This window comes from Eutrigla gurnardus, assembly GCF_963514095.1.
Source record: "Eutrigla gurnardus genome assembly, chromosome: 16".
Lineage (NCBI taxonomy): Eukaryota > Metazoa > Chordata > Actinopteri > Perciformes > Triglidae > Eutrigla > Eutrigla gurnardus.
In genome coordinates, this window is record NC_139927.1 from 3,201,447 (window position 1) to 3,330,590 (window position 129,144).

At 45.1% G+C, this 129,144-nt stretch overlaps 11 protein-coding genes across 15 annotated transcripts in view; 5 read left to right on the forward strand and 6 right to left on the reverse strand.

Annotated features, from left to right (window-relative positions):
• The window catches only part of LOC311027058 (gamma-aminobutyric acid receptor subunit rho-2-like), a 17,087-nt gene extending 17,077 nt beyond the window's left edge, over positions 1–10 (reverse strand). The window contains exon 1 of the mRNA XM_084030838.1: positions 1–10. This exon is cut by the window's left edge and continues 164 nt beyond it. The gene's annotated coding sequence lies outside the window, so the exon portion shown is untranslated.
• A 3,191-nt stretch (positions 11–3,201) lies between these two features.
• Positions 3,202–26,075, reverse strand: ube2j1 (ubiquitin-conjugating enzyme E2, J1). Its single transcript, XM_084030050.1, has 8 exons — positions 25,733–26,075; positions 14,686–14,759; positions 13,712–13,843; positions 13,150–13,234; positions 10,922–11,027; positions 7,365–7,494; positions 6,546–6,677; positions 3,202–5,048 (listed from the first exon to the last, which is right to left on the reverse strand). The coding sequence occupies exons 1-8, from the start codon at positions 25,761–25,763 to the stop codon at positions 4,758–4,760; spliced, it is 981 nt and encodes a 326-aa protein (XP_083886176.1). The 5' UTR covers positions 25,764–26,075; the 3' UTR covers positions 3,202–4,757.
• Positions 26,076–33,849: 7,774 nt separating this feature from the next.
• On the forward strand, positions 33,850–46,326 carry LOC311026461 (gamma-aminobutyric acid receptor subunit rho-1-like). 2 transcript variants are annotated; one of them, XM_084030033.1, is made up of 10 exons: positions 33,850–34,040; positions 37,666–37,716; positions 38,688–38,794; positions 40,485–40,552; positions 40,639–40,862; positions 43,768–43,850; positions 44,021–44,161; positions 44,239–44,391; positions 45,099–45,295; positions 45,935–46,326. In XM_084030033.1, exons 1-10 carry the CDS (start codon positions 33,937–33,939, stop codon positions 46,220–46,222), a joined length of 1,416 nt encoding a protein of 471 aa, XP_083886159.1. In that variant the 5' UTR covers positions 33,850–33,936; the 3' UTR covers positions 46,223–46,326. The 2 variants fall into 2 exon arrangements, with proteins under 2 accessions (XP_083886159.1, XP_083886160.1); XM_084030034.1 differs by lacking the exons at positions 33,850–34,040; positions 37,666–37,716 and having other exon boundaries at positions 38,298–38,794; positions 45,099–45,302.
• A 540-nt stretch (positions 46,327–46,866) lies between these two features.
• cfap206 (cilia and flagella associated protein 206) lies at positions 46,867–52,156 on the reverse strand. The gene is made up of 12 exons (XM_084030032.1): positions 51,835–52,156; positions 51,383–51,466; positions 50,909–50,999; positions 50,554–50,763; positions 49,930–50,097; positions 49,465–49,670; positions 49,219–49,338; positions 48,934–49,126; positions 48,710–48,850; positions 48,139–48,332; positions 47,317–47,460; positions 46,867–47,231 (listed from the first exon to the last, which is right to left on the reverse strand). Exons 1-12 carry the CDS (start codon positions 51,940–51,942, stop codon positions 47,010–47,012), a joined length of 1,881 nt encoding a protein of 626 aa, XP_083886158.1. The 5' UTR covers positions 51,943–52,156; the 3' UTR covers positions 46,867–47,009.
• A 278-nt stretch (positions 52,157–52,434) lies between these two features.
• LOC311027027 (uncharacterized protein) lies at positions 52,435–67,663 on the reverse strand. 2 transcript variants are annotated; one of them, XM_084030779.1, is made up of 23 exons: positions 67,423–67,663; positions 67,076–67,159; positions 66,494–66,617; positions 66,305–66,407; positions 64,437–64,550; positions 64,232–64,348; positions 62,978–63,138; positions 62,447–62,593; positions 62,222–62,324; positions 61,852–61,980; positions 61,578–61,760; positions 61,201–61,454; positions 59,748–60,611; positions 59,570–59,666; positions 59,383–59,487; positions 57,609–58,880; positions 57,123–57,245; positions 56,913–57,041; positions 56,615–56,807; positions 55,935–56,059; positions 55,067–55,257; positions 54,299–54,432; positions 52,435–54,209 (listed from the first exon to the last, which is right to left on the reverse strand). In XM_084030779.1, the coding sequence occupies exons 1-23, from the start codon at positions 67,439–67,441 to the stop codon at positions 53,974–53,976; spliced, it is 5,007 nt and encodes a 1,668-aa protein (XP_083886905.1). In that variant the 5' UTR covers positions 67,442–67,663; the 3' UTR covers positions 52,435–53,973. The 2 variants fall into 2 exon arrangements, with proteins under 2 accessions (XP_083886905.1, XP_083886904.1); XM_084030778.1 differs by having other exon boundaries at positions 61,201–61,446; positions 61,570–61,760.
• Positions 67,664–69,421: 1,758 nt separating this feature from the next.
• rmdn3 (regulator of microtubule dynamics 3) lies at positions 69,422–75,139 on the forward strand. The gene is made up of 12 exons (XM_084030866.1): positions 69,422–70,046; positions 70,380–70,569; positions 70,670–70,813; positions 71,431–71,776; positions 71,976–72,078; positions 72,189–72,249; positions 72,363–72,438; positions 72,531–72,608; positions 72,752–72,850; positions 73,236–73,289; positions 73,565–73,645; positions 73,756–75,139. The coding sequence occupies exons 1-12, from the start codon at positions 69,845–69,847 to the stop codon at positions 73,810–73,812; spliced, it is 1,491 nt and encodes a 496-aa protein (XP_083886992.1). The 5' UTR covers positions 69,422–69,844; the 3' UTR covers positions 73,813–75,139.
• Positions 75,140–75,215: 76 nt separating this feature from the next.
• On the reverse strand, positions 75,216–79,871 carry rad51 (RAD51 recombinase). 2 transcript variants are annotated; one of them, XM_084030626.1, is made up of 10 exons: positions 79,832–79,871; positions 78,604–78,698; positions 78,367–78,504; positions 77,924–78,041; positions 77,752–77,843; positions 77,516–77,610; positions 77,126–77,239; positions 76,844–76,973; positions 76,617–76,738; positions 75,216–76,300 (listed from the first exon to the last, which is right to left on the reverse strand). In XM_084030626.1, exons 2-10 carry the CDS (start codon positions 78,685–78,687, stop codon positions 76,177–76,179), a joined length of 1,017 nt encoding a protein of 338 aa, XP_083886752.1. In that variant the 5' UTR covers positions 78,688–78,698; positions 79,832–79,871; the 3' UTR covers positions 75,216–76,176. The 2 variants fall into 2 exon arrangements, with proteins under 2 accessions (XP_083886752.1, XP_083886751.1); XM_084030625.1 differs by lacking the exon at positions 79,832–79,871 and having other exon boundaries at positions 78,604–78,763.
• A 397-nt stretch (positions 79,872–80,268) lies between these two features.
• Positions 80,269–81,417, forward strand: smim8 (small integral membrane protein 8). The gene is made up of 2 exons (XM_084030425.1): positions 80,269–80,506; positions 81,091–81,417. The coding sequence occupies exons 1-2, from the start codon at positions 80,378–80,380 to the stop codon at positions 81,247–81,249; spliced, it is 288 nt and encodes a 95-aa protein (XP_083886551.1). The 5' UTR covers positions 80,269–80,377; the 3' UTR covers positions 81,250–81,417.
• A 71-nt stretch (positions 81,418–81,488) lies between these two features.
• ddx51 (DEAD (Asp-Glu-Ala-Asp) box polypeptide 51) lies at positions 81,489–88,287 on the reverse strand. Its single transcript, XM_084030424.1, has 16 exons — positions 88,095–88,287; positions 87,106–87,437; positions 86,107–86,291; positions 85,875–86,025; positions 85,584–85,729; positions 85,438–85,509; positions 85,256–85,362; positions 84,765–84,873; positions 84,540–84,685; positions 83,794–83,989; positions 83,014–83,129; positions 82,814–82,930; positions 82,189–82,290; positions 82,037–82,100; positions 81,815–81,949; positions 81,489–81,654 (listed from the first exon to the last, which is right to left on the reverse strand). Exons 1-16 carry the CDS (start codon positions 88,115–88,117, stop codon positions 81,637–81,639), a joined length of 2,019 nt encoding a protein of 672 aa, XP_083886550.1. The 5' UTR covers positions 88,118–88,287; the 3' UTR covers positions 81,489–81,636.
• A 343-nt stretch (positions 88,288–88,630) lies between these two features.
• LOC311027030 (uncharacterized protein) lies at positions 88,631–116,094 on the forward strand. 2 transcript variants are annotated; one of them, XM_084030782.1, is made up of 53 exons: positions 88,631–88,800; positions 89,668–89,780; positions 89,878–89,967; positions 90,094–90,212; positions 90,300–90,419; positions 91,017–91,098; positions 91,186–91,253; positions 91,327–91,401; positions 91,489–91,540; positions 91,656–91,743; positions 91,973–92,102; positions 92,252–92,371; positions 92,455–92,607; positions 92,696–92,846; positions 92,930–93,029; positions 93,430–94,075; positions 94,231–94,287; positions 94,503–94,670; positions 94,768–94,842; positions 95,113–95,181; positions 95,310–95,441; positions 95,970–96,147; positions 96,231–96,385; positions 96,678–96,836; positions 97,124–97,240; positions 97,330–97,497; positions 97,614–97,742; positions 97,911–98,072; positions 98,223–98,444; positions 98,849–98,935; positions 101,539–101,622; positions 101,854–102,015; positions 102,166–102,399; positions 102,704–102,787; positions 102,975–103,091; positions 103,183–103,416; positions 103,721–103,804; positions 103,994–104,110; positions 104,202–104,423; positions 104,501–104,596; positions 105,065–105,145; positions 105,416–105,532; positions 105,617–105,802; positions 105,884–106,093; positions 106,391–106,603; positions 107,183–107,386; positions 107,826–108,044; positions 108,165–108,265; positions 108,368–108,465; positions 108,863–108,998; positions 109,083–109,332; positions 115,235–115,352; positions 115,889–116,094. In XM_084030782.1, the coding sequence occupies exons 1-53, from the start codon at positions 88,745–88,747 to the stop codon at positions 115,972–115,974; spliced, it is 7,494 nt and encodes a 2,497-aa protein (XP_083886908.1). In that variant the 5' UTR covers positions 88,631–88,744; the 3' UTR covers positions 115,975–116,094. The 2 variants fall into 2 exon arrangements, with proteins under 2 accessions (XP_083886908.1, XP_083886909.1); XM_084030783.1 differs by lacking the exons at positions 115,235–115,352; positions 115,889–116,094 and adding an exon at positions 109,982–110,126 and having other exon boundaries at positions 109,083–109,447.
• A 7,567-nt stretch (positions 116,095–123,661) lies between these two features.
• On the forward strand, positions 123,662–124,909 carry LOC311026763 (uncharacterized protein; the record flags this gene model as incomplete). Its single annotated transcript, XM_084030461.1, has 3 exons — positions 123,662–123,798; positions 123,880–124,226; positions 124,763–124,909. 3 exons carry the CDS (start codon positions 123,662–123,664, stop codon positions 124,846–124,848), a joined length of 570 nt encoding a protein of 189 aa, XP_083886587.1. The 3' UTR covers positions 124,849–124,909.
• Between the last annotated feature and the right edge of the window lie 4,235 nt (positions 124,910–129,144).

Below are 129,144 nucleotides of genomic sequence, written 5' to 3' on the forward strand. Positions count from 1 at the left end.
AAGTTCCGCAGCGGATCGCTGAGTGACGCCTCGGCTTCGCCTGCAGGACGCTCAGTGCGCGGTGGCATCTTCCAGCAGCAGGAGGAGGAGGAGGAGGAGGAGGAGGAGGGGGAGGAGGAGGAGCGGGACCGCGGCGAACAAGCGAGGGAGAGAGGGGGGGGGGGGGGGGGGGGCTAGAGAGAGATGACGTCTGATAAGCGCTCTGATTGGTCTTCAGCATCCAGAGGAGTTTTTTCTGCGCGCAGCATCAGTACCACATGCAGCCAACCCCCCCTTAAAACACGTCGTTTAGAAGCTGCTGAGATGAGCTCCGTTTTATTGAGAGCAAAACAGGAAAAGCATTAGATTATTTGTTTTAGATTTTCACATAAAATCCAGATGAAATTGAGGAGAAGGTTCTTCTTCTCTCTGTCCGCCTGATTCCATCTCTGACATCCCAATAATGCTCACTTTCATCACACTTTTATAATAATAATAATAATAATAATAATAATAATAATAATAATAAAATGGGATTTAGATGGTGAAGTCATACACACATCCAGACAGTCATACACACAAAGAACACAAAAAACAATAAATCAAGGAGCCAAAGGCCTTGAACGGAAACGTTATTTCCTGAGAAATCCGACTTTTCTGTTTGTTTTTTTAAAAAACACTTTTATGGAAATGTTCGTCCTTGTAGCCGAGGCTTCAGCGTTGGAGGCACTTTTCTTTTTTGTTTCCCCTTTAATTAAGCCCTCAATTGTTATTTATTTATGCGCATCTTAATTACAAATACAATAGTCGGGAAGCAGAGGTGGTAGAGGTTGTTAAACGGCAAACATCAGAACTGAATACAAAATAACAACAAAAAGAGACCGTAATGCTTTGTAAAAAAATGAAAATAATTCTTAAAAATGTTTTAAATATTGTAGTAATTAGAGTCCGGCGTTTATACAACTGTAGAATTGAAGAAACAACAGATATCAGTTATTTTGAGTGAACGTAGAACGAATCCCAGATTAGAAAACACTTATCTGATGGATTTAAAGAAGAAATGTCTTTTAGTGAATCGTGATTTGACCTTTGACCTCCGTCACAGTCCAGTCTTACTCGGCTCCGTCTCCTTACGTAAACTCTCTCCACTTCAGTGGACGCCGAGGAACATCCCGCCCTCACTCAAAGTTGTTTTTTATCTCAAGAGATTAAAAGTATTTATCGGGTCGGGACGTCTGTGTGAGCCGGGCGAGAGAGAGGGAGAGAGAGAGAGAGAGAGGGAGAGAGAGAGAGAGAGAGAGAGAGAGAGAGAGAGAGAGAGAGAGAGAGAGAGAGAGAGAGAGAGAGAGAGAGAGGATTCTGGTAACACTTTTTATAATGCATCATATTTAGAAACACATTATAATGTATTTATAAGGCTTTATAAAAGTAGTTATAAATGTTAATAGTCATAACACCTATATAACAATGTTTATTATAAGTGGTGGAAAGAAAGAAAGTGTTACGGTGATGTCGTCTTTAAAAAAGGAGGGAACATGTAGATTTGGGATGTTTTGTTGGGGGGTGGCTAACCACAGATGCATGGTACCCAGAAGATGTATCCTAAACCCTAAACTTCTCCTCTGATGTCACATTTGTGGAGGGAGGAGAAGAGGAGAGGAGAGGAAGAGAGGGGAGGAGAGGAAGAGGGAGGAGAGGAGAAAGGAGGAGAGGAAGAGGGAGGAGAGGAGAGGAAGAGGGGGGAGAGGAGAAAGGAGGAGAGGTAGAGGGAGGAGAGGGAGAGGAGAGGAAGAGGGAGGAGAGGGAGAGGAGAGGAAGGAGAGGGAGAGGAGAGGAGAAAGGAGGAGAGGAAGAGGGAGGAGAAGGAGAGGAGAGGAGAGGAAGAGGGAGGAGAGGGGAAGAGGGAGGAGAGGAGAAAGGAGGAGAGGTAGAGGGAGGAGAGGAGAGGAAGAGGGAGGAGAGGGAGAGGAGAGGAAGAGGAGAGGAAGAGGGAGGAGAGGGAGAGGAGAGGAGAGGAGAGGAGAAAGGAGAGGAAGAGGGAGGAGAAGGAGAGGAGAGGAAGAGGGAGGAGAGGGAGAGGAGAGGAAGAGGGAGGAGAGGAGAAAGGAGGAGAGGAAGAGGGAGGAGAGGGAGAGGAGAGGAGAGGAGAAAGGAGGAGAGGAAGAGGGAGGAGAAGGAGAGGAGAGGAAGAGGGAGGAGAGGGAGAGGAGAGGAAGAGGGAGGAGAGGAGAAAGGAGGAGAGGAAGAGGGAGGAGAGGGAGAGGAGAGGAAGAGGGAGGAGAGGGAGAGGAGAGGAGAGGAGAGGAGAAAGGAGGAGAGGAAGAGGGAGGAGAAGGAGAGGAGAGGAGAGGAAGAGGGAGGAGAGGGAGAGGAGAGGAAGAGGAAGAGGGAGGAGAGGAGAAAGGAGGAGAGGAAGAGGGAGAAAAGGAGCCATTAGAGTCCTAAAGTTCTCTGATGTCACATTTGTGCTTTTGGATTAAAATCTCAACAACTTTAGCGGAAACAGAAACAGGAGACAGAAGGTTCTCCGAGCCGATCAAGCCGTCAGCTACGAGGTGCACAAACTTGATTGAACCTCTCCCCGGGTCGATCAGAGCGCTCCCGCCCCCCGACTCCAAGTGTATAAAGAGTACACGTTAGATGGAGTTTGGGTGTATTTATACAAGCGGGAGGGGAAATAAGATGAGTGTTTGCATTCAGCTTCAGATACAAAGCAAACGAGAGATTAGTGCTCGGGGAATGTGTGTGAGGCGGACAGAAAAATGAATCACGGTGATGAAAACGACTCAAATCAGAGAGAACCTGCTGCGTTCAGAGGAAGCAGACCGTTTCCTGGAGATCCGAATCCAGAAAAAACAAGAAAACAAATTGTGCAACACGATGCAATTCTTCACGTTTCAACTAAACACATCCACTTCATTTAGCTTTTAAAGTGAACGTTGTTTGCAGCGTCTCCGGTAAACACCGTCTAGACTCACAGGGATGAGTCCAAAACGATGAGTCAGCACTTTCTGCCGGTTCCCTCGTCTCAACATAGCTGGGGTTTAAAGTGTTTTCATTGGATGCCTGACATAAGATCTGTGGTTATTAACGCACGCTTGAGAGACAGCTTCACATTTTCTTATACAATATGAAATAAAAATGTGCACATTTTTAGACACACACACACACACAGACACACTTCTTTCCTACATTACGTAGATTCTTACGCACCAGTTTCTGTTGGAAATGTTTTTATTTATGCGAAAAGGGGAAAAAAATCACAAATTTCCGACGCCAGGTGACGATTAATAATCTATAAAAATATACCGGCTCCAGAGTGGCGCTCCTCCTCCTCCAGAGCGGCGGGCTCCTCCTCTGCGCTGTCATGGAGGAATGAAGTCGTCGGTTCATGCAGTGAGAGACCGATTATAACCGGCTTGTGCAAAATAATGTTTTACTAGACATGTGAGGATTTCTCTTTTCTTTTCTTGGTCCTTTTATGGCCTTTCCCGTACCGTAACATCGTGAATAGACGAGCATCAAAAAGCAGAGCGGCAGGGATTTAGCAGAAATGTCAGCTTTTGGCCGGTCACTGTCACTGTTAAAGGAGTTTGTGGGTCAGTGAGAGCAACGAGTTACACTTTAGCTTTGACTTTTATGAACTCCGCTCAATCGGATGCTAGGCAACTAACGCTACAAGCAACAAGCTACAAGTAAACGTACAAGTCACGTAGCTTAGAAAGTGAGACATCTACGGCTGCGTATTAGGAACACTGTAAGGAAAAAAACTCAAAAAAGTGATAAATGTGCGAGTTTATTCACTTGTTGTCATAACATCCAGTGTTAGCGGAACCAAGCAACTTGGTCGGCTATGACAGCAAGTGAAAGCTACTGCTAGCATGTTAGCCCAACCACCCCTGATCAAAATTATATAATAAAACCAACAATAAGCCTCAACATCATCACCCTAAGAACCTTAACGAGGCGTGATGATTCACTAGAAACATTAACGTACATTCATGGGAAGTTAGCTAGCATAGATGCTGGTTGTTAGCATCGTAAATAAACTCGCAGATTTGCCGCAATTGTGAGTGTATATATTTTCCTTGCCTACAGAGGCCCAGATACGCCGTCGTAGAGGATGTGTGGACAAAACTAATAGATAAAACAATGTGTATAGTCGCAGGTAAAAATGTACTTGGGGGGGGGGGCAGGGAGGATTTTTTACCTTAAAAAAACAAAAACGTGGAGATACGGGAGAATTGATAATTCCATACCAACCATAGGAACCAACAACACAGCAGCATTAAAACATCACCCTGCCCGAACATGAAAAAAACAAATCATTCTAACATACACTCTGTGCAGATGATTAAGTCATTCATTTCAATCCCCATAATGTTGTTGACATATTATATTACAGTTTTAATTAAATAACGGGGCCGAGCAGCAGCCCCCAGCGCAGGACAATTATATGGAAGGGTACATGGTGTGTGTGTGTGTGTGTGTGTGTGTGTGTGTGTGTGTGTGTGTGTGTGTGTGTGTGTGTGTGTGTGTGTGTGTGTGTTTAAATGCACGACGCTCTGCAGAATAAAATCCACATTGATTAAAAGACACCCTGCAGGTGTTGTGGTGAGCGGAGGAATGAACGTCTCCCCTCGGCGACGACACTGAATCCTCCGCCGCCGAGCAGCGAGGGCAGAAAGTCAGACTCAGCCGGTCATCGTTCTGTTGGGGGGGGTAGGGAGGAGGGGGCGTGGCTTGAGGGTGAGAGAGGGGGCGGGCCAAGTGTGAGGTCACAGCTCGTAGTCGAACTTGTACTCTTGAGCCAAGTAGATCCTGCGGAAGATGAGCGCGGCCAGCGCCAGCGTGAGCACCACGATGAGGACCACGGAGCCCGCGTGGCTGTCGTCCCGGGGTTGGCGAGGGGGCGGGGCATAGAGCGGCCTGCTGGCCGGCTCCCGCCCCTCTCTCTGCCGGCTGTGCTGCTGGGCGCGGCGCTGCCGGGGGCTGAGAGGGCGGCCGGTGTCGGGGGCGGCGGGCGGCCGGGGGGGGTCCTCCAGTCCCTCGCCCGGAGACGCCTCCGCCTGTTGGAGGACGGCGTCGAGACAAAAGTAAAACATTTAGAGGTGAAATCTCCGTCGTCCCTTTGATTGTTTAACAGGAATTTAAAAATGAGAATGATTAAATGGTATTAAAACGCAGCGGGGATGCTTTCCTTTTATGCAGCTTCTTTGAAATAATAATCTACGAGCTTTTCCCCAGATCAACACATTAAAAACCTGCTCTCATTTTCCGCGTGAGATTTAATTAAAGATAATGTTGTGATGCTCCCGTTCGTTTAAAGTGACCGGTGCTGACGGGAGGAGGGAGGGTCTCTGGAGGAACTAAAAAGCAGCAGAGAAAACATACATTTCACCCACTTAGACCGGCAGAGGAGCTCCACAGTTCATCTGGACTCCTGGGGGGCGGCGTGGGATAACACGGGCCGGACCGGGCTTTAACCCCTGAACCTCCGACTTCGCCGGCAGATGGCGAGCCTATTTCTGTCTCCTCAAACTCAGAAAACACTAATCTAAGTCCTCGCTGTGCCTTCAGACTGGTTCTGTGGGGCAGCAGCTGGCGCCAAAAAACCAATCCTCTTAGGCAACAAAGCTCGTCCACATCATCTGAACTGGTGGAACGAACCCACGGGCTTCCAGCTCCCACATCCACTACAACAGAGAACACGGCGATAGAGAGCTGCTTGATTTCACACCGCCCTGGTAACTGCAGTGCAACCCAAATCCCCCCTTTCCCCTCCGATATGTATTTAAAAGGATTTTGCGTGAAGCGTGCCACCAATTAAAATGAACAATGTGGAATGTGTGTAACTGGCTGCAGCAGCAGCGTTTAATCCCTTTGATTGTTCGACACCCACCGCTTGGTCCAACAGTTTGGAGCTCGGATGGAAAACAAACGGCAGAGAGCTGACGACAGGTCAGGTTTTATTAAGACATGATAAATCGGGAGGAAGCCTTAAGAATCCATACTATCGACTTCCACATTTAGAGTTATATTTAAATGCAAGACGAGTTGGATTTCCAACACTCTCTTTAATTCCGGGTTTCCCAAACATCAAAAGTGACTCCACTCACAGTGAGCCTCATCAACAGACCTCAACAGTCAGTAAAACATTTACAATAAAAATATAAAAAAGAAGGCCGATATGATGGCGTATATATACACACTAACTCTTCAGGGCTGTAGCCTTCAATATCATATTATTATGATCTCTGTATTTAATCCATTTATTCCACCACTGCAGATATTCTTGTGCTTTGGTTTCTGATGCTAAATGTAATATAATTCACATTAAACTTCCAGGGGTTAAAGGTCACATTCTGGAACTATACGTGGATAGGAGCGAAGCGATGACGTGAACGGGAGCAGCAGCAACATAGAAGAACGGCGAGTAAACGTCTCGTCTTTAGTTGGCTGTAGTAGACATGAACGGAGGCCGATGGCCGGGTGGAGGCCAGTAAAGCCTCCTAATACCAGTATGCGGTGTGACGTGGGTGCTGGGGGTCGGGGGTCACACCTACCTGCTCGGCCCGGGGCTCCTCTGCATCCTCCTGGGCCGCCGACGTCGTGGACGAGTCTCCCTCGGTGATCGATGAAGGCTCGCTCTCTGCTCCGCCGCTCTCGCTCTCCTGTCGGGTGGAGCTGGACTCCGCCTGCGTGAACACGTATGTCACCATAAACAGTAATAATAATCAGAAATGCATGATGTTTGGAAACCAGTGAAACCTTCTGGACTGTTGGCTGATTGACTGGTTAGCTATCATTATTATTACGGCTCAAACCGAAGCAGTGATAATCGCCAACATCTCATAATAGCATGAACAATCAGAACATCTGGGCTGTTCATTAAAGGTGGTTTTAAAACGTTGATGAGGGGGAACTGTTGTAATGTAAACACATGTAATAGTTAAATTAATTCAGTGTTTCAGCATTAATTCCATCACACTTCTCACTCTGCTTCTCAGACTTTCTATTTTATTTATCTTCATTTATTGTTGTTTTTTTATGAAATCAAAGTTAAGCTGCCAATAATTCCTGCATACGTTTCCAATCAAAAGAGCAACAGGAACTTCATGGATAATGCTACTCGACTTTCCAGAAAACTGAATTTGCACATCGAATAGGTGATTTTACTGCTGATTTTTGTAAACCTTTACACTGTAAATAACAGTTATCAACCAATCACAGAGGTTCTGTGGTCTGAAACAAGACGTCAGACTTCAGGAACATCATGAAACAGGAAATGAATGAATAAATCAGACACTATTTAGACATCCTACTGAAAATAGAGCTACGAGGAGGATTTGAATGTGAAGGAGACGTGAAGCCGGTGTTGGTACCTTGAAGTTGATCTGCTGGGCCAGCTCTTTGGCCTGGTGGTCCTCGGCGCTGGGGTTGCTGTTGGGGGTCAGGGCCAGGAGGGCGGAGTGCATGGAGCAGCCGCACGCATCACAGCCGAAGTCCTGGGACCTGCCGGGGAGAGGGCACATGGTGGTCTAGTATCAGGTCTAGTATGTTCCATGACCCATCACGTCTGTAGTCCCGGTGGTCTGCTGAGCTCACGCCTCCGCGGCTGATTTATGCCTACTTTTTTTGGCATTTTCACCTTTATTGGATAGTTGAAGAGGCAGACTGGAAACCGGGGGAAGAGAGATTTACAACCTGCAACACGAGGGTCTCGGCTGGAATCAAAGCGGGGATGTGAGATTAGATCATCCGTTATTAGTCCCACGGCGGAGACATTTACAGCATCACAGCGGCGGAGAGGACGAGGCAACGCCAAAGAAGAGGCAAAATAGAACAAATATAAATAATTAAGTTACGGTGGAGATAAAAATGAGTCAAGTCAGGAAAAAAACCCTAAATGTGCAGACTGAGAGGAGGAGTTCAACCTCACAGTTTTTGCTTGTGAGGTTGTTTACACCGGGGGCTCTCAAACTTTTTCAGGGTCGGGGCGAAGTGATGTGTCACGATCATATCGGAGTTTCTATTGGTCCAAAGTTAACGTGGGCGGGAGTAACGGACACACTGCGCTTGTTTTAGTGGTGCAAATGATCCCCATCTTTAGATATGCATTATTTAATGATTTAGAATTTAAATCTAATTAGTTCGGAGCCCACTTTGAGCACCTCTGGTTTACACAAACAACTTCTGAGTCCAACTGATTGTAAACGCAGAAATGAGTTCCTGCTTTTCGGGTTGATTCCTGCAGCTCCACAAACAGTGAGTCAGATACCGGGGTCAGAGTTCAGTTCAGACATCCTTTCAAAGTGCGTTTCACAAAGTTTGCAGCCTGTGCGGCGGCTGGCACGTTGCTCTTCCTGCCAAAGACGGCGGCATCATCACGGTGGTCCTGGAGGAAATTTGGCTTTGTGACTGTGAAGATTAGATTGAGCTGCTTCTCTGGGTTTGAATCCTTTCAACAAAACTGGCAGGAAACCTGCGTGTGATGTTGTCTCGTTGTTGGCAGCGTCTCCTCAGATGACAGGTTGTTTTTTACCTTCGCCACCTGCAGCACGTTGACATCCCCGCTTCCTGCGAAGGTTTCAGACCATCGAGTGCACCTTTATGACCCTTGCGTCAGTCGTGACAGCGGGGGGGAAGAGGGGGGGGTCAGTGCATCATTTCACTCAACAAAGCCGCTTAGGGATGTGGTGAAAAAAACACATCAAGATGCAACACATTAAAGATGGTTTCCCTTTGGATTTGTCTCAGGGAAACGCTAATCGCCCCCCCCCCCCCTTCATCAGCTAATGGGCTGATGTTCCAGCTGTGAGGAGGAGGCGTGAATCATGCTCCGAAGGAGCGCCACGTCATCACCGCGCTCCTCGGGGGCTAAAAGGTGGCAACGGATAGATTTGGATACGTTATGGTATTAAATGATCCAAATCAGTGGAATTGGATTCTATTCAAGTCGAGTTGGGCTGCAGCTGGAGAAGACGGCGGGCTTATGAGGCGAGGCGTCGTGTCACTGGACGATGGCGGCTTAAGGCGGTTTCCAAACACGGACGCCACGCAGCCCGGCTCCACGGTTGGCTGATGGGTTTGCTACCGTTAATGATCTGAACCCTTTTTACGCAGAAGGTCTGATCATCAAAAAGACATCTGAGCTTCAGGACAAAAAAAATTATGAAAAACCTGGAGCTTTGGTTTGTAAGAACGTTCTGAGCGACTCCAACCGTGGACCAAAAACGCCACGGATGACATCACCAGGGACACACAGCTGACTGCTCACTTGATTTTCTATTTGTGTTTTATTGGAAGGTAAAAGTTTTTATGTGGATATTGAACAGATTCAGACCAAAACAAAAGGGCCGTGAGATAATTACGCCCCCTTCTTTCAATATAATAGAAGTCATATTTATTTTACTATATTAATGCTCCTTATTCAAAAGTAAAAACAACTGAATCAGCTGTGGTTTTTGTTTCCGTTTGTTGCCCCGAAGGAACTTATAGGTTACTTTGAACAACTCCCAATATATGCAACGCCAGCATGTGTCCTCTGTATGAAATGTGCACTCAGGTGTCAGAGATGACTGACATTTGTCCCAGAAACCCCCCCCCCCAACATCTCTGACAGTTTACAAGTCAGCCACAAACATCTCAGGTTTTCCATCAGGGAGATAAGCAGCACCATGTATTTATAGTAGAGTGTGTCTTCCTGTGTTTCTCATCTCCGTGTGCTAATGAAACACCAGGCTGATGGAGACCACTAATAGAGCAGCATCTTAGCAGGCTTGGTGGCGTTGCCTCCGAGGGGCAATGCGGTGTGAAATGGAGAGCGACGTGCCCACTCCTGCTGCCTCCAGAGACGGGATGCTGTGGCGGATAATCATTCTGTCATCCTGCCATACGAGGGGCTGGCGTCCCCGTCTGTAACCGTCTGTACCCGTCTGTAACCACCTGTACCCGCCTTTACCCGTCTGTAACTGCCTGTAACCGCCTGTAACCATCTGTAACCGTCTGTAACCACCTGTACCCGCCTTTACCCGTCTGTAACTGCCTGTAACCGCCTGTAACCGCCTGTAACCATCTGTAACCGTCTGTAACCCTCTGTACCCGTCTGTAACCACCTGTAACCGTCTGTAACCCTCTGTACCCGTTTGTACCCGTCTGTACCCGTCTGTAACAGTCTGTTACCGCCTATAACTGCCTGTAACCGCCTGTAACCATCTGTAACCGTCTGTAACCCTCTGTACCCGTCTGTAACCGCCTGTAACCGCCTGTAACCATCTGTAACCGCCTGTAACCACCTATAACTGCCTGTAACCGTCTGTAACCGTCTGTAATGGCCTGTTACCGCCTGTAACCACCTATACGGCCTGTAACCGCCTGTAACCACCTATACGGCCTGTAATAGTCTGTAACCGCCTGTTAAATGGTAAATAAATGGTAAATGGCCTCATTTATATAGAGCTTTTCTCCAAAGCGCTTTACATTAATGACTGACATTCACCCATTCACTCACACATTCACACACCGACCGTGGAGTCAACCACGCAGGGCGACAGCCAGCTCGTCAGGAGCAATAAGGGTGAGGTGTCTTGCTCAGGGACACCAGGCACTCAGCTAGGAGGAGCCGGGGATCGAACCGGCAATCTTGTGGTTAGCAGCCATCTGTAACCGCCTGTAACCGTCTGTGACCGGGGAGCATCAGAAGGGACGCGTGTGGACCGACGCTCAGGTGTACGACTACATTACACGCTCGGGTTTATCACGCAAGTAAAACCAGGATCGAACACCCACCTCACACACACCACACACACACACACACACACACACACACACACACACACACACACACACATACCTCAATAGCATTAGCAACACACACCACAGACCTCAAACAAACAATATTACTCTCTATCCAGAGACACACAGAGAGAGAGAGTCTTACTTTTTGGCGAGGGCCCTCCTCTCCTCTGGAGTGTAATCTAGAGATCCGATCGCTCCCTCTCCTTTGGTGGGCATGAATCCGATTATGGCTATCAGGGCGGTTCGGACTGGAAGACAGAGAGGAGGAGATGAGAACTGTTAAAGGAGGTTCAGCATCCCTGGGTAAAACACAGGAAGGTTAAATCACACAGCAGGCACATGTGGTGATGTTCGGTTCCCCCGGGTTACATAAGTGTGGAACGATGCTTTTGTTCGCGTAAGCCGGGATTTACCCCGAGCCCACACAAGGACGCTCGCCTGCCGCCGCCGCCGCCTGCTGTCACGCGTTCTCCAGCCGGCTCAGGACGCCGCGTGGCGACGCGGTCGGGGTCGAGAGTTTGTCTGCGCTACGACCGGATGTAGTTTGGTCTGGGATACGCCGAGAGAAGCATCTGGAAGCCCATTAAACCCGTCTGTCTTCTTCAAGATAAGCCTACTTTAAAGGTAATACCCCACATCGGGTTGTATTCACACACCTCCCCTTATTGCCATATTTAGATGCCCAGAACAACATTATAGATATACTTCTAAGCAATTAGATATCTTTGTTTTCTCTGAAATTAGAGAAGATGAAATATTCTCTGAGAGGTGATTTAGTCCTATTTTAAATCTTTGATATTATAATATTAATATAAAAAAACGATTGTGTTTAATACTTCTCTTTATCTGTGGTTGTCACTGCTGTACTGAAATGTATTTTCCATTGTGGCAAATTTTTTAATAGAAATAACTATGAAATAAATAATAAAAGATGAATCCCAGTGTCCTGGTGCGCTTTGATCCTCATCAGCGTAGATAAACGCGTCAAAACTGGAATAAAATGTCTCTTTAAGAACGTTTGGTGAATGAAGCCTTTGAGTCGTTTCATCTCATTATTCCTCCACGACGACGGGAGTTAATAGCCGACATTTCCTCTTTTCAAACGGAGCTGACGGACGCTCCGACACGCCTCGTCAAAGTCACGCGGTCGGAGATGAAACGCCGTCACATAAATTAAGATTTCACTCAACGACAAAAGAATATGAAGAGAGAAAAAATAGAGAACATAATAAAAGCAGAAAGTTAGTCGCTGTCACCGCTGAAGTGTGTACTTTGACAACAGCAGTGAGACTTTTTCACTTTTTGGATTCTGCAAAAAGAAGTATTTGACATTAGAACATGACAGCTCTTACAATTATAGAATTAAATTATATATTAAAAGCAAACAGACCAAGAAAACAGCTTGAGAAAATGTTTTCCATATTCATAAAGAGAGTGCTGCAAGGACGTCGTGTGTTCGTAGGTTAGGATAGCATCACGCTAGTTCCCTCCACAAAAAGGCCAATGGGATTTTGGATTATTGCAGTAAATAAGCTCTGTGACATCACAGTCACATGACCTCGAAGCTACACGAAGACTAGATGACATGATGACGTTTTGCAGTTTGGCATTTATAACAGTAAAGCCTCTTAAGCTTGTGTTAACCACCGACCTTGTTCTCTATCTAAGAGGAAATTCAAAATAAATCCATCGACTGTGAGAAGAAGGAACCGGAAGTGTGTTTATTTTTCTTTTAGATTCATTTTTGATCTTTTTTTTTTATATTGGCTGGAGCCGCTGAAGCTAGACAGGAAGGAGGGAGAGAGAATGCATTAAAGGACCAGCGAGGACTGTGTGGGAAGAGGCTTGCTTATGATCTTGGATGCCTTGTGAACAATCCGTTGCCAGGGGCAACGAGGTAAGCTCACCTGGTGGAGCGGATCCCAACTCTCCTCTCCTCACATACCACTGAGACGCATCATCATGTTGTCTATGAGTGTCTTTGTGCTGCAGAGAGCAGCGTATTCTACCGAAAACTAATCAACAATCTGATCCATCATCAGTGTAACCAAGCACTTCCTGCACAGGTGTTTCAAAATAAAACCCCTGCACCTGAATGGGCTTGCACGTTCCTTTAAATTAAAAAAAGTGAAAAATGTGGTCGGATTTATAATTATTCTTTGAGGTTTCATAAGAGAATCAAGGTAATGTGGTTTCTAATGGACTGAAAAGGTAAAAATCACTACTATTTCTATATTTCTGCTATACATTTCAGCAACCGATATTTTGTTCCAGCTTTCACAAATAACACTCTTAATACTTTCTCCTCCAGACTGAAACAGTGTCTTGGAGCCAAGAGCACTGCAGGTGGAGAACTTTGAGGAAACTTACTGCTCCAGGAGGGCTGCCAGGTCTCTGGATGGTGTCCAGAGATGCTCAGACAAATCTTCTTCCCGACTTCGAATCTTCCGTTGGGCTGCAGCAGGGAAGGCGGATGAAAAAGGAGGTGGAGGTGAGCATGTGGTTGGAGATAAATGAATAAAAGAATAGTATTATGGGGAAGAGTCTGCAAGGAGAAAATGCAGTCGGCTATTCTGCAAAAAAAAAAAAGTGAAAGCTTTCAAACAAATGAAAAAGAAATATTATAAATACAAGAGCAAAAGTAGCTGGACTGTCAAAACAAGTCAGTGCTTGTTTATCAGCCTGTCATTAGTGCAGGTGTCAGCTGTCTGAATATAATAGGCCGGTTTCGTATGCGCTCTCCCACAGTGTGTTGACAGCCGCGGCTTTAATCTGACAACCGTCGCTACGTGTGCTGCAACCAGGCTGAGGGGTTAAATGACTCGTGTCCACTTTCTGACCTTTCAATCCGATTTGACGTCTTCCTGTTCGGCACAAGCCGGGAGAATAACATCGATCGAGGGGGGGGGGGGGGCCTTCGTCGGCTTCTTACCGTGAGGAGGATGATGCTGGGCGGCTTCATGGGGTACTCCGGGGGAAGCACGATCCTGCCGTGGTAGACCCCGCCGTCGAAGTCAGAGTCTGGGGGTCCGCGTACGGAGAAGTGCCACTCAAAGAGGTTATCCTGCCAAAAAAAGAGAGACGTGTCACATGCAACTGCCGTGTGCATCAACCTGTGATTCTTTATGTCTGTCCGAAGAGACGTCCAACTCATACAGAAGGTAAAAGTATGAGAAAACTTCCCTTTATGTCTTAAATCATGAATCATGACTCCCTCGTTTTCTCTTCCTTTCTCTCGTTCACAGGTTTCTGAGGTATATCATATATTGTTATTTATTGTTATCAGGATAAGGTTTGAGTTAAAAAACTAAATGCAAGTTGTAGGTAAAAAGAAAAAACTTTAATTTATAAATATCCTTTGGGCGTTTCGCAGGCGCCCCACCTCACCAACATCCTGATGCTCAGTAGAAACGGTGGTGTTCTGGGGTAGTTTTAAGTCAAATTGGGGCTTGTGACAAGGTCACGTGTCTTCTCCTCAGTTCTTCTACAGTCAGTGATCAGCTCCTTTGGGTTTCTGCCGACGTTGAGCAGCAGGTTGCTCACTCAGGGAGACTGTCTGCTGCCTTTACTCTGCAGGCGATCAAACGGGACTCACGGCGAACTCTCGCATGCCACCGACGGTCGTTCTCACGCGATTCACTTCGAGCAAACGAGACGCCGCACTTCGGCTTTTTGACAAGACGACATCGCAATGCAAGGAAACACTGAGTTAATGCGCGGAGGTGTAAAGTTAAAAGAGGATACAGCGGTGGAGGACATTTTGGACAAAACTACAGTATAAAAAATGATCAATCAACTTTTGTGAAGCCTGAATTCCCCAAAACTTCAACTTCAACTAATTAAAGTATACTTTAAATATCCACCAAAAGATGCTCTGCTAGAAGATTGATTCTGTGGTGGACTTACTTCCAGGGGCTGGGCGTGGTAGTGCTCGGTGGGATCCCTCAGTTCAGCAGCCTCTTTCATCAGCCGCTTCACCGCTGGTTATTCAACGGAAACACAGACACAAGAGAACGGAGGTTAGATGTCAGTAAAACAGGGGTCTCTCTGTTTTCTGTCTCCTGCATGTTTTAGAGGCCATCGTTGCCGGTCTTCCAGATGCAGAGGTCTGCAGTATCTCCTGAGAACCAGGACGTAAACACAGATGGACGGATGCAGAGGGACAGGGCAAAAAACAACAACATCACATGAACATCACATTGCATGTTATGCTCATTCAGACAGCTGGAGTAGAAAAGGCTCCGTCAGAATGTGCAATCCAAAAATGGCAGGTTAAAACCGCCGTTGGCACTTCTGTTTCTGCACAATCATTCCACGAGACACAGTCAACCACAGATTTTGCTTTGACTGATTTATTTATCATTGAGCAACTTCTTTTTTTTTAAATGACAGAAAAAAATATATACTTTGTTTCTCTTTTTTTCATTAAAAAAATAATTTATCATTTTTTATTAAATTTTTTTAAGAAAAATGATGTATATTTCAATAAAAATGTGATTGAAAAAATGACAGAAAAATCAGTTAAAAGACAGAACGACTAACTATAGCGACATGTCGGTATTAAAGAGTTTCATAACCAGTTTAAAAGTTCCTCTTCCATTTTCAACAAGTTCCAAATCACTGCATTCAGCATCTCAAATGTGAATATTTTCCAGTTCTCTCAGACCTTTATGAATTCATGGATTTATCGAGACATAATGTTTCATCAATAATGAAAATAATCATCGGTTTCTGTCCGACAAACATAAGTCTTCCCTCCCAGAGTGAACATAATCCGTAGATGGTGTAAGTACATTTTGTGAACTTGTAACTCAAGGCAAAAAAAAGCGAGTAAACAAGTTTTTTTTTTTTGCAAAGTTGTGTTGGAGAGGTCAATCTCTACCCGTAGCGGCGTTTTGTGAGGAACATACTCTGGAAAATGAGGCGGCGGAGAAACATCTGCTGGCATTAACCCTCGTGTCATGACCCGACACACTCAGGCCTGCTGTGATAATCTGAATACAAACAACCTCATCACTCCAGGAAGGATGGTTACACAAGTCCAGCTGATGATGCTGGTAATGATGATTATAGGTGAGGAGGAGGGAGGTGGGGGGTTTAATCACTGCCCTGGCACTAAAGGACACAGAGAGGCTCCTTGATGCAACGCTACAGGCTGCAGCTACAGGAGTCCTCACAAGGGGGGGGTCACATCACAGCCCATCTAAGGGCCACGCCTTGGGTTCAATATCCCATCATGCTTGTGACACGAGGTCAAACAGGACTGATGTCACGGTGTCGGCCTCGTGCTCACCGCAAGTTCAAAGGAGACGTCGAGCTACCGGAGAGTAAGCTCCTGCTCTCTTATTGGCTGATAGAAGAGCTAGCAAGAGGAACCAAGATGGGGGGGTGGAAATGTCATTTGTGAAAGAAAGAAAAAAAGGAAAGCAGAACTAAGAGGTATTCATGGAGGCAAAATGGGGATGGAATCCAATCGAGTGCCGGAGTGTTGAGCTGGAAATACAGACTGTGAAATGAGCGTGGGGAGAAGAAGATGAAGGGCAGCTTTGGGGATGGGCGGGAGGGCAAATAACAGGGAGGGAGGGCGAAGGCGAAGAGCTTCAGAGGGATGTTTCAGGGCTGCAGGGGCGAGCGAAGCAGTGGAGCGGAGAGAGATGGCCCGACACCACGCTGCGTTCAGGGGCACGTGTTCCCTCCGATTGTGCCCGAGGACGCGGACACTCTTCAGTGAAGATGTGAATCAGTGATCTCACATCGGACGCACAAGGAGAAGAGTGTATGTGTGTGTCTGTGTGTGTCTGTGTGTGTGTGTGTGTGTGTGTGTGTGTGTGTGTGTGTGTGTGTGTGTGTGTGTGTGGGTGTGTGTGTGTGTGTGTTTACAAGGCACCCTCCTCCTCCTGTTTACATGAGGGTGCAGGGTCATGCAGTGACGCAGTTTCACTCAAGCTTGAAACTAGTAAAATGAGGGCCATGAGAAACCGATCCTGTGCAAGAGGACAAATCCGTCCTTCCTGCAGACGCCTGCGAGAGCATCCGAGCCCAAACCTGATCAGAATACACCTCCTGTTTTCATCGCTTTTGCATTGCAAAATGGTAAAAAACCTTTCAGACAACTGTGATGAAACTGAGAGAAATGTTTTCAGAGTTTAATCATGGGGAAAGGAGCCTGGGTTTCTCTTCTATCTCGCGGTCTTGAATGCAAAACCCGAGTGATGAAATAACCTGCTTGATCATGATGACATGTGACTAAAATGTGGTGGAAAATAACTAGTACATTTACTCAAGTGCTGTCCAACTTTGAGGTAAATGTATTTTCATTTTCTGCCAATTTACATCCACTGTGAGAATATTGTACATTTTACTCCCCTATATTTTTTTATTTAACTTTATTTTTGTTAGATGGATGGATGGATGTCATGATATTATTGGTTGAAATTAGTACGTAATACTAAGCTGATGTAAGCATGCATCATATTTTCTTTTCAAGGAAGGAACAACATATTGGATTTTGATATTAAAATACAAAGAAATTGATTTTGTTTGTATTTATGTCAGCATATATTGTTGAATAGGGTTAAAAAGGGCATCTTTAATGTCATAACACGACTGATTCTGCGGCTGTACCGGGTCTGCTGTGTTATATGTTATTAATACCTTATGTCTGTGAAACTCACATCATGCACTAAAAGAACGATGGGCGAGCCGAACTATGTAAACAAAGCACAGAGGAGCTCAGATTTCAACGGATATTAATATTATTATTAATGCTCTGAACGCCATAGAGAGAAGCGTTAGATACATTTTGTTGACTGCAGAACGTTTCCTCTGCTCTCCCTGCACGCAAACATAATTCCACCTTCATCAATGACAATCTGTTTCTGAAAACGTTAAGCTTCCGACAGAAACCCAAAATACAACAAAGCCGTGTGCCCGATGCGGCCCCCACCACACTTAAAAGCCAACAAATTAAATAACAGACAGGAAGCTTAGCTGCGCGGCGATCTGTGAACAGCTGAGTGCGAGGCTTCACAGCGGGAGCTCCATCCATCACCGGGGGCAGCGTCACATTTCACATGCACAAACGCTGAGCCAGCGGTCGCCGGGCGGAGCCTTATTCAATATTTTTTTGGAAAAGCCTAACCAGATGGTCCATAACTTTCCAAGTGTGATCTCTGTTCGTGTGATAAGTCTGCATCCATCTGCTGTACAAAACCTGTCTCTACCAGAGGGGGGGGGGGGGGGGGGGGTATGGATGGATGATACTCTATTGATCCAGAGGGACCCCAGCTGTCATTGGGCGAAGGCAGGGTTCACCTGGGTTCACATGTAGAGGCAGACAGGTAACCAGTCTATCATGTAGAGACAGACAGGTAACCAGTCTATCACAGGGAGACATGTAGAGACAGACAGGTAACCAGTCTATCACAGGGCTGACATGTAGAGACAGACAGGTAACCAGTCTATCACAGGGAGACATGTAGAGACAGACAGGTAACCAGTCTATCACAGGGAGACATGTAGAGACAGACAGGTAACCAGTCTATCACAGGGCTGACATGTAGAGACAGACAGGTAACCAGTCTATCACAGGGAGACATGTAGAGACAGACAGGTAACCAGTCTATCACAGGGAGACATGTAGAGACAGACAGGTAACCAGTCTATCACAGGGAGACATGTAGAGACAGACAGGTAACCAGTCTATCACAGGGCTGACATGTAGAGACAGACAGGTAACCAGTCTATCACAGGGAGACATGTAGAGACAGACAGGTAACCAGTCTATCACAGGGAGACATGTAGAGACAGACAGGTAACCAGTCTATCACAGGGCTGACATGTAGAGACAGACAGGTAACCAGTCTATCACAGGGCTGACATGTAGAGACAGACAGGTAACCAGTCTATCACAGGGAGACATGTAGAGACAGACAGGTAACCAGTCTATCACAGGGAGACATGTAGAGACAGACAGGTAACCAGTCTATCACAGGGAGACATGTAGAGACAGACAGGTAACCAGTCTATCACAGGGCTGACATGTAGAGACAGACAGGTAACCAGTCTATCACAGGGAGACATGTAGAGACAGACAGGTAACCAGTCTATCACAGGGAGACATGTAGAGACAGACAGGTAACCAGTGTATCACAGGGAGACATGTAGAGACAGACAGGTAACCAGTCTATCACAGGGCTGACATGTAGAGACAGACAGGTAACCAGTCTATCACAGGGAGACATGTAGAGACAGACAGGTAACCAGTCTATCACAGGGAGACATGTAGAGACAGACAGGTAACCAGTCTATCACAGGGCTGACATGTAGAGACAGACGGGTAACCAGTCTATCACAGGGCTGACATGTAGAGACAGACAGGTAACCAGTCTATCACAGGGAGACATGTAGAGACAGACAGGTAACCAGTCTATCACAGGGAGACATGTAGAGACAGACAGGTAACCAGTCTATCATGTAGAGACAGACAGGTAACCAGTCTATCACAGGGAGACATGTAGAGACAGACAGGTAACCAGTCTATCACAGGGAGACATGTAGAGACAGACAGGTAACCAGTCTATCACAGGGAGACATGTAGAGACAGACAGGTAACCAGTCTATCATGTAGAGACAGACAGGTAACCAGTCTATCACAGGGAGACATGTAGAGACAGACAGGTAACCAGTCTATCACAGGGAGACATGTAGAGACAGACAGGTAACCAGTCTATCACAGGGAGACATGTAGAGACAGACAGGTAACCAGTCTATCACAGGGAGACATGTAGAGACAGACAGGTAACCAGTCTATCACAGGGCTGACATGTAGAGACAGACAGGTAACCAGTCTATCACAGGGCTGACATGTAGAGACAGACAGGTAACCAGTCTATCACAGGGCTGACATGTAGAGACAGACAGGTAACCAGTCTATCACAGGGAGACATGTAGAGACAGACAGGTAACCAGTCTATCACAGGGAGACATGTAGAGACAGACAGGTAACCAGTCTATCACAGGGAGACATGTAGAGACAGACAGGTAACCAGTCTATCACAGGGAGACATGTAGAGACAGACAGGTAACCAGTCTACCACAGGGCTGACATGTAGAGACAGACAGGTAACCAGTCTATCACAGGGCTGACATGTAGAGACAGACAGGTAACCAGTCTATCACAGGGAGACATGTAGAGACAGACAGGTAACCAGTCTATCACAGGGAGACATGTAGAGACAGACAGGTAACCAGTCTATCAACTATTTTTAAAAACCTGGTTTTAATGAAATCACAATAAAAGCAGAAACTAAATAAAGTTTCGTAGGTGATTATCTTGCTCACGCTCTATGTGAAGTCGTTTCTGTGAAGTTCTCTGAAGCCAGGAGACGGGCACCTTTAATGTTGGGCACAAACACACCAGAACCATCCTTTTAAAGTTCCAAACACCTAGAAAAGTACAAGGAGCTGGCGTTCCAGGAGAACGTGGAGCAGAACAAAGAGAAACCACGGCGTTGTTACGCAAGAGGGAAGAAGAGAGCGGTCCTCGGGAAGGAAACCGAGGAAGAGGGAAGGAACGGAGAGACCGCAATTCCAATGAGAGGAGGAGAAAATCGTCTGGGAGGAGGTGACGTGAGGCGTCTCCTGATATTTTTGACTGAGGAAAGAAGCTGCAGAGCCGTTGTGGTTGGTGTGGAAACGGATGTAATTGATATGCTGGTGTGATGTCGGCTGTTGTGTCGGAGGTTTAATCCCCGTCTGTTAGGTGTATTTACTTCACTCTTGGGTTCCTACATGTTTCCTAATTCCACCGTTTATTTTCCTTAAATCCTTGCCTGCATTAAAAGATTTGGCTGAACTTAATGTTTTATGCTGATGGAAGTGAAGGTGGTATTACGGTTGCTAACTAGGCCAGATCAGTCCACGGAGGTATTCCTTCAGGACAACACATTTAGTGAAGGGTTTTTTTTTATCTGTAATTATGGGCTTGCTGGGATTCTGGGATAAATCAGCAGCATTCTAACATTTTTTTTTCTTTTTGTAAGACTTTTGCAAAGACACGGGGAACTTTTAAAACTTGGCAAATTAACTGAACGATCTGAGAAAAGATATTTTGTAAAAAAAATCAAATTTTTTATTATTATTTTTCTCATTTTTAGTCACTGTTTTTTCCTGGAGGTCAGCGTGGATAAAAAATTCTTTACAATGAGAGTGCCGACTGAATGCTGCACGTTATCAGCTCTTGAACCTAAAGATTGTACAAAATCTCACTTTTTTTTTAACATAGCAAACAGATGCAGAACCAAACTTCTCAGCTGGAAAAAGACCCCGCTGCGCCGGTGACAAATGTGATAATGTACGACTTTCAAATGTTGTAACAGATTAATTGTCGAGACTAACGGAGGTCTAATGGTCGGGACTCCTGGGTGCCCTCAGCGATCAGCCCTAATTAAACTGTATCTCTGCATGCGCTTTGAAATGATGATCCCGATATAAATATGGGAACCATTAAGCCACATCATTGCATTTCTATTATTCCCATGCCTGTGTAGGAGGTCTGCAGCATACAGCAGCCTGGTGAACGGCTCAGAGTTACTGTGTGCATGTCTGGTAAGTTGGACTTCCAGCGTACGGTATATGCCTGCTGCCCGAGGCGACAATAAGCCTGATGTGTGGTCTAACTTGTCCTGACAGCACAGTGGTGATCTCTTCAACAACTACCCAGCAGGTCTTGGCCTTATTCCCACAGCAGCAGCACATTATAGCTGTGTGGAGGAGTGACTGACTGTGCAGAAAAATAACTGACTTTTAACTTTGTGAGCAGTAAAAAAACGACTTGTACCATCCTCCGTCCCCCAGTTATGTATATAACTACTGCATGCACGTATGCTGTCTGAATACTGTACTTTTTCCTTACTTTCTAAAAACAAAAGCGACAATATATGTTCTTTGTTTGAGAAAGTTTTGCTAATCCCAACAACACCGTTGGTGTTGGTCAGAAACTGAAGACCCTTTGAGGGGGAGGTTTTGGCCAAGCTGAGAGAGCTGTAGCTGAAAGCCATTTAGGTTAAAAGATTCTCTCTCTCTACCTTCCAGGCCACCAGCTAGCGGTGATTTTCCACGCGGAGAATCCATCAGTGGCCTGCAGAGGTGTGATAGGCTATCAGGGCCGGACAGGCACTCCAGAATGAAAGATGAGCCACTTTGAAAGAGTCTGCTCGGCGCCTCATCCAACAGTATCTTGTGGGACGGCGACGGGCAGCTCCCAGCTTTGATGGCAGGGGCGAGTGGCAGCTCACACTCAGCCCGGGTATCTTCAGGTCACGGGCGGATAGCTATCCTGGTGTCAAAACCAAATCTCTCATTATCTGATCTACCTGGCCATTCGTCGTCAGAACTTCTATTTGTTGCCCTAAAAGGGCAATTACAGTGAAAGTACAATTTTCTTGTAGTTTTAGGCAAATCGCAAATGTAGAGCAGCTCCGAATATGGATGTTTAAGTCATTCATATTGGTATCTGTGAATTTTAATCAAATATTTTTGAAGATAAGCATAGCACAAACTAGAACCATTATCTACTACGAGCAACACAGAATTCAAGGTTGGGTATGTACCTCGTTTTTTGGGTCTCGGTTAGTTTTTAAGCTTGTATTTTTATTTAGTTAATAAATAGCTCATATATTGTTGTTGTTTTCCCCAACCCTACGACATTGGTACAGGACGGAGAACATTTTGTCCAGAATGGACGTACAGTAATTCAGAGGGATGCTGCGCTGGAGGAGAAGAGGGTCCAGGTCTCAGCACAGCATCCCAACCCTCAGCACCACCGGCCCTGCCATGCCAGAGCCTGGATGCTCCCTGACAGGAGCTCCACTGCTCCAGATCCCATGCCCATTTTTGGCTCTTCCTTCCGGTAACAGTAAGCAGAGATGACAAGGAAAAGCCCTTTCCCCCCCCACACAAGTGCCTCTGGCCTCTGTTGGGTTGGCGGAGGTCCGGTCACTGGCCCAAGGCGAGAGGGAGATAATCCTCGTCAAATCATCTTACGTAACGTATAGTTTGGAGTGTTTGGGAAATGATTCATAGTTGGCCCAGAGGGGGGAGAGAGGAAGACACTATTGCGTAATAAAATAAAAGCCAACCCTAAAGATGTGAAAAGGCACAGAGCACTTCCTTCCGAAGTCTGAGCACGTTTTTATTGCTCTTCTGGTAAAAGGTAAAGTGCAGATAGTTAATCCCACTCGTTCCGTCAGTGCCAGAATTTAGAGGAAACGGTTGGGTATGATAACGTTCAGTGGGGGGGGGGGGATATAGTACATTTTGTACACCAGACAGCACACAACAAAAATAAGATTCCCAGCCACGTGGATAATAAATGTGGAAGACTTAAAATGGAAACAGCTGGAAAACTCAGGGTTTTTCTGTCAGAAAAGACGGAGTTGGAATACATGTTCATTATTGCTAAATTGACCTCATTAGGTGCTAATGATTTCGAGCTACTTCAGGTTTAATTAGGGTTAAGAAAGTCAACAAGGGGTTTCCCAGCAGACTAACTGAAGGTATCGGTGCAGGTGAGGTCAGTGAACAAAACCAGCACCGAAATATGCAAAGCATGCACCATAAGACTACATACTACACCGCAACGGCAGGCTTCTATCTCTAGCACACACGTGTTGAGCTGAAATGACAGTTCCTTCCATACGGTGACGAATTTTCCGAGTGAAACAGGATGTGCAGGCGCGACGTTGTAAGACGTCGGGAGGAAAAGATTTGCTTGCTACCTTCTCTGTGCCTTTAAAAGATGCAGATTTCAGCTCAACTTTAAGCCCTTTGTGTCTGATTGGCTATCCAGGCTCTCAGCATACACACATAACTTATTTTTTTAACTTACATTTACTAAGTTGACGCCCTAGAGCACTCTTAAGTGTAATTCTTCAGCAGTTTGATAAATACAGGCCCAGGTCCGCCCCACCTTGTCCTTTCTCTTACCGATTTGAAGATTTTTTACGAAATGTTTTTAGCTTATCTCAAACGGTATGAAATGATAAATACATGACAGATTTCCCCAACAACTCAGGTTGAACACCTCACTTAGAAACTTGAAATGTAACTCTGGATGGATTATAGAGATAATATGCTGTTACCTGTAGGAGAATATGATCCTTGATACTGGACAATCGGCTAAATAGTTGATCAGAATATCATCGACCACAGAACAGGACCTACTTAGTGTACTTACTACCTGCTGAGCAGATCGAATGATGCACATCTGTCTTCATTATCGCCGATAAAGCAGATCATTTACCACAAAAACACAGAAAATACATTTTGACATCAACCTGATATCCTTGGGTTTTAGTTTGTTTTGAATGATCTTATTTGAAAATGTCACCTTGGGTTTCTGGTTTATTGTGATGGCCATCATCATTTTATGAAGCAAATTAATATCAATTAGTCAGGAGAATAATGGGCATATTAGCTGCAGCCCTATATTTTATTATAAATGTAATAATAATATTTGCTTTGTTTTTACAATCAGTGAGGAATCGGTTCAAGTTGACTCAACACGTGCATTACACAGAAACACCAGCCGTTCTGAAACCCTGAATATGGAACTGGAAACCGAAGACTCGACACCAGTTCCAACCCAGTGGCTCTAAACCAAACCATGCGTGAGTATTGAACACCTGCGTGTTTGCGTCCGTCCTTGGAGCGAGTTGTCCACCCGTAGAGCAAACATCAAGCTCAAGCTACATAACGTACTAGCGAGTGCTTGTGAAACGTGGCATGGACTCAATGCTTTCACTACGTTTAGTGGATGTACAGCATATTAAACATCAAATTGTCTAGAGGATGAGTTTAAATAAAGTTGTAACAGTGAAAGTTAAACAGAATCTGTGTACAAAAAATAAAAGGTCTGTATGCATTTTTTTAAATGAGTAATGTGACATGGTCTAAAATCATGCCATATGTTGCAAAAATAAAATCCTGGTCCACATCTGAGCTGAAGCATAGAGGCAATGTTAAATGATTGCTGTGGGATATTTGGGTGACTCAAAATCACAAATGTATAGCAGATGTGCATTAACAATTAAGCTCAATGGTGTTATTGCCACGTAGTATTCATTCAGAGAGACTAAATACTCCTAAAAACACTCCTAATATACTCCATATACTTCGAAAATACTCCTCCTTGCACTGCACAACAGTCATGTTTTCTTGCAGAGTTGCCTTTAAGTCACTCAGGTACAACAAAAACGAGTAAAAAACAAAAAAGAAGAAGTCAAAAAGGTTAAACTAGATAAAAACCTATAGAGCATTTCCCCAAGTGCATTGCCTAGGAAAGGTGATTTTGCATATTGGCAACAAATGTGAACGTAATAATAAATATATGTTTTTACCCCCTAATCCCATGCACAAAGTAAGGATTTATTGTACTGTAGTATCTTATCTTAGAAGTCTTTGTCAAAGTAATCATGTTGCTGTGAAACGTGGAGTTTTGGTGCTTCACTTGTTGCTAGGGGGAAATAATCCATCTATATAGGGCCAGCTAACGTTAGGTCAGCCTCTCTGTGCAAAACCATCACTTCTGCTTTTTTTATGTATTTCTTAATAACCGAAACGTAAATAAAACACCGTTCATAAATGACTGGCTGCAACATAAAGCAAGCAACGTTGCACAACTGAGCACCACGTCGACTTCCAGCCCAGCAGGAAGAAGAGCAACGACAACGATACAGAACTAAAACTAAAACAAGGTATCGTCACGTTTAGTTCACAGTTGATAAAGAAACAGTGAACATAAATGAACATATTAAATATCGGCTCATATCGGCGGTAGTTTTGTAACCTGATGCTAATGGAGAGGTGTCAACAACAGTGAGCCCGGTGGGTTTCACCTGCGAACCCCGACAGCTACTACACAGAAACATGTCAAATAAAAAAAACAGCTCACCCGGACTCTTGAGGTTATATTTATTCTCCATCCTCCCGTTTAAAGACGAATACGTGCTGCTGAGTTTCTGTCGCTAAGTCGCTAGCTCGCTCCTAGCGTACCGGGACGTTAGCTTCACTTTAGCTAGCCCGGCTAGCTTTCCTTCCTCGTCCTCCTCAAAAACGAGCCGGACAGCTGGAACCGTCGGTCGTCCGCTCCTCCTCCCGCCCCGCCTCGGTGTCCCGGTCCTCGGCGAAGATAGACGATGTTATCGTCCGGCCGTCGCGCGAACACCGAAGGGTTGTTTCTCGAGTTATTTCGATTCTCTCCCCAAACTGTTTGTAAGACGTTATCCTGGTGACGTCACTGGTGGAAACGTAAACAGGAAGTGGGCTGACTTCTTCTTTGGATTTTAAATGGCGGTTGGCAAACTAGCCTGTGGGTGCATTACCGCCACCTACTGGATTGAAGTGTGGCGCAGTAGAATGATAGGAAAATTAATTAATTAATACAATTAAATAAATAAATAACAAATAAACACATGAAAGCTCTAATAATAATAATAAAAATTGCCATTTTGATTACTATTAATAATAATAATAATAATAATAATAATAATTCAAACTAAATAATATTAACAGTAATATTAAACTGAACTAAATGTCCATATTTGTACTGTGGACTTAAGTAAGTAAGTAACATATATTTATATTGCACTTTTGACAGATACAATCACAAAGTGCTTGAAGTAAAGGTAGAACCAAGAGCAGCATCAATGTCATCACAAGTATACAACTATACACACAAAACATGACATTAAAACAGAGATAGAGACAGAGGTCTACCCAAAAGTTTGAATAGGTCTGCCCTTTAAAGACTTCCACAGTATCAGCAAACCTAATCAGCATGGGTAGATAAGCAGCGCAGCTTGCGGGCAGCAGCTGTGAAAGCTAAATCCCCACTTATGGTCTATTTGACCCTAAATGGACCATCATTTAGTAAACGAATATCATGCTGTATTGAAGAAAACTTGCAACTAGCGATCAAGATCACAAGGAGAAGCAGTGTCATTTCCTAATCGACTTCCATGCAATCAGAACCAGAGGCGTTGCCCCCTAATGGCCAGCAGAGAGAAGGCGAGTTTAAGGAACTTCAGCTTTGGCTTGCCTTTTCAGCCGCCCGCCTCCCTCTTAAGTGATGATTCATCCATAGATCCCTATATGGTAACTTCTGTCATACCTGAAAGTGTCATCATAGATTCTGTTTATTATTATACCGGTCACAGCAACGGATCAAAAGAAGCTGAAATGACAGAAATAGTCTGTACACATTTCCTCTTGCACACAATATTTTTGTCCATTAAAACTTCCTGCTGAGCGCTGAGGGGAAGCCGGTGCATAACCGAGTGCTCTCAGGTGAAGAGGGGAACAATATGATATTCCATGTCCCATCTTTTGTTTCATGTTATTTTTTGCTGAGTCAACGCGTTGACAGTCAAAGTCGCTCCGCTTCAAGTGACTCTGGCAGAGACTTGACATCTCCCAGGTTGTTTTTCCAACCGCTCCACCGCTGACACCTATCTGCACATATTATTCCTCTCTACTGATCCATCTCCACGCTTTGACCTAACTGCCACCATCCCGTCTTCCTCTCCTGCCTCCAAATGTTCCAAAGACTTGAATACCGCAAAAAGAAATAACAATCTGTCCATTTCTCTCTCTTTTGCTCCCTTAACATTAATGCAAAAAGTTACTCAAAGGCTTAAATGTCAAGCAAATGTCAGTTTCAGGCTTGAAGCAACACAGAAATCCAAGACTCAGAGCAGCTTGTTTTATGGAGATTTCACAGAGATTTTTTTACTTTGCTTTGAAAGCTTTGTTCATGGAGGTTTATCTTGAGCCAGATCTTTGTCCTTGAAAAGTATTTATGAAGTTTGAACCAGTTTATTAAAATCCAAACAGTCAGCTAATTCTTCATAATTCCACCCGACAGGATCAAATACACAGATATGCATCCATCCATCCATCCATCCATCCATCCATCCATCATCCATCCATCCATCCATCCATCCCCCATTTATCCATCCATCCATCCATCCATCCATCCATCCATCCATCCATCCACCCATCCATCCATCCATCCATCCCCCATTTATCCATCCATCCATCCATCCATCCATCCATCCATCCATCCATCCACCCATCCATCCATCCATCCATCCCCCATTTATCCATCCATCCATCCATCCATCATCCATCCATACATCATCCATCCATCCATCCATCCATCCACCCATCCATCCATCCATCCATCCCCCATCCATCCATCCATCCATCCATCCATCCATCCATCCACCCATCCATCCATCCATCCATCCCCCATCCATCCATCCATCCATCCACCCATCCATCCATCCATCCATCCATCCATCCATCCATCCACCCATCCATCCATCCATCCATCCCCCATTTATCCATCCATCCATCCATCCATCATCCATCCATACATCATCCATCCATCCATCCATCCATCCACCCATCCATCCATCCATCCATCCCCATCCATCCATCCATCCATCATCCATCCATCCATCCATCCATCCATCATCCATCCATCCATCCATCCATCCATCCATCCCCCATTTATCCATCCATCCATCCATCCATCATCCATCCATCCATCCATCCATCCCCCATTTATCCATCCATCCATCCATCCATCATCCATCCATCCATCCATCCATCATCCATCCATCCATCATCCATCCATCCATCCATCCATCATCCATCCCCCATCCATCCATCATCCATCCATCCATCCATCCATCCCCCATCCATCCATCCATCCATCCATCCATCATCCATCCATCCATCCATCCATCCCCCATTTATCCATCCATCCATCCATCCATTTATCCATCATCCATCCATCCATCCATCCATCCATCCATCCATCCCCCATCCATCCATCCATCATCCATCATCCATCCATCCATCCCAAATCCATCCATCCATCCATCCATCCATCCATCCATCCCCCATCCATCAATCCATCCATCCATCCATCCATCCATCATCCATCCATCCCTCCATCCATCATCCATCCATCCATCCATCCATCCATCCATCCATCCATCCATCCTCTTCATCGAAGCTGTGTGGCAAACAAACATAAATGATACGTACGTTTTGCTCTGCAAGATAATCTCTTAAGTGAAACAACAAGGGCGTAAAGGGCTAATAACCGACATGTAGACCTCTGAAGCTGTGATGTGCAGCAATAAAACAGGGAAATTATAGCGAGTCCTTGACCGCAAACCACTTGACATCATCCTTTCCAACCAACTGCCTTGCAAAATGAACGCTCGGATCTCAAGATCACATTGCAGAGCAACAAAGGGACGCTTGACCGCTGACTCATGTCACACCATATCAAGAGCAGTCCAGTTCCTCTGCATGTGTGCCCACGCACCGCTAACCCCTTCCAGTCAATCGCTCCGTCGTGTACAGACTCCCAGGGCGTTAAAAACACACTCCTGCAAAAGTCAAAACCCACAGGAGCTCGTGAACATGTCATGTAGACCGTGACCTTTGCCCTCCGTCGCCAGGCCTGCGGAGCTCCATGTGCCAGTTATAATTCATTCCTACGTTATAAAGCAGGTGCAATGCAATTCAAGTGATTTTATTCGTTTTCTTACATTACTCAAGTAGGTTTTAATTGTTCAACACTAAAATAAAATAACAAACAAGCAATTTTATTCTGTATTCTCTGTGATTCATGATAGAAAAACTGAGATTTCAAGAAATAAGTCACAATTATGATAAGCTGAGAGTAATGCAATGATGAGAAGTCACTATAATACCAGAAAAAGTGTAAATAAATGTGTAAATATGGTAAAACACCAGCCATCAGCTGCTTTTGGGATCTTTACCTTTGCAGTTCCTTTTTTAACGTGTGAAGTGAGCAGACAGGCGTGTTTCCACATGCACTTCCCCAAAGACTTCACACATCAGTTTGTGACCACAATGATGGAACGCTGGAGCTCAGGGAAGAAGGGGGAATTGATCTGAAATGATTTGGCTTGGAGGGGAATTATTCAACAGTTTAGCAGCCTGTTTAAGCTCCAGAAATATCGGAGAGAGAGGAAGCACACGCAGCGAGCTGCAAACGAGTGACAGATAATTAAAAATTGGATGTTTACTGTGTGTGAAAGGCAGCGATGGAGGCGATGCCAGTGTTCATGGCAGCCAAGTTTCCTCACAGTTGGTTGTGTGAGGTTTAAGAAGCATTAAGGTAAAACATTATATGCATTATATTTACATCGAATTACCTGAAATACAATTATAATCATTTCTATCCATGTTTGTTTGTATTTTCAGGAGCTAGAAGATGCAATTTCTTTCTGTGATTAAATGGGGATTATTATTATTATTATTATTATTATTATTATTATTATTATTATTATTATTATTATTATTATTATCATTATTATTATTATTATTATTATTATTATTATTATTATTATTATTATCATTTTATAAGCACACCCAGAAGACACCAAACAACATTTTAATTCATTTGGAGTTGCAGTTAATGGAAGTCCAATATTCATCAAACCAGAGCATCTGCCCCCCCCCCCCCCCCCCCCCTGTTTCCCCCATTTCCAGTAGAAAGTGCAAGTGGCCCCTCTGCTGCCCCGATGGTAAATACATCATGATGAAGTGCCTCCAGGGGGAACTTCCAGTGGAGAGAACATGATAAAGTGCCCTCGGGGGAGAGTCCTTCCCAAAGCTGGGTCACAGGAGGGTTGTTAGGGTCGCCGATTAGAGGTGCAGGAACACTTCATATGTGCACTTCCCCTTTGAGCCACACGGGGGAGCCTGAAGGTTTCATGGTGTTCTGATAATTGTAGTCTACTTATATGAGCGCCGCCGGGGAAGTGATGGCGTTGGAATCTCTGATGCGTCTGGGCGCCATACGGTCATCCAACAGTTGGTGTGTGTGTGTGTGTGTGTGTGTGTGTGTGTGTGTGTGTGTGTGTGTGTGTGTGTGTGTGTGTGTGTAGATGAACCTCTAATGAAGATGGGGGGGGGGGGGCTTTATGTAATGTCATGAGGTTGGCTCACCATCAAGTGCTGCAATCTTCCACCCACCAAATCCAGATTAATTCTGCTCGTGTGTGTGTGTGTGTGTGTGTGTGTGTGTGTGTGTGTGTGTGTGTGTGTGTGTGTGTGTGTGTGTGTGTGTGTGTGTGTGTGAATGTGTGTGTGTGTGTGTGTGTGTGTGTGTGTGTGTGTGTGTGTGTGTGTGTGTGTGTGTGTGACGGAAGTAAATTTGTCAGTTGCAGAGAAACTGGCACAAAGATTATGATAATTATTAGTGCTTTGTGATTTACAGCACTGAGGTCTTGACCTGAAGCTGACAAACAGCACATTTTTTACTTTTAAGAATATTTGTTGGACGTTATGAGCGTATAAACAGCGAATGTGGAGTAAGGAGGTTGGGGGGGGATGATGATGCAGGAGCGGTGCAGCCATGTTGGGGGAATCGAACCTGTGAAATTCACTGCTCAGGGCATTTTGTATGAACCCACTCGTATGTATTGATTGCATTACAAATTCTATGTTTAGCTCAGATTTGCTAATTTAAAATATTTAAATTGTTTGCTTGTTATTTTTTCACGACTGTCAAACCAAACTCCAAACTGTGCCTAACATGTTTTGGTGTCGTCATGGTAACGTGATACGCCACCTTGAAGTGCTCATGCATGTATACTAGTTCCAGGCGTTGGACCCATGACACCATCAGTGTTCAGGGTTGAGTATCTGCTGCCCTCTAGTGGTTAAATAGATAAACTGCAAACAAGACAGACTTTTAGACATAGATAGATAGATAGATAGATAGATAGATAGATAGATAGATAGATAGATAGATAGATAGATAGATAGATAGATAGATAGATAGATAGATAGATAGATAGATAGATAGATAGATAGACTATTTTGTCTATTTACGTCTGTAGATTTCTTCAAAATTCACCAAAGGTAACCAATAGATGATGTCTCATTTGCACATTTTGGAAAACTCTGGTTTTATCACACAATAAGTACATATCTGATAAGATGTTGCATCATAAACATGACTTTTCCTAAAACGTTTAACACAAAAAATGTTTTTGCCCTATTCACCTGCAGTGATTAGATACTCAGAATGTCAGCACCATCTACTGACGAAGACCACGCATTACATCTGAAAATGAAACATTTCATCTATAATATGAGTGTGTAATCTTCTTTTAATGAAGGTTAATTTATTGTCATAAAAAACACAGGAGTGCAGTTTTAGTCCATTTATGCTCCACATGTGTGGTGAGGAGGTTTTACAATGAGTTTTACTGAGAATCCCAGAGTCCCAGAATAAATGTGTTATCACAGGACGGCCACCTCTTAGTCAATTAGTCAACTCAAAGTTGTTGTTGTTTTTTTTGTTTTAGTCAACTAAAATTTATTCCATTGATTAGTTGTTTTTTCAAATTTGTGTCATGCTGAAGTCATTTCCAAGAAACGTCGGAGGACAGTTAAAAATAATAAAATAAAAGCAAGACATAATTATACTTTTGTGTGATTCTTTCTGGAAAAACACATCTTTTGATCAAAACATTAGATGAGTTGGTCAAATGAGGATTTCTTACATGGAGGACGGCCCTAATTAACAAATAGGAACACTGACATGTGAAGAATGTCTTTGATAATTCATTACATTCTTGGGCTTAAAAATGCATCTGAATTCACGGTTCACGACTCGGTGACTGCAGCACTGAACGTTAAGGATCATTTCATACGCACTAAAATATGTCTTGCACTTTAAATCTGGGGTCGTTGGATATGAAGTGCCATTTTTTAAATGTTCTCGTTAAACAATGTGCCATATCAACATTAAGGTCAACATTAAGCTTAATTATGAGGACAAAAGCTTTCTCTCATATTCAGGAAATTATAATTATATATGAGAGCCTTATGAATGTAGTAAAAACATCCACATCTGAGGTGAACTCTTCATCAGCACGTAACTGAATTTCTGCACAGAAGTTGTTGTCATGTTATGTAGTCAATAAGACAGAACAAGGAGGTGAAAAAGTGTCATTTTGCTTAAATGACGTGAATCCTGCAGTAATGTTGTTTCTCAATAATCAGCAGCAGGTGGCGCTGCATCACCACAACAGGTGTGTTTCTGGTGCAACCGAAGAAAAGTCACATAGCCCACTGGTGTTTTACAGTTTGCTCTTTTTCTTTGCTCGTTGTTTTCCAAGTCAAAATCAAATCAAACCTTTGAAGGACTGATGTGATGTCATCACAGGTGAGGGCCGTGATGACATCACAGGTGAGGGCCGCGATGTCATCACAGGTGAGGGCCGCGATGACATCACAGGTGAGGGCCGCGATGACACCACAGGTGAGGGCCGCGATGACATCACAGGTGAGGGCCGCGATGACATCACAGGTGAGGGCCGTGATGACTTTCACTGTTAGTTTTGGATTTGTTTGTGTGTATGTTCTGTTTTTTGACACTCTTCTCTTAACTAGAGTTTCCGTCATGGAGAAGCAGCTGGCACGGTGGTGACGGTTGGCTGGGGTTACTTACCTCGCTTTGAAACAATAGTGAAAGTCATCAGATATCACAGTGACGGATGGTATAATAACCCCGAACTCACCCTGCCAAGTGTTATGGATGAACAGGCGGTTATGGAACTTCCTATACCATACACATTGGTTATTGGTGATGTGTTTTTAAAACATCTGTGTCCTGAAGTGAGTTTCACTGCATATACAGTCGTGTTGTTAAATTCACCAATGATGCATCATCATATTCATCGGCGATCCCGCCTCCCCGGTGAACTGCACACCTGTCAGCGTGTTTACCTGTGCACGCGGAGATGAAGCACTCCGCTCAGCTGCAGGAGAAACAGCAGAAACGTGCGTTCATGCTCAGACTCCCGCGAGCGCACGGGGAGCAAATCCGCGCCGTCTCACGCGGAGGATTTGTAGAGTTATTTGATGGGAAATAGCCCCTCCTCTCCCAGATTAAACCCCGCGGCGTCCATGTATAGATTCTCACTATGTTCACAGCGCGGAGCGAGTGCGGACTGCGCGTCCTGCGCGCGGACAGTCGGGGGAGTAACTCGCGGGTTTGAGACTTCTGGAGAGGGTTCGGGCCCGCTGGACACCATGCACACGGACGTGGTGCTGCTGCTCCTGCTCGCGGGGACGGTCGGCGTGGACGGGGAAGCGCGTCCGACAGGACAGATGCTGCAGCCGCACCGACTCGGCAGGTCAGTCTCATTGTGCAGGACTCTGGGCCGTGCGTAAATACGCGTAAAGATGAACAAAAACAGCTCACTTAAAGTAATGAAATGGTGTTTAATATGTTTTTTTAAATCAATATATCCTGCCGTCCAATTATATCCACGTGTTCTATTCAGCGCTGCGAACAAACCAGCAGCTCCAAGGAAGTATACATCTTCATTCAAGAAGGTTAAAAAAAACTCCAAAAAGTAGAAAAAAGTCTTCCAGACTAAAACATTGACATGAACAGTTCTGCTGCCAACACAGGTTCAACCCAAGGGCCACTTACAGGCTTGTTCTGGACATCTCATGGTCCTCCTCATCATGTGGAAATCAGCTTAGTTCCACTTACTTAACATCTCTATTATTGTTGTTCAAACAAGATGAAAACAACTCATAGTGACCAGTTATGAAATTACCTAACGGTGATGTTGCATTTGCTTGTAATGGGAGAGTATAAAGGATTTTCCCCTCGTTGATCTGGCTTCTGTCATGATGACGTAATGTTATTAATTATTCTGATTTAGGGATGGCTCCCACAGAGCTTCTCTATGACAGGAACATATCTGGGTGCAGATAAATACTCAACAACTGATTTTTCAAACCACAGTGCAAAAATGAGAATGCCCAACTTGTTACACATTTTATTTTGTAGTATTATTTCAATGCAGTGCTGGTTTCGTGTCATTAAGCACTTTAATAGTAATACATTTTTAAATGTTTTTCCTAATTGAGTGGTTTAGTTGCCTACAAACATCTGTTTTGAAGCAATGCCGTACGGACTGACAGGAAAAAGAAATCGTGCAGCGACACCAAAAACAAAGAACATGTCATGTTGCTCGGCATGAAACCGATAGATTACATTTTGTGAGCGTGTTGTTGCCATGAGGCTGTGTTGAATGTTAATATGCATACATATAACACACTATTGTTATGTATTAATACTATCATACAATATACATATCATGGCAAGACAACCTGGTCCTGTGGCCCCCGAACTAAAAAGGGCCCCAAACAGTTGTTGATTTATTGATCAGATATAAATACTACTGGATTATGTTACTAATCTAACTCATTGAAATGACTTACACAAGGCCCCCAAAACACTTACTGTGTACTTCTACTTCAATACTTCATCATAGTACTACATTGACAATTCAAATGTGATGCATTATCATCCATTAAATTATCCAGCATCATTTGAAGATTGAAAGCTCCACCTTGACAGAAGCCGTTACCTTAATTGAAGTACATTTCAGTACATTGTATACATTTGAATGCAACACATTTGCTTTGTAAGGTTAAGAGTTTTAGCTCAGTAAATAAAAATTAAATCGCCTTCCATTCTTCCACTTCCACCAATACAAACATCTCCAGTTAGAGAAAGGAAGAAAAGCAAGTCGGAGTTTGCCTAAAATCACTGAATGTGGCCCAGAAAAACGATTCTAAGCCGGGTTGTCGTGGCCTCGGGACGAGTCGTCCTACTGTACACGCTCCGTAATCAAAGCCCCGTTTCCAGCTGACAAAAGGTGACGTGTGCCTGGTTAGAAAAATCACTTACTCTGATTACGTAACCTGTAATCTGAGTGTGTTAATGTGCGTTCTGAATTATTGCCATTGTTGTGGCTTTGGGAAAAGGGTCGCCGGGCGGAAGGAAGGTCAGCAATTAAATGTCTTTTTTTTTTAGTAAAGCACAAATAGTAAAACAAGTAATGCTGTCTTTTATGCTGTGCATCTGTCAAAAGATACAGTTTGGCATTTGAGAAGCTTATAGCTGAGTGGTTTTAAAATGACTTCATTTGTCTCCGAAATATAATAAATTGCGTCCCTGTTTTCTGTCACTGAATAACGTGACTCAACCTAAAGCCTTCGACACCGGAAGATCCTCCAGTCGACAAGGTGTGCCGTGTTTAAATGTCCAAGTTGAGAGGAAATACCACATTCGCCCTCCAGACAGAAAAAAAGACGGGCCTTTCTCCAATTCAACACACACAGCTCAATACGCTCAGAATCTGGTGGTTAAAGATGCATAATTCATATGCTAATTACAACAATTTCACACAAATGTCTTAACAGGATCAAATAAAATGATCACATCTAGAGTAAAAATGTGCCGGTGTGTCTTTGGCCAAATTAGCCATTAAAACAACAACAAAACATCTCATTTCCGAATGGGATAAAGCAGAACATGAAGCAGCTGAACAGGATGAAAAGCTTAGAGGTAGCATGGCGGCATCATGTAAAGTAGGACATGTACAACGTAGAAATAATACAAAGCAATGTTCGTCCTCAAGTCAACCGGATTTTAGTGTCAATGAAGACAGACGGTGCCCTGACAGCTCATCAGCTCGTTGACCTCCCCGTCGTCGATCCTCAGTCACGCTTCATTATTTCACTGTCCAAACCACTGAGTTACGGTAAAAGCACCATCACGGTCTGCTAAACGTAGACTGTATATACGAAGGTCGCTGTAACGTCACCCATAAGGTAGTTGACTGCCGTCTTGGTTTCTTTGCAACCAGCATGACACAAGAGGTTGGAGCTAAGTAAACTTATAGTTTAAGGCGACCAGAATGTTATGAAAGTTCATGAAAGGTAATTACCTTTCATGAACTGAAGACAACGACAAACGTTCCCTGCTTTATCGTCCAAATGACACCATAATGTACTAAATGAGCATCATGCTGGATTGAGACCATAAACTTATGTTTACAATGTTTCTGAGAAAATAAATCACATGAGATAAAGGTTGAGAAAATATCTCATAGACTTCTATACAACCAGAGGAGTCGCCCCCTAATGGCCAGCAGAGAGAAGTAGGACCATTTTCTCATAGACTTCTATACAACCAGAGAGGAGTCGCCCCCTGGTGGCCAGCAGAGAGAATGCAAGTTTAAGGCACTTCAGTTTGGCTTCACTTTTCAGACGTGGAAGTTGCACCTGGATCTATCGTTTGTTCTCCAACATCTTGGGTGTGAATGTTCATCACAAAGACGACGAGCATCCTCAGTCAGCCAGTTTGAGTTCAACGAATAATAACGAATAACATAACGTGTGTTTTTTTTCTTTTCTTGTGTGTTCAAATGTTGTGTCTTTGCCTTGGATTGGAGGTGAGATGTTCAAATGAAAGTTGAGTCATTAATTGACAATAGCTCACTGTTCTTCACAGACAAACAGATACAATCAGATACAGTTTTTATCCATGTAGCGGTCTGCGTATGAAGATTAAAACAGTCATAAATGACCACAAGAAATATCCGATGGGTCCATCAGCAGGCGAGATTAGCTGTGGACAGACAGAAATGGTCACGCACACACGACTGCATACATAATCTCTCAGCAGAGATCAGAATAAATGTATTGTGTCCTGACAACCATGGTGAATTTCATCCTGTTAGATTTCCTTTTGTTGAGAATACATGTTTGTCAGCTGTTTATGTAATAAATAAGAATATTACTGTAATGTCATAGAATTTCTAAACCTTCCATCTGTTTTTTTCCCAACCTCTCACTTAAAGATTACTTTTACATTGAATTTACCCAATTTAGAGTCTGTGTTACGAAACATTGCGTAACGCCTGCATTAAATCACATAATGTTTTGTTTTTTCAGATCGAAAAGAGAAATACCGCTAACAGACGGATCAGGTCGCAAGATTGGCAGGTATGAGGTGTTTTTATTTTTTTTATTTAGTCCAATTAGAATGCTAACAGGGGCTTGAAAGGAGGTTCTTATAGCGGAGATTAAAGCATCACGGACTCTGAGGCACATGGTGAACATTTTAATCACACTATTGTTTGCAGAATCTAGGAGGATGGGCCGTTTCCGTGTATTTTACTAAACCCAATATAATCCATTCTTATCCCTCAGAATCAGGAAATTCATAAGATTATTCGCCCGTGCTGTATAAACTCCATACGGTCACGACGAAATAAAACGCACAGAATCAGAGTACTGGGACTCGCGTATTCTCGGTAAACCTTGATTAGTTGCTAAGCAACGCCGGTGGATTTGAAAGAGGCTCGGGGAAGACTTCCTCATAGTCAGATCCACAGTTAAACTCAGGGGTCAGGGGTCACCTGATTAAACCTGGAAGGGCCATATTTCACGTCAGGACCCTGTGAGGATTCTGTACTGATGTAACCCCCCTTTACTGTGAAGGCAGTGTGAGTATTATAACATAAACATAACAGACAATGAGTACTTTGTATTTTTTATTAATTTGGGAAAATACGCTTATTAACAGCAGCGTATACCACTTCTTTTCTTTTTTTTTACCTTTCAAAGTAAAAGCACGAACGAACACTGCTTACCAGAGGACCTTCAATTACAAAAGATTAGCTTACAATACGTATTAATAACTAAATCTTTCTCTTTATTTATTATAGATGGTTCAGCTTCAAGCTAAATGCTAACTTAAGGAAAAGTCAGTGAATCGTCAGGAAGTCACGAGGGTTCATCCTCTGGGGACCACGAGTACAATAGTGGGACCAGAGTGGTGATCCGACACTTTGCCTCGTTTTTAAAATCGGAGTCATTCAACCCATCTGCACGGTTGCTGTGGTAACCACGTAGCTATGCATATATATGTAACATTAACTATCAAATTGCTTTTCTAAAAAAACGCCCATCAGCGCCATGTTCAAGAGGAGTCCGGATTTAACGAAAGCCTGGGGCACGAAGTCGGAGCAGCTGCTGAGGATCGACGACCACGACTTCACTATGAGGCCAGGATTTGGAGGTAAGGAGGATCCTCTTCCTGAGACCACGATCTCTCCGTTGTAATTCATTCATTAGCCGGCGTCAAGTGTTCCTTTCAGACTTCCACTACACCTGACCCACATCATCTGGTCTATAGGCTGAATGATGAGGTTCGTGGAGATGACGTAACGGAGCGGGATTACGCCCGAGTCACGCTGCTGCAGCCCGGCGATTAATTACCAAGCAGCCCAGTCTGCAGCTTTAGGTTTCAATAACTCCCCGTTCTAATCCGACACGTTAGCAGTGAATCTGGGCGCTGTGTTAAATTCTCACACTTGGGTTTCCACTCGATATTAAAAATCAGAACACACTGAATGGCGTTGATTAGTCTTCCTTAGTTGCTGATTGGCTCATTAGCTGCTGGGGGGGGGGGGGGGGTAACCAATCAACTTGTTTCTCAAGCATTCCCTCGTTTACTAGAGCAGAAAGTTCGTCATATATCTTAAAAAAAAAAAAAGCACAACTTGACTTGAAGACGTTCAAGTCGACCGAGGAAACACTGAAGGATGATTGGACTCGAGGGAGGGATCCTCCCCCTGCACTGGTTTCAAATAACGTTTTTTTCATACAATCCGGCCTTCTTTACTTTCAAAACTACAACAACATCTCAGGGCTTTAACCACAATGCTTGCTGTCAATTATACTTCACAGAAAGAAATAGCAATCCTTTTTTTTAAAAGACAAGAAAATTACCTTTGTAGCAAATCGAGTAAAAAGTCAGTAAAACGTCTAAAGAGAAAGAAAAACAACCGGAATTTAAAAGTGTCATACGAGCTAAAGGGAACGGCACAACAACAGCGAGTAAAAGAACGTCAACAAAAGCAACAAAGGACAACAGCTGACAAACAGCAAGCAGCGTGCACCATCATGTCAATTAGGATTAGAGGACTCACGTCCTGCGTGCCGTTGTTTGGGAAATCTGCACCGACTGCTTTGATGGGGATTTGGATGAAAAAAATCACTGTTTGAAAGCAAAAGATTTGGCATAAAAAGGAGTCACAACCTTCAAATAAACACAGATAATCCAGACGTGGGATTACAGGTCAAACTGTTATTGCAGTTATTGCTGCTTCCCTCTCTTTTTTTGCCCTTTAATTTGCTTCCTGCTGTTTTCTGTTCAGATCACAGTAACGTCAGGATAAGTCGTAGAAGTCACCACGACGAAGGAAAAACACCTCATGACAGGTGCCTTTTCTGGGTTTTGGTTGGTTTTGGTTGACTCGATGCATTCAGGGCACTCCTGCAAAAACACGACACGCATAAAGCAAGAACCACTAATTGAAAACAATTACGCTCAAACGCTGTCGTGTATTTAAACATTATGTTGCATTATGTTGAAGTTTTGTTATACTTGAAATCCTCGTAACATACCGATAGCAATGAATACATTAAATGCTCCGACATGAAACGATTTAAAAAGTCATCTGTGGCCGTAGCAGGACTGTAAAAACCCCGTCCAATCAAAAAAGGCAGGCTGGAGAAAGTCATTGGACGGTCTGCCTGCTTACTTCCTGGTTGCACTCTGCCGATCTCGAGCACTCGATTGGTGTTCTGACAAAGAGGGCGGGACTTTTCCGGTTCGGCGATGCGTTCAAAGTCTGTGTTTTTCCAAACGACCTGCTCAACCTTTAATGCTCGACTGTCATGGCTGCTGCGTGTTTCTCCAACAGGGCCGGCCGTCCCCGTCGGAGTGGACGTTCAGGTCGAGAGTCTGGACGCCATTTCAGAGGTCGATATGGTACGTCTGCAACAAAACCGCTGCTAGCCGCATAAATGTGGTAGGTTGAGACAATAACGTGACGGACGTGCGTCTTCTGGTTCAAGGACTTCACCATGACGCTGTATTTGAGGCACTACTGGAAAGACGAGCGTCTGTCCTTCAGGAGCAACAACAACCTGAGCATGACCTTCGACGGCCGCCTGGTGAAGAAGATCTGGGTCCCCGACATGTTCTTCGTCCACTCCAAGAGGTCGTTCACCCACGACACCACCACGGACAACGTGATGCTGCGGGTTTACCCCGACGGCAAAGTCCTCTACAGTCTCCGGTAAAAGCCTGGTGGTGTTCCTGATGCTGTTCCTGGTGGTCTTCCTGGTGCCCCTCCTGGTGGTGTTCATAGTGGCCCTCCTGGTGGCCCTCCCTCTGGTCCTCCTGGTGGTCCTCCTGGTGGTCCTCCCTTTGGCCCTCCTGGTGGTCCTTCTAGTGTTCCTCCCTTTGGTCCTCCTGGTGGTCCTGCATTTGCTCCTCCCTCTGGTCCTCCTGGTGGTCCGTTCCTCCTGGTGGTCCTCCCTCTGGTCCTCCTGGTGTTCCTCCCTTTGGCCCTCCTGGTGTTCCTCACTTTGGTCCTCCCTCTGGTCCTCCTGGTGTTCCTCCTGGTGTTCCTCCCTCTGGTCCTCCTGGTGGTCCTCCTGGTGTTCCTCCCTTTGGTCCTCCTGTTGGTCCTCCTTTGGTCCGCCTGGTGGTCCTCCCTCTGGTCCTCCTGGTGGTCCGTTCCTCCTGGTGTTCCTCCCTGTTGGTCCTCCTTTGGTCCTCCTGGTGGTCCTCTTGGTGGCCCTCCTGGTGGCCCTCCTGTTGGTCCTCCCTTTGGTCCTCCTGGTGGCCCTCCTGGTGTTCCTCACTTTGGTCCTCCTGGTGGTCCTCCCTCTGGTCCTCCCTTTGGTCCTCCCTTTGGTCCTCCTGGTGGTCCTCCTGGTGGTCCTCTTGGTGGCCCTCCTGGTGGCCCTCCTGGTGTTCCTCACTTTGGTCCTCCTGGTGGTCCTCCTGGTGTTCCTCAATTTGGTCCTCCTGGTGGTCCTCCCTCTGTTCCTCCCTTTGGCCCTCCTGGTGGCCCTCCTGTTGGTCCTCCTGGTGTTCCTCCCTCTGGTCCTCCTGGTGTTCCTCAATTTGGTCCTCCTGGTGGTCCTCCCTCTGTTCCTCCCTTTGGCCCTCCTGGTGGCCCTCCTGTTGGTCCTCCTGGTGTTCCTCCCTTTGGTCCTCCTGGTGGTCCTCCCTCTGGTTCTCCTGGTGTTCCTCCCTTTGATCCTCCTGGTGTATCTCTGGTACAGAAGGTGGTAGAGACTCAAAACTGGCAGCGTTGGACAGCTCGTACCCGGGCTGATAATGTAAAAAAGACGGCATCATGCATTATAACACATCCCACTGTTTTCCTTCGTACTAGATCCAACCAGAGCACGGAACAGCAAAGTGGGGCAGGTTACGATGTTAGTAGGTGTTTCGGGGACGTGATTTGCCGCCGGCGGTCCTGCCAAGGCAAAGTGGCGCCAGCTGCCACAGTACAAGATGTGTATTTAAGGGGATAACGCTCTGCCAATTAGGGCCGCTAATACTGCCGAGCAAGACCTCGTAATTTGGGCGAGCGATAGGAGGCTCGGGGCCAAGCGGGTTGATTCTGTAATCCACGTTACAGAGCCTGGCAGAGATTTACAGCTGGCCATCTGCCTCCTGCTGTGTCCGCCGGCGCCCAAATAACAGCCTTCCTGATGGACGGGAACAAACTGAAACGATGGCGTTCAACTGTTTGACATATCTGAGATGTGTGTGATGGACAGCGGGGGCCCATGTTGATAGCTGCTAACTGGGTGGATGCCTACTGTGTGAGGTTGATGGTAAGTGGTGGATATAAGCCTGCTCATCACATGGCCGGGGTTAATCTGTGTGGGGCTTGGTGCTTGTTTGGAGATTTCCCAGAGTAAAGAGCAGATTGGCGAGCAGTTCGTCGTCCTCGCCTGCAGACCGTGTAGCCGTCTCGCGTCCTGTGAGCTGGATTACGGTATTTTTCCATTTATCATCTCTGTGCCGGAAACCAGATCTCTGAAACCCCTGACCCCTCTCGCTATTTGTGAGGTTAGAGATGCATTATGGGCCTATCATGTTTATAGTATCTATCACCACTCTGACAGCCTTTTCCCACCAGAATTAGCACATATAAATGGGTTTTTGTGCCACTCAAATAGTCTATAGACTCCTTTTCCTTTGCCAGTAGACGAGTATGTCTTTGTATTTTTACGTGTCAAGATTTACGTCATGAACATGCCGGAAAAGGTGTTAGTTGCTTCTTTTTTTAAATGTGATATCTCCTACTTAATCAGTCTGACGTACAAAAGAAGTGGCAAATTTGCGAGTTTATAAATATATATATAGCCGATATAAACAAGTTGACTCTCGCCTAACAGCAAGAGGGTCCTGGGTTCGATTCCCGGGGCGGCCCGGGTTCCTTCTGTGTGGAGTTTGCATGTTCTCCCCGTGTGAGCGTGGGTTCTCTCCGGGTTCTCCGGCTTCCTCCCACAGTCCAAAGACATGCAGGATGGGGATAGGTTCATTGGTGACTCTAAATGTCCCGTAGGTGTGAATTTGAGCGTGAATGGTTGTCTGTCTCTACATGTTGGCCCTGTGATAGACTGGTTACCTGTCCAGGTGAACCCTGCCTTCACCCAATGACAGCTGGGATCGGCTCCAGCCCCCCGTGACCCTGAATACAGGATAAGCGGTAGACAATGGATGGATGGATGAATAAACAAATTGGTTCCGCTAACACCGGATGTTTGCTGTTGCTATGACAACAAGTGAAAGCTATTGCTAGCATCTTAGCCCAACCTCCCCAATCAATAAACACCCATAAGATGTTTGTCCTCGTATGAATAAAAGCAACAATAAGCATCAACATCATCACCCTAAGGACCTTAACGAGGCATTTTCACACATTGTGATGTATAAATAAGAAAAATAAACATACATTCATGGGACGTTAGCTAGCATAGATGCTGGTTGTTAGCATCGTAATAAGCTCACAAATGTGCAACTTTTTCCTACAGCGGCCCTGATACGCGTCGTACTGAACACTAGTAACTGTTACTTTACATTTCTTTTTTTAAGTAAATGACTTGAAGAGAATAAGAAATAATGACTTTTGGCTTTTTCCATCGCGTCACCACAGCGTTGTTTTGTCGTTGCAGGGTGACGGTCACAGCCATGTGTAGCATGGACCTGAGTTGCTTTCCTCTCGATACGCAGACATGCTCTTTGGAGATCGAGAGCTGTAAGTGACGTGATCAACCTTCATGTGGCTTTTCCTCTTCCTCTGTGTTACCACTATGGCAGCGACCTCTGTAGAAAATCTTGTGGCAACTGCAGAAGCAGTGAGCTACTTCTCCTCCTCTGAATACGGTGGATTTAAAGGAAATTATATCGTTGTCTTCGTCCCTCCAGACGCGTACACAGACGATGACCTGATGCTGTACTGGAAGGAGGGGAACCGCTCCTTAAACACCGACGAGAGAATCTCCCTGTCCCAGTTCCTCATCCAGGAGTTCCACACCACCACCAGACTGGCCTTCTACAGCAGCACGGGTACCGGCAGGAAAGAGGGCGGGCCGTCTTGTTCATTTGGCATCCCCGTGTGACCTCTAACGTTTTCTCTTCTGCAGGCTGGTACAACCGTCTGTACATCAACTTCACTCTGCGGCGTCACGTCTTCTTTTTCCTGCTGCAGACCTACTTCCCGGCCACGCTGATGGTCATGCTGTCCTGGGTGTCCTTCTGGATCGACCGCAGGGCTGTCCCCGCCAGGGTGCCACTAGGTCAGTGTTATATTTGCCCCTGGTGGTGATCTGGACGGATTTCTTTCTCATCAAAAGCCCACAGATGACTAAAATAATCATTTAAAGGGGTGCAGGATAGCTCAGTGTTGGCGCCCCATGAACCTGAGTCCTTGCTGCAGCGGCCCCGGGTTTGAATCCAAACGGTGGCTCATTCTGCGTGCCATCTCTCTTTCACTCACACTGTCCTAAATAAAAATAATAATAATTATAATTTAAAGATGCGCTTTATCAGAGTGGTAGCATTTCTATTTCCTCTCAATGGCTCTAAATGTGGCAACAGCTAAGTAGGCGGCTTGCAGCTAACAGTGCAAACTAGCAAAAGGCTCCAGATCACAGTAAACACATTAAATAGAAAGCCATGGTTCAACCAGTAGGGGGCGGTCACTATGAATATTTACACAATCGAATACAACATATATATATACTAAACTTTGGACTAAAATGTGAAGATTTGGACCAGAATTTAATACCTATAAACACTGTGTTTGTTTGTTTTTTTAAAGTGGTTTGGGTTCCTTTTTAAAACACACTTAAACTTCCGCTTCATCCTGACTTTGTGGCAAACCACAACTTCCATAATCTTTAAATGGCAGCAATGGTTAACCATTTGAACTCCATATATTGTCAAGTCCAGTTTGATCAACTCAAAGTTTTACTTCCACACTTAACCCGTTGTCCTGCTTCAGGTATCACCACTGTGCTCACCATGTCCACCATCATCACCGGAGTCAACGCCTCCATGCCCCGGGTCTCCTACATCAAGGCCGTGGACATTTACCTCTGGGTCAGCTTCGTCTTCGTCTTCCTGTCGGTGATCGAGTACGCCGCCGTCAACTACCTGTCCACTCTGCAAGAACGCAGGGAGAGGAGTCTCCGAGAAAGGGTCAGTGGTATGTCTTTAACCAGCGAGTCGGGCTCAAATCCCATCATCCTCAGCTGTACGAGCAAATGTTTCCAATTACAACGGTAAAAAACGGTGATTCAACATCAGCATGCTGGTTAGCATTCAGCTCAAAGCACCGCGGTGCCTTAACACAGCCTGGGTGAACATTCAATATGATAGTCTTTCATGTTGTGAGGACATCATATATTCTACTAATACACTACTACGTATACTTTTCATTTGGCAAGTGTTTCATTCAAGCAAGGAGGATACAAAGCCATGGGAATATTTCATACGGAAAATGTATTTATTAAATTACTAGAAAACACAATATTCGTTGATATTTATTTTATCAAGCAGTGGAATGACATAGATTGAGTTTTTTTGGTCACATGAGCCACCTGAATGTCTTGTTTATAGTTTAACCTAAATACTATTGTACTAATACATCACTATATTCAGATTTTGGGGCTGTAAACTTAAGTTTCCCTTCTTAAGTCAAACACATCTTTGCAGTCGTCATTACACTGCAATAAATATGATTCACATAATTTATCATCATTATTCATTATTTAAAAAAAGAATCATTTTGCATTTCTGGATGGGACACAGTCTTGTTAACATGGCGTCTCCTTGCAGCTGCCCTGTACCTGTGGTACGGCCCATCCAGGCACGATGTCGGCCAGCTACAGCGAGGTGGACGCCAACACCACGGGGAACTACGGCCTGCCGGAGGAGAACGGGATGAAACGGGAGAGGATGCTCGTGCAGCTGGCCATGGAGAGCGACCAGGTCACCGGCCACGTCGGCTCCGGCGCCTACAACAGCGTCTGGGTCGACACGCACATCATAGACAAGTACTCCCGGGTCATCTTCCCCGGATCGTACGTCCTCTTCAACATCATCTACTGGTCCATCTACTCCTAACGCGGGGGGAACCGAGGTCTGAACACTTCATGCAGGAAGTGGAAAAAATCTGCCTCCCTGCTTTTTGTTTCTTCAGATAAAAAAAAAAAAAAAAGACATCCAATACAAAGAAAGACTCCCCTAAAACCAGATCTGCTTCACCTCGGTCCACTGGGACAGACCGCTGGAGGAGCCGGGAACAATGCAGCTGAATTAGAAGTGAGGCCCGGGTCTCCTCTAACCGGACAATGACAGGATGCAGACAAAAAAACTGTCCTCATGATGTAAAGATATGAAAACCTGGATCTAAACAAATAGTTTGTGTAATTGACGTCAGAATCAGATACCTCGCCTCGCCTCCAGCCCACAGGGGGCGTGTAAAGTGGTATGAGCCGGAAAAGGGGAGGGGCCAGAAAAATGGGCTTTGCTATGAACTTATGTAGCTGTAGGTTGGTGTAATACCTCGAACTAATAGTACTAATACTATTAAACATAGTACAAATTAAACATTTCCATTTGTTTTCCCATATTTGCGGCGCCCCCTTGTGGATGACCGTTCCTATACAGTCTACGCCAGAGATCTTCGACAGGGGTGCGCGACCCCTAGGGGGTTCGCAGAGGTACTGCAGGGGGACCCTGAAATGATTTGATCACAAACTTTTTGTTCTTCCAAAGATTTTAAAATGCACATTAACATGAATACAACCTTTAAGAAGCAAATATAAATCTTCCTATTAGTTAAATGTTGTGAATTCCATTATGATGAAACCAATAAGACGTTTAATTGGATGTTTTCTTGTTTCTTTAATCATTCATGCACAGACCTGGTCAGGTTTGTGTTGATCTCGTGTCTCGGCTCCATCAGACCAGCCAGGTGGATCTGATACGGACGCACGTTGTTCTCGTGGTCTCGGGTCCGGGTCGTCTGACAGGCGGCGACTTTGGGCAACCAGGTCTGCGTGGCGTTCTCCTGTCTCATGTGGCTCAGATGGGTCTGGGCTGAACGGGTCACCTTGGTCCTCAGATCAGCCTGTTAGACATTTAAAACAAACATTTAACTAATGTCACCACATAGAGTTCTTCACATCACGTAGGCCTGCATGGAGGGGTTTCACCAGTCTGATGGCGTTTCTCCTCAGCTCCCACTCGTTCCACTCGTACGACCGGTCGATGTTCGGCTCCACCGGATGGAGGTCCGTCTGCGTGCCGCCGTCACACCTGGTGATGGGCTTCACCGCTGCACTCTCACCTGGCTGCATCTGCAACAACAGACGGACAACCATTCACACCTACGGGACATTTAGAGTCATCAATTAACCAATCTGTGGAGATCCATCAATCCATTACACTTTAAGAGGAAAACAGCGTATATGTGTAAAAAAAAACTCTCTCAAATTCAAATGAAACATCTCAAGTTGACCCAAGCAAGTTAAACCCACAGAAAATAATAAAAAAAAATGTTCAACAATGAGGCACCTTTGTGTCAATAAATGGAATAAAATTGGCTAACTTTACTGCTACCAACCCTTCATCATGAACAAATGTCTTCCTTCATCCTTTGAGTGATTTTAAATTTTCTGCACCAGATGGATAAGAGCCCGTTATGTTGCCATATCTAAAACTATACCACTATTATGACGTGACATGCAGCCTGTCAGCACGGAAAACTTGCAGCTTGGGAGCCCCCTAGTGGCTGCAGGGGCCTTATGCACCCGCAGCCACTTATAGCAAGAAACGGCTCTGTCTCGGTGAGTGTGAGAAGATTGTTTGGTGAAGCGGAAGTGTGAGGAGGAGGAGGAGAAGGAGGAGGAGGAGGGTAGGAGGAGGGTGGGAGGCGGAGGAGGAGGAGGGTAGGAGGAGGGTGGGAGGCGGAGGAGGAGGAGGGTAGGAGGCGGCGGAGGAGGGTAGGAGGAGGAGGGTAGGAGGAGGAGGCCCACCTCTGAGTGAGGACTCACACAGGAGAGTTGCTGCTGGAGTTTGAGGAGCCCAACGAGTTCTGGGCAGCGCCTGGCTCTCTCCGTTACCTCGGCAACGAAGTCGTCAGGACTGGAGGCAAACTTTAAGGCGGCTTCTTTGGACCTGAACGCGTAGAGCTTCTCCTTGTGTTTCAGGAGTCCGATGTTTGGATTACCTGCAATCCAGGGTCCAGATGGGTGAAATACTCCGAACTGGACTGGACTTCATGTACAGTAGGTTTGATTAAGGATGCTCCTCATACAGAATACCTCAACCTGAGATGACCTTTCCGACGGGGGAATTGTGCACCGACTATTATTCTTGTGACAAATATTGTAACATACCAGACAATCCAACACTAAGGCTAATTGTATGCAAGCTTGTAAAAGGAAACTCAACGAAACAGCTTACAGTTCGACTACAGTCTGAGAGCGATTCAGAATAGCAACGCCACGTGACCTAATTGGTTTTGAAGCACGCTGAGGCCGAGTACCGGGTCCCAGAAGGAACATCCGGATACCTTTTCCTGATGTTGCATCACGAGAACGGTACCTGGAAGTAGGAGCCCATCCCTGTTCACAAGCGTGTAGCCACAGACTCCGTTATACTCCAGCGGCAGCTCGTTAAAACCGGCCGTCGTCTCAGGCAGCAGCCAATCCCGTGTCTCCGTCTCAGCCGGATCAATACACTCATCTGGAAGGCGTCGGGAAGGAAAACACAGCCACGTTGGAAGGGACTTCTTTCCCCATGTTTTTGTGACTTACACACTTACATACCCGAGGACTCGATGATTCTCTGTTCGTCCGTCTTGACCTCCGACCCCTCCAGCAGGTCGTCCAGTTGAGCCTCTGAAAACCTCTGCGAGGCGACGAAGGGCTGCAGGTTGTTCATGGTGTTTTTCAGGTGGTTCAGCAGCTCAGCCTCATCCTGAAGTCCAGACCACAGCTTGGACAGGGACTTGAACAGCGGCTGAAAGACGATACGACGCGTACAAATACATAAAAGGATGTTTATGATTCAACGAGACATAACCAGAAACACAACAGCGGTGGCCAACGTACAAAAACCTCTGCAGTCCGTATGCTCTTCCTGGATCGCACGGTTCCTTTCAGCAGCTGCATCTGTGATAGAAGCTCAGTCTGCAGGGTTTCCACACGCCTGCCACATGAACACGCGTCAGCCTGGTGTGGGGGAAAAAAACATGAATTCATGCCTTCTTTTACTCGATAAGCTGCAGAAATGGGCATCGAACCATCATGGAGATTCACATTTCAATAATAGAGGACCGTATAATTCTGTCCCCTCACCAGTAACGTTTGGAGGAAGGCCTGGTGCTGCCTGACGTTGTACAGAGCCGTTCTGAGCAGGTTAACGGGTTCTCCCGGCGGCCTGGAAGGCTCCGTCAGCCTCTCCACCACGCCGCTGTATTTCCACGCCAAAGTCTGCGATGCACTCAGCGCGTCTCCGATGCTTTTACTGACGACCGGAAGAGCTTCGTTCAGAACGGCCGGCACTGGGGGAGAGAGACGTTAAAACGACGACGATGGTGGGAACGGACTTTAAACTGGTTTCTGTGGTCATTTGACTGGTACGCAAGGAAATGGTGATTATTGTTCCACTCGTTCCACCATGCTTTAATACTACAATGGGTACAACAAATAACCCAAACACTAATATTAAAAATTCTTGAATTTTGAAGTTTTTGCCGTCGTAGAATGTGTTTATTGTAAGTGGCTGGATGAGACTGTAAAGGATCCAGTGAGCTGGCGTACTTAGCTCATGGAGGTCCGTGTCCTCGCCTCCGGTCTCGCTGGCTTTGGTGAAGAGCTGGATCCCTGTGACGAGCGTGGTCAGGTCGTCCAGCTTCTCCTCCTTGTGCCTCTTTAAAAGCCCCATGAAGGCTCCCAGTCCTGTCTGAGGGAAGACGCTCTGCAGGGCAGCTGGGACAGGAGATTCACACACCGGGGGGTCAGGGGTCACTTTTCATTAACTACCCCCATGAGAGACAAATAATCTTGAATAAAATGATAGATTGTGTTTTTGTGTTCTTTATCGTTTATGTCTTTTACTTGTCCAGTGTTGGTTTCTATTTGTTTTTTTGAGGACACCCTCGAAAACGAGATGCTGCATCCTCCAATAAAGAAACCTGAATAATGATATTTATGATTTAATAATTATAATGGGTCCGGCATCGTCCCTATTGAGGCTGGTTCAGTTCACAGACATGGCTCATGCTGTCTGGGGCACTGAAACATCATTTGTAGGTTGATGTCCTTTATTAATAATAATAATAATAAATTGTATTTATTGGCACCTTTCAGGACACTCAAGGTCATTTTACAGCTTCACCCTCTACTCTGACTAGTTCCCCCCAAATAACCCTGAAAGCGGCAGACCTTGGGCCCGGTGCACGGCGGTGGCGTCGGTGGGTGAGCCCATGCCGGAGCGCAGCTGGATGTAGGTGATGATTTTCAGGTACAAAGCGTCCATTTCCTCCCTCGACTTCACTCTGCTGTCGGTGATCTCTCTGCTCAAAGCACTCAGCCTGGACCCCGACGCCCGGCGGACCTCCTCCACAAACTCACCTGCACAAACACCAGCACCTGCTGTTAGGATATCCATGTGTCATTTGAATCAAATTTCTTTTTTTTACTGAACTTATTTGTGTTTAAATGTCCTGTGCTTAAAAAGTTGAACTTGATCTAATGTCTACGCCTCAGATTTTGTATGCATGTATGTTTTATGACTTACGTCCGGGGGAGTAACTGGTCTTAAAACACAGCTGCATCTTGATTGTGTCGAGGGACGTGCTGCACTTCTCCATGAGTTGCTCCACACACAGCTGTGAGAAATAGAATATAGAATAACATAATAAAATATAATCCAGATGGAGATTAGAAAGGAACCCTGTTGGACCACGACCCTCCTATCCAACTCCTTTACACCTTCTATTAACCCTCCTCACTAAGAATATCATCTGGGTTTTATCTCTGCGACTGTCATTTAGAGAGCTCTCTCTCTCTCTCTCTCTCTCTCTCTCTCTCTCTAAATAATAAATTAGATATATTTATTTAAATATATTTTCGTGGGGGGGCTTGACTACGGGACATTGCTGTATTTTTAAATGTGTGGCCCTGGCATTCAGGGGCTGGAAAACCTCATTTAATTCACCAATATTTGGCTTGTGAGAGAACTAAACTGTGAAACCTGACCCAGCTCACGCACCTCTTCCAGTTTCTTGAAGTCTTGTTGGGTCAGAGTCCGGTCAGCGTTGAAGCCATTCCTCAGGTCCAGAATCACAGCCGTCACCTGAGAGGATTTAAGAAGATAAACAAACATATAAACGTAAAGTGACGTTTGTTACCACCCATGGGTGTCACTGCTGGGTTCAATAGAGGGGTCTTTGCCTTTAAAACGTTAATTAGCTCAAGCTTCAAGTCTGTAGGATTTGAGATGCGTTGCTTCTAGCGGCCTCTCTGGCGGCAGGTGGAACTGCAGGCGAGCCTCTGGGACTCACCTCCCGACCGTCTCCGGTCTACGTGACGCCTTCTAACGTTACCGGAGACCTTTTTTTTTTCTTAATAAATCTTTATTGACAGAAATATAATCAATACAAAGGCATTACCGGAGACCGTTATCTTGACCGACGGCAGCTGGTGACGTCACAGTTTACTCACCATGAAAGTCGCCAGAGCGTCCGTGACCTCGTGACCTCTCGCCGCGCACTCCCGCACGACTTCACGGAGAGTGTGTCGAAACACGCGTTCCACGTGACCTCCAGACATGAACGCGGACGAGTCGCTTCTATTTAAAACGTGAACGTGTTTACGGTTAACCGACACCGACAGGCGAGCTAGCGACGGAAAACACACACAACCTGTTGAGAAATGGTTGCTATAGCAACACCATGCTTTCCAACACCGGGGGGAGGGAGCTGTAGACTGTCGCTAGCCAACCGCTGTGTTTACTTCCTGTCAGTGAAGGACACGTTAAAGTCAAACCAGTGCATTTTTAAGCCGAACGTTATATAAAAAAAATACAAATAAATAAAAAAGCATTTGAATTGAAGAACTGAGGAGAATTTCAACATTCAGTTTGCACTAAATGCTAAAATATGACGATATAAAAATCCATACTGACTGGAGAACTATTAACAATGTATTTCCTGCTTCGACAGAACACATTTACTTCAAGGACTACAGTGGAATATTCAACAACGTAGTACAACGGGGTGTGTGTATGTTGAACAGAAAGGAGCCCAGCAGCAAAAAAAACTAAATGATTATTAAAATATTTATTATAAGAAAAAGACATAAATATCATGATTCAGGTGAAACACTGCTAGACTCCAGTCCAGACTGTTACAGTACATTTAGAGGGAGAGGAGAGCCGGACTCAGGCACACTGGGAAGGCCGAGTCTGGTCAGAGGTCAGAGGTCGAGATCCCAGTCACATTATTCCAATTCCCACTTATGAGCTCAACTTTAAGTCACATGACAACCCAACGCCTGTAGAGACACTTCACAAAAACCCAGAGAAGACCATGCAAAAAAACAAACAAAAAAATATGCACTTCAATTACATGCAAGAAAACAACTGCATGCATAAGAAAAAAACATTCAAACAATTAGATTAAGTATAGATCTACAACGTGGGCTGGCAAAGGGATTTTCAGAAACCATGGTATCGATCAAATGCAGCAGTTTTGGCCACTATTGGAACACCTTTCAAAAAAACATCAACGCCGTTGTGCAAGAGAAAAATCCTCACAACTGATCTGAAGACATTTTAGGAAAAGGACTTGTTTCAAGACACGGCACTCAAATACACGACATAAAAGACAAACCTGCAGCGGAGGATTTATCATCATCATCACCTGCTTCACACAACAGACTGACATCCAGTGATGGGCATTCCCAGACCAAAACCTACTCTGCATCCTTTTACCATGGACTTCATTATTATTATTATTAGGAGCTATGAACAAACCTCTGGGTGACTCCAGTGGAGGAACAACACGTTGGGAAACGACCACTAACAACAAACTACACGTTATCCTCTCCAGGTCAAACGATCGCAGCAGCAGAACATTCATGTACGATTATCTTTGCTTTGATTCGGGATATTTAATGACTTTTAGGACCCCTGATAGGAATTGAGAGATTGTGAATTACGTCTCAATTCATAAAGAACTCATTTTATATTACAAAATGCTGTTTTAATGTGAAAAAATTGACGTAAATTATGAGAAGATATTGAGAAGAAAAGATTTGAAATATTATATGAAAAAAAGATGATTTTTATTATTATTATTTTTTAAAACGGTGGCCCTAATAATTCACCATAAAAATGATTTAATGCTGCTAGAATTAGGAAAAAAAAGGAAAAATTAATGCAACTTTCACCATGTCTTTCACGTTACGTGTTAACGAAATTTAGCTTTAATAGTTGTATAAATAAATGATAATTTGATATTAGATAAAAATATACATTTCATTTGCTTATTCTGGAAGCAAAGTTGTCAGACGTCGATCAAAGGCCAGCTTCAATTCTCGACGCTTAAACACAAACATTAATATACTTGTGCTTAAATTCTGGACACAAATACATTTCCCAAAAATGGGAAAGTCGGACATAAAGAAGGTTCTCGAGGGACAACAACATCGACATGACAGGAATTTAATGGACATCAAGGATCGTCCACCGGAGGGTGAAAGGTCACAGACAGATAATTAAAACCCTGCTTATTAAAGGCTTGTATGTACATATTGCACTTGGTGAATAAGAGGAGGCGGTACGTTACACAGCGGTGCGTCTCAGAAGCACTTCCTGAAGACGATCTGCGGCCCGTACTCCTCGTACTCCTCCCGGCTGATCCAAGCGGCGGGGTGGACGTGCAGGTCGGCGAGCACCGCTCCGCCGCGCCACACCGCAAAGTCTCTGCCCTCGGCGCCGGCGACACGAACGCTACCCGGTGGCATGTCGGCGGGGAGCAGCCCTCTGATCTCAGCTTGGAGCCGCTCAGGCAGGCCGGGCAGCAGAGTGTTCCCACCTTTAAAAAAAAAAAAAAAAAAACAAGTCAGGGAAGAATGATCTGGAACAGAAGCTGATCTGGAGTCAAAAAAGAAAATCAACTTTTACCTGACAGTACGATATTTCCCAGGAAGGAGCGCCGCAGGTCGATGTCCGAGCTGAGGATCGACCTGAAGACGCTCTCGTGCATTCCGTAATGGTCTCGTCCAATCAGCTCGGGTTTAAAGAGGATCTCGGGGGCCCTGCATAAACCAGGAAGTGGTAGAGGTCGGAGGAGTCACGATGCCTGAATGAGTAACATTCCAGCCATTTAACAAACTACAGCCTCCCCTCCCCCTTTAGCTGTGATGTCATCAACATTCCAGAGGTGTGACCCAATTTAATGGTTTCAAGTCAAGAATTAAAATACATTTCTTCAACAAATCCATCTGTAATTTTGAATCATCATAATCAGTGCAAGGGAATAAAAAAAAAATAAAAAAAATCACCAGTTTTAATGTTTACAATGTTCATCTTAGCTTAGCCCAACATGTGCTGATTGGCTGATGGGAATATCTTACATTTAACACCCCTGAGTAGTACAAGTAGTACAAGAAATTCTATATATTTTAGTATGGCGCTATAAGAAAACTATCAAGATGACAGAACCTCAAACGTTCACATATGCTTTACAGCTCAAAAGGAACTGGATAACAATTATATTGCTACAGAGTGAAATCATTAACGGATTTTCTTTGTTTATTACTTTTAAATTGAGCTCGTTATCTCTCACAATAACGAGATGTTGAAATGATGCCTCATTAATATTGATTTCCTCCAGACCCCGCCGAGTGAGTCGTGGTTAAAAGCAGGTCGGGACGATGCAGAGAGCGTTACCTGAACCGCTCCGTGTCCAGCGTGACGATCTGTCCGTCCGGCATGGTGTAATGCCTCTCCCTGCAGGACGCCCCCCCCGCACTCAGCTCCGCCTCGTAGTCGAGGGCAACGCAGCAGCACCTCTCCTTCATCTCCCTCACGATCTCCACCTCGGCCGTGGTGCGCATGCACACGCCTTGTTCCTGCAGAAGCTTCAGGAGCATCAGAAAAAAAAGACCGGCATTATCCTACCATTCACAGGTTCCTCCACCTTCTCAAAGTCAAATTCAAGCACTTTTCAAGCACTTCAAGGTGCATTTCCATGCTTTTCCAGCCCCTTCCAGCTGTGGTAAACTCCATATTTGTATCAATCCAATGATCAGTATTCAGTCTACTTATTATGTCACTTGTTCATCACATTAAATGAGATGTTATTGTCCTCTAAACAACCAACATGATGTTTGGAGACAGCTTTTTACAGAAGGACCACAAATGAAAGGAAAACTAATTCCACTAACAGATCCACAGAAATATAATCACCAACTATTTTCATCATCTGTTCATCATCAAAAGGCATTTTTCATAAAGAAATGTCAGAAAATGCTGTTTTCAGTCCCTCAAATATGGAGATCTTCTTTTCTCTGTTCTATCATAGATGTCATCACATACAACACACATTTCAAGACCTTTATTCTAAATCCAAGACCTTTTCAAACCTTGAAAACACCTTTCAAATTCACGTGTTTTCAAGGATTTCCAGCACCCGTACCAACCCTGTTTTTAACACTTGCAGACACAGAACGTGATGACTCGTTTTCCCAAATTGGAAGAGTCATCTATCACTAACGAACATCACTAAACTGTAGAGGAGGAGAGAAGCTGTGACAACCTTTTGCAGATGTATCGTAACGTCTCCGCCGGCCAGAGGGAGGCGCTGCACCGCGTGAGGAAGACAGTATCCCTCGAACACGGGAACGCTGTGGCTCACTCCGTCTCCAGAGTCAAACACCACACCTTCAATGAAAGAAAAACTACATCACTTTCCCCACACACACAAAATAAAAACATGGGAGAATGCATAAGTAAGCATTATCATTTAAAAACTGCTATTATTTACTTAGTGATCATTAAATACTATTTACCTATCTGTAGGTATAAGATGTATAAAATTATCCATGTATATGTGTAGATGGGATATTCGCTACTTTACAGACACTTTTTATTTATTATATTATTTTTGGATGTCTAAAGGAGGAAAACCAAAAGGAGTATCGGAGTAATGTTGTTCTCTTACATTATATATTTTAAACGTACTGCTTTTCTCCCTGAGATCAACAGAAAGGAACTTAACTGTATGTAATACTACTAATCAAATAAAAAAATGCATGAAAAGTCACTTTTCTTTTGATCCAAGGAGGGAAAAAGCTTTCAAACAGCTGAAACGTCCCAAATGAGACCGATGCAACTCCAAAACATTATAAAGTCAAATTATATGACTTCATTAACTCTTCATCCATGCGTATCCATCCAAGTCAAACGCGTTAAAATCAAATGGCCTGGCCGACTTACCGGTGGTCCTCCCCGCGGCGTAGAGGGCGAGCACCGCCTGCATGGCCACGTAGGTGAAGGGAACGTTGAAACTCTCAAACATGATCTCCACCGCACGCTGCCGGTGGTCCAACGGGTTCATCGCCGCCTCGGTCAGCAGGACGGGGTGATCTTCTGGGTCCACGCACAGCTGCTGGAACGTGTGATGCCAGATCTGAAAGCAATTAAAGAAATGCTGGTGTTTTTAAAGCGTCGCCCTTATCAGGAAAAAAAATGAAATCAAATTCATATCGGGCATATTCACGCCTGCTTTCTGCACCTTTTCCATCTCATCCCAGTTCCGAATGATCCCGTTCTTTATGGGATGCTTCAGAGCCAGCACCCCTCTCATGTGTTGAGCCGCATGTCCGATGTAAGTCTCCCTTTCCAGGTCACCGTTCATTATTTCCTGCAAAAGACGAAAAAACATTGTGATCAGGAAAAACAAAAAGGCGGCGTCTTGATTAGAACGCATCTTAACTTCCCTTACCTCGTATTTTGGCATCCCGATAATGGTTGGGAATATCACTTTTGGGAGGTCTTGATCTGCAAATCCTGCTTTCATCAAACCAGACCCCGTATCCATCACTATGGGGGTCTTGAAATCTGCAATCTGCAAAATCGCATTAAGAAAAATTTAAATTTGAACCAAATGAAGAGAATAAATGCTGTGGATGACACATCTAGCTGTCTGTAGGCGTTATAATTCAGGTCATTAGTCTAGTCTTAGTGTAGACGTCGTTTCAACATTACTTATTTTTAATTATGTTTTCATCATTAAAAGGCAAAAAGTGATTATATTTTATTATTTCAATTTGTTTTCTTCATTTTTATTTATTATTATTTCTAGTTATTTTTTCTTCATTTTTATTTATTTTTTAAAAAGAAAAAAAGTCTGTATATATGTTGCGCTGTGTAACGTACTCTGATTTCAATTTAAGTACAAATTTGAGTGAAAAAAAAAAAAGGCATTAACCCCTGTCATGTTGATGAGCTGGGCCGGGATCCCAGGAGACCCAGAACCCGATATCCTCACGGCCTCGGGGGTCCGTACGCCATCTCTTCCACCGGGGTCGAACTCCAGCGGCGGCTGGGGAGCTCGCCGCTCATCTGCAGCAGATAAAGTCTGGACTTCCTGTTCTGGGTGTCGATCCGTCTGCAGCAAACCTGCAGGATCTTCGTCACCTTTAGTGCTTATTTCTATTTCCAAGTTCTCCAGCGACGCCTCGCATTTCTCCGTGAGCACACAGTTGTTGTTGTTGTTGTTGCAGCTGCGCTCCGTTGCATTTAGATGGACAACCAAGTCGTGAGCCATGGCCGGAGTCTCATCCAGGGCTTCATCAAGTTGCACAAAACCAGGATCTGGAGCGCCCGAGGACCGAGCCGGATCCTGCAGCTCCGTGGAAGGAGGAGGTTCGTTCACGGGAAGGGAAGCGTTTCCTGGCTCGGGAGGAAGGTTTGATGTTTCTCCTGGGTCCAACGCTCCGTCGTCTGGCATGTCACAGGATGAGGAGTCTACGTTCCCATGGATACGTCTCGGAGGTTTGATTCCCACCTCTTCAGGAGCTTCTTCCAAGTCAGAGGAGGTTCTACAAAGTACCGATTGCTCAGCTGCGGAGGAATCATCTCGACATTGGGAATCTGGAGGTTGAACAGAGTTGTGTGGCGTCGCCTCATCGGCAACATCAGGATTTCCACTTTCACAGGTATCATCCTGAGAATCATCCTGAGAATCATCAGATGTTGATCGTCTTCTCTGAGATCTGTGACTCGATAGAAGCTCATCACAGAGGGCTTGGTCCTCCCGGGTCTCTCTTCTAGCCTTCTCCATTATAGAACATTTTACGACCCTTCTAGCTCCGTCCTTCTCTTTCCGCTCTTTGTCCACGCTCCTCTCAAGAATCTCCACCTCCTTCTTCTCCTTCTCCAGTCGGAACCTGAAAGCCTCCCTCTCTTTGCTCATACTCGACGGCCCGTTCCTATCTGCAGGTTTGCCCACAGAGAGCTCCTCTTTGGGGTTTTCTCCGCAGCGTCGGAGCTCGTGGATCTTAAGTTTCTCCTCCATGATCAAGTCGTCGAGGTCGTGGACTCTCCTGATCTCCGTCAGCAGGTCCGGCCCGCTGGGAAACGCTCCCTCGGCAGCTCCGGAAGTTTCCCTCGTGGATCCAACGAGGTGGTCAGATTCTGCAGGGTCCAAGGGATCCTCGAGGCCAAGAACACCAGCTTCAGCCAGCTCACTGCACGACATCTGCAAAAAAAGAAAAATAAGTGAGCACGTGAATAAACACAGCGAACAAACACCGGCTGTAGGTCTTTTATGTACAAATGAGTGTTACATTTAATTTAATCATTTTGGCTACCAGTAATCATTTTTTTACACATTATTTTCCCCACATTGAAAATGAGATGAAATCACATTTCTTAAAATGTAGTAATGCCGTAGTCGTACGTAGCGGCAACAAAACTACAAAAACACTGGAATAAAACTAATAACGCAACATAAGTGAGACTAAAAACATGTCTTCAGGTTTTGTCATTTGATTATTGATCTACATAGAATTTAAACTCAAACTCAAGAGCACTAACTGCAGAAATGCAAACATTCAAGAAAGAAAAACAGTGTATGATTTTGTAACACGGCCCTTTGATCTCTGGGAAATGTAGACAAAAATCACACAAAAGCAAAAAAAACCCATCCTGGTAGATATTTGAATGCAACTGATAAAACCAGTGTTCTGATAAATCTTTACCAGCTGGTCCTCGCTGTCCCACGGCGGCCACTCATGGCGATGCCGGTCCTCGGACCTCAGCAGGGCGTCCAGGACGGCCTCCTGGGCCAGAACGTTCTCTTCTTTCTGAAGATGGAGACGTTTAGTTTGACCGCTGATCACTTCAACGACAGTCGGACGTTAAACCGGACATTTAATAACCTCTTACCTCCAGTATTTCATCAGCCCTGTCCAAGATCTTTTCCACCTCCTTCAACTCCTCCTGCTCCTTCACATCCCAGTCGCTCAGGGAGATATCTATCACACTGGGGGGGATAGATATATACACATGCATAATTATAAAAATCTTTACTTTTGGAAGCCTCATCTAAAAACCGAAGTCTTACCTATCAACAGCATCCTGATTCTGGTGGTGGAGGTCATACGAGTCCCAGAGGAGGGTGGGGATCCCCTCCGTGGTGCAGACGGACCTCCCGTCTGTGATCGTGCTGGAGAGGATGTTACGAATGGGACTCAGATCAGGATCCTCCAGACTACTTTGTGAATGCAGCATCCAGTCCCGGCTCTGCGTGCTGCTCGTCGCCGCCTCCGTTCCGCCGGGCCGGTCGTGGGATTGTGGGTCTCTTTTTTGCGGCGCCGGGTTCTGCGTGATGGTAACCGTGTACGAGTTCTCCAGATCGTCTACCGGCAAGCTGAGCCACGGGTTGTTAGGCAGCGCCGCGGAGCGCTTCACCTTGATCTCCAGGTTGAGGGAGTCCACGGTCACGTTGGGGATGATCTGGATGCTCGCCCTGGAGGAGTTCCCCACGGAGCCGACGTCAAACTCCTCTCTGTAATCCTCCAGGTCCGAAACGTTCTCTTTGTGGATTTGAGGCCGGCTCACGGTGGGTCTCGCACAGTCCCGGGTCCCCGCTAACCTGGACAGACCTTCCATGCCTTCCCTCCCTCCCGAGGCCTCCAGCTGGCTGCTCCCGACTCCGTCCACGCCCGAGTCGAAGGAGCTGAGCGAGGGGGGTTTGCCCTCGGCCGACCCCGTCCCAGAAACTACGGTCGGAGACGCACCGAGATGAAGGGCGGCTTCCTTAGCGGTCTCACAAGTAGCGAGGTCGTGAACGCCCGTGACGGCGTCGGCAGAGGAGCGAGTCACGTGGCTGCTCCGCAACAATTCATACTGCCACTGCAAGGCCAGCTGGAGGTGACCGACGGCCACGGCTCCCGAACAAACCAACAGCTTCCTCAGGATGGTGCACCTGGTGAAGAACGGAACTCATTAACACCTGTAGGAAACTTCTGTATGAAGCCACAACACAAGGAATCTCTTTCAGGGTTCCTCCACCTTATCCAAAGTCAAATTCAAGCACTTTCCAAGCATTTCCAGGTGCATTTCCATGCTTTTCCAGCCCCTTCCAGCTGTGGTAAACTCCATATTTGTACCAATCCAATGGTCAGTATTCAGTCTACTTATTATGTCACTTGTTCATCACATTAAATGAGATGTTATTGTCCTCTAAACAACCAACATGATGTTTGGAGACAGCTTTTTACAGAAGGACCACAAATGAAAGGAAAACTAATTCCACTAACAGATCCACAGAAATATAATCACCAACTATTTTCATCATCTGTTCATCATCAAAAGTCATTTTTCATAAAGAAATGTCACAAAATGCTGTTTTCAGTCCCTCAGATATGGAGATCTTCTTTCCTCTGTTCTATCATAGATGTCATCACATACAACACACATTTCAAGCACTTGTCAAACCTTGAAAACAACACTCAAATTCAAGTGTTTTCAAGGATTTCCAGCACCCGTACCAACCCTGCTCTTTGTTCTCTCACCGCTGCGACATCCGCCTGCCCGCCGCCTGGACCTCGTCTTCAGGGATGGCGTTAGACAGGTGAGCCAGGTGAACCAGCTCCTGCGTGTCCGGAGGGGGATTCTTCTTCAGGAAGGTGGAGACTTTGTACCTCCATGCGGGGATCGTCCCCCAGGACCCCGCCTTCCTCTGCGTGGGGACACCGTCTCCATGGACGCCGGACAGCAACGCCTGGAGGACGTTCTCACAGAGGACCCGACCGTACCAGCTGTTGGCCTGCAAGAGGAACAGCAAACGGGCTCAGCAAGAGGGGAGGTTAAACGTCTTAAATGCTTCTGCAGTTAGGGCTCGTTTAAACCAAAAGGTCGTGACCTCGTCCTCACATGCCGACCGACTTGCCTTGTTGTAGTAACGGTGGAAGCTGGAAACGGCTCTGAGGGTTTGGAGAATGAAGTTCACGGCAGAGTGGAGTTTCTCCTTCAGCCGCTCCACATCCAGAACCCAGCGCTCCCGGGTCGGACCGTCGAACAGCAGCAGCTCCGCCACCGCCTGGATCACGTCTTCGGCGCCGCGGATCAGTGCCTTGTTGGCGAGAGGGTGAGGGATGGTTTGAGTCATTTGAAGACAGAAGAGAAAAACCGTATTCAACAAAACACATCGACTGATTTAGTACCATAGCAGGCGTGTGGATGGACGCCTCGAATTCAGAGACCAACATCACGGCCTTCGCAGCGTCCTTGGCGACCTCTATTTTGTACGGCTGGAGTCTCTCCTGAAGGAGAGTTTTGATCTGCTCTGTGATCTGTGAGCAGAAGGAAGATTTTTTTGTGAGAGGATATAAAACGTAACCAACACGTGACATCATCTCATTGATTGCAGGCCCCTGAATTTAATTTGTAGAACTCAAAGACACACATCTAACCAACATGAGATCTTGTCGTTAGTCAGTTTTGCTTTTGAGCTATAAATAAATTACAGCAGACCCCGGACCCTACACCAAAGGAATCCTACCAAATAGGGACAAACTGAGAGCACCGCCTCACCTGCAGTGCGTCCTCTCTCAGCTGGAAGAGCTGCAGCTGGAGACGAGCCTTAGAAAAGGCCTGCTGCCACAGCAGCTCCACTTTCTCCACAGCTGCAGTTATCCTGTCAAATAAATAACAAAATAAAGATATTTCAAACCCTCACTAGTGAAACTGATTTTGGCATTGTGCAACACAGTACGGTCTGTGTGGGAGGATGGAGATAAAAAGGCTGGGAGTGAGAACCTGCTGTGGTTCTGCAGCATGTCGAAGGCGGTGTGGGTGAAGAGGGCGGTGCCGACCATCGCCTGGTAGCACGGCTCTCTCTCGGGGTAACGCAGCCTCTCCAACACGGCCTCGCAGCGCCGCAGCAGATCATCCAGGCCGAGCTCCCTGCGAGCCAAAAAACACACAACTACTATTAATACAGGGCGGGGCACGACGGGGCAGGAAAATATCTAAAAAACTATTTTCCAATTAAAAAAAAAAAAATAAGACCATTTTCGATAGCATGGGGGGAAATTATGAAAATTTAAGAGGCAAGATTTTTCTAAATAAAAGATTAGAACCATAAAAACCAGTCCTGGGAGAAGACCATTTTACTACAGGAGGACGACATCATGATGTTTTGAATCTCAAATCATTACATGCACTCAGACGATCTACCGAACCAACATTATGGTGGTTGGGAATTTCAAAATAAAAGCGTATTTTAAAAGATGATCTGTTATGAACCTATGGGAGGAGTTTAAAAAAAACAACAGTTGTGAGCCCGACCTCCTGAGATGCTGAAACGTTGCCTCGTTGGTGGAGCAGAAGTGTTGGAGCTCGCTGAAGGTGGAGGGCAGTGGCAGCCTGGACAGGGCCTGCAGGGTGGAGATGCAGGGGGGCAGCCGCTGGACCACAGACAGGAACTCCTGAACAAACTCATCGATCTCCTGCAACGAGCCAAAGACTCCACTTTACAAAAATAGACTTTGCTATTGTGTTGGTTGATTTTTGATAACTTCTAGTGAAGAGAACGTTTGAAGCCCGCCCACTCGTTAGTACAGAAGCTAAAGACGCTCCAACTTCAGTTTCCCCTCAGACATTAACATTTTAACTGACGTTTATGGTCTAATTTCTTAATAAATAAAGCTGCTGATTTATCCTCGGCTGTAATCTCAACACCCCACGCAGCTAAGTAGGTCTAGTGGAGGTTACGTAGTCGCATCCTAAACAGGTCTATAGGCAGAGAGGGAGCTGGCTCATGAATACCGGCATCGTGGCCCAGATGAACACGATTGAATGTATAATGTCTCCTTTCACTTGCTAATTGGGTCAGCTGATCTCACCAGGCATTTTGCACAAGCTTTCACCGAGGCAACGCACACAATAGACGCAGGCCGCTCATGAATGGACACACACACACACACAACCACAACACACACACACACAACCACAACACACACACACACACACAAACGAAAACATCTCCTGACCGAGTTAGCCGAGCCGGCTCTCCATCACAAAGAAGCAATAGTTGAAATATAAAAAATAAATAAATGAATTTTGACCATAGTGTTTCACGTCACAGAAAAAGGTTTGTGACGTAAGCAGCATAACTCTGTGTGTGTGTGTGTGTGTGTGTGTGTGTGTGTGTGTGTGTGTGTGTGTGTGTGTGTGTGTGTGTGTGTGTGAACCGCTGCCGAGGACAGCTGGACAATGTTACATTGTGTGAAGCCCGGATCATAAGACTCCGTGTGAATAATAGTACATCTGCCAAATAATCACAGGGTGGTTTTGCAAAGAGAAAACCGACGTAGAATGCCATCGATTTGAGCTTTACGTTCACACGAAGCAACATTTTTTTTACGTTCTTATCCTGCACCTCTCTACTCAAAGTGAGATTCAGCAAAACCCCAATATGTCCTCTTCTTATATACAGTACACAGTCTATTAGGTTTTTCCCCCGGTAGTACTTATTATTTTCCGGGTCGAGAGTACAGCTGCTGACATTCCAACGTCCAAAAAGAAAAGAAATGACGTTACCTTGATGAAGGCCACCCAACTGTGGTGACAGTAGACGAGGTAGCCGCCCAGCGATGCCGTTAGCTGGCTTCTGTCGATGTAGTTGGAGAGATCTGAGATTTCTTTCAGGAGGACTTTCTGCAAAAATAAATAAGAAAGATGAAATCAGCATTTACCTTCTGAAGTCGACCTTGGCAGGAAACACAGCAGGAATGTGCCGTTTCACCCTGAAGGAGGCGGCGTAGGACTTTGACGGAGCCAGGAGTTTCAGCAGCAGCTTGACGGCGTCCTTCTTTTTGGGCTGGATGAAGTAAACACAGTGGACGGTCCGCTTGTGCTGCTAGAAAACCAAAAGAAGAAATAAAAACGTGTCAGATTGTGATGCTCTGAACAAAAACCTTTAAATTTAACATCACCCAGGAGCAAAGCCAAACAACTGCCTTCAGACTTTTAGGCAGAAATCTCCAGCAGACTTGTGATGATTTTATAAATGGAAAAGAAGGATGTGCAACTTCCTCTTAGAAATCCCAAATCAACCAGGAATTGTCGTCACATGACTCAAGACTCTTATCTGGCCGTGAATCTTAGCAGCTACCAAGCACAAGGCCAAGTACATTAAGACACAGGACTAGCCAACAACACAAGACCGGCATTTCTTTACATTATACTATAGTGGAGTGAGTCCGTAAAAGTGACAAAGTTTGAGGCCGTTTAGTCGCCGTGGTCTGAGAGCCCAGAACTGTATGATCCAGTGATGTTGTTGCTTTTCTGTTCATCAAATCATCGGAAATAAATCCAGTCTTTGAAACAGAAGATCAGTTGATCTTGGTGTGAAAATGCATCCCTACGTAATTGTACTCATTTAAAGTATTTTCACTGAGGCCTTATTAAATACCCAAGCATGTGACAAGCCACACATGTGACCCCACCCCCCGCCACCGACCACACATACGATTTCCACTGTACCACCACAAACTTGATCTCGAAGATCAGCTCAGACTACGGCTCTTTGAAAACAAAGCTGCATAATTGTAATATAGAGCTCCGCTGCATAATTCTGACAGATCCAACTGCTGAAACGGCGAGCTGGAGCTTCACAAGAAGATCTGTGCATGCACGTTTCTGAACCGCCAAATAGTTTCAATATTTTCTGGTTTATATATAAATAAATACTGCTCATCTTTTCGGATAGGACATTCTTCTTCTTCTCAGCCCCCTAATTCAGTTCTGCTGTCGGGAGTTTGGACGTTTCTCCAGCCACAGGAAATGGGGAATCAAGAGCCGAACTAAGACCCCGGTCTGTAAACGCTGACACAGGGTTCCTACTCCTTCTCCAAAGTCAAATTCAAGCACTTTTCAAGCTTTTCAAGGTGCATTTCCATGCTTTTCCAGCACCTTCCAGCTGTGGTAAACTCCATCTTTGTACCAATCCAATGGTCAGTATTCAGTCTACTTATTATGTCACTTGTTCATCACATTAAATGAGATGTTATTGTCCTCTAAACAACCAACATGATGTTTGGAGACAGCTTTTTACAGAAGGACCACAAATGAAAGGAAAACTAATTCCACTAACAGATCCACAGAAATATAATCACCAACTATTTTCATCATCTGTTCATCATCAAAAGTCATTTTTCATAAAGAAATGTCAGAAAATGCTGTTTTCAGTCCCTCAAATATGGAGATCTTCTTTTCTCTGTTCTATCATAGATGTCATCACATACAACACACATTTCAAGACCTTTATTCTAAATCCAAGCACTTTTCAAACCTTGAAAACACCACACTCAAATTCAAGTGTTTTCAAGGATTTCCAGCACCCTGTATGAACCTGGTATAATAAAATGTGCTCAGTGTGCATTGAGAGAGGAGAGATACTTTAAATTGGAAGTGATGTGTGATCCTAAATGACAGAACCTTCAGTTCATCGAGATGGTCATTTAGAAACGCATTCATATTAGCATTTCATGCCCATCTCCATCCCCTCACTTCCTGTCAGCTGACGACAGAAGGTTGGTTTACTGAGATCCCCCTCAGCAGCATTGCTAATTAATCACGATACATTTTCTTGCTCCCGTGTGAGGACGATACCTCGAGCAGAAGCAGAGTCTCGGCGATGACCCTGGTCGTGGGGAGCGATGCATGCCTCAGATCAGCCACCACCGACACCAGACTCTCCTTGTCCTGCTGCTTACTGTCGGGGAGAGAGAACAATCCAACCATCACACACCGTACGCACACACACAAACACACAACGTGACCCCCGACTCCTCCACGCACTTGTGCAGACAGAGGAAGTAATTGATAAAGTCCACCACTTCTGCTTTGCAGAGTTGTGAGGAGAGTCTGGCTTGTGTGTCGGCCGGGAACACGATCAGAGGGCAGCCGTGTTGATCGAAAGCACCTGTACGGAACAAAAAACACAAACCAAAAATCTGTTTCATCTCACATAAGCACTTAAAGACAAGTCAATCCTGCAAATATTTACATTTAGGGGCATTTAGAAGACGCCAAAGCAAAAAGAAACCACTACACATCATCGCTGATGAAGTAAGAACGAATACATAGAAACAAGTTTCCTCATCCGAGTAATATATATAATAAATAACATAACTGAACAGTATATGCACACTCGCCACTTTAAGAATACAATTCTCTATTGTTTACTTTTAATTACGCTTTTCAAAAGAGTTAACGAACGCTTGCAAATTAACAACATCTTGAATATTGTAATGTGATATTTTATGCAGGGATATAGCAGTCACTTCAAATACAAGGAGACTAGCTACTGAATGAACAGACAACAAGCCAGTGTATTGAACATGCACATCAAACAGGCAGAGTGGAGGATTAAATAGCTACCAGGGAATAACACGGCTGCAGACTGGAGCACATGATCAGCAGGCAGCGGCGGCGGGGAGGGGGGGACGTATTCCTCATGCATATCTGGGGGGAAAAAAAAAAGGTTTGCGAGGAAATGATTATTTTTATTGAAAACACGCCCGACAGGAATTTCCAAACATTCCTTGCAATATGATCACCGGAGGAACCGGTCCAGCAAATTCCTCACAGCCTTCAGAAAAGGAAAAAAACTTTGGCTTGTAAACTGCACAATGTAAAGCGATGAAGGCGACAAAACTGTACTCTTAAGAAGTGAAATACACGTAAAGACACTGTGGAGGAGAAGGAGGTGCACTTGTTTCTCCTACCTGTTGCGTGTCGACTCATCTTTCATTCCCACAACAGCTTTTTCTTCCCCTTTCGAGGTGTCCAAAGTTAGTCCCTTCGCTGATCCTCCAGGGGGAACAACCGGACCCGGTTCTTACTGGGAACGGGACCGGCTGGACCGCGGCTGCTCGCTGCCTTCCTCCGCCATGTTGCACGTACTTAGAGCAGCGGCCTGACTTGCTGAGCCCCGCCGTGTCCGGCCGCCGCTGGTCGGCCTCATATATATGCTGAAGAGGGCGGAGAAAACACGGAGAAAGAGGAGGAGGAGGGGGAGGAGGAGGAGGAGGAGGAGGAAGGCAGCAGACACAGCGGACCCCGGTGTTGATGTGTCCTAATACTCACTGCTCTTTAAAAAAATCACATTTGTCTTAGGTCGAGGCCACGCCCACTTCATGTCCCCCCCCCCCCAATTTACTTAGAAAAAAAGTCAACGGCTAATCGGGTTTTTCATGTCAATGTTGCTCGTCAAGAAAGCCCTCCTTTTTGTCGTAGTTTTTTTTTTAATTAACATGTAGTTTTGTGTGAAACCGTAATCTCTCCTCTGCTGCGATGTACGTCACCAACACAGCCGTTACCTTGCTAGCTACTTGCTAGCTTATGCTGACATTTTTTTAGCCCCAGATTTATTTATTTTCTTTTTTCTAAATTTATCGTCAAAAGTAAATTTTATGTGGAGTAATGTATGATATGCTGTATATGTGAATTTATTAAATAAATATGTTAAAAAAAACAGCTAGTTGCTAGCTAATTTGCTAGCTTGTTTGTTAGCTGGTTACCTAGCTGGTTTGCTAGCTGGTTACTTAGCCAGTTGCTAGCTGATTTCCTAGCTAGTTTGCTAGCTAACCGTGTTCCATGCACAAATGTAAGGTTATTTTACTGGATGCATTCTATCCAGCGACTCTTTAAAACCATTATTACAAATCTTGTGTGTCTTTGTCTTTTAGAATTTAGTATTTTCAGTGTTATACTTCAACAGTTATATGACAATATGCGTGTTTTGTATTGAAGATGTTTTTTTTCTCCACGAAATATGGTTGACATTCTCAAATAGTGCAACAGCCCACACATTTTAAGCAGTCCTTTCTGTACACTAAATATTCTTATATAGCAACTATTTTAATTATGCTTCTATTTTAATTATGATACTAATTATGATTATGTCAAAAAAAGACAAAGACAAGGTTTGTTTCTTATCGGAGGGCCCTGTAGTGACCGTGGGCTATGAAGCAGTAGTCAGGCGCCTTTAATAACTTCCTGTGTAATAGCCAAGCCCTTACATTTCTGCTGATGCACCAAACTGGTCTGACTGAATACTTCGTAGCGGTTCACACTGAACCTTTGTTTCACTTGAGTCAATAAGATGTCAGCACAGGTGGGTCTAACTGCTGGGCACTTGTGAGCACAGAGGTTGTTTTTTTAATGATGTTGATTCATTCCTGCATGAATTATCCTTTATATGAACACTGCTTTATTAGTATACAGAACTTACAGACTATTGGATCAGTTCAATCTGTTTTTCACAAAGAATAAAAACACACACATATGCTCCAAACCTATGTGGGGCCAAAAGCTGAAATTGGTTGGACTAACAATAAAGTTGTTCTGCACACTACAAGTGAGTTTTAGCTCTCTCAAAATTAAAACTGTGAAACTAAATTTTTATTATTGTTTTGATTCATTTCCATTATGCAGTCATTCAATCCATACAGCAAAGACATTTTTCATACACTGACAATGGTGTTTGCATTGATAATTTAACAAAACCCATAACTCTTAATAAACAGGTCTACTATGTGGTTGGATCATTTACATACGTTGCAATATTATTTTGCTAATATATATATAATTGTTATTTAATTTTTAATCAAATTTAAAAACGACATAAATATGTTATCAACAGCTTTTATTTTGTAAGTTGGAACCGGAAGTTATTTTCCCATGCGCGAGCCCCGTTGCTGTGCTGCTGATGTGTGATGCAGTTACGTTTTCCAGGTTCATAGCATCATTCCAGCTAGCCGACTTAACAATTACACACCTTGATATGATGACGTAAACAGACTGTTTGATTATATATTTTTGATCGTTACGCTATTAATAACGTGTCGTCTAAATATACAAACTAATTGTGTCAAAGGAAAATTGTAACATTTGCGTGAAATCGTCACTGTTATTAGCTACAACGTTGACAGGCTAATGACATTAGGCTAACGTGCTAGCATCGAGCGTGCGCCGCTGTCAGACGCGTTTTTTTTATTTTCTCCGGAGCTTCACGAGGGCTGAAGTCATGTCGCTGACATCCTGACTGTTTTGTTCTCTTCTACACGCAGTTATGGTTGGTCACGTGTGAAAGTTAACGCTGGTTCTCAACGTTTTTAAACGAAGTTTGTGGGGGACAGAAAAAAAATGAGCACTCCGCTCGGGAGGAACGGGTTAATCGGGCTCGCCGTCGGAGCGACGGCCGGATTCGGCTTGATAGCCTTCATCATTTACCGGGAGATCAGTAGGAGGAGATCCCAGAGACTGGTGCTGGAGGCCCGGCCAGCCGCCCTGCTGTTTGACGGCGTGGACGACGGAGCGTTGCTGCGGGAGACGCTGGATGCGAGCGGTGGGTTGGCTGTCCCCCCCCCCCCCCCATTTTATATGATATGCTTTTATGCCTGTGTGTGTGTGTGGGGGGGTTCAGACATCTCATTAGCGAGATGCTTCCTTGTCAAGGTTGTACCAAGGCACATCAAACTGGGATGAAACCAGTGGCAGACAAGTAACACCTGATTGTATATCCCATCTGGCCAGCAGGAGCTGGAGGAGGTAGGAAGGGTAGAACCGTTCTTAGCCTGCTGCCACCACAACACACATAAAGACAAACAAACCGATGGATGGATGGACATGTTTTCAGGGATCATCAGGCACTAAATGGTCTCCCATCTCCTCCTTCCAGAGCTGGAGGCCCAGCAGCAGGCCCTGGCAGTGGTGGAGGCGGTGGTGCAGGGCCTGTCCCCGGAGCAGCAGCTGGAGTTCAGGAACCAGCTGGACCAGGTGCTGACCTGCGTGGCCTCGCTGCGCTCGGAGGTGGCCGAGCTGAGGGGCGGCCTGCAGGACATCGCCGTGCAGATCATCCAGGATGTGAAGTGAGTCACGGTCGGTGAAATGTGCAGCGTTTGTAGTATGACACCAAACAGGGCAGAGCCACACAGACGTGAATGTGTGTTCCTCCTCCTCCACGGGCAGGAAGGGAGTGGAGGACAGTCAGCGAGTCCGTCGGCGGCGCCATGTCGTCCACAGAGAGCGCACCGAATCCATCGGCTCCAGCTCCATCTACTTCACCGCCAGCCAAGGCATGGCCAGCACGTACGAGGAGACCAGTGAAGGAGGGTACGTCATGGGTTGGTGGTGCTCAAAAGCAGTATACCGACTTATTTTAGTATGTAAACAAAGCACAGAGAAGCTTAAATTTACAACACACACAGAGGGAGAGCGATTTATAGAGAAGCACTACGACTAACTACATGAATTGTCTAACATGCCTCCTACCTTTTTGCTCTGCTTCGAAGTCATCCGATCCATTGCCACTTTAAAAATTGTGATCAATGCAGTTGAAAAGTAAAAATAATAATAATAATTTGTGGGGGTTGTATGTCAGATTAGGTGGAAACAATAATTTGCCTCCTTTAATTTATGGTCAGTGAGTCAAGAAGTAATCTAACATTGTGGTGGAGCAGGTCAGGCCGAGATCCAACTTTGTTTTTAAAGACGTCTTAACAAGCTTCATTAGTTAATTCCTGTCAATCCTTAAGATCATTACAGACTGTTAAATAGTGCCATGTGTGACTAATGCAAACTGACCGATGCCAGAAAGTCTCAACTTAATTTTCGTCTTTGATTCTGACCCCCGACACAAAGTCAGACCCCATCTTACGTCCGCTCAGTCACCGTGAACACTTTGTCTGGCAGATATAATAATAATAATAATAATCCTTTAAATGTCCCAGGTACTCAACGGCCTATGCGGAGTCGGACTACACCGATCGTGACACGGACAGAGAGGAGGGCGAGCCTGAGCCGGAACAGGAGTCTGAAGGAGAGGAGGACAGGAGCTGCGCCACCGTCCTCACCCTCCGCCAGGAGGACTCCCAGGAGGAAGAGGTGGAGGACAGGGGGCTGCTGGAGGAGGAGGAGGAGGAGGAGGAGGAGGAAGATGAGGGGAGGCTGCAGCTGGTGACTGAAGTTCCCAGCGGGGAGCTTGCTCTCCTCCTGGCTCAGAGCGACATCCTCCACACAGGAGACGCCCGTTTGAAGGCCGAGGGCTTCCGCCTGCTGCTCGACAACAGAGCGGAGGTAAATGACCGCAGTCACCGGTCACATGATCAGTGAACCAGCGCTGAAATGGTTCATGTTAATAATTATTATCGGGGAATAAATCGTATGGAGCAGTTTAGATCAAATAATAACAACAAAAGGCAACAATAAAATGCCAAATAAACATAAAGGGTTGTTGTTTGAATGACTTACTGGTGTTTTTTCTGATTCTCTGCAGTATGGAGACAGCAGGGAGTTTCTATGGCGACTGGCACGGGCTTACAGTGACATGTACGAGTCCACCGAGGACAAACAAGAGAAGAAGACCTACGCACATCAAGGTAACGGCGCATGAAGCAAAAAGAATTCACCTTGTTTTATAAAATACAGACAAATCATCTAACATGAGCTTATTATCACAAATGTGACTGGTAGTTTTTTGTCGTTGCAGGTCGGGAGGAGGCGGAGTCGGCCCTGAAGAAGAACGGCCTGAACGCCGAGTGTCACAAATGGTAGTTGTCGTTTATATGCTGGATTGTTAAGCACAGCACAGAAAATGACTGCAAACAATTATATTTTGATATCGCAATTCTGCAACCTTTTTTTTTTCTTTTTTTGGCTCCAGGTTTGCGGTGCTGACGGGACTGACCTCCCAGCATGAAAGCATGCACAGCAAACTGAAGAGCAGCCACATATTAAAGGTAGCGCTGGCACACGGTTGGGCTTAACTCATGTCAAATCCAGTTTGGGTGGTACTTTAATCAGATTACATTTTATTTTCCCCTCCAACCAGGAGCATCTGGACCGAGCCATCGCCCTCCGAGACGATGACCCCATGTGTTTCTACCTGCTGGGCAGATGGTGCTACGAGGTGAGACTCTGAACTTAAGGCAACCTCATCTAACCTCCATGTGTACACTCTCACTCCATATGGCACCCCCGCTCATAGTTCACCCAAGACCCGACTAAAGGGGTTTCCAGTTCCTCTGACAGAGTGTGTGTGTCTCTCTTCAGGTAGCCTCTCTGGACTGGTTGGAGAAGAAGGCGGCCGCTGCCCTCTACCTGAGCCCCCCCACCTCCACGCTGCACGACGCACTCGAGAACTTCCTCAAGGTACCACAATACTCTGTGTACATATATGGGCTCGAGTGAGCTACAATATCGGCAAAAGGATTAAACAGGGATGTACAGGTGCTGGAAATCCATGAAAACACTTGAATCTGTTAGTGGAATTAGTTTTCCTTTCATTTGTGGTCCTTCTGTAAAAAGCTGTCTCCAAACATCATGTTGGTTGTTTAGAGGACAATAACATCTCATTTAATGTGATGAACAAGTGACATAATAAGTAGACTGAATACTGACCATTGGATTGGTACAAATATGGAGTTTACCACAGCTGGAAGGGGCTGGAAAAGACATTTTATATGAATTATCAACATTGACGTGTGATTGTAAAAGTTTCATGTATTTAATATTGATCTTGTTTACTGTATTCCAGGCGGAGGAACTGAGTCCGGCTTTCTCCAAGACGGTGAGACTTTACATTGCACAGGTAAATGCTCAGATTCCACACTTGGAAAAGTCTGATTCAGCATTTAATAAATAAAAAATACATTTCCACGTTCTAATTTGAGACGGTTTACAAATATAGCCTATAGTAGCTTGTTGGACATTACAAGAAAAACACCAGGGATTTTAAAATGATGTACAAGAGTGAACACCAAGAAAAGACGGGAGCGTTTAAAGGTCAATCATGGGAATCCTATGAAGCAGCGTGTGTTTTTACTCTTTCTGGAACACTCATCGTGGTGTCGTTGGACTGTTTAGTGTCACAAGGAGCTGGGAAACATCTCTGAGGCCACCAACTGGACTGAGCTGGCTCTGAAGATGCCCACGAACTCCAACGATGTAAGAGAACCCACTTTCTGCTTCACGACATTCACCAAAAAAATGTACTTCAATGTTCCCGTTTAGAGCTTTTGAGTATTCTTCATTCTTGCCTTTTCTTTATTTCCAAGGATGAAACGTCTCAACTGGAGGCTAAGCTTCGAGTCTTAACTGACGGAAAAATCTGAAGGAAAAAAAAAAAAAAAAATTCGGATATTCCCTGATGTGCACCGATTGGCTCGTCAGGCTGCCAATCCGTGGTCATCCAGTCAGATGTGCTCCACTAACGGCGAACACGTTTTTCCTTTCCCCTCATCGACGGATACATTTGTCGTACTGTCACTGTGAAATATCGAGTTTATTTATTTTTCTGAAATAATAAGAGTCAATATGGCTAAATAATATATATCGTAACGTTCATTGTATCTTTAGTCTTCTAACTATTTGTTTTGCCTTTTAACTGATTAAATGGAAGTTTTTTTAAGCACTTTATTGTTAATCCAGCAGGCATACTTAAAAGGATCTGTTCCCCCAAAACTACAAGACAAATAAAAATGTCCCTCTGGCGGTATCCATCCAGTCATGCAGATGGTTCTGGTTTTATTGGACTGGTCTCAGAGACCTGGACCAGGGTCCAAGGCTGGATACCACTCGAGGGAGGGGAGGGTGGGGAAGAACTTTGGTCCCTTTTTCTTGTAATTTGGGTTGTTTGATTTTGGAGCTTATTAACCGCGATACTGCAAAATGTTCTGACACTGACTGATGAACTGTGTCCAGCTTGATCAGGGATGTTTTAAAGAGCTTTATGGGTAAAGATGGCTTATAACAACTAATGAACTTTGTCTTTGTGGATTAGAAGTTATTTGTATTGTAGCCTTTATTCTATTATTATTCGGTGGGGTAGATGTAGTAGCACTCTAGTAGTTTGGTCAGTATATCAGCATTAAAGTCGAGCTGAAGCAGCACTTTGGAATTCAATGTTTAGGTGGAATTCAATTTGATTGTTTAAGATTAGCTCACGGCGTTCTGACTCTTTGTAGCTCAAAGTTGCAGATTGATGGATGATGTCACGATTATAGGTGGAAAACTACGTAAATAGATTAACAAAATGGCATTTCAGCTCGACTTTAAAACTTTTTCTTTGTTAAATCCCAACTTCAAATGATAATTTAATATAAATGGACTTTCCTGGACCACTTTGTCTTCTCACCTAGGTGGCTTCACGTGAACGAGGTCTTTTGGTTTGGTTGTGACTGAAAAGTATCCCGAGGTTTTTGTATTTAATTTAATGTATTTACTGCCTTTGGACTTGTGAGTGTTTTGACATTCCTATAATTTTCTGAAGTTAAAGTTAAAAGCTGCAGCATGATGACGGACGGTTATTTTGTGATCTAGCATCACTTTGTGTTTTCTATTTTTGATTGATTCTTGTTTAATTTGGCAGTCGCTGCTGTGAAAATAACTTAAGGTTAATATGCACTTACATGGACACTGAATAAAAGTCTGGTTTTTGTATTCATGTCTTCATGAGTTGAGTGTCCTGTGATGATGATGATGATGATGACAAACATGACGAGTCAATTTAATGGTAAAACTAATTTAATTTAGCTATGAAGCTTATATACAGAAAGTTCTGATGAAGGAAAAAGGGAGAAACCAGAGCAGCTGGAAAGAAGTGAAATAAGAGAAATGACAAAAGGTGTAGCTTTGTAGGAATGGTTCATTATAAAAATATAACAGCATTCCAACACAAAAGACAAAGTGAACAGAAAAAAAAGATCTCGCTAACTATTTAAAATAATGTTTACAAAGTTATTTTTTGACCCCTCCATAGATGAAACCAGAGGTACATTCTATACAACAAAGAAATAATAATAACAAAAAATAGAGACCGTACTTCCAAATATGACTTAGTATCTCATACAAAGATCTTTTAGTAATTATGTAACATCAAATTACAAAATAGAGATCTGTCATGTTAGAGATATCCTTTTTAATCATAATTATGAGACGACGGTTGTTACATGTTAAAGATTCCTTTACAGTTCATAACCAACGATGGTAACAAGTATTTGGGGAGTTTGATGACTTTTCCAAGCTAAAGGACTTCGTTAATTCAACATTAAAAGCTTGTTAACTTGTCTTGCTTTACTAGAGGTTGGCTGTGAAAGGTGTCTGTGAGATACCGCCCTTTAATTATGAGATACTAGGTCATAACTGCAGTAAAGACTTCTGTTTTCTTTTTCCCTTCTTTGTTGAGTGAAATGTGAGAATGAAAGTAAAAGTTCCATCTTGCCGTTGCAGCACTGAGCTCCAGAGGACCAGATCTGCCGCCTGGACCATTTTACATCGACTCTGCCTCGAATCAGAATCAAACCAGACGGCTCTTCGTCTCTTGATTACCCAGCAGCCCCGTGGCTCTGTGTGAAGGTGGTAGAGTGTGGGTGAAAGGCTGCACACGCAACACTTTCTAGTCCAAGAAGGATTCAGTAGGTGTGACAATAAACATTTAGACCACCTCCACCCTGCTGCTCCCTCGCCTCTACGCCAGCTCAGTCCTTGGCATCGCCCACTCCGTCAGGGTTGATTGCAAACATGGCTTCGGCCTCTGGCAGGCAGGGCGAGTCGTAGATTTTACAGATCCTCGTCTCTCCGCGGCCTTTCCTCAGGTACAGACTGCAGAGAGGAAGGGTTTATTCTCAAGTGATTTAGAAACGTATTACGTTTTCACCAACTTTCTTGTATTACACTTCCTTATGTTGACATTATCCTGTTTGCAATCTGAATTCTAAAACCATTTAAATGCATTTACAAAAGCCTATGAGGTGGCAAGTCCCTAAATTCTGCTGCTGTTAAGATGATAGAATTTCCTTTAAGGATGTCCGAAAGCAGAAAATTCAATATAAGACATGGTGTGTGGTATTTTTGAGGGTGTTAATTATGCAAAATGTTCAATTCTCATGAATGCACAGGTGACATGTAACACACTCACCGTGTGGTGGAGGCGTGAGCAAGAATGTTGCCTCCAATTGGTTTCTTGGGATCTGAAGAAAACATGGCCGCCCCATCCACCTGCGCCACCACCTGGTTGGATATCACCACGGCAACGCCAAACTGTCGTGACAGGGGGCAACAGTCGACGCCTCAGTTTCAGGTTTAAAGCAGTGGAGGCATTAATCACCACACGACCAGGAGGTCTCCCAGAGTACACCTGCCTACCTCGTCTGCCAGCCGGAGAAGCATGCGGAGGAAGCGTCCCAGGTGTCCCTGTCTGGCCGACAGCTCACCTCTACCCGAGTAGTCAGTTCTGTACAGAGCGGTGGCACTGTCCACTATCAGCAGAGCATACCTGACACACAGGGAGAGAGAGGGTGTCACTCAGACGATATCAGGACATTCTGGTGTGGAACTTCAAGATTAAAGCCCTCTGAAAGGCCATAGTCAAGCTGTATGAACATTACCATAAGGATCATGTGAGGTTGAATCAAACAGTTGACTGACCTGGACTCCGCCATCATGGCAGAGGCTTGGTACAGCAGCTGGGTCTGGTGGTCTGTGTTGAAGGCTCGGGCGTAGGCCACGTTGTCCAGGACGTCGCTGCCTACCAGCCCATACCTGATCAGAAGTCACAGGAGATACAACATCAAGGGTTACTCCCATCATCAAATGTTGACGCACACAAGTAGGATGGCAACACATCTCGGTATGTCCCCAAATAACACACATCCAAAGATATCCCAAAAAACTACACTTCCAAGGATGTCCCAAATCTAAATATGCCTTTCCATCCCAACGTACTAAACGTTTGAGCTTCCAGATTGTATTTTCCTTCACACGTCAACAAATACAAACATTTTACAAACGGTTGGAGAGGGAAAAGTGCTGACTTACCTCTCGGCTACAGCGAGCAGCCTCTCCGGCCTGAAGGTTCCCTCCGTGTCTATGTACATGGCTTTGCCTTCTCCACCGCCCTGATCGATGGGCAGCTGTGGACAGAAAGCACTCACTTATAACCGGAACAACTATGTCACTCTATTCTGGATGTCATCACTAAAACCGATGGAGAGCTACACTTGAGCAACGGTCTAAACTACAAACGCCGCTGAGGCCGACTCTCTGGACTCTACCTGGCAGGTGACAGCGAGCGTGTGACACAGTTGGGTCTTCCCTGTCCGAAACTCCCCAAACATCTCTGTGATGGAGCCCGTCTCGATCCCACCTGCAGGAGAATGAAACAAATGATGTTTTCCCCACGCAGATAATCAGGGTGAAACTCACGGATCATAAGTGTAGACAGACCCTGCAGGAGTTTGTCGAGCTCCTTGGAGCCTGTAGAGATCTGGATGATTTCTGCTCTCCTCTGGTGGAACTCCGTAGCTGTGGTGAAACCCATGGGCACAAGTTTGGCAGCTTCAGCCTGAGGGGGAAGGAAACATAAAATTATTAGAAATACACTACATTTTCCACGCCACAAACAAAAAAACTAAAGCATAAAAAAATAGATATAGACTGGTTGGGATGAAATATCGGCCGATATCACTAGCGTTGGCTAATAAGTGTAAGTGTATAATAATTAATGATAAATAATTCACTAAAAACATACGTATGACAGAGGATATGAATTATGGAGAAGGGATGGGATTAAAAGAGTGTATACTTCTTGCCACTCCTTTTCATGTCAAATGATGCCAAAGGCGTCTGTAAGCCTCAACGACTCTCAGCGTCGGGTCATTGTTTCTTACTAGAATTTTGTCTGCTTTGGCCTCGCTGATGCCCTTGATGTTGAGCAGCTCCTTCTTGGGTACGTAGGCTACCGCCTCGATGGTGTGGAAACCAGCGTCTCCCAGCTTCTTGATGTCACTGGCACTGATTCCACATTGCTGCATGGAGACATCGGACGACAAGGAATGTGGGTGAAGCTCTGACAGGAAAACGGTAGATTACATTAATTAAACTGCTGTATAATTCAGGATACGTACCTCCAGTCTGCTCAAAGGCTGTGGCCCGAAGCTTTCTTCCTCCTCTACCTCCGTCTCCGCCCTGGTCTCGCTCCTCATAGCCATGGTCTGAGTGTCTTCAAGACAAGGTGGCAGGAAATATAGAAATATACAATGCAATGTGTAGAAGATCCACCACATAAATCTTGTTGTGGTGTCTTAATTGATGTCAAATCTTGTTGTTGTTGATGATGTTGTTGTTGCTGTTGTACAGTGAATATGTACCGTCTTGTAATTGTGTTTTTATAAAATGGTTTTAATTTTCTCAACAGAGATGGTATTGTCTGTTTCCTGCCCAGGGACTACGGATGTAAATTAGCTCATAGCTAACTCTGGTACAGCTAAGAAGCTGAGCAGCGTCCATGTTAAATAAACAAATAAATAAATATATTGGGGCCCCTGTGGGTCGGGACAGAAATAACATGTGTAGAGTAATGAATGGGCTCTTGTGAGAGATTCAGGTTCCCAACTGTTTTCACGGATTAAATTAATATTGCTGCTATTTGGAAAAGGTCAGGTTTTCTCATTTCTGGAAAATGTGTAAATTAAAACTCTAGATACAAAAAAGTAAATTAAAATGTTCACATTTTCATGTGATAGTAGATACAATGGGCTACGTGTGTGTGTGTGTGTGTGTACCATGGTAACCACCTGAACCCCATCGTTGAAGGTAAGAAGAATATGTATATTTTTATATTGTACCAGTGTACCTGTTCTAACGGAATAGTAACTGGTGGTGAATTAATTTGATTAATACAAGTACTGTTTGGCAATACTGTTATTTAGCAGAAATATATCAAAGTGACGCGATTATTCATTTTAAAGTCCGTATTCGTGATATTATTTCGTCACACAGCTTTAACACAATTAATTAGAACCCGACTTAACGTTAGCTAATGTTATATACTGTTACACACGGCGGATGCTAATAACGTCAAACAACAAAACAACACGTAAAAGCTGTTTCTGACGTCAGCAGAATGTTTGACAACGTTTTACTGCTCTGCGGTTAGCTTGTTAGCATTAGCGTCCTCCTGTTTTACACCTCCTGTTTTACAGCGGTTGTTGGCCTTAGAAATACCCCCAAGCCGGAGACAGCGTCACGGTGACATCACAAGTTTAACGCTAATACTTGTATCGTACCTGCACCTTCTGATAATACTCTAAAAAAGCGAAGATTTGGTGTGATAGAGCTGCGTGGTTAGCCTACCTGTGCTGCTGCCTTGTTTTCCCTCAAACTCGGCTGGTTGACAATCCGAAAGCTCCCGCGCGCGACGCGTTCTAATGAAACGTCACGACGTTGTACGTGAAGACGTCCCCCTACCAGAATCAGACCAATCAAAAACGCAGCCGATCTATCCTTTCAAAGTAAAACGTCTAACAGGAAGCCTTTTTAAATTGTATTTATTTTATTTGCTTGTTTTTTATTTTTATAATTATTTAGACGTTTCGAAGAAATGTATCTGGAGTATAGCTGATTAGATATAGTGCAGGAGATATCGCGAGATCTAGGATATGTAGTAAGGATTCGCGTGAGGACCCGAGACAGGTAGCGAATTAATGGACAGATAGTATTTCTGCTCATAACCACCGGGGGCGCTGTGAGCTCTCAAGTCTTCACTCTCCACTTCTTCTTCGTCAAACTCTCGTTGACTTTGGAAACATGGCTGCGTTCAGGGAGGCAGAATAGTCGTCTATTGAAGCTTCATGATCATATTTTCTCCGTAGAGCGGTCCTCCGTGGTGTTTGACCGGACATGTCGGATAAAGAGGCCGGCAAAGGGAAGGAGGGTCCCGGGGAGAAGAGTTACCGGATGCCCGGGTTGAGGGGCGCACAGACCTCGACCCTGTTCCGAGCCTTCAACCCTGAACTCTTCATCAGACCTGTAAGACTCACACACACGGGCAAAGAAACACGTCACGAAACTTGTTTTTTAGCTGTTTTTCTGTTGGTTTAACTTGCTTGGGTCTTGAGATGTTTGAAATCGAAATTGGAGTACATTATACAGCCCAACATACATATTAAAAAAATAAATACAAATAAATACATAATTATAATACTTATAAATATTTTATACTTATAAATATTTTATATATAGTATATATATAAATATTTTATATATATATACATACACACATGTATACATACAGAAAAATGAAAGACAAGAATACAAAATAAAAAATATTGTGGCATTGCCCTTTTATGTGCAATTTTCAGTATACATCTTTAAATATTTAGTACTTGTTTATTAATGAGACAGTGAGAGAAAGTAATGTGATGGTGGATAATGTTAGGTGAATCGTTATTTATTACATGAGACACTTCATCGGGCAGCCAGATAAATGTCCTGCAAACCCTCGCTGTAACGTGTGCGTGTGTGTGTGTGTGTGTGTATGTGTGTGTGTGTGTGTGTGTGTGTGTGTGTGTGTGTGTGTGTGTGTGTGTGTGTGTGTGTGTGTGCGTGTGCAGAACAAACCTGTGATGGTGTTCGGACTGGTGACCATCACCTTGTGCGTGGGCTACCTGGGCTACATGCACGCCATGAAGGAAAACAACCAGCAGCTCTACGAGGCCATCGACAGCGAGGGAGAGAAATACATGAGGAGGAAGACGTCCAAGTGGGACTGATGGCAGGACGTGTCCTCTAACTGTGTGTGTGTGTGTTGTAAGGACAGAGCCATTTAAAACTTGGCTGGACTCAAAGAAAGGGACACCTGTCAACTGTTCCCTCAATGCTGTAAATATAAATATGAGATGCGTTTCCACACAATAAGATGCTCATTAAAAAGCAGACATGACGTTGGTTGTGATTTTCTTTGGTTGGAAGATTTTTAACCTTTTTTTCCCCCACAGGTATGTCAGTTATAATATCAGGTGTTTTTAATGTGTCGTGTTGTTGAAATCAACAGCGGTTGCCACACTCTTTACATTTTATGTTTTATTAAACAACATAAATAGTTCCAAGTACAGCTGTAAAAAGATGCAGTGTGGTCTTTGTGAGGGCACAGATGTCCATCATTTGACTTTCTCTTCCTGCGGAGACAAAAAAAAAGGCCGGGTATTTGTTGTTTGTTGAGATTGTTCTACATCAAAATGACTAAAACATTAAAGTTCAGTTTAATCATATGACCAGCTATGCACTGAAACGTGGACGTTCAGCGTATTTCAACATGAACCCGATGTATCCGAGTACCTTGATGACGGCGGCCAGCTCCTGCAGCGTTTGTTCGTATCGGGCCTCCATTCCCTTCAGCGTGCTCGGTTTGACGATCTGCTTTTGAATCCCAGGGGTTCCTGCTTCCACCACCATCTGGAGGAAGTTCTTCTCCTGAGCAGAAAAAACAAAAGAAAACAATGTTATTTATCTTAACCTACTGTCTGCCTCTCTCATCCATATTTAATGATGTATATTTACCTGTACGCCGAGCAGAAAGGTGAAGGCCAGGCCTGTTTTCCCTGCTCTTGCTGTTCTTCCGATCCTAAACAGAAAAAAAGATTCTTTGTAAACGAACGCTGAACGCATCAGACGGCGGTTGTTAAACCTAAACGTCTGATTGGACAGCTCACCTGTGAATGTACGTCCTGATGTACTGCGGCGCGTCGTAGTTCACCACACATTTGACCCCGTTGATGTCGATGCCTCTGGCGGCGGCGTCGGTGCTGATCAACCTGTTGGTTTAATCCACGGCTCATTAAAGCTGCAGGAAACGACTGAGTCAATTAAATCAATCTACAGAATGAGTGCATTGTTATGAGAACATTTTGTAAAACAAATATTAACATCACTGTAATGTTCTAATCTATTTTGGCCTTTGGGCCCCCTAGTGGTTGTAATGTATATCATTTGTTTTGTTTGCCTGTGTATGTACTTGTTGTATTAATCTTTTTTTTCTTTTTCTTCTCTATTCTTTCTTTTTTCAAATGTATTTTTAATTGTTACTTAATTAATGTTTTTTTCCGGTTATTTGTAGTGATTCTGTTATATGTTGGGATCCCCTCGAAAACAAGATGATGCATCTCAAGGGGTTCATCCTAAATAAACACATTTCAATATGTGTGTATGTAATAAATAACTGCTGAGTTAAGTTGAGGATTGAGCCAGATATTGTTCTGAAATGTAGATATTCAAAAGATGTCTTGTAAACGTGATAAAGCTGACTTTGTTCTCCAACACATCAGCGTTCAGACTCACAGTTGGATCTTTCCTTGTTCAAACTCCTTCAGCGTCTTCTTCCTCTCGGCCGGAGAGAGTCGGGAGGAGAACTCGGCCGCCTGAACTCCACCGAAGAGCTGCACCAGCAGATGCAGTCTGAGGAGGGAACAGCAGCAGCAGCAGCAGTCAGGGCCAACCTTACAAAACATACTGAAGATATGTGAGAGTGCTGGGCCGACCTGTGTGCCGTCTCCCTGGAGTTGGTGAAGCAGAGGATGGGGCTGAGCTTCATGCGAAGGATGAAGTGGAGGATGAGGAGCGGCTTTTTGCTCAACGTACAGGGCACATAATACTCCTAAAATCATAATTAACATTAACATGGTGACCGAAGTCTCATCATCGTCTGACACATCCATAAACATCTACGGATGCTTAAAACTGAATAGAAGAATACAGTTACAACTGAGATTATGATAAAAAAATAAATAAAAAACATGCACAAAGGCTCACAACACAAGACATGCAAAAAAAAGAATGAATGAAATATAATAAATTGGAGAAGAACAGACAGATGAGACATGCACAGTAAATAAAACACGAGTTCTATGCCGGAATAAACGCATAAACACAATAATTCATGTGTGTAGGTAGAAATGACAGATAGACGAGACAGACAGACAGACAGACAGAACGACAGACAGATGATAGACAGAGAGACAGACAGACAGATACAGAGAGACAGACAGAACGACAGACAGATGATAGACAGAGAGACAGACAGACAGATACAGAGAGACAGACAGAGAGAGAGACAGACAGACAGAGAGAGAGACGGACAGAGACAGAGACAGACAGACAGAGAGAGAGCCAGATAGACGGACAGGAAGTGACATTGGGGGTTTGCGTGCTGACAGAGATGAATACTAATGAAATATTCTTTCCACATAAGCTCTATGTGTCCAATTCTCTAAATAGTTGCATTCCGGTGCAGCTCCTGAAGGTCAAAGGTCACGTCTTACCGTCAGACCTTGGGGGAAGTCAAAGCCGCCCTCTTTGTGGGCGGTGGTGCCGCCGTGGTGGGTGGTGCTGGTGAGACCGTGGATGGAGCTGAAGAGCCGCGGCTGGTGGAGGCCGAGCTGCTGCAGCTTCTCCGGGTTCTGAGTCAGCGTGGCCGAAAACAGCAGCTTCTGCAGCGGCATCCGAGGCGGCGACAGACTGGGAGGAGGAAACGGCGTGAACGGAGATGGAATCTTATCGTGATGAAACCGTACGTCGGGTTACACGATTAAACCGTCTAAATCGCTAATAACAGTCTGCGCTATACGTACTTATCCTGTTTTAATATATTATTTTTACACATTAATATACCTCATAGCCTTAATCTAATTATGTATATACATGTTTGAAGGTATGTGAATACATAAATGTGTAGGATGATGTATAGATGTATGTGTTTTATTACTTATTGTTATTTTTATTTATCTAGTTAATCATTTTATTCATTAATTAATTTTATTAATCTCTACTCTTATTATTTATTCGTATTTTAATTCCCCCCTCCTTCTCTCCCCTTTTAATTTATTTATTCATTTTATAATTTATTTACTTACTCTTATTTTAACTCATTCTACTGTACAGTCTATCACACATTTTCAAAGTCATATGTCAGGAAATGTTTCTTAAAACGTTTAAATAAAAAAATAAATCCCTAATAATCTGACTCCTCTGTGTGTGTGGATTTCTATAATCCCAGCCACACACTCACCTGGCTGCTGTGACGTAAGCCGGCTCGGCCCGCCTGAAGGTGGACACAGCGTCCGGTCCACTTCCCGATCCGTAGACCGCCTTCACCACCTGACTGAGCCACGACTGGTGCATGCTGTCGATCATCCTGTCGGCCTCGTCGATGATCTGATGAGAGAATTCAAAAAGCACACCGATGTCACATCTGCTGTGCTTCGTCTTTATATTAGTCGTGTTAAGAACTTACAAGGAACCTCAGGTGTTGCAGACTTAAACCCGAGTTCTTGTTGATGTGATCGACCAGTCGGCCCGGCGTCGCCACGACGATGTCTGCCAAGCTGCGTCTCCTGCCTCCTCTAAAAGAAAAATCCCAACATGAAGGCAAGAAGCCGTAAACGTTACCCTCCTTGAGTACAAATACCACGTCCTGATGTGATTTTTATTTTTTTCTCATAATGCTCATTTTTAAAGCCTGTGTGAGAAGAACTGATTGACTTTGGAGGTGGAATAGAGAAAGACACTGCCAACGTTAAAAAATATTTTTCTTTCAACTTCAAGAAACTTGAAAGTGAGACTGTCTAACTTTTGAACGAGGCAATGCATTCTTCCTCTCTTTAAAAAACAAATACATTTTTAATACATACAAAAATAATCAAGAATGAAAAAATAGAAGCCTTAAAATATAAGCATGATATATATATAAAAGCTTGTTATGCTTTTATGAATATAAGGACTCACCTGAGTTCTGAGAGCGACGCCTGCTCCGCGGCGAAGGATTTCTGCCCGGCGAGCATCACCACCTTCAGCGCGCTTCCCTCGGCGTACGACGTGAACACTTTGCAAACCTGCAGAGGAGAGAACGCGTTAGAACGGCGCCGTCAGCGGATTACATCACATCCACTCTGTCGTGCGTCGGCGACCTGCTGGGCGAGCTCTTTGGTCGGCAGCACGGCCAACGCCCGGACCTCACGCACCACCCGCTGCATCAGCACCTGAGGGCGGAGAACACCTGCGTTTCAGAGAAGGAAGGCGGCGTGTGTGGAGGCGGGTGGAGGAGGACGCTCACCTGTACGACAGGTACGACAAACGCCAGAGTCTTCCCACTGCCCGTCGGGGCAGACACGCAGATGTCTCTGGGCTTGTAGCCGCCTCGTCCAATCAGCAGGCCCTGCTGGGCGCTCTCCAAGATGGCCGGGATCACCTCGCCTTGCACTGTGGGAAAGGTGACGTGTTCTTCACAACATTACAGCTTTCAAAAATGACCAACATATATCACATAATAATAAAAAAAAAAAAAATAATAATAATAATAACAACAACTACAAAAGCTTAGGACTTTGGAAAGTCATTCCATTACCTGGAAAAAGGTGGTGGATTCCGTTATTTTGTAGTTTCTTCACAAGCAGAGCAGAGAGTCCTGCGAGGTGGGAAACCGGCAGCAGGTTGCCTTTAATGTCTCTGTGGATGAGGTCGGGCTGAGCGAGCCACTGAGGCAGGACTCTGTGGACCTGAGGGAGGAAGAGAGCACACACACATCCTGAACACTGTAGAGGAGGAACACTCATGCTGTTTGTTTGAGATGACTGTACCTTCTGGACAGGTTTGTTTTCAAATCCTCCCAGAATAGTGAACCCTGTCGGAGCTAATGTCTTTGCCGTGGCCGGCTCTACTGTGACATCTTCTGTCTCTGGTTTCTCTTCTCCTGCTGCCGCCGCGTCCTCCTGAACATCTCGTCCACTCAATGGAGCATCTGGGAGAACTTTACCCACACGGCCTGAAATCCAACGACAGACAAACTAAAGAATCGGAGGCGTGTTGTTGTTGTGCAGGCAGCTACGTGGGGCAATTAATGTAGCAGCTTGTTGAAATTAAACACACTTTTATGGAGATGATGATAGAATGCTCAGGAGTGAACCTTCTTATATATACAGGGGTCCTCCAGCTTCTCCAAAGTAAAAATTCAAGCACTTTTCAAGCACTTCAAGGTGCATTTCCATGCTTTTCCAGCCCCTTCCAGCTGTGGTAAACTCCATCTTTGTATCAATCCAATGGTCAGTATTCAGTCTACTTATGATGTCACTTGTTCATCACATTAAATGAGATGTTATTGTCCTCTAAACAACCAACATGATGTTTGGAGACAGCTTTTTACAGAAGGACCACAAATGAAAGGAAAACTAATTCCACTAACAGATCCACAGAAATATAATCACCAACTATTTTCATCATCTGTTCATCATCAAAAGTCATTTTTCATAAAGAAATGTCAGAAAATGCTGTTTTCAGTCCCTCAAATATGGGGATCTTCTTTTCTCTGTTCTATCATAGATGTCATCACATACAACACACATTTCAAGACCTTTATTCTAAATCCAAGCACTTCTCAAACCTAAACTCTGATCCTTTGTTGCTATAAAAATATGAATTATTGGAGCTTTAAATGACTCTTTCTGCTACTCATCAGCTGGCATGAATACGAAGGCAACCAATTATCTGCACTGAGATAAACTAGGTTGAGAATAATCGACCATGAAGGAACGTCATCATGACATAACATTTATCGTAGTAATGATGTGATATACACACACCTGACTGATCCTTCTTCTTCTTCTTCTTCTTCTCAGTTGAACACGTCTTCTCTTCCTCTTCGACAGGCTCATCACGGTGGTCGGAGTCTGTGATAAGCCTGACTTCTGATTTCCTCTTTTTGTGCCGTTGAGGCTCTTCGTTGCTGCTCCTGTCAGCTTTTCTTTTCTTCTTGACATCCCGCCGTTCCGTCTGTTCTTCGGCCGGACGTTGCTTCTGCTCCTCCTTCAAACTCTGTCTCTGCTTCTCTTTTGCCTTCTGCTGCAGTTTAGCCAGCAACGCCTGAGACCGCGACTCCTTCGTGACGCTCTCATCCTCCTCCTCTCCGAGGTACCTGCGAGCGACATGACAGAAGGTCATATGTCAGACAGCTGATGTTAAGTTTTATCTGTCGCCTGGGCAAGTCAAGAGAATCACATGATAGAAGTCAGTCTCCTGAAAAGCTTCTATCGATTCACATCTAAACTGAGAGGTGCAGTAGCTTGTATATCTTATAACATGCACACATTTTGTCTCTCCTTTTCTTTTTTGTACTATTTATGCTGTATGATGTGTTATATGGACTTGTGTCTGCAATAAAGTTTATTATAATTATCATCATCATGTTATATTATGTTTTTTATATCATGCCTCGTTAATGTTAATAATCAAGCAGCTCACACTTGTGTTTCTCAGCCGAATGTATGTTATCATATATCACACGTTGTTGCTTTTAATGTGTGATTTTTACTGGTAATTACTGTGATTTATTTACTGTGTTGTTTTTATTTTATGCATTTATGTAACGTGTCTTTGAGAACTTATACAAATAAAATGTATTATTAGTATTATTATTATATATGTGAGTCTGAAATTCAGCTTTGTAGCGCAGTTGCTGATCCTTTTTAGGAATTTTAACTCTAAAACAATCAGCACTGGTTATGCGTCATTTTATAAGCAAAACAGAAGAGTAAGAGAGTATAACAGAAACAGAAAATCAAATCTACGTTACCTGTTTACTAGGAACAGGGACATTTCAACAGCAACGCTCCAAGAACGTTTTTGCTTCACTTTTCAACGAATCCTAAATTTGTTAAATTATTAAGACTAAATATGAATTAACTCATAAACAGCTCCGATTCTTTAAAGTTCTGTAAACGCGTTAACTTCTACTCGGCTACTTTTACTCATGTGTTTTCCACACTATACTACACGCGGTTTGATGACGTACGACGAGTCTGTCGCGATTTCGGGCGTCACCCGTTTGGCGCTACCATATTCATTTTATTTTTTACGCTTCCAATGTTGAATAACTAAAACTCCATTTTCTTTCAGATATATTCGCCCCCTAACATTTCTTTTTAAACATTTTTGTTAAATTTTATTTTTATTATTATTTATTTATTTTATTTAAGAACGCTAAAGCATAACCCAGCCGTTCTCCCCCCCCCCCCCCCCCCCCCACCAAACCAATATGGATCCGTCCACCCGATGACGTCCACCAATCAAAACAAAGTGGGACCAATTTAAACAGCAGAGGAAGCAGAAGATACTTTTTTGGGAAAGAGTGCGCTCGCGCCAGTCGTGTTTCACGAAAAAAATTATTTCAGTTCGGCGGTTAATTTAATGTTTGGTGGGTGACTATCACAAACGAACAGGGAAATGGCGGAAGAGTCTGCTGTTAAAGTCTGCGTCAGAGTCCGTCCGCTTATTGCGAGGTATGTTCATTTATTTTTTCGCCAGAAGCTAGCGCTAGCCAAAATACAAGCTATACTACATCGTTAGCATAGATAAAAGTCAGATAACGCCAAGATACCTGGCGCTAAAGCTAATGTTAACTGACCGTTAAAGTTGCTAATGTTGAGAATTTGTCTTAAGTTTAATTTTCCGACATTAAAAAATGAGCGCTATGTATCTACCGGTAACGTGGATTCTTAACGGTCTCCGCGATCACGACTGACGTAACGTCACTGGAAATCAATCCGTGTCGTTATTCTCTAATTGACCAACTAAAAATAAATCAGCATTTTGCTTCATTAACGATTTAAATGACATCGCCACGCAAAGTTTACAGGATCTAAGTTACGCAGTGAACCAAATATCCCGCTACACCTCGACCTCTTTGGGACTGTTAATAATCAAGTCATTTTTCTTGCAGAAATGTCAGAAAATGCTCTTTTCAGTCCCTCCAATATTGAGATGCGCTTTTCTGTGTGTTATCACATAGAACAGACATTTCAAGCACTTTCAAGCACTTAATTCTAATTCCAAGCACTTTTCAAACCTTGGTTTTGACTGTCCCAGGCCAAATACTTTATCACAGGAGGAAATATGTTGTTATAAATCGAGCCGTCTGCAGTAGATCGACTAAATAATAATAATTTAAGCTAATAATAAAAAAGTAATAATCATACATAGGTTTAAGCACGTTTTCCGTTGCTCAAAGATGCTTTACAAATGCAACCAAATCGACTTAAACCTCCATAGAATCATCATGGATGTTCTTGGCAAAATAGAGCAATAACATTTAAATAACATAATTAATGTCACCACGTATGTCTCTGGATTGTGTTTCCTTGTCACAGGGAGGAAAGCGCTGCATCGGAGAATTCGGAGCCCGTCCAGCTGTTTTGGGAAGCCGATAAGAAATCAATTCATCAGATCGATGATGGGAACTCCACTAAGAACTTTATTTTTGGTATGTTTTTTCCGCACGTGTTCTCTGGCTCCTTTTTTAGGTATTTTGTATATAATTATATGGACAGAAATGTAATGCAGATTCACTTTCCTCACAGACCGAGTGTTCACTTCAGACGAAACAACCAATCAGCTGTATCAGGGCATTGCAAAGCCTCTGGTCGTTTCCACTGTTGAGGGATACAATGGTATGTAATGGAAACGGAAAACCTTCAGACCTGTGTGGTCTCAATGTGACGCTCCCCACACCGACTGCATCTGCTTGGTATTTATTGTGTGTGTGTGAATATATCTATTCGGTGTTTAATTCACAGGAACCATATTTGCTTACGGTCAGACTTCTTCTGGAAAGACTTTTACCATGATGGGGAGTGATCGTTTCCCAGGAGTGATGCCTCTGGCTGTGGAGGATGTCTTCCAAACTATTAAAAATGTAAAACATATCACACCTTTTGACACATGTTTTTGTTTTTTTAATATATATATATTTTTACAAATTACTTCTGTTTGCCCCCAAAAGATTCCAGAGAAGGAGTTCCTTCTGAGGGTTTCTTACATGGAAATCTACAACGAAACTGTGAGCGATCTGCTCGTCGACAGCTGCAAGAGAAAGCCCCTGGAAGTCAGAGAGACGATCAATGTAAGTGGGGGGGCTATTTAGGAGTTTAGGGTTCAATGGTGCTCCATCTAATCTGAAGTAACTGCTGTTACAACCAACTGAATCTCAAAGATTGAATTTAACTCTGTAATTGGCAGATACAAAGTTTTGAGAAGAGATTTGTTAGCATTGGGTTAAAGATAATATTGATCCTAACTCATCTTTTATGAAACCTTTGTTTGTTGAGGAAAACGGCAAGCAAGCAAACTATATGACATGAACAACCAAAGCTGTGAAGATAGAGGTGGTTTTTGTCTTTCTGAAGGCACAAGGGCAAAACCACAAGCTGAAAGCCGAAGGCATTTTTAATACTCGGCAGCCTTTCGAAGAGGTTGTATAACGTCGTCTTGTGTTAGGTTGGGGGTGATTAGTTATTCCAGTATAATTGTAGCTTGGGGTCTACATAATATCAATACAGTGACTTTGTTGACCAAATCACTGCAGAACCCTCCTTTTAAGGTGTAATTGAATTGATTATAACTTCAAAGTCTAGGAGCCCTGAAAGCCACTGAGAAGATGTACTTTCCTTCTGTTGTTTTTGAACATGGTCGTTGTGATTGTGTCTTGAAAAACATACAGAAAAACATCTATGTGGCTGACCTGACCGAGGAGCTGGTTACGTCTCTTGCACAAGCCCTGGCCTGGATTCGGAAAGGAGAAAGTAAGACATCATCGAACACGAGACTGATCCGACAGGATGTGCACCGCAGCCTGTGTGTAACAAGAAATGTGTTTCTGCCTCCTGTAGAGAACCGTCACTACGGGAAGACGAAGATGAACGAGCGGAGCAGCCGCTCGCACACTATTTTCCGAATGGTAAGCAACGACGTCACTCACGGTAACATATGGGGTTCTGGTGGAAATGTGTTCCTGATTTTGTTTCTCTTAGATCCTGGAGAGCCGTGAAAGGAGCGACCCGGCAACAGGTGAAAATGCAGATGGAGCCATTATTGTGTCTCATTTAGTAAGTCTGCTTTTTTAATGATTGCTTTGTTATCTTTGCTGTTTGTACCATTTTGTTCATAAGCAATTCTTTTTATTGATCCAACAGAATTTAGTTGATCTCGCTGGATCTGAGAGAGCAAGTCAAACCGGAGCTGAAGGTGAGGCGGAGTTCAATCCTTAGACCATGTGACGTTACATAAAATGCAGACTAGGTCTGGTATTATGTTAACTACAGACTGAATTTACAGTAATTTATCCATTTTGCTGTCCTAGGCGCACGTTTCAAAGAAGGATGCAATATCAATCGCAGCCTGTTCACACTCGGCCAAGTGATCAAGAAACTGACCGACGAAAGCCAGAAGTGAGTAGACGACGACTTGCTGCTGCTTGTGATAATTTCTCTGATTTCCTCATACATCCCATAACTGTCTGGTTTATATTGTTTCTCAAACCTTGGTTCCCTCATTTGGGAATTCATGTTTACACAAAGGAAAACAAACTGGGGAAACAGGAACAAAATTAAATGGCAATTAAGAGTCTCTTATTATGTGTTGATCTTTAATTCAAGGACGGTTTCTCTCTCTCTTTAGGGGTTTCATCAACTACAGAGACAGCAAGCTGACCCGCATCCTGCAGAACTCGTTGGGTGGAAACGCTAAAACAGTCATCATCTGCACCATCACTCCCGTCGCTCTAGATGAGACGCTCAGCACACTGCAGGTCAGTGACGTACACATATTTCTCTCGGCAGGCCTTTCCGTTGGATTTCTTCCGTGCAGAAAGCGCAGCTATGTGAACATTTTAAACGTGAAGTATTAGACCAAACACGAGACGGAGAAATTGAAGAAGACAGTGTTTCTCTGTCGTAGTTTGCCAGCACTGCAAAGAAGATGAAGAACGACCCTCATGTGACGGAGGTGTCCGATGAAGGGGCTCTGCTCAAAAGATATCGCAATGAAATTGTGGATCTCAAGCGACGACTTCATGATGTAAGTATCAACGCCATTATTTTTTGTGCCAATCGCTCCGAGTCCTATTATAACAACACATTCTACTGTGGATGATCCTCCAGGTTTCTTCAGCCACACAGACCACAGCAACAGAGAAGAATTTTCTGTCCCAGCTGATCCAAGAACAGGATCAGCTCCAGAGAGAACAGGAGGACAGGATCAGAAACCTGACCAAACTACTGGTCACTAGTTCCAACCTGGTTCCTGTTCGAAAGGTAAATATGAGCCGAGATAATGCCGTACTTAAGGGTACAGCTTTCTCTTCAGTTTCACAGTCTTAATGGCTCCTGTCCTGTGTTTAAGATGCCAAAACGCCGAGTAACCTGGGGTGGCAAGATGCTCCGACTTGCCCACACGTCTGCATTCGCCGACGCTTCGTCCGACCTCAGCTTTGCAGAATCGGCCACTCGGAAGAGGAAAGCTGACCGCTCCTGTCTGATGGAGCTGAGTGAATGTAAGGAAATGCACTGGAATGATAATTAACCTTAACCATTTCTCTGATAATTGGCTTAATGCATGCACGATATGTCCTCGCAGACGATGAGGACTTTGACTCTCATTGGGAAATTCCTGAAGAGCCTTCAGCTGAAATGGAAATGAGTCCGACATCTGTGACAGTGCGGAGCTTCGGAGACAGGTGAATGTCTTTAAACCAACAGTTACTGGAGGTTTCACTTGAAAGGCAGCACATTTAACTTCTGATACCCTCCATGACGGTGTGTAACAACTATATCATGAATTTGAGCTTTGTTTGCCTCCGTTAAATTAACATAAAGGTTGGTGATGTATCACAGTTTATGGTTAAGAGTTACCAGTTAAATACTGACAGGGCAGCTGAACTGTGGGAAGATGTCTGATGTATACATTTCCCAGTAACTTTGGAGCATTTTGGCACTTTCATAATGATGGCAGGTGTATCAGGTTGTTATCATGGTTGAGAATTGATGAGGTAGGGGGAATTAATTGGAATGATTTTAGCATCAGGCTGCAACATAAGAAAGTTTCTAAAATCTAATACCTGTTTTTTTTTTCCCCAGTCCCAAAGACTTTGTTTCTCCAGACTGCATGCATGAACTCTCAGGCAAAGTGTCCAATCTGGAGCTACAGCTAGAAACGGAGAGTCAACATAAAGAGGAGGCCATGACAAAGGTAGAAACTTTAGATGCCAGAGTCGAAGAGCTGGAGCTGCAGCTGCAGACGGAGACCCAGCAGAAACTAGAGGCACTGGAGAAAATACAGACATCTGAACAGAGGGTGGCTGAGCTGGAGCTGCAGCTGCAGACAGAGACCCAGCAGATCCAGGCTGCAGAGCAGAGGGCGGCTGAACTGGAACTGGAGCTGCAGCTGCAGACAGAGACCCAGCAGATCCAGGCTGCAGAGCAGAGGGCGGCTGCACTGGAGCTGCAGCTGCAGACGGAGACCCAGCAGAAACTAGAGGCACTGGAGATAATACAGACATCTGAACAGAAGGTGGCTGAGCTGGAGCTTCAGACAGAGTCCGAGCAGCAACAGCAGGCACTGGAGAAGATCCAGGCTGCAGAGCAGAGGGCGGCTGAACTGGAGCTGCAGCTGCAGACAGAGACGCTGGAGAAACAGCAGGCACTGGAACATGTGCAGATGTTGAACGTCAGAATGGCAGAGCTGGAGACGCAGCTGGAAGAACAGAGCGACACTGATAAACAGGTATGCTGTGTTTTAAGTTTACTTGCGCTCCTGAGTAAGGAGAGAAATGCTCAGTTACGTGACCCTGTGTATGATGAGCAGTTCAGATAAAGGCTGTGTGGACGTGTTTGCCGTTTGTTTTATTTATTTATTTATCTTCATACTTTGATTTCTAGATGAGACAAGACTTTGGAGAGACCATCCAGCTGTGTGAAACTTTAGCCTCAGAGAAGGTAAGGCTTGATGGAGCACCTGTGGCTTTAACTCAACACAAGCTTGTTTTGCATCTGAAAACGGACAACTTGTCGTCTCCTGTTTATGTACATAATGCCATTTTCAGTCTTGATAGCCTGCTCTTGCATTAATGGATCTGACTTCCTGCGGGAGTGTGAACTTTTCTCTTATTCCAGGTGGATATCCTTTATTGTGTAAAATCGTATGTTTCCAGGACTCGGTGGTTGCTGAGCGAGACTATCTGGAACAGGAGCTCGGGATGTTCATAGAGCAGACCGAACGTCTGGAGGAAGAGAAGACCGCTCTGTCACAGAAGGTGGAGGAGAAGCGCGATCTAGACGAGTTCAAACTTCTGGAGGAGGAGTTCAGGAAAGAGCTCGAGGTGCTTTGTTTCATTCCGACTCCACTTACAGCGATAGAGTGAGACCACTGGGTTTGGGTTTATTAACACTGTTCCTGTTGTCTGTGTGATCTTACAGGATGAGTTGAGAAATGAAATCTGTAAGCTGAAGGAGACCGTAGAGTCCTCTGAACTCCAACGCTTGGAGCTGCAGGTAAGACCTCAGGTTGATTTAAATCTGAAGATGTATCTCAAGTGTTCTGAGTCACTCGCAGTTTACACAAATCATATTTCACCTCACTTTTACATCTTTAGTGGACCTCACAGACTACACTTTTCAGTCCAGTTAATGTTGGGATATTTAGTGAAAAGTGGTTGATTCTGAAATGTCCGATGTTTAGAATCCATATAATTACAAGCCAGGCCTTTAAAATTGAAGCAGTTTTGTTTAATATTCATTTTATATGTTTGTTTGTTTTTCAAGAACAAACTAGAAACTCTGTCTGAGGAGCTGAAGAAGAAAACTGAGTTTGCAGAGGAACTTCAGAGAATGGTATGTATTTGTAATTGTTGTCCTATCATTTGTAAAATCCCAGTAAGCCAGAGTTCTGCTACTAAACTACGAGCCCAGATGATAAACACCAGCGTTATAACCAATTGTGTCACGTTGCCTCCTCGCAGAGCGGGAAGGACTTGGTGGAGGAGGTGGCCAAGCTCCGCCGCTCTCTCGATGATGCCGAGGGGCTCAGCAGAGATACGAAGAAGGAGTGGGCCGTCCTGCGCAGCAAACACATCGCCACGGAGGAGATGAATGTACGTGGGACACACACACACACACTCTTTTGTAATGTTTGAGCCCAAAGGTGAATGGACTGTTTTGCAGCTTTAATCTGTAAGCACCGATTGTTGAATTTGAATATTTGTTTGCTTCAAATCCCATCAAGGCTGTTTGTTTCCTGTCATATCTCAATTTACGTAACAAGATATAACCCATATTTGACATGGTTTAGTTGAAGTTCTAGTGCTGTTCGCATTCATAATGACTTATGTCAAGTCATTCGTTGGACTGTTTTTGTCATCCTGCATCATCAGCGCTACATGGAGTGAAAATGAAAACAAAAATGACTCCAATGACTGATCGAGCCACACTTTACTCCCTGATGTTTTCTGTGCCGTCACAGTGTTTTACACCCAGATCAAGTTATTATGATGCAGTTTAGCTTTTGAATTCTACTAAAATCACATACGAGTTGGTTTCAACAGCAAATGGAGGCTTAAGAAGCTCGGTGATACAGTGACATGTTTCTTTTATTTAATGTTTCTTGTCGTCATCACCTCCAGGTAAATCTCAATGTCAGCTATGAGAAGATGGACGCTGAGGTGAGAAGCCTCCGCTTTCAGCTGGAGACGGAGAAGTCGCGCTACAGAACGATGCAGAGCGATCTCCAAAAAGAGCTGAACGTGGCGTTCGACGAGAACAGCAAGCTCACCGCTCTCCTCGACGGGAAAGTTCCCAAGAGTAGGTTTTTAAACATCGGGGTGTTTCATGTGACGTGACGCTGTGAAATCAGATGAGTTGTAGGAGATGTTCTCTGCTTCCAGACCTGCTGGACAACATGGAGCTGGAGAGAACGGTGGCCCAGCTGAACAGAGAGCTGACTGGGTGTCGTGAAGCAGAAGGAGCCCTCAGAGCTCAGCAGGAGGAGCTCGCCTCTCTCCGGGCTCTCCCAGAGAAGGTGGACGATTTGATGAAGCAGGTGAGTCCTCAGATGTCCCCTCGGGTGTCAGATTGAGAAGGGGTCCTAGGTTTAGGCTTCTAGAGACCTGTGGGGGGAAGCTTTTCCTGATCCTCTCAGTGCTGGCCAGCAATAGTTACCTTAACTTAATTGTTGGATTATTTAAGACTCAGACATGACATTCCTTCAGTCAGAGACTTTTACTGTGCTCTTTTTCTCTGGTTATTTGGTGTTGTTACATTGAAAACTAATGAAGCGTTGATGCCATAAACGTGAACCTCAATTTTTAAACTTTTTATTGGGATATGTCTAGCTGAATCAGCTGACTGAAGAGCTGCAGTGTGTGCGAGCTGAGAAAGACGTCCTCCTGTCTGAGCAGAAGAGTTCTGCAGAGAAGGTGGAGACGCTGCTTTCTTCTGTCAGCGCAGAGAGAGACCGGCTCAGCAGGGACCTTCAGGAAAACAGGGAGAGGGTGAGTGTCAGCGCTGCTATTTGTTCATTTACCTGTAAATATCTCCCACACTTGATGAATTAGCGGTCTCATCCTCTCACCAAGACAACATCAAAAAGCCATTCATTGCATCAAGTTCATTTTTTTTTTTATTGATAAGGTTCTTTGTTTTGAATGTTTCTCAAATATTCTTTCTGAAATTCTGTTTGTTCAGTTTAGTGGCCTGAATCGCTTCACAGCCCTTACTGAATGTCACCTCTTCTCCAGATGTTGCCTTGAGTTATTCTGATTTTGTCCCTTATTTTCAGGCTGCAGAGACACAAGTTCTGATACAGTCTCTTCAAGACGAGCTCCAACAGCAGAGGCACGAGAACTCCGAGGTGGTGAAACTCTACGAGCAGAAGGAGTCTGATCTGGGGGAAAATGTCAGTGAAACGGATCCGTTTGTTTGTTTTTTCTGAGCTCATCCTTCATTGTCAGCGTTCTGATTGTTCGTTGAACACCTTCCCGACAGATGCTGAGTCTGTCACAGGAACTTCAGTGTGTGCGAGACGACAAAGACAAAGTCCTCTCTGAGCAGAAGAGTTCTGCAGCGGAGGTGGAGAAGCTGCTCTCTGCCGTTACGACTCTCACTGCAGAGAGAGACCAGCTCCAGATGGACGTGCGGGAGAATGTGGAGATGGTGAGTTATCATGTCAGATTTTTAAAACGCATTCCTTTCCATTAGCCGTGTTGGGAGACCTGCTGTCCATGTCATATATATCAAACAAGATATGTTGTATTTTTTTTACCAAACAGATGATTGAGAATCAGGACGAGCTGAGGACGGCTCTGGAGAAGAACCGCCAACAGAAGCAGCGGATCAAACAGCTGGAGACGACACAGGCATCCAAACGGGATGGAGAGATAGAGGAGCTCCAAACACTTGTAAGAGTTTCTACTATTTCTAAACTTTTCCAATAACTCGATTCATAACTTTGATCCATTCCCTGTTTGTTTATTGGAGATTGTTGTTGTTGTTGTACATTTCCTTTTAATGACTTTGCACAGAAGAGATCTTGACCTGTACACTCACGCCACGGTAATCTCTTTCAGATGATGGAGAAGCAGGAGGAGCTGAGGGCGTCTCAGGAGAAGATCCGAGTCCTACAAGAGGAGATCACCGTGCTGAGCAGTCAAAAGGCCGAGCTGCAGGAGAAACCCAGCAGTGGGAGTGATGCAGAGATCACCCTCCAGATGCAAGAGCTCCAAAATCAGGCAGGACTTCACTTTTATACGTAAAGAATACACAGAGGGAATCTGCTGTCTAATGCTGGCCGACCTCTCTTCATAGATCAGCTGATTTTAGACACATTTTCTTATGTCATTGTTTGAAATGACGAATGTGTCTCCGTTCTTTGCTGACAGATTGGGAGGCTGACCGCGGAGCTCGAGGAGGTGCGAGCGGAGAGAGACGGTCTGTGGTCCGAGAGGAAGGCCGACACTCGGACTCACGGCGAGGAGGTGGAGAAGCTGCTGGTGAGAGTGACGTCTCTCAGCGAGGAGAGGGATCAGCTGCAGGAGACACTGGAGGGGCTGAGACAGGAGAAGAAGCATCTCAGAGCCCAGCTGGAGGACAGGATGGAGACGGTAAGAGCGTTGGCTGAATCCTGTGAATTGAGATACCCCTAAATCGCGGGCTTTCTCACTGAAATCTGGTTTCTTTGGGGGAGGGGAACTTGCTGCGGCCTTTACATTTACATGTGTGTAAATAAAACAAACGCAAAAAACCCACGTACGGCTGTGTAAGCAAAGCACATAGAAGCCAGCATTACAACACGCACAGAGGGCGAGAGAGAGACTTCATTCTGCTCCGGTAGACGCCACTATCTTTACAGAGCAAATGGTTGTTTGCTGCCACGTTAAAGCTCTGCAAATGATTCAGTTCACTAAACAACATTCAAAGTCTGTAAACGAATACCCTATGAATGGCGACAATTCCATGAATCTGGGGAAAAGGCCTGAGCTCATGTGGTTGTGTCTCTGTGGTTCAGATGCAGTGTGAGATGCAGCAGCAGCAGCAGCTCAGCTCCGAGCCTCAGTCGCTGAAAGAGGAGCAGGAGGCTGAACGACTCCTGCAGGTCAGATCATGTCACCTCGCTCATCTTCATTTCACATCTTTAGTGTCGTTTTACTTATTCGGGGTATTTGTATGAACAAAGAACCTTCACATCCTGGACATGAACCCATTTCAACGTCTCCCCTCTGAGTCATAATTATCCATCCATCCATTTTCTTCCGCTTATCCGGTACCGGGTCGCGGGGGCAGCTGCCTGAGCAGGGACGCCCAGACTTCCCTCTCCCCGGACACTTCCCCCAGCTCCTCCGGGAGGACCCCAAGGCGTTCCCAGGCCAGCCGGGTGACATAGTCACTCCAGCGTGTCCTGGGTCTTCCTCGGGGTCTCCTCCCGGTGGGGCATGCCTGGAACACCTCCCGAGGGAGGCGTCCAGGGGGCATCCGATACAGATGCCCGAGCCACCTCAACTGGCTCCTCTCGATGTGGAGGAGCAGCTGCTCTACTCCGAGTTCCCCCCCGTGTGACGGAGCTCCTCACCCTATCTCTAAGGGAGCGCCCCGCCACCCTGCGGAGGAAGCTCATTTCGGCCGCTTGTATCCGGGATCTTATTCTTTCGGTCATGACCCAAAGTTCATGACCATAGGTGAGGGTAGGAACGTAGATTGACCGGTAAACCGAGAGCGTTGCCTTTCGGCTTAGCTCTCTCTTTACCACGACGGACCGATACAGCGACCGCATTACTGCAGCCGCTGCACCGATCCGCCTGTCAATCTCACGTTCCATCCTTCCCTCACTCGTGAACAAGACCCCAAGATACTTAAACTCCTCCACTTGAGGCAGGAACTCCCCCCCGACCTGGAGGGAGCAAGCCACCTTTTTCCGGTCGAGAACCATGGCCTCAGATTTGGAGGTGCTAATCCTCATCCCGGCTGCTTCACACTCGGCTGCAAACCGCCCCAGGACATGCTGGAGGTCCTGGCTCGAAGGAGCCAACAAGACCACATCGTCCGCAAAAAGCAGGGATGAAATCCAGTGGCTCCCGAACCAGATCCCCTCCGGCCCACGGCTGCGCCTAGAAATCCTGTCCATAAAAATAATGAACAGGACCGGTGACAAAGGGCAGCCCTGCCGGAGTCCAACATGCACCTGGAACAGGTCTGACTTACTGCCGGCAATGCGAACCAAGCTCCTACTCCGGTCATACAGGGACCGAACAGCCCTTAGCAGAGGGCCCCCGACCCCGTACTCCCGAAGTACCTCCCACAGAATGCCACGAGGGACACGGTCGAATGCCTTCTCCAAGTCCACAAAACACATGTGGACTGGTTGGGCAAACTCCCATGAACCCTCGAGCACCCTGCGGAGGGTATAGAGCTGGTCCAGTGTTCCACGGCCAGGACGAAAACCGCATTGTTCCTCCTGAATCCGAGGTTCGACTATCGGCCTAATTCTCCTTTCCAGCACCCTGGAATAGACTTTCCCGGGGAGGCTGAGAAGTGTGATCCCCCGATAGTTGGAACACACCCTCCGGTCCCCCTTTTTGAATAGAGGGACCACCACCCCGGTCTGCCAGTCCAGAGGCACTGTCCCCGACTTCCACGCGATGTTGCAGAGACGTGTCAACCAAGACAGCCCCACAACATCCAGAGACTTGAGGTACTCAGGGTGGATCTCATCCACCCCTGGTGCCTTGCCACCGGGGAGCTTCTTAACTACCTCGGTGACTTCAGCCCGTGTAATGGGTGGATGAACCTCTGAGTCTCCAGCCTCTGCTTCCCCAATGGGAGACGTGTCAGTGGGGTTGAGGAGATCCTCGAAGTATTCCTTCCACCGCCCGACGATATCCCCAGTCGAAGTCAGCAGCTCCCCACCTCCACCGTAAACAGTGTTGGTGGAGGGCTGCTTCCCCTTCCTGAGGCGCCGGATGGTTTGCCAGAATTTCCTCAAGGCAGACCGATAGTCCTCCTCCATGGCCTCCCCGAACTCTTCCCAGACCCGAACTTTTGCTTCAGCGACCGCCCGTGCTGCAGCACGCTTGGCCTGCCGGTACCCGTCAGCTGCCTCGGGAGTCCCCCGAGCCAACCAGGTTCGGTAGGACTCCTTCTTCAGCTTGACAGCATCCCTTACTTCCGGTGTCCACCACCGGGTTCGGGGATTGCCACCACGACAGGCACCGGAGACCTTACGGCCACAGCTTCGAACAGCCGCGTCAACAATGGAAGCAGAGAACAAGGTCCATTCGGACTCAATGTCCCCAGCCTCCCTCGGGATCTGGTCATAGCTCTCCCGGAGGTGGGAGTTGAAGACCTCCCTGACAGAGGGTTCCACCAGACGTTCCCAGCAGACCCTCACAACGCGTTTAGGTCTGCCAAGTCTGTCCAGCTTCCTCCCCTGCCAGCGGATCCAACTCACCACCAGGTGGTGATCAGTTGACAGCTCAGCCCCTCTCTTCACCCGAGTGTCCAAAACATACGGCCGGAGGTCAGATGACACAACCACGAAGTCGATCATTGACCTCCGGCCTAGGGTGTCCTGGTGCCATGTGCACTGATGGACACCCTTATGTTTGAACATGGTGTTCGTTATGGACAAACCGTGACCAGCACAGAAGTCCAATAACAGTCATAATTAAAACGTAAAAAAGGTTTCCCTGCATTATGCTTCAGATCCAACAGCTGGAGGAGCATCTGGAGAAAACTCGGGAGGAGGTGAGCCATTTGAAGTCGGACCTTCGAGAAAATGTAGAACTGGTGAGTTATATTTTTCTCCCCTAAACATTCAACGTCATTTCCGGTTCAGATTAGGGCAGACTCAGTCAAGCGCCTCCACAGGAAAATAATTTTTTATTGGGAGACGTTTGTCTACTAGACTTTCAATTATTTGTTTTACTTTTAACTGGAGTGATATCAAAATATCCAAATCTAGACTGCAACGACTGATCATTTTCACTATCGATTAATCTGCTGATCATTTTCTTTCAGATGATGGAGAAGCAGGAGGAGCTGAGGGCGTCTCAGGAGAAGATCCGAGTCCTACAAGAAGAGATCACCGTGCTGAGCAGTCAAAAGGCCGAGCTGCAGGAGAAACCCAGCAGTGGGAGTGATGCAGAGATCACCCTCCAGATGCAAGAGCTCCAAAATCAGGCAGGACTTCACTTTTATACGTAAAGAATACACAGAGGGAATCTGCTGTCTAATGCTGGCCGACCTCTCTTCATAGATCAGCTGATTTTAGACACATTTTCTTATGTCATTGTTTGAAATGACGAATGTGTCTCCGTTCTTTGCTGACAGATTGGGAGGCTGACCGCGGAGCTCGAGGAGGTGCGAGCGGAGACAGGCGGTCTGTGGTCCGAGAGGAAGGCCGACACTCGGACTCACGGCGAGGAGGTGGAGAAGCTGCTGGTGAGAGTGACGTCTCTCAGCGAGGAGAGGGATCAGCTGCAGGAGACACTGGAGGGGCTGAGACAGGAGAAGAAGCAGCTCAGAGCCCAGCTGGAGGACAGGATGGAGGCCATGCAGGCAGAGGTTTGTCTCTAATAGCTTTACTTCTATACAACACCATCCACTGTTGGGCTGCACAGCAATGCTAATACACACACTGTCAGCTGTTATAGTTTATTTTGAGTATTTGGTCTGGATAAAAGGTCAATGTTATTGACAATTTACTTTTATTTGTTGCCACATTTACAACATTCTCTTGATTCTGAAATACAAAGACGTTGCAATATGACCATTTTTCCGTACTATGTGGCATTTTAAAATATCTTCTGTGTTTTGGATCGTTTAAATATCCTAAGGATGAATAATGGCAGCATGTCTGCTCCAACAGATTGCACAGCTGAATATGTCTCTCCTGACTGTGACGGAGCAGAAGAGGCAGCTGGAAGATGTTCAACAGCAGAACATGAATATGGTGAGGTCATCACAAAGAGACTTGGCTTCATTCATTAAAAAAATGTTTTGGCTGCTTTGTGCTTTTGCTTTTGAGTGACTTATTTTGTGCATTTCTGTTTCTTTTGGGATATTTTAAATTATAATACAGTGCCAAGTTTCTCATTCCCCTAATTGCTCTGCTCCTGATTTTTTTAATTTTTTTAAAGGCATCCACAACACAAGATCTTGTGAAGTCAGTCAAAGAGGAACTGTGTGAACAGAAGCAGATGAACTCTGACCTGCAGAGACTGTCTCAGGAGAAGGAACGCTCTTTAGATCAACAGGTTCATGTCCAATCCCTCACCTTTCTAAAACTTTGCAATATATGAAACTTGTTTTCAAAGATGAGCCGTCTAACGGCTCCCTTCCTCACAGATGAAGACTCTAACTGAGAAACTGGAGAGCATGGAAGCAGAGAGAGACGGTCTCCTCTCTGAGAAGGAGGCCAGCCTCCAGACGTCCACGGAGGAGGTGGAGAAGCTGCTGGTGAGAGTGACGTCTCTCAGCGAGGAGAGGGATCAGCTGCAGGAGACACTGGAGGGGCTGAGACAGGAGAAGAAGCAGCTCAGAGCCCAGCTGGAGGACAGGATGGAGGCCATGCAGGCGGAGGTTTGTCTCTAATAGCTTTACTTCTATACAACACCATCCACTGTTGGGCTGCACAGCAATGCTAATACACACACTGTCAGCTGTTATAGTTTATTTTGATTATTTGGTCTGGATAAAAGGTCAATGTTATTGACAATTTACTTTTATTTGTTGCCACATTTACAACATTCTCTTGATTCTGAAATACAAAGACGTTGCAATATGACCATTTTTCCGTACTATGTGGCATTTTAAAATATCTTCTGTGTTTTGGATCGTTTAAATATCCTAAGGATGAATAATGGCAGCATGTCTGCTCCAACAGATTGCACAGCTGAATATGTCTCTCCTGACTGTGACGGAGCAGAAGAGGCAGCTGGAAGATGTTCAACAGCAGAACATGAATATGGTGAGGTCATCACAAAGAGACTTGGCTTCATTCATTAAAAAAATGTTTTGGCTGCTTTGTGCTTTTGCTTTTGAGTGACTTATTTTGTGCATTCCTGTTTCTTTTGGGATATTTTAAATTATAATACAGTGCCAAGTTTCTCATTCCCCTAATTGCTCTGCTCCTGATTTTTATTTTATTTTTTTAAAGGCATCCACAACACAAGATCTTGTGAAGTCAGTCAAAGAGGAACTGTGTGAACAGAAGCAGATGAACTCTGACCTGCAGAGACTGTCTCAGGAGAAGGAACGCTCTTTAGATCAACAGGTTCATGTCCAATCCCTCACCTTTCTAAAACTTTGCAATATATGAAACTTGTTTTCAAAGATGAGCCGTCTAACGGCTCCCTTCCTCACAGATGAAGACTCTAACTGAGAAACTGGAGAGCATGGAAGCAGAGAGAGACGGTCTCCTCTCTGAGAAGGAGGCCAGCCTCCAGACGTCCACGGAGGAGGTGGAGAAGCTGCTGGTGAGAGTGACGTCTCTCAGCGAGGAGAGGGATCAGCTGCAGGAGACACTGGAGGGGCTGAGACAGGAGGAGAAGCAGCTCAGAGCCCAGCTGGAGGACAGGATGGAGACGGTACATTTGGCACAACTATAAAGCACATTGGCACGCCGAGACCGGTCTGTTAATTCATGATCTCCTCCCGACGTTAGATCTCAGCCCTCCAGGAGAAACTGAGCGAGCAGGAGCAGTTGAACTCGCAGCAGCAGGCCGAGAGTGGAGAACAAGAGACCAAGCTGCAACAAACAGTAGGTCCAACTCCTTCACTGCGATTTAATCCACATAAAACCCTGTATTTATAGTTTCTTGTGTGGCCACAGATTAATATTTTAGTTGGTTCATGAGATTTGTCCACCAGCTGTAGCCTTTTATTAGGAGGTGAAACTGGAGGATGATATTAACACAAGTTTTAATAACCTAGAATTCTTCTTAAGTGAGCAGGAGGAAGCTTTGTTAAAGAAACATGGCAGTGTTGATATGATAATTGAATACAATAGTAGTCGAGTTATTGGAGAACTAGACATGCATCATTTGCATACTCTTCTTGGAGAGACAGAGATACTGAAAAGAGTTTGCTTTAAATAAATCTGTCCCTGAGGGATGTATTTCCACAAAACAATCCCTTTTTTGCTTTAGAAAGTGTCCCCATGCATCTTTTAACATTCGTGTTTGCTGAGTTTTGAATGCCCCGTCACTATTTCTGTTGTTGCCGTCAGGTGCAGCAGCTGGAGCAGCTGGTTCAGATGTACAAGGAGCAGCTCAGTCATGCTCAAGTTGATGCCGATGCCTCACAGCAGGTCAGTCAACAGTCCTTTTTATCTGAATAGTCATTCGTTTTTTATTAAAAAACCACAGATCTGCTACATTAGAGAAGAGATGTGCTTGGCTGACACATTTCCCAGATATCTGCAACCTCAACTGTGTCATTATGTGTATATGTGGCAGAAAGAGATGAGATAATTGGTTCTTGTCAGCATTCAGAACAAGTTTGAGCGTCTGCAGAAACGTCTGAAAGGACAGATTGCAATACTGATATAACATACATGAGGTTTCTCTTCTCCTCTCAGTTGCTCAGTGAAGCGTACGCGACCATCTCAGCACTCAGAGAGCAGCAGAGCAGCGTGGGTCAGAGCGCCAAGGAGACGCCGTCGTCATGGCTGCAGCACTCTGTAGGGCAGCTTCAGGTAACCAAACCACGTGAAGTAATCCGCAGCTGAACGCCAACGCTTCTACGTGACTCTGATCCCCCTGAACTCCTATCGTTGCAGAACACCTTCGGAAAATTCCAGCAGATCATAGACATTTGTTCCAAGTTTAACTTCACAGCTCAGTACGAAGTGCAGTGTTCCCTGAAGCCCTCTCAGCGGAGCTCTCTCCCCAAACCCACCATGGACCTCTACAGCGCTGTGTGCAAGCTGCAGCTGCAGTCGGTCCAGTCTGCGGGGAATATTATGGTAGAGGATACATCTTATATTCTACTTCCTCTCTTAATCAGGCGATCATCCTTTTCACCTCCTGCTCTGTGATTTCTGCAGGAGCACATACAGGTGCGAGCGAAGGGCTACACGGATGTGTTTGAGCAGCTGGTGAAGAAGGATCTGTCCGTGTTCGAGGAGAGGCGTCTGCAGGACGTGCTGCTGTGCAGAGCTCAGGCGCCCCGCTACTCCGTCAAAGACGAGGACTTCCCCTTGCTGTGGGACCACAGGCTGACCGAGCTGCTGGAGCAGAGGCATCTCTACCTGCAGGTGAGCTCAACCTGTTCGAGACCATGTGGGGCGGGAGTGACGTTGCAGGGGGAGGTGGGCCATTAAAAGTGCAAACCAAAGCCTCCCCGAGGGCTGCGGGACAGTTACAGCACATTATTTAAAAAAAATAATGCACTGATGGTTTTCTGAACATTCATGGGAACTTTTCCAATAAGGATCTCATAATCACTAATTCAGCATTCACATAATGGTGCCAGTCTGTCCAAATGTAGAATAAAAAGAGATCACTGTATCTCACTGTACGCCGACTTGATGCCGACTCTTTTGTTTTCGTAGAAAATGGCCGACATTTTGGGGAAGCTCTTCACCAAGATTGTGTCTGTCCGCAACGAGTTCTCTGCTGAGCTCGAAGTCCAGGAGAGGTTCGAGGAGCAGCTGCAGACGGTGCTCACCAAGCAGCCGTTCAGCTCCAGCGAGCTGGACGCCATCCTGAGCTGTGAGCTGGACCACAGAACCGCCGTGGCAAACGGCAGGAAGATGACTCTGCAGGTAGAGCTTCACACTCATGCAAGTCCTCATGTGGTCTCGGGGGTCGGATAGGCAGAGTGATACATGGGTGCACACACACACACACTGGTTGTAACTTAAAATATATAGCGCTACTTTGAACAGTTGGAATCTTTAGAGCTTATTTAGTTATTAACATTTTGATTATAGGGACATTGCCTGCAATAATCCACCTTCTATTTCCCTCTCCTGTCACTCTCAAACACAGCGAGCAAACTGGCGCTATGTGATCAACTCAAAAATCAAGAATTTATCATTAAAAAAAGAGAAAATCCACAACATGATTTTTGTTTTCTTCCCATGGAGCGACATGAGAATTAAATGTCTACAGTCAGTGTGACAGAACGCTTCTGTGCCTGGAAACAGAACCGCAAATTACATTTATATAACACACAATCATACTGCTTTTATTACTACTAATGCAAACCACTAATGAAGCAGCTTTCATGAGCCGGTCGGGAACAGAGAATGCAAACAGGTTCCAACCTGCAGCCTGATCACTACTAGTGTTGCAGTGCTACTGCCGGTCTGATATAGACCTTATGTACCCGACTCCTGCAGGGACTCGTGGAGGAACACAACGGCCTGTGTGACGAGCTGAAGCAGCTGGAGGCTCGGGCCGACTCTCAGCTCCGGGAGGAGAGAAGTAAGAGCTCCACGCTGCTGCAGGCGCTGGAGGCGGCTCCCCTGAAAACGGAGCTCTCGCTGCTGCAGGACAACCAGCGACTCGTCCTGCAGCTCCAGCAGAGTGAGGGAAAGGTCAAGGTAAGTCTGACGTGCAACATGTCTGTTTTTTAGCTATTATTTGGCCTGTTTGCATCATGTAATAACAAATGTGGTTTCTTACATTAAAATCCGAAGCTGTCGGCAGATCTGAATTTTTTTTTAAATTTTATTACAAAGAACTAATATTGATTCTTATTTTCAGAGATGCCTTCGTTATGTTGAACACAACACTAAATGTGGATTAATGCACTATTTCCTCCTGTTTGAAGAATGTTTGCTAAAAACGACTGTGATCGGCTGCTTTAGGAAATATCTGAGCCTTTTTAATAAGAAAAATGAAACCACCGTAGCTGTTGTTAAAGGGCTGAGAATCACAGATAACACATTATTGCTTTTATGGGTTAACGTGGCGTAGCTTGTCTTTCATCTCAAAATGATGATTTGCAGACGGTGACGGGAGTTTCCTTCTCTTTTTCAGGCTCTGGGTGTGCAATGTGAGCAACTGGAGGACGCTCAGCTCAAAGCCAGCAACAGGGTGTCCAACCAAAAACGGGCCACACAGCTGCTGCAGACGGAGCTGCAGGACACCCGAGCAAAGGTCGAGGAGAAGGAGACGGAGCTGCAGGACACCCGAGCAAAGGTCGAGGAGAAGGAGAGCGCCATCCAAACCCTCCGGTGCAAACTGCGGGAGTCTCAGGTTCATCCACGCATCTCATTTTCAGGCCCCAGAGCAGCCTCTATTATCAGGGAGCAGCAGTGGATCCAGTTTAAATCACGGAGCAGCGATAATATATCATATTTGTGGGTTTTCTTTTAGAAAAACACATCACCCAGTGCTGCTGAGCTGGGGAAACTCCGGGCTACGGTGTCGAAAATGGAGATGGAGCTGGGCTCGGCATCTGATCAACACAAACAAGAGTAAGAGCTGTTTCGTTTTGTTACTGGTCTTTATTCATCGTGTTGTCGGTGTCTGTTCGTCCTACGACATGCCTGCTCTGACCGTCCGTCTGTCCTCCTCAGGATCCGCAGGATGAGCTCACTGATCAGAGAGAAGGAGGAGGCGGTGAGGAAGCTGAAGGAGGCCTTCAGGAGATCGCAGCAGGAAGGAGAGGAGTCCAGTAAGTCTGCTTGTGTCTCGTTGTAGATTTTCATGGAAATATAGTCCGCTTCAGGTTAATTCCACCTGCTATCTCATAAACAAAGGTTTAATAATAGAAGTGCTCAATGTCACAACGCCACAATAACAACAAACGGGAAGGAAATCACGTTATCAGCAACCGTGTTGCCCTGGTGACTGACTGCCAGGCTGCAGCTTGTAGAGACGGTTTGAGTGGTGTGAGAGGGTTGGATTTTATTGAGTGTGGTGTTAAATGAGATAATCGTTGAGAAGTTCAGTTCATCTGCAATGAAGCGTTCCCCGGCGCCGTGCGGATGTTCTGTGTGGACACGGGCCCGAATGCAGCATTTAAAGAGGACACGTGTTTTAATAGATACTAACACTGGGGTTTAATTCAGTCCTGCAGGGTGAGGACCTTCACGCCAGACTCACCAACCCCAGAGGTTTGGTGGTCCAGAGCAGCATTCTGCTGGAGAAGACCAAACTGGAGGAGAAGGTCAAACAGCTTCAGCTAAAGATAGCAGAGCTGGGACGGTGAGATGAACCCGCTTTGGAAGAGTCCACCCTGAGTCTATTGTGTCTATGAGAACTCTCTGACATCCTGTCCTCTCTCATCAGCTTGGTGTCCAGTCAGCAGGAAGAGATCAGCAAGTGGAAGAGCAGAGCCATCAAGCTGAGGACGATGGGCAAGACCGAGGTGGACAAGCCTTCGTCGCCCCGCCCCCTCACCAAGAGGGTCAGGGACATGAGCCCGGACAACTCCAACCTCATCAGCTCACCTAAGAAGGTTCTGGTTACTCCCAAGAATGTCCTGGGCTCTCCCAGGAAGACCCTGGGCTCTCCCAGGAAGACCCTGGGCTCTCCCAAGGTCTCCGTGCTCGACGGCCCCAGTAGATTCTTTGACGGGGACGGAAGCTCGGAGCTGCTGTCCAGAACCCGTCACATGCAGTTCTTTGACAACTCCAGCCTCGGAACCATTCCAGGTGAGCTCCATGTAAAGTTCTCCTGCCTGTGTGATGGTCAACGACGTCTCAACATCATAAAGACCTGAGCTGTTTGTTTTGCCAGATGTTTGCCATATTCCTGAAACACCAGATGAAGAGACGGGTAACCGCTCTAATATCAACCACAGGGGTTTACTAACGGAAGCATGAGGTGTTGGGATTTCACCGGGGGTCCACTCAGACTTAAAACCTGAATCAAGACTGATTGACTGCTTTACCTCAGACTTCAAAGAAGCTATCTAATAATTGCCATTAATATAATCATTTATGTTTTATGTGATAATTCTCACTTATTATTTTTGAGATTGTCACTTCTAGATTTTTCTTGTTTCTTTTATTTTTATTTTTTCGTTGTAAAACAAAAACTGATGGGTGACGGAAACACAGTTCGTTGTACATTAATAAGAAGAAATCCTGAAAAAAATATTGTAATGAGGTGGATTTGATGCCTTTCATGGACTTGACTGAGACCAGGATGGGATCATGTGACCTGAGTGTCTCTTTGTGTTACAGAAGCTGAAGCAGCCGCCGGTGCAGACGGAAAGGAGAGTTCGTGCCCGAAGTCTCCCACGCAAGAGGAGATGTGTAAAGCGCAGTAACATGCTCCATGTGCAATATTTTAAATGTTTGTCTTGTCAAGGTTTCTGAATTTTGTTTTTGTTTGACTCTTATTCTAATAAAATCCATTAAAGAAATGAACTGAATCTGAGTCCGAGTCTAAATCTGATATAGATATTATAATGCCGAGCTTTCCTCTGTGCCATCAAACAGTTCAAAGTGCATGCATGCTGATCATAGGAAATAATAGGAAATAAACTGGCATACATAGCCACAAAATAGACCGGTTACAAGGTTTCACCTGGAATATCTTACTGGAATAGTTAACATTTCTCTTATTGAATATGGGGCGAGGTGACTGCCCTCTTATTTGAACCAAAAAACATAACTTGATAGCGCGTTGTTTTCTTCATATAGAGGATAACCACGGGGAGCAAGCAGGACAGAGAGAGGAGGAGCATAAAGCTGGAGGAGGAACAGGTTTGATCATTTTAAATAGATACTACTTTTTCCAAGAGGGGGAAATGTAACCCCAACTGGTCAGTTATTCATTTTACTTCCCCTCTTTTGTCTTTTGTTTGGCCACCTTTAAGAAATGTCAGGTGGTGTTATGTATTTGTATTATTTGTATTATATGTATTATTTTCAGATTTTGTAAACGGTACATTTGTTTAATCCATTTGTTCTTGTACTTGAATTAAAATGAACTACACTTGAGAAGATTCATGTTCATTTACAATGTTTTGTAAGGTTTTGTTTCAACATTTAATAGATGTATTCCCAATAGATTTATAGGTGTCATGAGTATGAAGTTGCACTTGCACCCTGTGGGAAAATGTGTCCTCTGCATTGACCCTAACTATGTAGGAGCAGTGGTAGCCATGCCAGCCTGGGGGCCAAGCATCTGACCCATACTATATCCATAGCATGTTGTTTTAGAGTAATAGAATATAATCATTATCTTTGTGCTTAAACAATAATCAATATGCGGCGTCATCAACACGAATGATCTGTCCCTAAAAGTTAAAATCCACCATGATTTATTTTTACAACTCGAGTACTGGATACGAAGAACATTATAATTAAGTAAATAAAGGGATAGAAATGTAAAAAGGGTTGTGTATCCTGTCATGACTTTTTTAACTATCTACAGTAGTAGGCTCTAGCTCTATTGATTTCAATATGAATACCTAAAGTTACAGTATTTCTATTATAAAATGTATTGCACCATGAGCCATAACTGCGACATTATATTGTACTTTTGTTAGCCTTAAGCCTAGCTCAGTCATTATGCCATAGCATCACCTCCTGCTGTGTAATGAGCTGCATTGAACACAAGAAGTTCTATTGAGAACACCAAATCCATATTTCCTTTTATTTTGGCAAAAAGTAATGCAAAAGTAATGTAAAAGTAGTGTAATGCCTTACAATTCAAAGACAGTAATATTGTCCCCACAGGACCCCTGGCCACTAATGTTATAAGAATTTTGTAAAACCTCATGTCTTAAAGTTTTCTTAGTTCAGGTTACAGCTTTATGTGTTGAACTGTTTATTACTTTAGTCTCCCCATTGCTGACCTAAATGTTATCAGAGGCCTGGTAGTCATGATGTCTTGTTCTGCATGAAGATTAACTGTCGATGACGCATCATCTCCTGTGCCTTTAAAAGACTCAAGTCACAACAGTGATTTGAGCACTTCCTCTGTAGCATCCTCACACGTTGTTGCATTGTAACTGCTCCTCTTGTACAAGATTAAAGTCAGACGTCGACTTTACTTATGTCTCTGATCTCCTCCTTGGGTGAATTTATTAGTTTACGGAAAAATTCTTTTAACATTTGGCGCCCAACGTGGGGCCCAATATCTGTTTCTTTTCTCCAACTACCGGACCTGAACACCTTGCAAGGCGGGCCCGGCTGGAGAGGAGAGCAGTGACGGGGTCCGAACGAAGGAGGAATCTGAGGCATCTAAAACAAATTGGGCAAACACAAAATTCCTGAATGAGAGGATTTTCACCATTTGGTAAAACAACTGAGATCTGGGATCTCGAAGACTGCGTCTGGTGCCAGTAATAGACAGCCAGGTTTAAAGTCCGGGGGCTACGGTCCAAAATAGCGTGGGGTTTAAAATCCGGGGGGCTTAGGCTTAGGTCCGAAAAGCGTTGAGGGGGTGGGAGACCCAAAAAGCGCTGCGAAGCTGTCTAGGATTGCACGGTTTAAAGTCCGGGGGCCACAAGCCCGAGAAGCAACAAGGCAATCCAGGATTCTCAACTTGCCGAGAAAGAGTTTTACCAGATCGGGTGAAAAGGTTTTTCTACTCATTTAGCAAGACACAGAGAACTGTGTTGACAACAGTCGACCAGTTACAAAAAAAAAAAAAAGGGGGAGAGGAGGGATTCTCCTATCGGGTAGTTTTGATTTAGGAGGGAGTCTTGCTAAGTCAGTAAAAAAACAGAACTGAGAACAGTATAAGGTACGTCTTTGGAACGACGAGACCTACTTTGATCCCTACCTCAAAGTACTGGGTCTTGAGGCCAGTAACACGTCTTTGGAACGACGTAAACTACTTTGATCCACCAGGCCGCCTGAGTTAACAAAAAGGGAAAAAGCGCTATCATTCAGGTAAGACAAACATTAGTTTTTTGCTGAGCACGTTCGTATTATATTTGTTTGTGAGTTTCTGCCGTGTATGTTTTTCTTCTTATTATTATTATATTTGTTTGTGACAACCTATTTAAAATAAAGTAGGATAGGGTGAACTAGATATACAGTGTAAATAAAATAAAAATGGGTAACAGCCATTCGTGTTGCGGCCGGAACACGGAAGGTGATATACAGGAGTTTCAAAGTATATGCAGGAAAAAGATAAAGACAGCGTCAAATATCTTAAGCTGTGGAAAACCAAATATGGGTTTCGGGGAAGACTAAATGTGGAGGAAACTAAGAGATTGGGAGCAGGAAGATAAGGAAATTAGACTAGAGCAGGAGTGAAAAGAAAAAGAAGTACACAAACAGACAAGTTCTAATCTTTATCCTGTTCTTTATTCTCGCCGAGAACAACGGAGAGATGATGACGAAGTCACTCTGGGTCCGACGCCTGTCCCTCCCCCTACCCGGATCAGCCTCATCTGCGGCCACCTCCACTCCACCCCAGGCCGGCACATGTTCCGGCCTCCTCCGCACCGCCAGATGCCTCCGCTCCGCAAATACCAGGGCACCCATGGGACGCAGAACAAGGGGGTAAAACCCGTAGCGGTAAGACATTCAATCCTCTTATTTCATCACATACACAGAAACAAGGGAAAGGAGGAGATAAGTGACTACTTTGTTTTGATGATGATGGTGATTATTGAAGGAGTGATTGCAATGTGTTTTACCGAGAGGGTGCACCGAGAAAGCGGGGTGGATGGCAGAGAGGAGGAGAAGGAGGGAGGGGGCGCGGAGGGGAGCAGGTCGAGAGACAGGAACGATGTTTGCTAAAACTGGACATTGGGTGAGAGGCTGCAGGTCCGGAGGAGGACGCGGAGGAGGGGCAAGAGGCAGAGGACTCAGACGGCATCGAGACTCATCTCCCCGGAACCGAGAATCATCACCTGCGTGGCTATCTCAACGGACAGGTCATGCTGAGACACACACACACCCACACACACACACACATACACAGCACACAGGCGATGTCATCAAATTTAGCCAAATTTAACCCACCAAAATTCTATTGTATGTTGATGATATTCTGATGGCTTCAAAAACTCAAGCTGACTGTAAAATAGACACTTTAGCACTGCTGAACTTTTTAGCTGAACAAGGTCACAAAGTAAATGATGTCATTCTTAGGCATGACAGGCTTTTGCAGGCAATGGATTGCTAATTACGCTGAATTAGCACAACCACTACAGGGTCTAATCTATGATCAGCCTATGGCAGCCGGGGATAAGATTATTTGGACACAGGAGGCAGAACAGGCCTTTAAACAACTAAAACAGGTTTTAGTGAGCACATCAGTATCAGCACTCCCAGACTACAAAAAACCTTTCATCCAAACGTGACGCGAGACAAGGATTCCTGACTAGCGTTCTAACAGCCTTTTGGACAAAAACTACGACCAGTAGCTTATTACTCTTCTAAACTTGATCCCATAGCAAGAGCTATGCCTCCATGATTACAGGCAGTGCAGGCAGCAGTTATTGCTGTACAAAGTTCAGCTTCACTCGTGTTGTTTCATCCATTGACATTGAAGGTTTCACATGCGGTTTCTGTACTTCTGATGCAAAACAAAATAGCTTTCATGTCGCCAGCACGGCATCTCAATTGTATGACAATTCTAATGGTGCAGCCACATTTGACAATCTCATAATCACTAATTCAGCATTCACATAATGGTGCCAAACTGTCCAAATGTAGAATAAAAAGAGAATTATAATGAGGTCGAATTTTCCCAGTTACAGATGTTCCAGCTGCTCATTGCCAAATAGAAACAAAAACCACATTTGATGGACACAAAATTAATATTATTAATGATTTTTCCAATTAACTTTTCTGCAAAGAAAACGGAGCTCTCGCTGCTGCAGGACAACAAGCGACTCGTCCTGCAGCTCCAGCAGAGTGAGGAAAAGGTCAAGGTAAGTCTGACTTACAACATGTCTGTTTTTCTAGCTATTATTTGGCCTGTTTGCATCATGTAATAACAAATGTGGTGTTTCTTACATTAAAATCCGAAGCTGTCAACAAATATTGATTCTTATTTTCAAAGATGCCTTCGTTATGTTGAACACAACACTAAATGTGGATTACTGCACTATTGCCTCCTGTTTGAAGAATCAGAGCAGCATTCTGCTGGAGAAGACCAAACTGGAGGAGGAGGTCAAACAGCTTCAGCTGAAGATAGCAGAGCTGGGACGGTGAGATGAACCCGCTTTGGAAGAGTCCACCCTGAGTCTATTGTGTCTATGAGAACTCTCTGACATCCTGTCCTCTCTCATCAGCTTGGTGTCCAGTCAGCAGGAAGAGATCAGCAAGTGGAAGAGCAGAGCCATCAAGCTGAGGACGATGGGCAAGACCGAGGTGGACAAGCCTTCGTCGCCCCGCCCCCTCACCAAGAGGGTCAGGGCCATGACCCCGGACGACTCATACCTCATCAGCTCACCCAAGAAGTTTCTGGTTACTCCCAAGAATGTCCTGGGCTCTCCCAGGATGACCCTGGGCTCTCCCAAGGTCTCCGTGCTCGACGGCCCCAGTTGCCCATTCTTTGACGGGGACGGAAGCTCGGCGCTGCTGTCCAGAACCCATCGCATGCAGTTCTTTGACAACTCCAGCCTCGGAACCATTCCAGGTGAGCTCCATGTAAAGTTCTCCTGCCTGTGTGATGGTCAACGACGTCTCAACATCATAAAGACCTGAGCTGTTTGTTTTGCCAGATGTTTGCCATATTCCTGAAACACCAGACGAAGAGACGGGTAACCGCTCTAATATCAACCACAGGGGTTTACTAACGGAAGCATGAGGTGTTGGGATTTCACCGGGGGTCCACTCAGACTTAAAACCTGAATCAAGACTGATTGACTGCTTTACCTCAGACTTCAAAGAAGCTATCTAATAATTGCCATTAATATAATCATTTATGTTTTATGTGATAATTCTCACTTATTATTTTTGAGATTTTGTCACTTCTAGATTTTTCTTGTTTCTTTTATTTTTATTTTTTCGTTGTAAAACAAAAACTGATGGGTGACGGAAACACAGTTCGTTGTACATTAATAAGAAGAAATCCTGAAAAAAATCTTGTAATGAGGTGGATTTGATGCTTTTCATGGACTTGACTGAGACCAGGATGGGATCATGTGACCTGAGTGTCTCTTTGTGTTACAGAAGCTGAAGCAGCCGCCGGTGCAGACGGAAAGGAGAGTTCGTGCCCGAAGTCTCCAACGCAAGAGGAGATGTGTAAAGCGCAGTAACATGCTCCATGTGCAATATTTTAAATGTTTGTCTTGTCAAGGTTTCTGAATTTTGTTTTTGTTTGACTCTTATTCTAATAAAATCCATTAAAGAAATTAACTGAATCTGAGTCCGAGTCTAAATCTGATATAGATATTATAATGCCGAGCTTTCCTCTGTGCCATCAAACAGTTCAAAGTGCATGCATGCTGATCATAGGAAATAATAGGAAATAAACTGGCATACATAGCCACAAAATAGACCGGTTACAAGGTTTCACCTGGAATATCTTACTGGAATAGTTAACATTTCTCTTATTGAATATGGGGCGAGGTGACTGCCCTCTTATTTGAACCAAAAAACATAACTTGACCGTCCGTTCATTCGAACAAAATCATGTCGTTGTTTTCTTCATATAGAGGATAACCACGGGGAGCAAGCAGGACAGAGAGAGGAGGAGCATAAAGCTTTGGCCATCTTTAAGAAATGTCAGGTGGTGTTATGTATTTGTATTATTTGTATTAGACCCTTCACTCGAGGCTGTAACCCATCCAATCTCTGCTACCCACCATTCTCCACCGGTAAGGGACTTGAAGTACTAGGGGGGCTATGGAACTGCCAGTCTGCAGTCAAGAAGGCGGACACCATTTCAGCCTATGCCTCCCTGCAGTCTCTCCACTTCCTGGCCCTCACAGAGACCTGGATCACCCCGGAAAACACTGCCACTCCAGCTGCCCTTTCAACTGCCTACTCGTTTTCACACTCCCCAAGACGAACAGGGCGAGGAGGAGGAACTGGGCTCCTCATCTCACCCAGATGGTCCTACCAGGTCCTTCCTCTAGACCACCTACCCCGATCTACACCTGAATTCCACGCCGTCTCTGTCACCCTTCCTTTCAAACTCAACATCATAGTGATCTATCGCCCACCCGGTCCTCTCGGTGACTTTTTGGATGAGATGGATGCCCTCCTGAGCTGCTCCCCTGATGATGGCACGCCGCTCATCGTCCTCGGTGACTTCAACATCCACTCGGGAAAGCTGCACTCATCTGAATTCATCGACTTCTTTTCCGCATTTGACCTTACGCTCTCCACCAACTCACCGCGCCGGGAACCAACATGACCTTGTCTTCACAAGATCCTGTGGCATCTCGGCACTCTCTGTTACCCCGCTCACTGTGTCCGACCACCACTTTGTGACTTTCTCCCTCCCCATGGAGCCCACCACATCCCTCCCCTCTACGCCTCGAATGGTCACCAGCCGCCGCAACCTGAAATCCCTCACTCCCTCCGCTCTCTCCTCAACTGTTATCTCCTCGCTACCATCCTCAGAACAGTTCTCCCTAATACCTACTGACGAAGCCTCCTCCATCCTGATGTCCTCACTCTCCTCTTCTTTGGACACTCTCTGTCCCCCTATCTCACGACCTGCGCGATCATCTCCCCCCCCTCCCTGGCTGTCTGAACCTCTGCGAACCAACAGATCATTGTTGCGAGCGTCAGAGAGAAAATGGAAGAAATCGGGCCAGCACGAGGACCTTGCTCACTACCACCGCCTCCTCTCTGACTTCACCTCAACTGTTTCGGCAGCTAAATCTGCCTTCTACCTGGCAAAGATCAACTCTTCTGCCTCCAACCCCAGGAAACTCTTCTCCGTGTTCTCCTCCCTCCTCACCCCTCCTACCCCTCCGCCCCCTTCCTTCCTTACTGCCGATGACTTTGCTACTTACTTTACCAAGAAAGTAAATGACATCAGCTCCTCATTTACGCCTATTCCCTCCCAGAAGACATCTCCCCCAACCCTCAACTCGGATGGTCTTACCAGCTTTACCCCCCTCACCTCTGAAGATGTTCACGCACTTGTTACATCTAACCGTGCCACCACCTGCTCCCTCGACCCGATCCCCTCCTCTCTTCTCCAAGACATCTCACACGACATCTTGCCATTCCTCACCACCCTGATCAACTCCTCCCTCACCTCAGGTGTCATTCCAGCGGATTTTAAGATAGCTACCGTGAAACCTCTCCTTAAAAAACCCACCCTAGACGCTACTGACATCCAAAGCTACAGACCTGTATCTCTTCTTTCATTCCTCTCTAAAACCTTGGAACGTGCCGCCTACAACCAACTGTCATCCTATCTCTCGCTGAACAACCTCCTAGACCCTAATCAATCAGGATTCAGGACTGCTCACTCCACTGAGACGGCCCTCCTCACAGTGACCGAGTCCCTGCGAGACGCCAGAGCCTCGTCCCACTCCTCCGTTCTCGTTCTCCTCAACCTATCTGCTGCGTTCGACACAGTCAATCACCAAATCCTCCTCTCCACTCTGGCTGAACTTGGCATAACTGACTCTGCTCTCGCCTGGTTTACATCATACCTGACAAATCGCACCTTTCAGGTCACATGGAATGGCTCTATGTCCAAACCCTGTTCTCTGGACACGGGTGTCCCTCAAGGCTCAGTATTAGGACCGCTTCTGTTCTCACTATACACCAGATCACTAGGTTCTGTTATCACATCGCATGGATTCTCCTACCATTGCTACGCAGATGACACCCAGCTGTTCCTCTCTTTTCCCCCGTCCTCTGACACCCACATTGCAACTCGCATCTCGGACTGTCTGGCTGACATCTCTGTCTGGACAACTGCACATCACCTCAAGCTTAACCTGAATAAAACCGAACTCCTCTTCATCCCAGGGAAAGACTGCCCTCGCATGGACCTGTCGGTCACTGTCGAGGGCATCACAGTATTGCCGTCGTCAACTGCGAGGAACCTGGGTGTAATCCTCGATGACCAACTATCCTGCACCCCCAACATCACTGCTGTGGCCCGATCCTGCAGATTTGCCCTCTACAACATCCGCAGGATTCGGACCCTCCTCACAAAGGACGCAACGCAACTCTTGGTCCAAGCACTGGTCATCTCCCGCCTTGACTACTGCAACTCTCTCCTGGCCGGACTCCCGGCCTCTGCGATTAAACCATTGCAGCGTATCCAGAACGCTGCAGCACGTCTTATCTTCAATCTACCCAAATTCTCCCATGTGACCCCCCTCCTCCGTGACCTCCACTGGCTCCCCGTTGCAGCACGCATCCAATTTAAGACGATGACACTGGCCTTCAGGGCCATCAATGGAACGGCACCCATCTACCTTCAAACACTGGTCAAACCTCATGCCCCGAAGCGAGCACTTCGCTCCTCTACTTCAGCTGGCCGGCTGGTACCACCATCGCTGAAATCAAACAAATCTCGCTCAGCAAAGTCCAGACTCTTCTCTGTTCTGGCGCCTCAGTGGTGGAACGAACTCCCGACTAAGAAACTTCCGAAAAAGGCTCAAGACTCACCTGTTCAGACTTCACCTCGACTAGCATGACCTCCCCCCCGCCCCCCCCCCCCCCCCCCCGCCCCAAAAAAAAAAAAACCTTACCTATAGCACTCTGATCGTAGCACTGTTGCTCTTGAACTACTAGTTTACTCAGATGAGGACCTAACACTTGTTCTACTTTTAGCTCTTACTTTATCGGCAATGATTCGTTGTGGTTTCCTTGTTTCCTTCTTTTGACAAATGTACTTATTGTAAGTCGCTTTGGACAAAAGCGTCTGCTAAATGACCTAAATGTAAATGTAGATGTAAATATGTATTATTTTCAGATTTTGTAAACGGTACATTTGTTTAATCCATTTGTTCTTGTACTTGAATTAAAATGAACTACACTTGAGAAGATTCATGTTCATTTACAATGTTTTGTAAGGTTTTGTTTCAACATTTAATAGATGTATTCCCAATAGATTTATAGGTGTCATGAGTATGAAGTTGCACTTGCACCCTGTGGGAAAATGTGTCCTCTGCATTGACCCTAACTATGTAGGAGCAGTGGTAGCCATGCCAGCCTGGGGGCCAAGCATCTGACCCATACTATATCCATAGCATGTTGTTTTAGAGTAATAGAATATAATCATTATCTTTGTGCTTAAACAATAATCAATATGCGGCGTCATCAACACGAATGATCTGTCCCTAAAAGTTAAAATCCACCATGATTTATTTTTACAACTCGAGTACTGGATACGAAGAACATTATAATTAAGTAAATAAAGGGATAGAAATGTAAAAAGGGTTGTGTATCCTGTCATGACTTTTTTAACTATCTACAGTAGTAGGCTCTAGCTCTATTGATTTCAATATGAATACCTAAAGTTACAGTATTTCTATTATAAAATGTATTGCACCATGAGCCATAACTGCGACATTATATTGTACTTTTGTTAGCCTTAAGCCTAGCTCAGTCATTATGCCATAGCATCACCTCCTGCTGTGTAATGAGCTGCATTGAACACAAGAAGTTCTATTGAGAACACCAAATCCATATTTCCTTTTATTTTGGCAAAAAGTAATGCAAAAGTAATGTAAAAGTAGTGTAATGCCTTACAATTCAAAGACAGTAATATTGTCCCCACAGGGCCCCTGGCCACTAATGTTACGAGAATTTTGTAAAACCTCATGTCTTAAAGCTTTCTTAGTTCAGGTTACAGCTTTATGTGTTGAACTGTTTATTACTTTAGTCTCCCCATTGCTGACCTAAATGTTATCAGAGGCCTGGTAGTCATGATGTCTTGTTCTGCATGAAGATTAACTGTCGATGACGTATCATCTCCTGTGCCTTTAAAAGACTCAAGTCACAACAGTGATTTGAGCACTTCCTCTGTAGCATCCTCACACGTTGTTGCATTGTAACTGCTCCTCTTGTACAAGATTAAAGTCAGACGTCGACTTTACTTATGTCTCCGATCTCCTCCTTGGGTGAATTTATTCGTTTATGGAAAAATTCTTTTAACATTTGGCGCCCAACGTGGGGCCCAATATCTGTTTCTTTTCTCCAACTACCGGACCTGAACACCTTGCAAGGCGGGCCCGGCTGGAGAGGAGAGCAGTGACGGGGTCCGAACGAAGGAGGAATCTGAGGCATCTAAAACAAATCGGGCAAACACAAAATTCCTGAATGAGAGGATTTTCACCATTTGGTAAAACAACTGAGATCTGGGATCTCGAAGACTGCGTCTGGTGCCAGTAATAGACAGCCAGGTTTAAAGTCCGGGGGCTACGGTCCAAAATAGCGTGGGGTTTAAAATCCGGGGGGCTTAGGCTTAGGTCCGAAAAGCGTTGAGGGGGTGGGAGACCCAAAAAGCGCTGCGAAGCTGTCTAGGATTGCACGGTTTAAAGTCCGGGGGCCACAAGCCCGAGAAGCAACAAGGCAATCCAGGATTCTCAACTTGCCGAGAAAGGGTTTTACCAGATCGGGTGAAAAGGTTTTTCTACTCATTTAGCAAGACACAGAGAACTGTGTTGACAACAGTCGACCAGTTACAAAAAAAAAAAAAGGGGGAGAGGAGGGATTCTCCTATCGGGTAGTTTTGATTTAGGAGGGAGTCTTGCTAAGTCAGTAAAAAAACAGAACTGAGAACAGTATAAGGTACGTCTTTGGAACGATGAGACCTACTTTGATCCCTACCTCAAAGTACTGGGTCTTGAGGCCAGTAACACGTCTTTGGAACGACGTAAACTACTTTGATCCACCAGGCCGCCTGAGTTAACAAAAAGGGAAAAAGCGCTATCATTCAGGTAAGACAAACATTAGTTTTTTGCTGAGCACGTTCGTATATTTGTTTGTGAGTTTCTGCCGTGTATGTTTTTCTTCTTATTATTATTATATTTGTTTGTGACAACCTATTTAAAATAAAGTAGGATAGGGTGAACTAGATATACAGTGTAAATAAAATAAAAATGGGTAACAGCCATTCGTGTTGCGGCCGGAACACGGAAGGTGATATACAGGAGTTTCAAAGTATATGCAGGAAAAAGATAAAGACAGCGTCAAATATCTTAAGCTGTGGAAAACCAAATATGGGTTTCGGGGAAGACTAAATGTGGAGGAAACTAAGAGATTGGGAGCAGGAAGATAAGGAAATTAGACTAGAGCAGGAGTGAAAAGAAAAAGAAGTACACAAACAGACAAGTTCTAATCTTTATCCTGTTCTTTATTCTCGCCGAGAACAACGGAGAGATGATGACGAAGTCACTCTGGGTCCGACGCCTGTCCCTCCCCCTACCCGGATCAGCCTCATCTGCGGCCACCTCCACTCCACCCCAGGCCGGCACATGTTGCGGCCTCCTCCGAACCGCCAGAAGCCTCCGCTCCGCAAATACCAGGGCACCCATGGGACGCAGAACAAGGGGGTAAAACCCGTAGCGGTAAGACATTCAATCCTCTTATTTCATCACATACACAGAAACAAGGGAAAGGAGGAGATAAGTGACTACTTTGTTTTGATGATGATGGTGAAGATTGAAGGAGTGATTGCAATGTGTTTTACCGAGAGGGTGCACCGAGAAAGCGGCAGGAACGATGTTTGCTAAAACTGGACATTGGGTGAGAGGCTGCAGGTCCGGAGGAGGACGAGGAGGAGGGGCAAGAGGCAGAGGACTCAGACGGCATCGAGACTCATCTCCCCGGAACCGAGAATCATCACCTGCGTGGCTATCTCAACGGACAGGTCATGCTGAGACACACACACACCCACACACACACACACATACACACACAGCACACAGGCGATGTCATCAAATTTAGCCAAATTTAACCCACCAAAATTCTATTGTATGTTGATGATATTCTGATGGCTTCAAAAACTCAAGCTGACTGTAAAATAGACACTTTAGCACTGCTGAACTTTTTAGCTGAACAAGGTCACAAAGTAAATGATGTCATTCTTAGGCATGACAGGCTTTTGCAGGCAATGGATTGCTAATTACGCTGAATTAGCACAACCACTACAGGGTCTAATCTATGATCAGCCTATGGCAGCCGGGGATAAGATTATTTGGACACAGGAGGCAGAACAATCCTTTAAACAACTAAAACAGGTTTTAGTGAGCACATCAGTATCAGCACTCCCAGACTACAAAAAACCTTTCATCCAAACGTGACGCGAGACAAGGATTCCTGACTAGCGTTCTAACAGCCTTTTGGACAAAAACTACGACCAGTAGCTTATTACTCTTCTAAACTTGATCCCATAGCAAGAGCTATGCCTCCATGATTACAGGCAGTGCAGGCAGCAGTTATTGCTGTACAAAGTTCAGCTTCACTCGTGTTGTTTCATCCATTGACATTGAAGGTTTCACATGCGGTTTCTGTACTTCTGATGCAAAACAAAATAGCTTTCATGTCGCCAGCACGGCATCTCAATTGTATGACAATTCTAATGGTGCAGCCACATTTGACAATCTCATAATCACTAATTCAGCATTCACATAATGGTGCCAAACTGTCCAAATGTAGAATAAAAAGAGAATTATAATGAGGTCGAATTTTCCCAGTTACAGATGTTCCAGCTGCTCATTGCCAAATAGAAACAAAAACCACATTTGATGGACACAAAATTAATATTATTAATGATTTTTCCAATTAACTTTTCTGCAAAGAAAACGGAGCTCTCGCTGCTGCAGGACAACAAGCGACTCGTCCTGCAGCTCCAGCAGAGTGAGGAAAAGGTCAAGGTAAGTCTGACTTACAACATGTCTGTTTTTCTAGCTATTATTTGGCCTGTTTGCATCATGTAATAACAAATGTGGTGTTTCTTACATTAAAATCCGAAGCTGTCAACAAATATTGATTCTTATTTTCAAAGATGCCTTCGTTATGTTGAACACAACACTAAATGTGGATTACTGCACTATTGCCTCCTGTTTGAAGAATCAGAGCAGCATTCTGCTGGAGAAGACCAAACTGGAGGAGGAGGTCAAACAGCTTCAGCTGAAGATAGCAGAGCTGGGACGGTGAGATGAAGGGTTAGAAGAGTCCACCCTGAGTCTATTGTGTCTATGAGAACTCTCTGACATCCTGTCCTCTCTCATCAGCTTGGTGTCCAGTCAGCAGGAAGAGATCAGCAAGTGGAAGAGCAGAGCCATCAAGCTGAGGACGATGGGCAAGACCGAGGTGGACAAGCCTTCGTCGCCCCGCCCCCTCACCAAGAGGGTCAGGGCCATGACCCCGGACGACTCATACCTCATCAGCTCACCCAAGAAGTTTCTGGTTACTCCCAAGAATGTCCTGGGCTCTCCCAGGATGACCCTGGGCTCTCCCAAGGTCTCCGTGCTCGACGGCCCCAGTTGCCCATTCTTTGACGGGGACGGAAGCTCGGAGCTGCTGTCCAGAACCCGTCGCATGCAGTTCTTTGACGACTCCAGCCTCGGAACCATTCCAGGTGAGCTCCATGTAAAGTTCTCCTGCCTGTGTGATGGTCAACGACGTCTCAACATCATAAAGACCTGAGCTGTTTGTTTTGCCAGATGTTTGCCATATTCCTGAAACACCAGACGAAGAGACGGGTAACCGCTCTAATATCAACCACAGGGGTTTACTAACGGAAGCATGAGGTGTTGGGATTTCACCGGGGGTCCACTCAGACTTAAAACCTGAATCAAGACTGATTGACTGCTTTACCTCAGACTTCAAAGAAGCTATCTAATAATTGCCATTAATATAATCATTTATGTTTTATGTGATAATTCTCACTTATTATTTTTGAGATTTTGTCACTTCTAGATTTTTCTTGTTTCTTTTATTTTTATTTTTTCGTTGTAAAACAAAAACTGATGGGTGACGGAAACACAGTTCGTTGTACATTAATAAGAAGAAATCCTGAAAAAAATCTTGTAATGAGGTGGATTTGATGCCTTTCATGGACTTGACTGAGACCAGGATGGGATCATGTGACCTGAGTGTCTCTTTGTGTTACAGAAGCTGAAGCAGCCGCCGGTGCAGACGGAAAGGAGAGTTCGTGCCCGAAGTCTCCAACGCAAGAGGAGATGTGTAAAGCGCAGTAACATGCTCCATGTGCAATATTTTAAATGTTTGTCTTGTCAAGGTTTCTGAATTTTGTTTTTGTTTGACTCTTATTCTAATAAAATCCATTAAAGAAATTAACTGAATCTGAGTCCGAGTCTAAATCTGATATAGATATTATAATGCCGAGCTTTCCTCTGTGCCATCAAACAGTTCAAAGTGCATGCATGCTGATCATAGGAAATAATAGGAAATAAACTGGCATACATAGCCACAAAATAGACCGGTTACAAGGTTTCACCTGGAATATCTTACTGGAATAGTTAACATTTCTCTTATTGAATATGGGGCGAGGTGACTGCCCTCTTATTTGAACCAAAAAACATAACTTGACCGTCCGTTCATTCGAACAAAATCATGTCGTTGTTTTCTTCATATAGAGGATAACCACGGGGAGCAAGCAGGACAGAGAGAGGAGGAGCATAAAGCTGGAGGAGGAACAGGTTTGATCATTTTAAATAGATACTTCTTTTTCCAAGAGGGGGAAATGTAATCCCAACTGGTCAGTTATTCATTTTACTTCCCCTCTTTTGTCTTTTGTTTGGCCATCTTTAAGAAATGTCAGGTGGTGTTATGTATTTGTATTATTTGTATTAGACCCTTCACTCGAGGCTGTAACCCATCCAATCTCTGCTACCCACCATTCTCCACCGGTAAGGGACTTGAAGTACTAGGGGGGCTATGGAACTGCCAGTCTGCAGTCAAGAAGGCGGACACCATTTCAGCCTATGCCTCCCTGCAGTCTCTCCACTTCCTGGCCCTCACAGAGACCTGGATCACCCCGGAAAACACTGCCACTCCAGCTGCCCTTTCAACTGCCTACTCGTTTTCACACTCCCCAAGACGAACAGGGCGAGGAGGAGGAACTGGGCTCCTCATCTCACCCAGATGGTCCTACCAGGTCCTTCCTCTAGACCACCTACCCCGATCTACACCTGAATTCCACGCCGTCTCTGTCACCCTTCCTTTCAAACTCAACATCATAGTGATCTATCGCCCACCCGGTCCTCTCGGTGACTTTTTGGATGAGATGGATGCCCTCCTGAGCTGCTCCCCTGATGATGGCACGCCGCTCATCGTCCTCGGTGACTTCAACATCCACTCGGGAAAGCTGCACTCATCTGAATTCATCGACTTCTTTTCCGCATTTGACCTTACGCTCTCCCCCTCTCCACCAACTCACCGCGCCGGGAACCAACATGACCTTGTCTTCACAAGATCCTGTGGCATCTCGGCACTCTCTGTTACCCCGCTCACTGTGTCCGACCACCACTTTGTGACTTTCTCCCTCCCCATGGAGCCCACCACATCCCTCCCCTCTACGCCTCGAATGGTCACCAGCCGCCGCAACCTGAAATCCCTCACTCCCTCCGCTCTCTCCTCAACTGTTATCTCCTCGCTACCATCCTCAGAACAGTTCTCCCTAATACCTACTGACGAAGCCTCCTCCATCCTGATGTCCTCACTCTCCTCTTCTTTGGACACTCTCTGTCCCCCTATCTCACGACCTGCGCGATCATCTCCCCCCCCTCCCTGGCTGTCTGAACCTCTGCGAACCAACAGATCATTGTTGCGAGCGTCAGAGAGAAAATGGAAGAAATCGGGCCAGCACGAGGACCTTGCTCACTACCACCGCCTCCTCTCTGACTTCACCTCAACTGTTTCGGCAGCTAAATCTGCCTTCTACCTGGCAAAGATCAACTCTTCTGCCTCCAACCCCAGGAAACTCTTCTCCGTGTTCTCCTCCCTCCTCACCCCTCCTACCCCTCCGCCCCCTTCCTTCCTTACTGCCGATGACTTTGCTACTTACTTTACCAAGAAAGTAAATGACATCAGCTCCTCATTTACGCCTATTCCCTCCCAGAAGACATCTCCCCCAACCCTCAACTCGGATGGTCTTACCAGCTTTACCCCCCTCACCTCTGAAGATGTTCACGCACTTGTTACATCTAACCGTGCCACCACCTGCTCCCTCGACCCGATCCCCTCCTCTCTTCTCCAAGACATCTCACACGACATCTTGCCATTCCTCACCACCCTGATCAACTCCTCCCTCACCTCAGGTGTCATTCCAGCGGATTTTAAGATAGCTACCGTGAAACCTCTCCTTAAAAAACCCACCCTAGACGCTACTGACATCCAAAGCTACAGACCTGTATCTCTTCTTTCATTCCTCTCTAAAACCTTGGAACGTGCCGCCTACAACCAACTGTCATCCTATCTCTCGCTGAACAACCTCCTAGACCCTAATCAATCAGGATTCAGGACTGCTCACTCCACTGAGACGGCCCTCCTCACAGTGACCGAGTCCCTGCGAGACGCCAGAGCCTCGTCCCACTCCTCCGTTCTCGTTCTCCTCAACCTATCTGCTGCGTTCGACACAGTCAATCACCAAATCCTCCTCTCCACTCTGGCTGAACTTGGCATAACTGACTCTGCTCTCGCCTGGTTTACATCATACCTGACAAATCGCACCTTTCAGGTCACATGGAATGGCTCTATGTCCAAACCCTGTTCTCTGGACACGGGGGTCCCTCAAGGCTCAGTATTAGGACCGCTTCTGTTCTCACTATACACCAGATCACTAGGTTCTGTTATCACATCGCATGGATTCTCCTACCATTGCTACGCAGATGACACCCAGCTGTTCCTCTCTTTTCCCCCGTCCTCTGACACCCACATTGCAACTCGCATCTCGGACTGTCTGGCTGACATCTCTGTCTGGACAACTGCACATCACCTCAAGCTTAACCTGAATAAAACCGAACTCCTCTTCATCCCAGGGAAAGACTGCCCTCGCATGGACCTGTCGGTCACTGTCGAGGGCATCACAGTATTGCCGTCGTCAACTGCGAGGAACCTGGGTGTAATCCTCGATGACCAACTATCCTGCACCCCCAACATCACTGCTGTGGCCCGATCCTGCAGATTTGCCCTCTACAACATCCGCAGGATTCGGACCCTCCTCACAAAGGACGCAACGCAACTCTTGGTCCAAGCACTGGTCATCTCCCGCCTTGACTACTGCAACTCTCTCCTGGCCGGACTCCCGGCCTCTGCGATTAAACCATTGCAGCGTATCCAGAACGCTGCAGCACGTCTTATCTTCAATCTACCCAAATTCTCCCATGTGACCCCCCTCCTCCGTGACCTCCACTGGCTCCCTGTTGCAGCACGCATCCAATTTAAGACGATGACACTGGCTTTCAGGGCCATCAATGGAACGGCACCCATCTACCTTCAAACACTGGTCAAACCTCATGCCCCGAAGCGAGCACTTCGCTCCTCTACTTCAGCTGGCCGGCTGGTACCACCATCGCTGAAATCAAACAAATGTCGCTCAGCAAAGTCCAGACTCTTCTCTGTTCTGGCGCCTCAGTGGTGGAACGAACTCCCGACTAATGTCAGGAGTCAGGACAGCTGAGTCATTTGCCATTTTCCGAAAAAGGCTCAAGACTCACCTGTTCAGACTTCACCTCGACTAGCATGACCTCCCCCCCGCCCCCCCCCCCAAAAAAAATAAATAAAAACCCTTACCTATAGCACTCTGATCGTAGCACTGTTGCTCTTGAACTACTAGTTTACTCAGATGAGGACCTAACACTTGTTCTACTTTTAGCTCTTACTTTATCGGCAATGATTCGTTGTGGTTTCCTTGTTTCCTTCTTTTGACAAATGTACTTATTGTAAGTCGCTTTGGACAAAAGCGTCTGCTAAATGACCTAAATGTAAATGTAAATGTAAATGTAAGTAACATTACCTTGAATGATCAAGCAGGAGGTGCTGGGGCGTTCTGGAGTACTAATGTCCACAGCAGTGGCACATGGCTGTAACATAGTAACACACAATAGCATGGATTTAACATTAAAGGATAAATATTGTTCATTGGTCAGAGGTAGTAAATCATAAAAGGTAAGAAATGGCGTCTAATGTAACCACTCATTTTACATTTTAAATATTTGAATAAAAAATCTTTACATTTTTAAGGATGCGTCAGGTGGTAGAGCTGATGGGTCAGCTGGTAGAGCTGGTGGGTCAGGTTGGTAGAGCTGATGGTACAGGCCCAGCAGCCTGCAGGTAGAACCTATGCTGCCTAAACATATGAATTTGCAGTCCTGTGTGTTTTCTGTAGCAGTCAGGCACCCCACACTGGTAGTAATAATAGGGGGCATTAGTATGCTGTTTTGTGTGCTGAACAAAGTTATACACATTCTCATACACATGCTCACATCCAACCAATTTACAGTGGAACATTGTGGTGCATTTTAACTCGTCAC

What these genes read in the sequence shown, in the direction of transcription:
- LOC311027030 (XM_084030782.1), top strand. Translation starts at nt 88,745, where the DNA reads ATGGCGGAAGAGTCTGCTGTTAAAGTCTGCGTCAGAGTCCGTCCGCTT. An exon ending in ACCTGGTTCCTGTTCGAAAG is followed by an intron (nt 92,608 to 92,695) that starts GTAAATATGAGC and finishes CCTGTGTTTAAG; the next exon opens with ATGCCAAAACGCCGAGTAAC. An exon ending in TGCGGGAGAATGTGGAGATG is followed by an intron (nt 97,498 to 97,613) that starts GTGAGTTATCAT and finishes TTTACCAAACAG; the next exon opens with ATGATTGAGAATCAGGACGA.
- LOC311026461 (XM_084030033.1), top strand. Translation starts at nt 33,937, where the DNA reads ATGCACACGGACGTGGTGCTGCTGCTCCTGCTCGCGGGGACGGTCGGC. An exon ending in CAGCCGCACCGACTCGGCAG is followed by an intron (nt 34,041 to 37,665) that starts GTCAGTCTCATT and finishes TTGTTTTTTCAG; the next exon opens with ATCGAAAAGAGAAATACCGC. An exon ending in CCATTTCAGAGGTCGATATG is followed by an intron (nt 40,553 to 40,638) that starts GTACGTCTGCAA and finishes TTCTGGTTCAAG; the next exon opens with GACTTCACCATGACGCTGTA.
- ddx51 (XM_084030424.1), bottom strand. Translation starts at nt 88,117, where the DNA reads ATGTCCCTGTTCCTAGTAAACAG. An exon ending in GAAGAAGAAGGATCAGTCAG is followed by an intron (nt 86,292 to 87,105) that starts GTGTGTGTATAT and finishes GTTGGATTTCAG; the next exon opens with GCCGTGTGGGTAAAGTTCTC. An exon ending in CCAAAGAGCTCGCCCAGCAG is followed by an intron (nt 85,363 to 85,437) that starts GTCGCCGACGCA and finishes TCTCCTCTGCAG; the next exon opens with GTTTGCAAAGTGTTCACGTC.
- rad51 (XM_084030625.1), bottom strand. Translation starts at nt 78,762, where the DNA reads ATGTGGTGGATCTTCTACACATTGCATTGTATATTTCTATATTTCCTG. An exon ending in GCTCGACAAACTCCTGCAGG is followed by an intron (nt 77,844 to 77,923) that starts GTCTGTCTACAC and finishes ATTCTCCTGCAG; the next exon opens with GTGGGATCGAGACGGGCTCC. An exon ending in CTGCTCGCTGTAGCCGAGAG is followed by an intron (nt 77,240 to 77,515) that starts GTAAGTCAGCAC and finishes ACTTCTGATCAG; the next exon opens with GTATGGGCTGGTAGGCAGCG.
- rmdn3 (XM_084030866.1), top strand. Translation starts at nt 69,845, where the DNA reads ATGAGCACTCCGCTCGGGAGGAACGGGTTAATCGGGCTCGCCGTCGGA. An exon ending in GAGGAGACCAGTGAAGGAGG is followed by an intron (nt 70,814 to 71,430) that starts GTACGTCATGGG and finishes TAAATGTCCCAG; the next exon opens with GTACTCAACGGCCTATGCGG. An exon ending in AACGCCGAGTGTCACAAATG is followed by an intron (nt 72,250 to 72,362) that starts GTAGTTGTCGTT and finishes TTTTGGCTCCAG; the next exon opens with GTTTGCGGTGCTGACGGGAC.
- smim8 (XM_084030425.1), top strand. Translation starts at nt 80,378, where the DNA reads ATGTCGGATAAAGAGGCCGGCAAAGGGAAGGAGGGTCCCGGGGAGAAG. An exon ending in CTGAACTCTTCATCAGACCT is followed by an intron (nt 80,507 to 81,090) that starts GTAAGACTCACA and finishes GTGCGTGTGCAG; the next exon opens with AACAAACCTGTGATGGTGTT.
- LOC311027027 (XM_084030779.1), bottom strand. An exon ending in CGCCGCGGGGAGGACCACCG is followed by an intron (nt 56,060 to 56,614) that starts GTAAGTCGGCCA and finishes CTTTCATTGAAG; the next exon opens with GTGTGGTGTTTGACTCTGGA. An exon ending in TTACGATACATCTGCAAAAG is followed by an intron (nt 55,258 to 55,934) that starts GTTGTCACAGCT and finishes ATGCTCCTGAAG; the next exon opens with CTTCTGCAGGAACAAGGCGT.
- ube2j1 (XM_084030050.1), bottom strand. Translation starts at nt 25,763, where the DNA reads ATGGAGAATAAATATAACCTCAAGAGTCCGG. An exon ending in ATATAACCTCAAGAGTCCGG is followed by an intron (nt 14,760 to 25,732) that starts GTGAGCTGTTTT and finishes TTGAATAACCAG; the next exon opens with CGGTGAAGCGGCTGATGAAA. An exon ending in CCAGCATCATCCTCCTCACG is followed by an intron (nt 13,235 to 13,711) that starts GTAAGAAGCCGA and finishes TCCCTGCTGCAG; the next exon opens with CCCAACGGAAGATTCGAAGT.
- cfap206 (XM_084030032.1), bottom strand. Translation starts at nt 51,942, where the DNA reads ATGTCTGGAGGTCACGTGGAACGCGTGTTTCGACACACTCTCCGTGAA. An exon ending in GACCAGTTACTCCCCCGGAC is followed by an intron (nt 50,764 to 50,908) that starts GTAAGTCATAAA and finishes ATATCCTAACAG; the next exon opens with CAGGTGCTGGTGTTTGTGCA. An exon ending in CACGGACCTCCATGAGCTAA is followed by an intron (nt 49,671 to 49,929) that starts GTACGCCAGCTC and finishes TCTCTCCCCCAG; the next exon opens with TGCCGGCCGTTCTGAACGAA.